Below are 144179 nucleotides of genomic sequence, written 5' to 3'. Positions count from 1 at the left end.
CTTACTTGCAGATTACAGATCACTATTTAGTCCTTAACTCTACTTGGCTTTCAATCTTTGCAGCTTTCATAGCTTGTTCACCCTTCAAGCATTCATCCTCATTAAGCCTTCTTTCTTAGTTCACCATTGCAGACTTCTCATCTTGGGTCACTTGATGAAGCAAACCCTCTTCCTTCTCCTTGTCAAATTTTCACATTCAAAAATCTCTAACCTCCATCTAACTTAGCTTCATGACCAGACATCCATACATATAGGAAATTAGAACTCTATTTCCCACTCATTATCCATCTCAAAAATTAGGGTTTTTGATGGATAAGGTATGATATAATGTATCTACCCCATATCTTGTCTTCTCTAAAAAAATTTCCTAGAATCCATTTGAATTCACCTCCAAAATGGTTTACATAAGATTTTGTGCCTCCAGCTCATCAATCTTATCTTCCTCCTAATTTACAAGTTCTAAGAAAAAAAATTGTCAACTTTTATGTGGTGAATCTTCGATCTTTTTGATAATGCAGCAGATCAACATTATCAATTTATTGACGCTTGGCACATACTATGCTACTCAACATCTATTCTAAAATCACTCGACATCACTGGATTTTACTGGTGCTTGGCACATACTAAAAACCAGTCGGCTTCAACTATCTTGCTTTGCACCTACTAACTTGCTCGACATCCACCAAAAATTTCTTTCACTCGGCTACAACTGACTTTTTGCTTGGCTTGCACTAACTTTTCTTGGCACCTTCTATCAACTTGGTCAAGCTTAGCAAATGAACTTTATTCAACCTTATTCTTCTTAACTTTCTAAGTGTAGCCAATCATTTTTTAACCTCAAGTAAATCATCGATAGATAATGTTATCATTGTCTTAATTGATTCTTACACTTCAATAAATAATCATAACTCAACCTTTCCTCTAGGTACTTTTGTTATATCTTGTTGATCAAATCCTCTTCACCAATCAACTAAGTGATAGTGCTTGAAACATATAAGCAATTTTCTTACCAACATATAGTAGGTTTGACATCAGTGACAAAACAATAATTGAAAACACACAATCTTCTTTCAACATTTTCTTACTCAAGTGATCTTTTCAATCATATATCAACAGTCTTGTCAATTAAAAACTTTAGGAAATCAGGTATTTGATGAGTCTAGGCACTTCCTCCATAGGAAGTACCAAAAAACATATTTTCAATGGGAAAGAAGAGACTACATCAAAGCCAGGAAGGATAACACCTTGCCTATAGAAGTTGCAATATAATAGAATTAATCATTAAGGTCATGTCATTCCACCTAATGGTTTATGTTTTGAATTTATATTTTTCTATTTTTTTTTGTTTACTAATGACATAACTGATGGTGGTGAATGTCGCCAAGACATCCATGACCACCTTCCAAAGGGAATAAAATGTTATCCTAGATAATTTATGGTGTAGGAGCACCTAGGATTTTGGCTACACCCTAATTATTTATGTCTTGTAAGTGGTCTTGACCTAACGTCTCAAGAATAAGGAATATGATAGTGTCCCTAGAGTGTATCTGGATCCTTAGAAAGTCATTCTAGGTGTTGGCAATAAGTTGCCTAAGATTGGGCAAAAGTTTCCTAGTTGAGTCAAAATTGGTGAAACATTATCTTTGACTCCAAAATGGGTGGAAGTGTGTCAAAGGCCTTTATATATTCTGTTGGGACCAATTTGGGTCCATTTGTGACAATGGGGAGTGAAAAAATGTTCAAAATGTAAAAGTTGCAAAACTTGTCAATGACAATTGCAACTTTGCAAACTTGTGAAGAAAAAATTAACAAATTTTCAAGCAACTGACCAAGAAGTGGTTGAAGCTTAGTTTATATAGTTGGAACACAAGCATCTAAGCTATTAATTTTCATTTCTTTCCAAAGTGAAGGGTTGGCATCGGACTTGTATGGATTTTTCTTATGAAGTAATTAGTTTCAAACTGCAAAACTATTATAGAGATCTTACAATCCAAACATCTAAATAACAATGGATTGATTTGGGGATCTTTTTGGAATGATTAGATAAGGTTTTTAATCTAGTTTCTCACTATGGAATTTTTTTTATTAATCCTAAAGTTTTGATAGGTGTTTGTTAAATCTTTCTATGGTGACCAGTTCACTATCCTATATAGGGTAGTTGTGTTAATAATGACTTCCATTTAATTTCCACTGGTTGGAGTACCATAACTAGTTAGAATCAAGTAGGGAATTATACATAATTTTTATATATGCATTTTTAAGTTCATATGGAACAAATTTCTAATTTTTCCATCAAGCCCTAACCGAGTGCAGGCATACTTGACTAGGTGACTTGATTGTTGTAGAATTTAAATGGATGAGAAGATTGATTGGTTTGTGAAAATAAAGAGTTGGAGAATGATAAGTCATGTGTAATGGTCCTTTTATCAAGATTTATATGAAATTTTAGTTCATTTGTTGGTCCTTTGAAACCTTTCTAGGCCAAACAACAAACATAAGTTAGAAATCCTTGATTTTAGGCCCAAAAGTAGGAATAGGTTGTACTGAGGGGATGAAAACCTAAAAAACTAAAAATCCTTTGACTCTCTAAAAAGGGTATCTAGAAATATAGCTTTTTGATAGACTTTTTTGATATATTTTGTTGTTATAGGAAAAAAATGTCAAGTTGGAGACCTAATTAGGGCAAAAAAGCTAAGGTTTTGAGGAGATCGGTAACAAAGAATGGATTCCCATGACCTAGGGGACCACAAGACTTGTCACTTGAGATTTTTTGGAAGCCTTGCAACCTACTTCACCATGAGTTCCTTGAAGGAATAAGTGTAGGTGAATTAAATTGAATTAGTGCCTTTAAGTGAGAGAAATTTGGGAGTAGTAAGTGATAGAGAAGACCTTTTTGAGGGGGGGGAAGTTGGGTTGATAACACCTCCTAATGTAGGTTAATAAAGAGCCCTAAAAGTCCAAAAAGTGAGCCTTGAGAAGTCCTATAGGAAGTCAGGACAATATTCGAAAGGTCTCTCCCTATCAAAATGGTATTAGAGCCCTTAAAGAATTGGAGCACTAGGTGTATGTCAGAGTTTAGAAGTGAGTCTGTAGGTGAAACTACCATGGTGTTTAATGAAGAGTTTTCCAAGGAAGTGACAGAGCAGAAGGAGAAGAATAGACTCCTAGAGGAAGCCCTAGAGGCTATGAGGAACAGATTGGATGAAGTTGTAGAGATAGTTGATCAAGTGAAAGAAAAGTTGAGAGGTGATGAGGATAAAGGGAAGACACTAGATAAGGATGATGTGATTCTTGTACCAAACCCTCCTTTGCAAGAGGAATCTTTTCCTAAAGCCATAAAAACATTGAGTGGAAAGGCTCTTGAAGGGATACCCCTATTTACTGGGAAAATGGATTCGAAGTTAGTGATGGAATGGATAGAGGGAGTACAAAACTATTTTGAATGTGAGGAAGTCACTAGGGCTCAGAAAGTAAAGGTTGCTAAGGCAAGGTTGAGGGTATTATCCCTTACTTGGTGGAAATTCTTACAAGAAGAAAGAAAAAAGGAAGGAAAGAAGCCAATAGCTAACTAGAAGGCTATGGTGGCTAAAGTTAAGGAGAATTATTTTCCAAAAGACTATGAGATCCAATTGCCTAAAAGAAGACAAAGCCTAAGACAAAAAGACATGGATGTTGCCTCCTATATAGAGGAGTTTCAAACATTGTGTTTGAGATCAAAAGTTCAATAAGAGGAAAGCATTAAGGTGGCAAGGTATTTGGGTGGTTTGAGATGGAGCATCCAAGAGGAGATTATTTCGTGGACACCTACCACTATTCATAAGTGTTATTAGTTGGCACTTAAGGTAGAGGAAAATAATATGAAGAAGCAAGATACAACCTCTAGAGGAAGAGGCAGGGGAAGAGACTCAAGAGGTGGACATAGGGGAGATTATGGTGGCATGAGTAATTAAATTAAATCCCAAGAAGACTCCAAGGTGATTATGAAAAGTAATGAATTAAGTGGAAAAGGTAACTACAATAGAGGTAGGGGTTCTAACATTGGTGGAAGAGGTAGGTTTGGTAATTTTGGAAGAGGTTCACACTTTTTTAGTATGAAGTGTTACAACTATGGCCAATTGGGTCACCCTGCTTACAAATGCCTTGATGATGCCTCATCTTCACAAAGTGAGAAGAAGGTAGCATGAAAAAAAGGAAGCCAATAGCATCAAATCACCTGAGGTTGATCTTGAGTCTAAGAGTGGTGAAAACCTTATGTTCAAGAGGGTGTTGATAAGGGAACCTAGTAACGAAGAGCGTAAATAGACAAGGGCCTTGTTTAGAACCAAATGCAAGATTTTGGGTAGAGTGTGCAAATTAATTATTGAATCAAGATCAACAAACAACATAATTTCAAAAGAGACAGTGCATAAGTTAAAGCTCACCAAAATACCCCACACACACCCTTACAAGGTTACTTGGTTGAATAAAGGGTAGAATGTGCTTGTGAATGAATAAGTGTGGGTGGAGTTTTCCATAAGTGAATTTATCAAGATAAGATATTATGTGATGTGTTTCCTATGGATGCTTTCCATTTCTTACTAGGAAAACTATGGTAGTATGATAGAGATGCAATACACCATGGCAAGAAAAACATGTACAATTTCAAGAAGAGTGCAGTCACGTATAAGATCCAAACACTAGTTGAAGAGGAGTCAAACAAAATAGTGGAGTCAAATGTACTTCTAATGAGTGGCAAGGAATTCTTACATGAACTTAAGCATGAGAGGGAAATTGGATTTTCCATCATAGTGAAGCCTAAGGAAGAAGGTGACCCTAACAGAACACCTATGCCTACAGAAGTGAAGCAATTGTTGGAGCAGTTCAAGGATATTATTTGTGATGGAACTACAACTACATTGCCACCTCAAAGAGTTGTGAGTCATCAGAGAGATTTCATACCAGGGGCATCATTTCCTAATAAAGCTACATACAAGATGACAGATGACCAACACAAGGAGATTGCAAGGCAAGTTCAAGAGTTATTGGATCAAGGCTTGATTAGGAAGAGCATTAGTCCCCATATACTTCCAGTTATGTTTGCACCAAAAAAAGGAGGTAAGTGGAGAATGTGTATTGATTCTAGGGCAATAAACAAGATTGCAATTAGGTATAGATTTCCCATACCTATAGGATAGAGGATTATGTATATATATAATATATATATACATATATATGCACACCCACACACACACACACATATTTGTATATATGTGTGTATGTATATATATATATATACATATATATATATATATATATATATATATATATATATATATGTATGTATGTATGTATGTATACATACATATATCTACACACACACACATTCATACATGCATATATATATACATATATACATACACATATATACACATATACATATACATGCATACATACATACATACATATACATGTATACATACATATGTGTGTGTGTATAGGTTAATTCCTAATCTAGGGTTCAGTTGAGGCAACCCTCCCCCCCCCCCCCCCCCCCCCCACCCAAAAAACAAACCAATAAATCTTTATTTTGTAAGTTGTGGATCTCATATTGGAAAACAAGTTGTGGATCTAGAAACCCTTTTTGGCTCTCTTTGGAGTAGTGAAATCAGATTTAGTGGCAACTTTAGTCACCACTGAATTTAGTGTCAACTTTGGTCACCCTTGTTAGATCGCTGAACAATTTTTGGGTTTTCTCCATCTTGCAATTTCCAAAAAAATTCTCAAGATTCAATATTTTTTTATATCTTATTTGATATCCCATTATTAGGTTTGTATTTCACAGGCAATATCATATTCCCCCTTTCTTAGTTCAATACTTTGTATTTCAACATTAGATTATCTATCTTCTTGCTTAAACCCTTTTATAGTGGAGGTGAGAGGGAAATAAACATGAGCTAGATTTACTCCTTGTACTTTAGGTTTCCCATTGAACAGTTCAAGGATATTCTTTGTGATGGAACTACAACTACATTGCCACCTCAAAGAGTTGTGTCATCGGATAGATTTCATACGAGGGGCATCATTGCCTAATAAAGTTGCATACAAGATGACACATGACCCACACAAGGAGATTGCAAGGCAAGTTCAATAGCTATTGGATCAAGGCTTGATTACGAAGAGAAGTAGTCCACGTATAGTTCCAGTTGTGTTTGCACCAAACAAAGGAGGTTGAGAATGTGTACTTATTCTAGGACAATAAATAGGATTACAATTAGGCATAGGTTTCCCATGCCTAGGATAGAGGATTATGTATATGTATATATATACATATACATAGATACACACACACACACATGTGTGTGTGTATAAATATGTGTGTGTATATGTATGTATGTATACATACATACATGTATCTACACACACACACACATAGACATACACACATATATAAACATACATATACATATATACATACATACATACATATATACACACATACATATATATATGTGTGTATTTATATGTATATACATACATATATCTACACACACATATATACATATATATATATATATAACACATATATACACACACATATATATACATACATAGATACACATATATATATGCATACATACATACATACATACATATATATACATATACATACATATATACATACATACATATACATATACATATACATATATATGTGTGTATATATATACATAGGTTAATTCCTAAACTAGGGTTTGGTTGAGGCAACCTCACCCACCAACCCCCCCCCCACCCCCCAACAAACAACAAACCAATAAACCTTTATTTTGTAAGTTGTGGATCTTAGATTGGAAAACAAGTTGTGGATTTGGATACTCTTTTTGGCTCTCTTTGGAGTAGTGAAATCAGATTTAGTGACACACTTATTTTTTACAATGTCAATTTGTATCAATCAAAAATAATTAAAAGGGATGAATCTTGGTCTTCCCTTTCACTTTGTGTAGGGTTGAGTGCTTTCATTTCAAATTGGTGAACTTGACACATTCTCTTCTTAGATTTTGGAGTTGGATCCTTCAATTTTCTTGTTCACCTTTCTCAATCATTGGTGAACCAGACTTTTGTCCTTTTTGGAGTTGATTTTTTTTTGTGTATTTTCATTGTGGTTAGCTTACATCCTACATTATTAGGATCTCTTTGTGTACGACTATATTTTTCAATATTCTCCATCTTGCATCTCTTTATCATACTTATGATGTATTTGAGAGTTTCATGCATTTCATTGTGTTCATGGCTCTTTATAATCTTATTGCTTATGTTATTGTGAGGTTAACAAATACATCGTTTCCTTCTTTCAAGTTCATGGTTAGCTCTTTGTGTGGTTGGATCATTTCTTCTTTGGATTATGTGAGAACCTTAGTTGATACTCCTAATCATCCTCCTAACCCTCATAACCTAACCCTCCTTCTCCTTTTCTATCTCCTAGCACTTCTCAAATGTATGTCCAAGCTCAAATCTTAGCTTAGAATGAGGATGTTATTGCATTCCTTGATAAACCTTCTCCTCCTTTTCCTACTTGTAATAAGGGGAAGTGAAAAGTTCATTTTACCCCTCCTCTTGTTATTATCCCTTACACTACCTTTGCCCATTATTCTAGTGAAAAATATCCTCCTATTGAAGATTTGAAGAATAATTATACTCGAGGATATTGCATGATTGCTAAACAAGGTTACAGTGGCTTAGGATTTGGTAGTAATGAACATGGAATTAAAAATACTAGTCATATATCCCCTAAGATACATAAACATGGCATTGGTTATTATCCTTCTAAAATAGTGCACAAATATCCTAGATGACCTCCTCTTCATCTTCTCTTACCTACTCCTAATCTTGATTGCCTACTCCTATTAGAATATGAGGGTTCACTATCCTCTTCTACAAACAAAAATCATAAAACATGCATAATTAAAATTGTGAAAAAAATACACATGTATTAGAGTAATGAGACATCAAAGAATGTTAAGAATCTAACTGACAACATGGAAAAAGCGTCCACATAAAAACTCAATCACAAGATTTTGCAGAATTGAAATGTTTAAAAAATTGTGATGAAATTAGTTTTTACAATATTATTATGTGATAAACTTCTACAAAAGGAGGCCGAGGGGGTCATTTTGAAATCATTTGAATAAATCCACTTTGTTTAAAGCCCTTTTCATAGAAAAATGCATGTATCAATCTATACACATCGATTCAAGTGTTAGAGGAGGCATAAACAACCTTGAAACTACAAACCAGTACTAAGTATCCAATTCTTGATCTCAAATTTTGTAGATTTGCTAATTTTTGTGTATTTTTTCAATATTTTAGGGCTAGATACATAGTTTATTGTATGATGAAGTTCCCCCATTGTATGATTTGGGGTTCTTCACTATATGATAAAAGTCATAAATTATTTTATTGCACTATAGTTAGGAAGTTTATTGCATCACATGCATCCTTTTATGGTAGGATCTGACACATATCACAAAAAAATCATGTATCACAATACATAGTTGAAGTTCATCATATAATAATATTGTGAAAACTAATTTCATCAAATTTCTTGAAACATTTCAATTCTATGAAATCTTGTGATTGAGTTTGTATGTGGACTCTTTTTCCATATTGTCAATTAGATTCTTAATATTCTTTGATGTCTCATTACTCCATCTTTGTTTAAATCCCTTTTCATAGAAAAATGCATGTATCAATCTATACACATCGATTCAAGTGTTAGAGGAGGCATAAACAACCTTGAAACTACAAACCAGTACTAAGTATCCAATTCTTGATCTCAAATTTTGTAGATTTGCTAATTTTTGTGTATTTTTTCAATATTTTAGGGCTAGATACATAGTTTATTGTATGATGAAGTTCTCCCATTGTATGATTTGGGGTTCTTCACTATATGATAAAAGTCATAAATTATTTTATTGCACTATAGTTAGGAATTTTATTGCATCACATGCATCCTTTTATGGTAGGATCTGACACATATCACAAAAAAATCGTGTATCACAATACATAGTTGAAGTTCATCATATAATAATATTGTGAAAAATAATTTCATCAAATTTCTTTAAACATTTCAATTCTATGAAATCTTGTGATTGAGTTTGTATGTGGACTCTTTTTCCATATTGTCAATTAGATTCTTAATATTCTTTGATGTCTCATTACTCCATCAGATGTGCATTTTTCACAATTTCAATAATGTATTATGTATGTTTTATGATTTTTGTTTGTAGGACATGATTGTGAACCCTTATATTTATTGTGCCTACTCATAGACACTGAGATTAGTTTGGTGCCTATCTTTTGAGAACTAAGTTGGCATCAAGCGATGTTGTTTATTTAGATTTCTTACTATGCATGGTATATATTCAAACCACATATTGCTCACTACTTTGTGTGAGAGGCTTCATAATGAGCTTAACATGTTCTACTTATCAATCAAGGAAATCATAGTGACCCTAAGGATGTGTACAAGATTATTTAATTGTTGTGTGTATGCAATCATGTTTATTTTGATCTGAATCCATCAGATGGTATTATATCTCTTAGACATATTTTTGGTGATAATGTTATCATGGATTTTCATTTTATGTGGGACTACATCATTTTATAGTATAGATAAGAATACCCTCTTCCTTATGTTCTTGCTAGACTCATTGGCTATGTGATAGTGCATGATCAAAGCCAACATAGCTTCTTATGCAGATGAGATCACATTCTTTTGGACACATTGACTACTCTTAGAGGTTTGTAATGGAATTATCCTTGTTGTGCCACCTTTACAAAGACTTACACAATGTGGTTTACAATCCAAGCAAGGGATGGGATGTTGGGTTTCTTGCAGTGCATATATGGGGATGGGAGCATATTCCCATAGTTCAAATAATGATAAATGGAGTGAGAGGCCATGGCCAATGTTACATTTTTAGGTACAATACTTATATCCATCGACCCAACTTCTTAAAGATTGCATGTTGACAACAACTACTTGACGACTTGTCAATTGTTGTATGGAGGTCATATTGTTGGTCTTAGATTGGTTTTGACAACTGAATGTCAATGCACTTAAGTCATTTACTAAGTTCATGTCGAACTAGTAATACATGCCGAGTATAATATGTAAATACAAGACCATGTCGAGTTGCAATGAGTGTCAAGTCACTCATGTGCCAAGTCACTCAAGTGTCAAGCAGATAGACCATCCCGAGTGATTCAAGTGCCGAGTAAACAGTAGATGCCAAGCAGTTTAGGTATCAAGTCAGAATCAAAATTATAGTATGTGTCGAGCATTGGTAACTCCAAATGTTAAGTAACATAGATTGGACATACTTGTTTGTGATTGCACAAACAACTATGTAAACCATTTTTCAGCCAATCAAAGGATAGAATACGATCTTTTGAAGATAGGGATGAATCTGTATGTGGATTCCCTATGCAATTACATGCAGCCAATCATAAAATAGGAAGGATTAAGTGGCAAAAAGGATGAATCTCAGTCGTAGATTCATACCTAAACCTAATTCTTCTAATCTTTTTAAGGAGGACAAAAACCTAAACTTAATATGAGTGTGTAAGGGATTAAAGGAGAAGAATAGAGAAGTTTGCATGCAAAAATAGAGCATTCATGGAGACTTAGAAGATATAGAGAGTGAATTGAAGAATTGTTTGGAGGAGAACAAAGAATAGAAGGATACATCATTGTTAAATTAGATCAAAAAGGATCGAGAAGGACATTGTACGGATTTGATCTTTAATCAGGCAACTAGAGCAATCACAAGATCTATGCTGAAACATCATAATAGGTGATTTTAGTTAAATCTCTTAGACGGAGTAGTCCTAACAGACTATTGTAAATCCTTTAATAGGGTGGCATTCCAAGTGAATGACCAGAAGTTCTCTAACGAGGAACACTTCTAACAGGGTGTTGAAATCCTTTAACAAGGTGGGACTTAATAGTCCTTGTAAGCCTTTAACAGGGTAGGCCTTTCATAGAGCAGATCATGATTCATGGTCAAACCATTGTAACCTTAATTAGCTACACTTTATTGCTGCACAAGTGAAGAATTGTGGGTGTCATCCCCACCCTAGTTTTACATTCTCTTTGGAGGGTTTCTAGGTAATCATATTTGGTGTCAAATGTGTGATTGCTTATATGTTTACATGGTTTAGATGTATGTGCTTTACATGTTATTCAATTTATCTATTGAATGCATGAGATGGATGAGTGGTGAAAATTTTTATGGGTTCTTGATTCACACACACCCCACCTCAAAAGTTTTCCTTTCCTATTTGTAATTCCAACAATTGGTATCATAACCTAGTTCTCAAAAGGAGAAGCTTTGCAAGATAGAGGAAAGATCTTGAAATGGAAGTCTACAAGTTGGGAAAGACCATTGAAAACCAAGAGATTGAAATACATCTTATACTACATCTGTAATACCCCAAAATTGGCTCATTGCCATCTCAACCAATTCTAGTCTATTCTGATCAACCCTAAAGTCCTATTTCATTAGGCAATTCTCATTCTGATTTTCGCTACTTGACTTAATTATCAAATGTAGAAAACTCTAATCTACATTAATCATGTTATTTATTTAATCCCTAAAGTATTGACTCGGATTAGCTACATTAAACCTATTGATTAGAATTCAATTTAATTTGAGGTGTTTATACTTTAATTAAATTATCTCCTAAGGCTAATGCACTAAAGAATTAAATTTATTTAATTTAATAATACTCTCATTTTAATTATTGAATGTAATTGTTCAATTAATGGAAATATGCATTTATGAGGTCATATCTCATTTTTATTAAATTAAATAACCTTCCAATTTCATCTCTCTAGTTTAGGAATGGGAATTCCAAGTGATCTACCTCTTGAATTGGAATTGGCTTAATCCACTTATTCTAACACTTGGGTGAATTCTAGTTAACTTTTCATTACACTCAGGATCTGAGTTAGTTAACCTCACCTACACTGGGAATTTCCCATCCTTACTAGATCTCTACTTCAATCCTAACCATCGATTTGAGTTTATCTCCATTGTTAATTGATTTCAGGAATTCTATTTAAGAGGCTTCTAATTCCTCATTTAGGAGGTTGGAATTTGAATTGCATCAAACTACTATTGAATTTCATATGTAATTACTTAGTCTTGTCATAGCTTTTTGAATTGCTTAGCATTAATGTCATATTAGATTAAAAATGCATCCATCTAGTTTAATTATCTTTTACTTGTTATTAGATTAAAATTGCATATCATCTAACTTAAATGCACTTTCATATTATTGCATGAAATCCTTTGTATTAAAGAGTTTGGTTACCTACTTCTCAATCTGAGAGAAAATAGGCAAAATCCCTCTAGTTAGAAGGCAACAGGTCATTCTATCAGACCTCTCGGATGGACAATTCAATGTTCATTCTGGGATGATCTTGCGGGTGAGGAATATGTTGAAGTGTATGTGAGTATTAGAGGCCCCCAATTTCGCATATACATTTTTGGCACCCACCATTGGGTTCGAGGAAAATAAATTTTTTAGCCTCATTCACTTTATGTTTTGATATTTTAATGATTTTGTTGTCCCTGCACACACAGGTTTCTAGATTTTTACACAAAAAATCTCATTTTTGCATGAAGATTTGAGAGTTTTGCCTATTTCTCTACACTTTATCACGCGAAAAAATGCCCCATTACATGGTTTCTCACATGACACCTCATTTTCTCGTGCGGATCTATGTAAAAATTTGTGTGGAATCTTGTAATAGCATAGATAAAATGTAGATTTTTCAAAATGTTGTTTATCATTTTGTTCCACTAACGTGTTTTCCCTAAAGAATATTTATTTCAACTTTCTAATTTTTCTGTAGCATAATAGTGGTCTACAAGATGATTGACGAAGATTCCTTTTATACAAACTCTCCAAACATGAACTGGTTGTGTGTTTGTAGGACATTGTCAAAGATCAATTTTAAAACCCATATAAAACATTGTGTCTTTTTCTTGCTTTCCAAATATAGTATAATTAGGGCTTGTGAACTTCGTAGGGTGAAAAATAGGGGAATAGGGAAATATGTTCTTTACCACTTGGACCATGACCAAGGGTAAATCATAAACCTAGAAGCCTCTAAAAGATGACATCCGAGGGAGGCAAGCAACTTAGTGGTTCTCTAGTGTGAATCCTCTTCTATGAAGGGATGATGATTTCCTTTTAGGAAATCATAATCTTGAGAAAGGATAAGTCTAGATCAATTAAGCCAAGTCGGTGATTAACGTGTTTTGTGTGTTTGGGTGAGGTAATAAGGTAGAGGAGTATGCTCTTTCCCCTTGAGGGAAATAAAAAACTCAGACCCTTAGATCCAAACCACCAATCCAAGTCAAGCTTTAGAGGGCCTGCCAGAGTGATCCAACCTCTGAGAATGACCCAAGTGAGCACACTCCTTTCACCAGAGATTCCAACTCACTATAATAAAGAAGCTTTATAGAGCGAAAGACTCCAAAGCCATATTAATTTCCTCTTCTTCATTCCTAATATTGCATATCAAGAAGAGTCTCTGTCTATTGCACTAGTCGATGTCGGCCCCAGTCTTGCTAGTCAAGTGTGTGCACATTCAAATGTTGGTGTGGGATGCTAGTCTCAACTTTTCTTGTGGAGCCACTGGGGATTAATACGAATGGAAGCCAAGTAAAAACTTTTAGTTAGTTGCTACCCAGTTCACCTCCGAAAGGGGGCATAATCTTTGTGCAAGGAAGGGGAAGAATCTCTCCTATAGAACTCACCATAGGTGTGCTAATGGGTGTTGGAAGGTGGTATACACACTTGACCCCTACCACAAGAGTGTTCATTTAGCGTATATGTTATTGAGCCCTTTGAATAAGGGGTGACACGGCTGTGTGAGGTGCACGCATGCACATAAGTTGTGGGACAAAGGTTTTGCCTTCTCTACCATATTTCGGTTATAGGGATAAAGCATGTTTGTTATTGAGTCTTAAACATGTCCAAACCTATCTAAACAAACTAGAAGTCAAGACTCCCCCGTCCCTCCGAGTTGCTTTGTCCTTAGTTGGATTGTATTCAAGTACTGCTTGATTCCTGCATCTTTCTAAAAACCCACTGGGTCTTGTTTAAAACGAAATGTTGTTTAACAACTTGAAAAGCAACCTTCCTATCTATTTGAAATTTTCCAAATCAACAAACAATCTATCCAAAAGAGTCTGAAACCTTCAAAGTATCTTCAAAATCTAGTTTCTGTTGTCAGCTTGGTCTTTGTTTTCACGTCCAATTTTTCAAAATTTTGTGTCAGAACCTTTTTATTCCACACTTCCTCACGTGACTCTGCACAAATCTTTGTGTGATCCCACAAGACTTTGCATGAGATCTTGTCAAACTTGTCCTTTTTACATCAAAATCCTCTTTACTTGTCATTTTAGCACTTCCTCGCGTGGCCCTATATAGGTCTTCACATGAGAACCCTGGTCAAAAATTTTTGTTTTAAATATTCACCTGGCTTTTGACACTTTCTTGTGTGAATCTCTAAGAATCTTTGCGCGACATCTTGCACCCAAACTGTCAAAATTGTTTGTTTGAGCTACCTGTGCTCTTAGTCTGGTCTATTTTCTGCAATAGTTTACCCCTTTTCTATCTGAAAATAGTCTAAAACAGTGGCATCCTACTTAGCTGATGACTTATGATCCACATTTTGACTAGTCTTGTCTCTTAGTTACCTTGTTCTTGTCCTTTAGTGTTGGTTGTTCTCCATGTCACAATAGTCATAATCTCTAGTTATTTTAGCCCTTACTCAGACTACTCATACCTCAATATACTACGCTCTTATCTCACCTTATTGAGACTACGTTCTAATGTGGTCCTTGTCTAGATTTTTGCTTCTTGTCCTTGTCTATGACTATGGCAACAAGAAGTGGAAATATGTTTTATCCCCTTAGACTTAGATGAGGTAGAGCTAAGGCTCATAATCATGACAAAGGTCACATTCCAGTTTTTACACAGTCTATGTCCAATTCTTCCAGTGGGGAGTCTTCACGATCTCCATCACCTCGCATCTAAAGAACATTCTCTATAAACTTACAACAAACCAGGAACCCCTTGTATCAAGAGGATCCTAAAACTAGCAAAGGTCCCACATCTCCAAACAACACAACTGAATTCTTATTCAGAGGACCTTTCCAATCAAAACATATTGAAACCATTCACATTCCTACAATGGCTAATCACGAACCTAAACATGGTGAACACAACAGAAACCAAGACCAACCTAAGAATGACAAAGAAAAAGACCATTACACTAATGAGGAGTAGGAAGAGGTGGAAATACTTCCTGAACACATAGCAAAGTGTCATAAAGACAAAAACTTTCAAAAGGTCATGGAAATCCTGCTCAATGAAGAGAAAGAAAAATACTTTCTCAAACTTGCCCAAGAGGGAGCTAAGCCACCTCATCATTTCAATGTGGAAACTATCATCACATCTGAAGAGGAAACTAAAACTTCTAAACTCCAAAAACTACTAAAAATCATGCAAGACCAACTAGCTCAGATTATGCATGATAAAGACAAACCTACAAAGACATACACCTTAGACGCTCTTTGTCCATTCCCATTTGACAAGAATATAGACATGCCTCCTTTTCCACGAGGAGTTGAGTTACCTAAGTATGATAAATACTTTGGAACTACCGATCCCCAAGATCATTTGTGGGAATTTGGTGCCTTGTCTATGGAATTTATGCATAATCAAACATATCTTAGGCATCTATTCCCAAGAAATCTAGGTGGTCAAGCTATGGAGTGGTTTTCACACTTGCCTCCTGGTATCAAAATGATTGATGAAATTGCCAACTTATTTGTCCAACAATATTCTCACAACATTCAACACCCTATTAACATCTTAGATTTGTGTAATCTTAAGTAGAGGGTTAGGGAACCTTTCCTCACATTCCTTCAGAGATGGAGACAACTTTATACTAAATATTCATGCAAGATTCTTGAAAATGCCTCAAAATGCATGAAAAACTAAGAACAAAGCAAGATTATCAACTACTCAGCGGAGGTCCATAGTCTACTAGCCGGCTGTGTCGTCGGGAGCGCTTGAAATGATGAGAAGACACGGGGACCACCATTTTCACCTCAAAGTTCTCCTACTCACTAAAGACAAAAAGTGCAAATGATTTGAAAATGACCCTTTGGGCCCTTATATAGGTTTTGACGTAGTTTTTCAAAGTGCTCTGATTTGTGCAAAAATCACCCCTGGCTAATTTGACTATTCTGAATCCATTTTCGGGATTCAATTCAAAATCTGACACACTTAAGCAACTCGAAATCACATTTTAAATTTTTGGGACCGATGCAATCGAATGCTCGTGCAGTACAATTTTTTCTAATACTTAATGAATCTTGGAATCTTTTCAACTCAAAATTACTTCACATTGCATCACAAATCTGGAAAAAGTCAACTATGATCAAATTTGGTCAACTTTTGGTCAAACTTGGCCTTATAGACCTCAAAACCACTTCGAATTGACTCCAAATTTTCTTTTGATCATTCTAATCCCTTCTATACTCTTCAAAATCTCATATTTATTCTATATCTCTTGATATACTATGCTACATCACATTTATGGTGTGTCATCTTCCAATTTTGTTCCCGAGGGGGTAGGATGATTACATCATTGAATCTTAATTTCAAACTTAATCTGAATTTTATGTCCTTATTACGTGGGGTATTTTATCACTAGGGGCATCTTTTTCCCCTCTATCTAGCATCTTTGTCATCTATCTCATCTTTTCATCAGCTAATCACATCTTATAACAGTCTTTATCAAAGTTTGATGGACAGGTATCGAGCCTCGACTCCTAAGGATCAAGCCTTTTTCTAGGGATGATTCTGTGTCTCATGGTTGGATTTTGTTATCTTTTGTCAATCTAGGTGTCTAGGTGTTCTAACTGGATCCCTTAAGGTTAAGCTTCGTTCTAGAGATAATCTTTAAAAGCTTGTGAACTCTAGGTATCTAGGTGTTCTATCTAGATCCCTTAAGGTTAAGCTCCATTATGGAGATAATCTTTAAAAGCTTGTCAACTCTAGGTATCTAGGTGTTCTATCTAGATCCCTTAAGGTTAAGCTCCATTCTGGAGATAATCTTTAAAAGCTTGTCAACTCTAAGTATCTAGGTGTTCTATCTAGATCCCTTAAGGTTAAGCTTTTTTCTAGAGATAATCTTTAAAAGCTTGTCAACTCTAGGTATCTAGGTGTTCTATCTTAATCCCTTAAGGTTAAACTTCATTCTGGAGATAATCTTTAAAAGCTTGTCAACTCTAGGTATCTAGGTGTTCTACCTGGATCCCTTAAGGTTAAGCTTTGTTTTGGAGATAATCCTTAAAAGCTTATCAATTGGTCTCTATGTCATCAATTTTGGAACCAATCTTATCAATCTAGGTATCTAGGTGCTCTATCTGGATCCCTTACAGTTAAGCTTCATTCTAGAGATAATCTTTAAAAGCTTGCTAATTGGTCTCTGTTAATCAATTTCGAAACCAATCTCATTTTGTATGTCATGCTTTCTGATTTTCTTTGAATTGAACACATTGCTCGCACATTCATTCAAATATGGGCAAATGTAATATGCCAAAATTGGCTCATTGTCATCTCAACCAACTCCGATCTATTTTGATCAACCCTAAAGTCCTATTTCATTAGGCAATTCTCATTCTAATTTTCACTACTTGACTTAATTGTTAAAAGCAGAAAACCCTAATTTGCATTAATCATGCTATTTATTTAATTCCTAAAGTATTGACACAGATTAGCTACATTAAACCTATTGATTAAGATTCAATTTAATTTGAAGTGTTTATGCTTTAATTAAATTAAATTATCTCCTAAGGCTAACAACTAAGGAATTAAATTTATTTAATTTAATAATGCTCTCATTTTAATTATTGAATGCAATTGTTCAATTAATGGAAATATGCATTTATGAGGTCATATCTCATTTTTATTAAATTAAATAACCTTCCAATTTCATCTCTCCAGTTCAGGAATGGGAATTCCAAGTGATCCACCTCTTGAATTGGAATTGGCTTAATCCACTTATTCTAACACTTGGGTGAATTCCGGTTAACTTTTCATTACACTCAAGATCTGAGTTAGTTAACCTCACCTACACTGGGAATTTTCCATCCTTACTGGATCTCCACTTCAATTCTAACCATCAATTTGAGTTGATCTCAACCGTTAATTGATTTCAGGAATTCTATTTAAGAGGCTTCTAATTCCTCATTTAGGAGGTTGGAATTTGAATTGCATCGAAATACTATCGAATTTTATACTTAATTACTCAATCTTGTCATGGCTTTTTGGATTGCTTAGCATTAATGTCATATTAGATTAAAAATGCATCTATCTAGTTTAATTCTCTTTTACTTGTTATTAGATTAAAACTTCATATCATCTAGCTTAAATACACTTTCATATTATTGCATGAAATCCTTCGTATTAAAGGGTCTAGTTGTTTGCTTCTCGGCATGAGAGAAAATAAGCAAAATCCCTCTAGTTAGAAGGCAATAGGTTGTTCTATCAGATCTCTCAGATAGACAATTCAATGTTCATTCTGGGATGATCTTGTGGGTAAGGACTATGTTGAAGTGTATGTGAGTATTAGAGGCCCCCAATTTTGCATATACAACATCAACTGAATGAAGCTAGAGATGCTTTGAAGAGTTCCTTGAAGTGAAGGAAAGAGATTGCTATAGAAGAAAATGACATACAATACAAAGAGATTGACACCACAAAGCTATTTGCAAATGGTAACTCTAGTGAATTCGATGCAGCAATTGCAAATCTAATGGAAAAGAATAGAGCACAAGCTGAAGAAATCAGAAATCTCAAGTTGGAACAAGAATCACAAGCTATATTGCTTTCTGAGTGAGTGAACAAAAGAAGAAAGCTATAGAAGACAAGGCCATGATTGAAGAAGACAAAAGAATTTTGGCAAATAGATTGGAAGAAAAGTTAATAGAGCTATCCAGAATTTCAAACATGCAATTGGATACCTTGAGCCAAATGATGAATGCTCATTAGGAGTTGAATTTCAAGGACATTGAGATAACTACATTAAAGTTACAGAATGAACAACTGCAAAATGACCTAAAAAGAGAAAAGGAATTTGCTGAAAGTTTCAACAAGCCAAATGAAGCCATCAAGTACTTTGAACAATTGTTGAAATCCCCTAGATCCAACAATGATGTATTAGGATTAGGCTACACAAGCACTAAAGAAGGATAATCATCCAAAGTTGTTGAGGAAAGGAACAATAAAGGTAAGAACTCCAAACCTACTTGTTGTAATTGTGGTAAGAAAGGACATACTGCTAATGTGTGCAGGAGAAAAAATACAAATCAGAATGCTAAGCTTAAGAACATGACTCACTATCATAAGTACAAAAAACAAGGTCATTAGGAAAATGAATGTAGAACTAGAACCTTGCATGCACCAAAATTTGAAGGATATTGCTACAACTGTCAGAAGTATGGACATAGAGCATTTGAATGCAGATCCAAGTCCACATGGTCATCAAACAAGCCAACAAAGGCAAGAAGCTATGAAAACTCTTATAATTGGGATTACAATACAAAATATAGCTATCAGTATTGTCAAGAATATGGACATGTACCAAAATTTGTATTAGGACTCACTTCAGTGGTAATTACAAGAGGTGGTTGAGTCAAACTACATGTTTCAACTGTTTGAAAACTAGTCACATCAGTAAACATTGTCCAACTAGGTCAAAGGCACCAAGTTGTGAATTTGATAAAGGTAAAGGCAAGGCAGATGTAGAACACATCAGGAATGAGATGAACAAGACATGGAAGAATAAAGATGGAGGTAGTACATCAAATGGAGAAGGAATCACTTCACCCAAAGGGTTAAGTGGTCACACCTCATCAAACTAAGCAAACAAGAGGTAAGTGAGATTGATATTTAAGTACTATATCATACATCAGTTTGAAAAATAAAATAGCACTGAAAAGATTACATTAGCATGAATAAAGATGCAAGATGTTGTGAAAAGTTTCGGGTTAAATATTTAAGTTTTTATGTTGTTGCTGAGCATGGAAAGATTTCAATGAATGCTGAGTAAAATACTAGTGAGTGCCAAGCTGCTAGTCAAAGATAGTTAGAGTTGAATCTGTAGTAGCTGCCAAGTGAGGGAAATCTCTATAGATGCCGAGTAGAATAGAAATTGTGTTGATGTCGAATTTATAGTTGTACAAGCACCAAGTATTAAATGCAAAGTTTTGAAGGGTATACGATCAATTTTCACCTATTTTTTGTCATTATGAATTCAAGCAAGAGCAAGCAAAGCGAAGAGGCAATTCACAATCTAGTTTGAAGCATTTGTAAAGATCCTAATAATGATCAAGCACTAGTTCATCAAATTTTTGAGGTTTTCTTCATAAGTTGAGTTACACAATTTAAAATTTGTTAAACCCTAGTTTGACAAAATGGCTTCCAGTTCAAAGAATGTGAAGGAGAAAGAAGTTTTTGATGTACAATTAGTCAGTAATGAGGTCAAACAACTAAAATTTAAAGCCATCCTAGACATTGCTTATAAACAAGACACATCAGGCGCATTATCCATGATTCCACCTAAGGTCATAATGGTCCATGATGTAAGAAAATGTTACAACTACAAAGTAGGAGGTATAGGTGATATGGAAATAAGGCAAGCTTATGATAAGTTGTTTGAAAATAGTGTTTTGAAGGAAGAATTTAAGATTGTTGAGAGAAAGGGTTTGACTCGTGCCCTATATTTTCCCACGGTGTTCAAAATGGAATGGATCAAGATATTGTTAAGCAAGATACATGATGTATGTCTATGGTTGGAAGGAGGACCAATCAAGATTTCAAAAAGAATTTTTCATAGGGTGACTAGTTTTCCAACCCTAGATTGGCCAAAGACCCTACGAAGTGACTCAAAAGAGGTAATTGAGAAGAACACAGGTGCAAAATGGAATAAGCGTATAATGACAATAGATACCATTACAGACCCATTACTTAACTTTGTAATTAGGGCTATTTCTCATAAATTTTATCAATCAAGCAGGTTAAATAGTGTACCTTGCATTGCAGTTGATGTTGGCTATAAAATTGTCAAGAAAGATCATACTTATGATCTTGCAGAGCTTCAATTATAATAAATAATGGAAAATCTTGGAGCAGTTAGGAAGACAAAAAGTGTACAATGTAAAGTTGGATCAATACTTGTGTGCAGAATGAATTCCCATCTTTTGATGAAATAGGTTGGAAGACCAATAGATCAGTGGTTGTACAAATCAATGAATATATTGAGCAGATGGGTGAGAACTTTGAAACAATTATGACAAGCTATTTTGAAGAGTTCAAGAAGTCTATGAAACAGAGAATGAGGATACCTATCTCTTTAGTTGAACAATACTACAATGACATATGTTTCCTTGTAGATATTGATTACACATACATATAGGCTGTCGTACCTAGGGTAAGATGGCTAAGAACCTTAGGATATGAGATCAATGTTGATGAAGCCTCAACTGTCATCATTGTACTCCTAGCATAGGAGATTGATAAAAGTGCCAAGATATTTGGTAATTATGATGTTATGAAATCCAAGGTTGAAATGGAGTTAAAGATAGCTTCCACAATGAAGAAGAAAGACAAATTGGTGAGAAAATTAAAGGCCAAATTTGGAGAAGGTGTAGGTGAAAAGGAAGAAGAAGATGATGAAGAGGATAAAGAGGAAGAATAGGAACAAGCCCAAGACCCTCTTTCTTTGACCCAAGGCATGGGTGAGGACATTAAAGAGGAAGGTGTTGAGGAAAAGCAAACCAAAGAAGCACCAATTCAAACAGAACCTAAGAAAAGAAAGGCCAAGGCATAGCCTGTGGAAAATACAAAGGCAAAGAAGACTACTAAGCCCAGCCCAGCAAAGCCAACAACCAAGGTAAGCACAAGGGCCACTACATAAAAGGCCAAAGAGCAAGCCAAAGAAAAGACAAAGGCCACTGAACAAAAGGGCCCAGTACAGAAGAAACAACGAAGAAAATACATTGCATAGCTAGAGACTGATGATGAAAGGATAGAATCTGAAGATACAAGCCAGTTTAGGGTGGTAAGTTACACACCAAAATCTGATCTTGAAAATATTTGTGAGAATGTTAAGAATAATGCAGATTTGACAGGTTTGAAAAATATTGATTTTGGGAAACTTGGTAGAGAAGAACAAAATTTGATTGAGGAATTAATATATGAAATGATGTCTAAATTCAAGAACACTCCACTTGAATTAGATAATACAATTCCTAAGGATTTGTATACTATTGTTGAAAATAAGTGGCATTATTGTTTAGACCTGGAGAAACAAATCAAAGAATCCACACTAGCCCAAGCGATGCTAGAATTGACAAAAGTAAAAATTGTCAAAGCAAATAAGAAATATGATGGATAGTTTGCACCAAAATATAGGACATTTAGCATCCTTCATAACAATATTGAAGATGTTTTCAAGAAATCCACTCAAATGTGGAAATTGATCTATGGGTTGACAAATGTTAAAGAAGGAGAAGAAGATCCGTTTGAAGGCAGAAACAATGGAGATGAAGATGAGGACAAGGAGGAAGAAACTAAAAAAGATAATACTATTGTGGAGGATACATAAAAGGAAAAAGATGACATGGCTACAACTAAAAAGTAGTAGGAAGAACAAAGTGTGCAAGACACACAAATGCCTAGTATGAGCCCTACACGTGACACAAGCATGCATGTAGAAACTATAACTATTAAGGATCTCTTTGATGTCTCTACTCAGAACATCAATCCTTTAACTATAGAAGACCTAAAAAAGATTCTTGACCAGTCCACACTACAAGCTAGATTGTGTGAAAATCCAACATTGGTTTGCATTGATGAACTTTAAAAGGCAGTAGCTAACACTACAAGGGATAAGGTGAATACACAAGAACTACCTTATGCCATCCCTTCAACTAATAGTGCTCAACATTTAATACAAATATCAGTAGACACATCCACAAAGGTTGACACAACTGTTAAAGTTGATTTGGTTGAATAGTAATAGACTGCAATAGAAGAGAAAGAAACAACAAATGATCAACCTGATGCACAAACACAAGGTGTAAGTCAGATCATTGTAATTGATCATAGCATATCTGAAGAAAGTAAGGACATACCAAAGGAGAAGGAACAAGAGGCCATTCAAGTATTGGCAACATTACCAACATTTGGCACTCCTACAAAAGTCCTTCAGAAGCCGAGCACTGAAGTTGTACCACTGCAGATCTCAGCACCAGGCTCAAGTTCCTCCAAGGTTGCTAAGGTAATTCACTATGGAGATGTAACTCTAGATGAAGAAATAGTGATACCTAAGTATGATTATGCAACCATAACATTAGAACAAATAGGAATAATGCAACAAGCTTTGGAAAAGAAGAAAAATCAGGAAATACTCATAAAGGAGTATAGACAGAGGTAAGCATTACAAGAAATCAAAGACATCTTCTTAGATGCATTTAGCTTGCCAACACCTGAAGAATCAAAGCCACTATTGGAACAGTTATCAAAAATTGTGGAACAGGTGAACAATGAAGACCAGGATACTAATGCCAAACTTTTGGAATGGTTGGAAAGGAAATTTCAAGGGAAAGTAAATGAAAAGATATCTGGTGACATAGCATTGATGTAATTTGAATTGGCTACAAAAATTGAGAAAGTGAAGAAGGTACTTGAGAACATATTCTCATTGTACACCAAATTGTGTGATCCCACACTATTCACTCAAGAAACAAGCCATAGAATTTTGAATTTGGAGAGAAATTTAAGAGTTTCAGGTATGCAACTACCTCAAAACCTAGCTCAAAGTGAGAAGCATTTTCACTCATTTCTTCAATCACAAAGTCAAATAGCTGTGTTAACAACAAAAGAGGCTAATATGAGAACCAAATTGACTAATATCCAAGCCTCCCTTACCCCCCATATGGAGATACTCCATAAACAACTAGGATATGCATAAACTTTGTTGAAGAAAGATCCTAATCTTTCTACATTAGATGGACTAGTTCACCTTGTAGCAAAGATAACAATCCAAATAAAGTCATTGGATGTTGCATGTGACAATTGGGATGCTGCTCTTAAAATAATCATTGAAGTCCATAAATCTTTTTTGGACAAATACACCATAAGTGTATAAACCCTTTGACATAAGTGTCAAAAAGGGGGAGATAAATAAGCAAGGGGGAGATAAAATAAGAAAGAAGGGAAAAAAATTGAAAATAAGAAGAAAAGGGGAGAATAAGCAGAATAATGAAAGGGGGAGCAAACAGAATAAACAAATAAAGAATAAAAACATAGCATATCAGATAAAGAGTATCAACACATTTGAAGTCAATGCGTATTAGCAAGAGACAAATCTACTCAGAAAGGAGAATAGATTTTGGATACAAAAAAGGCATATTAACTTAGGGGGAGTTACACAATTTTGAGGTATATAGTGTATTACAAAATTTTGCAAGTTTGAAGTTTTGTATATAAGCCGAGTTGTGAATATATTATACTCAAGAAGATTAGATCATTATATACAGTTAAGTGTTTTTGACACTCATGTCAAAGGGGGAGATTGTTGATCTTAGATTAGTTTTGACAATTGAGTGTCAACACACTTAAGTCATTTACTAAGTTCATGTTGAACTAGTAATACATGCTGAGTATAATATGTAAATACAAGACCATGTTGAGTTGCAATGAGTGTCGAGTTACTCATGTGCTAAGTCACTTAAGTGCTGAGTAGATAGACCATGCCGAGTGATTCAAGTGCTGAGTAAATAGTAGATGCTAAGTAGTTTAGGTGTCGAGTCAGAATTAGAATTATAGTATGTGCCGAGCATCAATAACTTCAAGCGTCGAGTAATAAAAATTGAACATACTTGTTTGTGATTGCACAAAAAACTATGTAAATTATTTTTTAGCCAACTAAAGGATAGAATATGATCTTTTGAAGATAAGGATGAATCTGTATGCAGATTCCCTATGCAATTACATGCAACCAATCATAAAATAGGAAGGATTAAGGGGCAAAAAGGATGGATCTCAGCCGTAGATTCATACCTAACTCTAAGTCTTCTAGTCTTCTTAAGGAGGACAAAAAGCTAAACTTAATATGAGTGTGTAAGGGATTGAAGGAGAAAAATAGAGAAGTTTGCATGTGAAAATAGAGCATTCAAGGAGACTTAAAAGATATAGAGAGTGAATTGCAGAATCATTTGGAGGAGAACAAAGAACAAAAGGATACATCATTGTTAAATCATATAAGAAAGGATCAAGAATGACACTGTACGAATTTGATCTTTAACCAAGTAACCAGAGCCAATCAAAAGATCTATGCTGAAACATCCTAACAAGTGATTTTCATTAAATCTCCTAGGTGGAGTAGTCCTAACAGACTGTTGTAAATCCTTTAACAGGGTGGCATTCCAAGTGAATGACCAGAAGTCCTCTAACCAGGCACACTACTAATAGGGTGTTGAAATCCTCTAACAAGGAGGGACTTAACAGTCCTTGTAAGCCTTTAACATGGAAAGCCTTTCACAGGGAAGATCATGATTCATGTTCAAACCATTGTAACCTTAATTGGCTACACTTTATTGTTGCAATAGTGAATAATTGTGGGTGTCATCCCCACCCTAGTTTTACATTCTCTTTGGAGGGTTTTTTGAGTAATCATATTTGGTGTCAAATGTGTGATTGCTTATATGTTTACATGATTTAGATGTATGTGCTTTACATGTTATTTTAGTTTAACTATTGAATACATGAGATGGATGAGTTGTGAAAATTTTATGAGTTCATGTTTTAATTGTTGATTCACCCCCCCTCAAAAGTTTACCTTTCCTACTTGTAATTCCAACACATGTATCTAGACAAAGTGGTGGTTGAGTGCTTCCAAGGAAATATCTTGCATGTTTATGAGTAGGCCATTGATTGGCCAATATGCCACTATTGTGGAGTAGTTTTGTATTACTTATATATAGAGGTAATTGGATGTCAACAAGATGTTAATACCGATTTTAGTACTTGTGCTTGATATCCTGATGAGGAGGATGCACGTTGGGGTCTAAGACCATCTTATGACTTGGAAATGTAGGATTTATAGACCTTATAGAGGGTTACATGGGACTACCTTCCTAATGCTTTGGATGTTGGAGTCATCCAACATACATGTAATATATTATCACCCATCTATTCGCATGGTTTATTGATTTGTGTGAGAGGGTGCCTCACGTAGATAAGGACAATGATTGTACACTAGGATTAGGGGATAGAGGACAAAGTTGGGGTTCGAGAGATACTTCCCTTGGAGAAGGAGGCTAGTAGTAGTAGGGAACATATTGTTAGTAGAAGTGTCGATGCAAAGAGAAGGGTACCTTGGGTGCTACTGTTGGGGCTTCCAACATGGAGATGGATTTCATATAAGATGCCCTTGAGTAGGGTTAGGGGGAGAGATTAGTGTAGTATACAATAGATCATGGTCATTTGGGATGTTCAGACAAATAGAGTTGTCTTCTTAATAAGGAGGAGATAGATGATGCCTCGGTGAAGGAGGCACCTAAAGATCAAGCACCTCCAAGGGAGATACCAACCTCAAATCTTGTAAAGAGATGTAGAGGTGAGATTGGAGAGATATGGATCTAGGTAGCTGAATGTGATCAACATATAGCTAAGATATATTAATGTACCTAGAAGTGAGACTTAGCACAATATATTGCAATTCACTAGAGTTTGAGGGTAACCTACTATTATGCCCTTTATATTTTAGTGGTTCATATGGATTGGAGAGCTCCTACATAATCCAAATTTATAGCTTAGTTACATGGTGTTATTGGTGCCCATTTGGAAAGAGCTAATATGACACCTCCTTCCCTTCTTATTGGTCATGAGGGAGAGAATGAGTGATGCAATAGGTAAGGGTGATGGACAAGATTTCAGTAAATGAATGATTCAACTTCAAAGTTTCTACACTTCAACTATGCTTCAAAAGAATCAATTCATGAATACACCCTTCCCAAAGGAAAAAAATGGTAAAATATATCTATTAACACTGGACTACAAAGGATTCAAATGGATATTAGGTTTACAACAACACCCAACACTCCAATCTTGAATAATCTTCTTGAAACTCTTATTCTTTACTTAGAACAACCACATACACTTGTCATCCCAATCAACTTATCAAGAAAAAAACCTTTTGAACACCCAATCATATCAACCCACAACCTTTCAAATCCTTTTGATTCATTAATTCAATCTTGGAAAATAAATAAACCAAAATAGACCACCTTGCTGTCCTCTAGATAGACCTGTGGATAGTTGCAATAACTTTTAAACCAGACTAAATTTCTTCAATCTCTTCATTTATTTTGGGCATGATTAGGTTATCTTAATTCTATTCAAAGAACATTAAAATCCAATAGTTCAATCTAAAGATATTGCCCCAACATCAAACTGCATTTTCTACAACTTTTATTTCTGAACTTTTACGCTTTCTCCAAACAGTGATCAATCTTTCTTATTGTTTCTGCACATCACTTGTTAAATATATATAATAAAATGTTAGATATCAACATACCATGAATATTAGGCCTTTATATTCATGGAATGCACATCATTTTATCGAAGCCCTACTGTACAGTAATTTAGAACCGAAAAGTGCAACAACAAACTCAAAATTAACGTGATAGTGATTCAGTATAAAGACAAACTCCTTCAAAAATGATCTGAAACTTGTTGGAACAAGACTTTCAATGCATTATATGGTCCTTTCAATAAAATAAAATAAAAACCTTCAAAAACAAAGTACAAACATAGACAGTTGCAAAGAATAAAGAATTTTTCTTGCTCTTTTCTTTTCTTATTATCCTTCGTACATCTCTAGGGAATTTTATACCATGACTTCCTCATACATTTTATAACTCCCTTATAACTTCCATAACCTATTTTATTGGATAAATGGATTAGTTTAAGGTTTTAGACATTAAAACTCAAATTCCCTCCATTGTTAACTAATCGTTGGATTTTGAAAATTCAAAATTCCAACTTACAATTTATTGAATTCTTTTAAACCAAAGACCACTAAACTCACTAATTATTATTACTAAAATTTCCTACACCTTTACTAGACTCTAAACACTCCAATTTAACCCAAGGACTCTATTGGTCCTCCATACAAAGAAAATTTTGATATATTTAGGACTTTTAACCATTTCTAAGATTTGTATAATCAAAGCCATTATAGGCTTCAGTACTTCCCAATTGATTTGAAAACTCTGTTTATGTATTCCATCCCTCTAATTTGCTTTGAGGGTCTTTGCGGTCTTCATAATCTTCAACTTTGGCTTGAATATTTGAGGTGCTCCTGCACCATACTCCCCACCATAAAAAGAACTTTTGCCCCAAGAGTTGACCTGTGATCTATTGTTCCTTGCTCCCATCTGTTGTTGCACTCTAGACCCCTGCACAAACTCCATTGGACCTTTCTTTGCTGGTACTTCCACTTTTCTTTCAATAGGACACTTGACTGTCCCCACTAATACAAAAGACTGTTCAAACAACCTTGCCTCCCTTGGACTGTCCTATTTCTTCATCAGGCATTTTTCAAACTCCAACTAGTATGATACTGTAAAGTATTCTAACCCTGCACCAAAATATCTTTGCCAAAACACATTAGTAGAGATTCCTTATGACTCCTCACCAATGGGTGCAACTTATACCTCACCTTTCCTTGTTGAACTACATATGTATTTTCATAGCCATCATGTATAACTCTTCTTGAACTTTGCCAATATCTTCCTAAAATGAGATGCCCACAAGTCATGTGCATGACATCACATAGTACCTTGTCCCTATAACTCCCGACAGAAAACTCAACAATCACTTGATCCTTAACCAACAAATTTTGATTCTCATTGACCCAAGTAGCATAATAAGGAGCAACATGTGCAAAAGTTTTCAAATTCAATTTCTTAACAACTTCATAAGATAACATATTATTGCTTGCCCCTTAATCAATTGTAAACTTGCATATCTTGCCTTGAATGAGACAATTTGATTTGAATATACCTGGATCTTATGGTATTTGATTGCTTCTTCCCATCAGTAAGCACTCTCCTTCTTCTAGAAGAAGTTCAATGGGTTCTTTCTGCTCATCCTTTCTTGGCTCTTCATCAACCAAGTTCACTCTTCTATCTCTCCCTTTGTTTATTTATTTTATGAGATTGAATTAATGAATCAAAAGGATATGAAAGGTTGTAGGTTGATATGCTTGGGTGTTCAAAAGGTTTTTTTCTTGATAAGTTGATTGGGATGACAAGTGTTTGTGGTTATTCTAAGTAAAGAATAAAAGTTTCAAGAAGATTGGTCAAGATTGGAGTGTTGGGTGCTGTTGTAAACCCAATATCCATTTGAATCCTTTGTAGCCCAGTGCTAATAGATATATTTTATCATTTTTTCCCTTTGGGAAGGGTGTATTCATGAATTGAGTCTTTTGAAGCATAGTTGAAGTGTAGAAACTTTGAAGTTGAATCATTCATTTACTGAAATCTTGTCCATCACCCTTACCTTCTGCATCAAGTGGTATTAGAGCACAACAAAAGGTCTGGGAAGAAGATCTAGGATTTGGCAGGTTGAAGGTCCCCTGTTGATGTTTGGAGTAGAGCTATCCTCCGTGAGTGTTCCAAGGTGGTGGTTGGATATCTAACGAACCCTAGATTGGTTTGAGAAGATGGCTTTGATGAGGAGTGAAAGAGAAATGATCAAGGCATTGAAGGAGTATCTATATGACGATAAGAAGGAGAGAGAGAAAAAAAAAAAAAAGGAAGAAGGAAGAGGAAGCTAGGAAGCAAGAAGAAGGAAGGTACAATAATCTTAGGGAAGAGTTGAATAAGAATATTGAAAAGTGGGAGAAGATTGCATTGCTTTTGGAGCAAGCAACAGATGAAGATGAAATTACTGATGAAGACAAGGATCATGAAGAGGTACACATTCCATTGGAAGGGCATGGACAACAGATGAATGCTGGTGTAGAGAGTGAGAGTGAACAATAGGAGGTTGTTGTTGAACCTTGCGAGGAAAAGTTTCTTGTAGATGAGGGAGAGTTGGTGACAGGTATAGTTGAAGAAATGATTTGCCTAGATGATGGAGATGTTGACAAAAATGATCAAGATGGAATGGACATAGTCCAAGGATTACAGGCTGAGGAGAAGACTATTAATGATAGGGATGAAGTATTTGTTGATCACTATGATGCTCTAGAGATATATAAACAAGAAGAATATTAGATTGTGGATTGGTATTTTTATGGAGGTGATATGAGGCTGTTAAACGTATTTGTTCCAGGATTCAATGAATATTCCATGAAGGGTATTCATTCTATAGTTTCGAATCAGCATGTTGTGTGGAGCGACATCAATTAAATTTTTCTTATGGTGACAACATTGCCTTCATACAATTGGAGGACTCAAAAGAAGATCACAACAATTCAATGATACTTGATTTTTTCTGTCCTTGGGAGTATGATGTAGGGGCATCTGGCAATAGGAAACATTTCAAAGATTATGGTTATTTTATTGTAATATGGCTTGGTTAGCCATTCTTGTGTCTTGAATGATGTAATAGGGTTAGGGTAGTAGTCTAAGATATAATAAATAAAGAGCTTTATATAATTGTGAAGTTAACAACTTCATTATTAGTTAGTTCAGTTGGCATAAGGGAAGCTAGCAATCAATTTTGAGTTAGTTATTGGGTTGGAGTATTTTAAAAGCTCTTGATCTATGAAATGAAGAGGCCGATAAGAATAGAGTAGCGTAGGATGGAATGGGAATCAAAGGAGGAAAGAATGTAATGGAGAACAAAACAATGAATGAAGGATGTAATTCTTTGTTTATATCTTCCAGTTCTTCCCTGTTTCATTTGTGTTGTCTATATTTCAATTATTATTCAATAGTCAAGTAAATGATGAAATGTTCGAAATTGGTATTACTTTTGATTCGAAGATCTGGAGCCATAAACTTGTGATAGTCATCAAACAGGTGAGATGAAATTGTAGGATATAACCTCCAATCGAGATTGTTTATGAAGTTATTATTGTTGATTATCGAAATATGGAACAAGATGGGAATCTCTGGTCATTACTTAGAAAATGAAGACAAAGTAATATATAGATTTGAATGAATACCAACGATGTTTTTTGGATCAATCACCATGTTTGGTTGGTGAGAATTGATAAGAGATAACAATTTGTTAAGTTAGATTGGGCTAATTCACCCTTTTGTTGTGCGCTCCGCATTAGTGAGACATGATGAACCTACCTCCTTTGATTTTGAGACATATAATGCTATACTCATGATGTATCTAATGTACTTATTTTGACAATCAATGATATTTTTTGCATTCATCTAGATTTTGATATCTCATTATATTGTGACTCTTGATGCATGTGTGTGTGTGTACACACACACACACACACAAACACACATCTATAATACATATAAACACACACACACACACACATATCTATATTTTATATAAATGCACATATATATGTGTGTGTGTGTGTGTGTGTGTGTGTGTATTTATATGTATGTATATATGTATATATGTGTTTGTATATACATACATACATACATACATACATACATATATATTCATACATATACATATATATACATATGTATATATATATGTGTGTGTGTGTGTGTGTGTGTGTATATACATATATATGTGCATATACACACACACATGTATACATTTTTTTAAAATATACATACATATACATATGTATACATATGTGTGTGTGTATATATATATGCACATATATATGTATATATATACATATGCATATATATGTGCATATATATACATATGCATATATATATGTGTGTGTGTATACACACACACACACACACACGTATACATTTATATAAAATATATATGTGTGTATATATATGTATTATAGATGTGTGTGTGTGTAATACATATATATACACACATATATATATATATATTTTATATAAATGTATATGTGTGTGTGTGTATATACATATAGATATATACACACACATATATATGTATATGTATATATATACATATATATGTATATGTATATATATTTTATATAAATGTATATATGTGTGTGTGTATACATACACACACACACAAATATATATGCATATGTATATATATGTATATGTATGTATATATATATTTTATATAAATGTATATGTGTGTGTGTGTGTGTATACATATATATATACACACACATATATATGCATATGTATATGTATGTATATGTATGTATATATATGTATGTATGTATGTATATGTATACACACACATACATACACACACATATATACATATATATACATCTATTTAGATGTATTTGTGTGTGTGTGCGTGGATTCAATGCTTCTTTTTGTCTTTCTTGTATCATGGATGCATTCTTTACTTTCTTGATATTGATGTGTATATCATTGCTTATGTCATTTAATTTTCCCATCTTTCTTTTCATCATGTGATGTTATGGGTGTACTTTAATTTCTTAGCATTATAACATGTATGCTTTATCTTTCTTATTTTGATAGCATCATATATTTGTCATATATCATGGGCTCAATTGACATGTTCCAAATGAGATGAAAACTTAGCACTTGGTTAGATGTTGTGATGATTTTGGTTACTAAAGTCACTTTCTTGTAGGTGGTGGGATCAAATTGATTTGATTAAGCCTTTGTTGGATTTGATTGAGTCATAATTTTTCTTGGATTCATTTCTTGCATTTGACTGCTAAGGTGATGGGTGATGTTTTATCCTCTAAAACCTCAAGATCTTGGAGTTACCTACCTCATGCAAAAATTTCAAAGACTAAATGCAATCCTAGGATGGATACAAACTACAACTCTAGTAACTTTGGTCTTGCACCTTTATTTTTATCATCATTGAGAAGTTTTGGGACATCAAGGTTAGTATAACTTTTGCTAGTTCCACTACAACCACAAGGGTATGAATATAACCTTTATTAGATGAGATGTGAGAAACAAACCTATGCGTTAAGGCATAGTGTTGATATACCCTCAATATAGTTCCTACTTGATATTGCAAGGTTACACTAGCATCGAGGCATTTACAATTGAGATAATCATGAGTACAGTCTTGTGTCAACGAACACATTAATAATGATAAAAAAGATAATTCAAACCTCACCTAAGTCTCTAAATAAAATGAGTTGAGGCATATACAATGTTCTAGTTGAGATGAAGGATCTTACCATGGATACCAAATTTATTGAACATGTTTGGATTATTGAAACCATGCACATAAGAATAAATCAAAGAAAATGTCATGGCCATGCCCTTAGTATTCTAGTTGTGAGACATCCTAGAGTCAATAATCAAAATCCAATAGTTTTTTCCATATATTCATCATGTTTTTGTTTGTTCGTGTATTAAGGAACACTAGCTTGTGTGAGCGGGAAGTGTCAAGAGACACTATTGATTGGTATTAGTTCATGTTTGTTAGGAGTCTATTTATCCAATAAGTGTTAAGAAACACTGATGTACTTAGTTTTTGGTAGTGTTGAGAAACATTGTCTTGATAGGTTGATTGTTTTAAGCACGATGATCATAAGGTTTTGAGAAACACTAATATGTTAGTAGACTAAAATGATTAGGAATTCCCCCCTAGTGAGACCTAAGTGCCTTGAGACGTATATAAAGAATAATTTCAGACCACGATGATGTTACATGTATCAACATAGTTGTAGTTGGAGCTACAAACTGATAGATAGAGTTCTTGATTTACAAGTGGTGCCTATTTACAATATTTTTATCTCTTGGCATTGATGTTATTTTGTGACCAAGGTGCCTATTTACCAGGTTTTCACCAAGGCACTTTTTCTTGATTTTAATTATTATTTTTTGCTCTTTACTCTTTCTTATTTTATTTTTAAAATTAATTTCTTATTATGTATAAGTCTAGTGGTTGTATTGAACATTGATAAGTTGATCTTATATCACAACAACAAACACACTTTCTATAAATACAATATAAACATTATGTAAATTATACAAAACCTTATCCCAACATATGGAACCTACCTCTTAGAGAGCCTTAAACACACAAGAAAGTTTTACAAGCCCCTCAAATCTCTTTCTCATTCTAAAATATGCCATGCATAAGGACACCATGTATTCTTCACACCTTCAACGTGCTATTTAACTTGTCTATGGCTTTGCAACGTAGTGCAAACAAGAACACCAAGTTATATTCTCTATGTCCAATTGAAGGTTGACCTCGTTAATTACCATAAAATGTATCACATTTTATTTTCTTATTCTTCAACATGTTAGTGCCACATAAAAGGTAACAAAAACCTATGTATAGCTTAAAAAGTACTCTCCTTCAAACCAAAGTTCCCTCTTTGTATTAAACAAGACTTTAGACAAATTAAGGTAACTTAAATAAACCTTTGAATAATTAATCTTTACATTCTAATACATCAAGGAATTATGACGAGGAGATTTGGTCTATTTAACATGTAAGTTAAATAAGTCATAATACTTTGTGGCCAGGCTTGAATTGACCATCACTCTTAAGGCACCTACATTAACTATTTGAACCAATAAGAGACAAATATATGAATAATAACATTTATAGTAGCTTATGAAATTAAAATTTAAGTACATAAATACTCTTAATTAATTAATTTAAAATATGAAAGCATATATTTCATCATGTTCAATAATCTTTGACATTTTATTTTGCTAGGACATTTATTATTATTTTAGTTCCAGGAAACTATAGTATTCAATGCATTTCAACTTTTTATTTTTTTAATCTAATTAGAACAATTTATTATTCAAATACTTTTTTAGTTATAAAGTTTGCATATTTATTGTATGAGAAATAATTCAACACAATATATTTATTAACACTTTGATTGGTTGATTTTGGGAGTGCAACTTTTTCATATGTTTGTTTCAATTACTTTTTGGAACTATAAAGTTTTAAAAGAAAATTGTAACTATAGACTTTTTGCTATAAATTTTTACATTTTATTTTTCAACATCTTTTTCTAAATATGTAGTTTTAATTTATGTTATTATTATTATAATCTAGAATAAATTATTTATATATCATATTCATAAATAAATCTATCCTCCATATTTTGTACCTACTATCACAAAATTTGTAATATTTATTTATTTTAATTGTTAAACAAAACTCAATATTACCGAGTAAGTATTTTCGAAATTTCATCGTTTTATAATTATAATTATATGTCGCACCCATGAAATGTCTTCCCCGATGTCTCTGGATGACCGCCTTGAATTTTATGTTCCAAGTTCGAAAATTTTGGATATGGCTCCACATCGTAGCGAACTGGATATTTAAACCATTTACGTGCAGGGAAGTGATGGCGATTTCCGTCAAAGATTTGTTACATCAACTAATGTTTTTTTCCTTTTTGAATTGAAGCTGGCAAAGATTTCCATTTTTTAGCGGCAGCATCGGCATACGCGGCTGCGATGGGAAAGAAGCACAACGGAGAGCAGAACCTCCAACGGAACAAGACAGCTAGGGTTTCTGATGATTATGATAAGAAGGCACAGACTCTTCTACTTCCTTATCTTTAATTTTTTGTTCCATTCTGTCTACTTCTTCTTGTCCCTTACTTTGTTTATATATTGCAATGCACAAAATCAGGCAGAATTCCCCTTCTTCTCAAAGGCCCTCCTCATCATTATCTCTAAATTCAGTTGTACACGATTTGAACCTAGTTTGCGTGGCTTCAGCTCGTTATCCCACTAGTCCAGAATGAATGGAAAGAAATCCTCTTATAGAAATTACTGTGCAAATATACTCTGCATTACATCATCTATGTGGTAATATGTAGCACTATTTTATAGAAAAACGAACGAGAAGAAATCCTCTTAGAATTAGGGACGGCTTTGGCTGTGACTTGAAATACAATCTTTACTAATTTGATACACTCACAGGCACTGGTGCTTTATGCCCACTTGTATTTGAACTTTCTGTTGAACATCAGGTGGATACGTTTTTCTGTTTGGTCCACCCATCAATAGCTTTGAAATTCCGCTTTAGTTTTGAAGGAAAATTTGTTTGGCAATTTCTTGAATTTAATCGAATCACATGCAAAAACTGAGGATTGGAACTTTTCTTCGTCAAACTGCCGAATGCAATACACCCGCACAAACAAAGGCTTTGTTAGGTACCGGATTTTGAACATGGATGTAATACATGTGGCATCCTGTTTCAATCATTAGACCATTGCCACGTAAACGATGTATTTCTTTTTAAATAGTTGGCATCCTTTTGATAATTGCTAGGCATTGCACACTATTTGTCCAAGCAGCTGAAGGATAGAAAGCAGAACTGAATGAGTGCCTCTTCATTGCAGTTGTACTAATAACCGTTGGCTTTTCATTCATACTTTTTGAAGATTATTGCTGTGTTTGCCGTACGTACAAATGGAATATCTAGTGCTAATTTGTAAATAGTACATCCCACTTGGGTGCATAATGGAGTGCAGCTCAAGGATACTAAAGTTTTTATTTGATAAGTAACCTCTTGTCTCTCCAAGGAAAATTGACATTTGCATTTGTTTTCTCTGCTTCTAATTTGCTCATGATTACTTAATATGATTATGATTATTCTGTGCTTTGCAACTTAACCAATAGACCAAAGACTTTTTGTCAGGATAATAAGCTTTTGATTAGACATGTAACTTTGTTGTTCTCTTACAAATGGTTTTTGCAATCGATTTGTTCATCTGGGATGCTTCCACTGTTAATTTATTTAAAATCAATTCTTTTTCCATTTTACTTCTCACAGTTGATATGAATGTCACCAAGTGTCAGAGTCTAAAAAATTGCAATGTCTTCAACTTATACCTTCCATGTTTTTCAATCTTTTCATTGGCTGTTGATTTTTATTGTATCTACAATCACCAGATCTTTAATGAAGTGCTCACATGTAAAGGACAGCCCTTCCTCTTCTCACATCATTTCTAAACAATACCAATACAGGAGCATCTCAGGGGCCCAGCCAGTAGCATCAATAAAAAATGTTTTCAAGTGCAATTTTGGATTTTTGTGGCCTAACCTTGTGCGTCCAGGTGCAAGAGGCAATCTCTGCTCTTCAAATATTTAAGTTCAAATGTTTTTCCTCTCATCTCGACATTCCACTTTTGCGGCAATCTTTTCAGGGTCCAGTTGTCGCTTGTTCACTTGCTCATGATACCACATGGAAATTGAAGGGTCACAATTTCTCATAATATTGTTTGAGATGGTGGGCCACATGCATGTTTTTCATTCATTTTGTATGTTGAATCTTCATTTACAAACCTTTGACCCTGATTGAGGTGCTGATGAGTTGAGTTAGTTTGAGGAAAGAATCTTGCATAGGGTGTGTTGATGTTGTTCACTAGGTAAATGTTAAACTTTCTGATGTATTGAGTTACTTTGAGGAGAGAATCTTTCATGGAGTGTGTTGATTTTGTTGACTGGGTAAAGGTTACACCTGAATTCTTGATTGGTACTTAATCCTTATTGAATGATATTGTACTCGGGGTGACTTACTATTGGGAGGAACTAAAGTTGACCCGTTGACTTGATTCTTTGACACCTTGGAAAAATCGCACTACATATTGAGAGAGAAGCATTTGGTAGTTACCTTGTTGACTGGTTAACCAAAATCTTATAGCAATGGACCATGTTTGGAGAAGTTATAAAAGGAGGTGACGAAGGCTGATTTAACTTCCCAAAGGTTTACTGACCATGTTTGGAGAAGTTATAAAAGGAGGTGACGAAGGCTGATTTAACTTCCCAAAGGTTTACTTATAGGTTGGAGGCATGTTAAGGCCTTGAGGAGTTTATTTGCAGGTTGGGAGCTTATGGCGGAAGTCCCTTGTGTTAATGTTTTTTTCCCAGAAATAAAGATTAACAACAACAAAGAAGAGAAAAGACAAAACACAAGAACTCAAAAAATATATCCTAGAAAACCCTTCCACTCGAAGGGAAAAACCCAGCCACACCAGCAAAATATCGCTTGATACTATAAAATGTTTTGAGTACAAGGCTGTCACTTGATTAATTACAATACACTAAGTAATCACATAGATAGATTGCATTTGACTCTTCATCTTACACACGATGGTCTCTTCAAATCCGAAATGTAAGACCGTTCAGATTTCCAAATATACAACACTCAATATTTTCATATGCACGCCTCTTTGCATGATGTATGACACATGTCGTTTTATATAATTTAACTGAAATATTCTCACAAATGTCCCTTTCAGTTGAAGGTGACCATAATGGTCATATCAAATATTTATTTCCATTTTATAAAAGCAGAGATAAAGATCTCTATCGCAACTACCATCTTCAACACTCCCTCTTAGCAAGAGAGAGATCTTTAGTGAGGCAGACACACGTAGTTGCAACCAAATATGTCAATGATATATTCTCATCACATAACATATGTTATCTCAGCATACCATAATTCACCATAGTTACTTCTTAGGCACATAAAATTAGAGTCATGGAGTCACACACATGACTTTCACCATACCTACTTGCAAAGGGTGGAAAAAGGGCTTTTACTTCAAATTTCTCCCAGAGAAGAATGCACTTCCACCATGCCTACTCGTAGAGGGTGGTCCACCATACCTACTTGCAGAGGGTGGAACGAGGGCTTTCACCTCAAACTTCTCTTATAGAAAATGCATTTCCACGATACCTACTTGCAGAGGGTGGTCCACCATACCTACTCGCAGAGGGTGGAACTTGGGATTTCACCTTAAACTACTCCTAGAGAAGAATGACTTAATAATTGAGATTTTCTATAAAAAAGCCTCCCTCTCAGCAGGAACAACTTTAATCACCACAATAAGATGACTGTCTATTGTATAAACTTGCAAAGGGTTGGACATCTCCCTCTGTCTTGTAACCTCCCTCTGAAGCTGAATAGTCTTTCTTTCTAAATATGATCTTTCTCTTTTAATAAAGTGCCACTAGTTTAGTATCAAGGCTGCAAACAACGTTGCATAATCTCTCACCATCTCATTGCATCCTGCAACCAAGAGAGATTCATAAGATCCATTTATCATATAGATCAATGCAAAAATATACTCTATTTCCAGCTATATACAAACATCATAGAACACTCATCTCTTTGAAGTCTGATCTTGACACACATACACAATATTTGAATAAGTGCAGACTAGCATTCATATGATAATCTTAGACCTTGTGTTATTAACAAAAATGTTACCATAAAGAAAAATGAAAATTGACATTTTCCAGAATAATCTGCCAGTCAAATCACAGACTTCTGCACTAGGACAAGTCAGCTTCTACATGATACAAAATATATGATTCTGAGAATCAAAATCAATGATCACAGGCAATATAACACCCAAAACAAAATATGGTCTCAGAGTTGAATATCCTTGATATGATATAAACTGAATAATGCTTGCTGAGCCTTTGCTATATCCTCAAAAGACAAAATCATTCAATGTTACTATGCAATTCATCCACCAACCAATGAAATCACAAAACGAACATAACCTGAAACAAATGCAATATCTCTGAATGCATAAGGCAGGGATGACTGCTTCATGGCAACAAGTTTTATCAGATGCTAAAATATAAGTAGAATTGAATGCAAGAAAAAATGTGCTTAGAATAAACAATTATAACCCTGAATTAAAAAAAGTGAATTAAAGGCATCTAAATTTTAAACCCTGTAAAATTAAGTGGAAAAAGATTAAAAACTTATCTGTCAATCTTTCTGATATTCATGCTGCCAGAAGTCAGTCAAATCAGTGAGGGGTCTGCATATAATTTGTTTCTCTGTTTGTTTCTTGGTCCATCCTGAATTATGCCTTTTACATGGCATACTCCACACTTAAGAATTACAGTTTGAGAGATATATTCAGAGCTTCTTTACAAACTATTAATAAATAAAGCAATTTCTATTATGCATGATACCTGTCCTATCAAATAATAACCAAAGAAATTTCTATTATGCCTGATACCTGTCCTATCAAATAATAACCAAAACTTAATGAATAAGTATAAACAACACAGAAATTTAATTTCTTGGAAAGACCAGAGCAATATTAAATTTCAAATATAATAAAAACTTATCTGTTAGATCCTCTTCTAGACAGTCATTCTTCTTTATATTGCTAAGGATTTCATCAGGATGAGATAGAAAAGTAGTTTTAAGATTATCCTGCCCGGCAGAAGGGCATGGCCACAACAACAGCGAATTTGACCAGAATGCAGACCTCATCAATGGAGAAGAGAGAGGATGGTCAGAGCTATCCTGGGTAGCAAATGAAGCCAGTGATTTTTTAAAATCCAGACAATGAAATGGATAGCCTACACACCCTGAAGACGGAGGCCACAAATTTAGCCAGTCTTTGGTTAAATTGATTACAAGAGCGTTACTTTCACTGAAACTGATTTGACCTCTCATGTTCTGTAAACTTGCCACCACCCTGTATACTCAACTCCAAGATCTATATTACTCTTCTCAGGTACAACCACCACATTCTTCAATATGTGACCATACAACATTCTCCACCCTAGACCAGTATGATTCACAGGACTGCAGTACATGAAAGGCACTATATTCCCTTAAAACTTCCTCCACCTAGTCGGATTTCCAATCTCAAAATTCACTGCACCTGCTTCCTCAACACCAACAAGCACTGATGAAAGCTTCGAAGGTACAAACTCCTTGTGATCTCCATGGAAGACTACAACACTTTGCCCACCCAGCTCAAATTACAACAACCTTGGCTGAAGGTAACCCACAGCTAGCAGATCTTGAAGCTAGGCAGCAGTGAATGTCACATCTTGTGAAGTTCAGAAGTCCTCCACAGTCATGGAAAATGCAAAATCTTCTCAAATAGGGTTGAATTGGTAGACCTCCACGATAAAATAAAATAAATCAAATGACCTACATTGACACGGAGGTCCTTCCCATCTGTGACAAAAAATGACTGAGTTGGATCAGAACTGTGAGCAGAAGAATGATAAATAACCCTGTTAGCTTAAATAACCATTAATCTTCCACAATATCCTCTGTGCCAGTATAGCAACAGGAAGCATGGGCTCCTAATATACAGAGCCAAGTATTAAAGTATTGAACAAAATTCACAGGGGCCATAATACCCTGAGGCAGGGAAACTGGGTGAAGCATGTGAACCAAACCTGATATCAAATGCCTCAATTCCAGACTTTCTAGATAGTAGAACACTGAATCTACATCGGGAAGCCCATTGGCAATTCCCTGCTGAATAAATTTATTTCCATTGTAAACCTCTCCATAGAATTCTTCAGTATTAACATCACCCAAACATACAGTAGCGGCATCAAAAAACGACTCTGGAAGAGGCGAGAAACTCCTGGAAAAAAGCTTTGACGGGCAGTCGAGATGATCAATCGGATGTCACTCCAGCCAACAACGGCTTTGCTAGATTGGAATGTCGAGTCTTAGGCAAATGTTCCAATCTCATCTCCTGAAGTGACTCTTGAAACACTCAATCTAGAACAATATACTCTCTTCCTGGTATATGAAGCATCCATTTGATATCCCATTCATGCAACATGTAAATAAAGACAAATTACTTGCAGGAGAATTGAATGAGTAGAAGCATTCAATAACGTTGCCACGGTTACACCATGGTTGACGTATACATCTGTTAGCTACTCATGTTTTATGAGATGGACATATAAAATCACACGCTTTATGAAGATGGAAAGAAAACAAGAATCGATGCCCATTGCTAAAAGACAACAGTTACAGAATTGTTTCATTGCCAGGAAGAGACATATGAAACCGACGAACCGATACTGATGGTGATCAATGAACACAAGATGCTGCCAGTTGCCAATGAATGGATAATGACAATGATGCCAAATGAATGCATCATGGATTCTTGCAGACATGAAAAACACAACATGATCAATGATTGTATTTTTTTCTTTTTTATTGGGTAGATCGAAAATACCTCAGGCGTTCCTTGAAAACCAATGCGACTGATTTAACTGTCGTTTCTTGGCCTCCCTGAATTTTCTCTCGCTGCACATATTCAAACTGCCTGTCATCGCTACCTCAAGCCTCTTCAAGAAATTGCCTAATACTGGACAGACTCGCATCAGATATCTTACTCTTTTCTTTTGATCAAAATTTCCTTGCCACCGACTCTTCTTTCACTTATCTTCGGGCTTGACATATTTTTCTCCACATTTCTCATCCCGATCGAACTCACTACTTGCGCTGAGAAAGACAGACATCCTGACTTTTACCTTCTCCGGTGTTTTCCATTTCATGGGAATCAACTTCCTTATGGTTTTTCCCAGTTTGGGTTTTGCTCGTAAATCTTGCTGTTGATTGTGTTGGTGTTTCTTTGGGTTTATGCTTATCTTTATAGTGGTGATTTTCTGTGCTATAACCAACAAATTTTAAGTAGTGGTTATTGATTGTTAAATAATAACTGACAAATCGATTTTTTTTGTAAGTCTGTGGGAATAATTTATTCGCCCTCAGTTTTTCAGCATGATCAACAATTGCTATCAGAGCCTGGTTCCTTAGTGTCAAGCTTAACCACTTGAGACAAATTTAGTATCACACATACTGAATATCCCTATATCTGATGGATCAGACTACAGTTCATGGAAATATTAGATAAAAGGTTATTTTGTATCGATTGTTAGCTACAAGACTTAGAAACATGCAGAGACTATGCTTTTGTTCCCTCAGAATGGCTTACAAGTTGCAGATGAGATTGAAGCATATGAGGAGAATGAGAAGGCAAGGTATGGAATTACTAGTTCTTTATCCAAAACATAACTTGCTAAAGTTAATTCTTTGAAGACTGCTTATGGGGTTTGGGGAAAATTGAAAGAAATCAATGAAGGAAATGATAAGGTGAAGCTTTTTAAGAAATTGATTGCAAAGGGACATCACCTTGATAGCATTTGAGCTGATAAAATTTGGCAATGACAACAACAGATCTGAAATGGCTTTTAGTTGCATCCCAATTTTTGACCTAACTTGAAATATAGCTGTTGAGGTTTGCATGAAGTCAGTTGGCAGTTTAATTTGTTATAATCTGGCGAAATGGTAAGATGGTTAGTCGTTATGATTTCAAGTGAAGATGACATGTTAGTTGATCGTTAACCACGAATTCATGGAATTAAGAAGATTGTTAACCGTTGTGCTTATTTAAAATGATAATATAATTTAACGGTGGAGAATTTCCCTACAGGAAACATGATGAAGGAGGTGGAAGCATTTTCAAAAAGAATTAGGCAGGGCCTCACCATCACTGGGCAGACAGGTAGAGGACCTAGCGATTTGAAACAAGACACATCTGTGGAACCACATGAGCTATAAAGTGAAACATTATAATAAAACAATGTAAAATAAACATAAGTTCTTTCCTTTAAGAATTATCAAATATTAATATCATTTAAATATTATTTTACATTCTCAAATATGATCATATGTAAATAATAATAAAATGACACCATTCTATTAAAAATATTAATCCATCGATGCCACCTTATCATTATGTACATATAAGCATAGTAGAGAAAATAAAACAATAATAAAATAATATTAATTTTAAAAACTTTTCATCTTCTTTCTTTCTCACTTTTCCCTCCTTTCTTTCCTTTCTTTTAAACCAATTTGAAAAGCTTTCGAATATAATCTTGTAACTGAAGGAAGCCGTAAAGTTTGGCTCATTCTATATTATGGATTCCTTGATCAATTAGTGGCATTCTTTCCTCCTTCAACCTTTCATATTATTTGAGCAATCGAACTCCCTGCTAGTTATCATTATTTGTACGTAGAGTTAACCTGATACATACTGTGCAATCAGACTGAAGATTCAATTTGCTGCCGGTCTCATATAGGTTGGCAAATACATTCCAAAACACAAGGCTTCTTGCAGATATTCGGCAGAGTCACGTAAGGCAACTTGTGGATTCCTTTTTATGCTTTTTTTCTTGTTAAGTTTGTTATCAAATCCCATCCTTAGGTTGACGTCTCTGATCAACGATTCCCTTATAATAACATATGATGATATGACATTGACTTAGCATAAAGCTTGTCGTATCCTTCACTTAAGTCTATCGATTTCCATAGAAACACTAAACACCGTTTAAAGCATAAAGATGTTGTAATTCCTTTTTTCAAGTCTGACATTTCCTTGTGGTAATATGTTACTGCTTATACAGTCTGCAGTATTCTTGTGACAGTTTGATATTGTTTTAAGCACAAAAGTCTGCCGGTTTTCTCATCCATTTATAATTGTATATGTGAGATGACTCAATAGAAATTTTCTGAATTCATTTGCATAAATGTTATCATTCCAAATGGAATCAATCTTGATATATATATATATATATATAAAATTGGGAGTAAGATATTAAAATCAGAACACCAAGGATTTCACAAGGCTAAGATGCCAGTATGTGGTGAAGAAGGTGTAAAGCATCTTTGTGATTTTTAATCTAAAAGCACCAAGGAATCACCGACTTGATGGCCTGAGAATGGTGAAGAGGTGGAATTAATCTGCAAGAGCGCGGAGGAGAATTCAGTTATGATTAAATTAATTAATTAAATATTTGATTTTGAAATCCTTAAAGAACATTATTATGTAATCACAGATTGTGAAATGCTGGATGCATGTATAATTGATAGAGCCATCACCTCTGAGAATTTTGAACACCTGGGACTCACCCGACTGTGTAGCCAAGAAGATGGGTGATGAGGTGAGAGAAAGGAATCCTCAAGAATATGAATCAGCACTAGTTATGACAGAACAACAACTATCATTTTTAATATGAATTAATTAATAACTCATGCATAAATTGTGATCTTCTGTTGCCAAGTTGCATGTTAAATTACCAGGAAGCCCAGTGGATGGCAAGATGTCCCCTGTCTGTTCCGGGTAGGGAGGGCCTTTTTCATTAGAGATCGTGAGGGGATAAGATTTGGTCTGAGGTTGGGCGGTTAAGCCCCTGACAATGTTTCATGTCTTTCCAAGATGTCAATTGTGAGTTAGACAGAGATAAGCTATGCAGTCAATTGTTTAACGGAAATAGGTAATATCACTTTTATTTATGAGGAGGTAAGATTAAATTGAGTTATTTCATTGTTACTGTTATTTTACGCCTAGATATAAGAGATAGATTCATGGATTTCTTTTCATTTATATGAATATCGAATATAAGCATATTTCTAACCTTGAGATATTGTCATAGTTAAGTAATCGGAAGGAAAGGAATCTAAAGCCCTAATTGATTAAGAGATGACTGGAACCCTAAATGATATAGTGGTATCAGAAGCCCTATTTGAATTTGTGGTATTGGAAGCCCTATTTGAATTTAGTGGTATTGGAAGCCCTATTTGAATCAGTGGTATTGGAAGCCCTAATTGAATCCATGGTAGCGGAAGTCCTAAATTGAATCAGTAGTTTTGGAAGCCCTAATTGAATCAGTGGTTTCGGAAGCCATAATTGGATCAATGGTATCAGAAGCCCTAATTGAATCCGTGGTATCAGAAGCCCTAAGTGATATAGCGGTAACAAAAGCCCTAAATGAATCGATGGTAAATGATGCTCTAATTGATACAGTGGTATGTGATGCCCTAGTCTAAAATATAGTGGTATTTAATTGTAATTATCATTTGATTTTGAGATAGCGGTTTTTAGATGTTAGTCATCATGTGAAATTGTTATAGTGTATTTGTGGACTTATCGAGTGGTTGCAGAAGCATTCCTAGTTTGATTTTAGTCTTAGTTTTTCGAGGTATGTGGTTTTCAACTTCTGTATTAATTTCAATTGATGATATTTCAAGTTTTTAGTAAAGAAATTTTGTCTAACTGATTTTAACGGTAAATCTTATTCACATGAACTTGAATGATATAACTGTCTTCCTATGAAATGAAGTAGTAACTGTATTCTTTGAGTATGTTGGATGTTAATTTAGACCCGAGAAATCTGGATGTTACATATGGTATTAGAGCGCTGGGTTCAACGCTGAAATCTTGGGTCCAACACTGTTTCTGAGAAACTGAAATTATAAATGTTGAAAAAGATTTATTTTGCATAACGGATATTGCAATCAAAACTGGAAAAACACATTGGAAAATCATTCAGAATAGCTAGGAAGGCTGAAATGATATAAAGTGGACAAATTTATAAACTATTAAAAAGATAAAAAGGATTGGCAATTTGAGTGGTGGAGATCGGGTTTGTCAACCCACATTTTGAAAACCTTGGCCAGGGTGGAATTAGGCATATTTGCCGGAACAATTGATCTTTGTTGATTGTTCAGACGCTTCAGTTATTTTGTCGAATAACTGTTGGGACTTCAATCCACCCGAATACTCAGATGGTAGGACCAAAATGATACATATGCCTTAACCCTGGAGGGAGGGCCATTCTTTGTTGAGAATGAGAAGATTAAAATGGGTCTCGATGCCGAGGCTTGCGCAATCCAAACACAATTTCTATAATCTGATAAAAACTTATCAAAATCCATCATGATAGCTAAATAATTCTTTATGCAATTAATGACAGAAATAAATTGATACCTATTTGAACTTGAACTGAATGAAAACAAAATTGTGAACCATGATCCTTTCTAATGTTGGTTGAACGACAAGATCATTATGTACTCCAATAAGGAGTAAACACACTTGCATAATTGGAACTATCAATGCTTGTTTACAGATGTAAACTTGGAAGAGATGGGCATGGAAGCCTAAATCACAAAAATGGAAAAGATGAATTTCCAAGTATTTACAGATGAATGATGAGAATCTTATGAATTGTTTCAGATGCTAATGATCTTGATTTGATGATCTTGCATAGTATATCATGTTTTTACCCTTTGACACATTGTTATACATGTATAATACACATGTGATGTTGATTTTACACATTGAGCTGTTGTATATTGTTTTGGAGATATCCTATCATGAAATGATTATGCTAATGAAATATTGGGCATGAAGGTCAAGGTTACAATGGAAAAATATGGATTCACTAACCTATTACAGGTAATCTGTAAGTTTGCAAGGATGATCTATCCATTAATGAGGGCCATATGCCAGATGCTATGTATGGGTGATTTAAATTATGATCAAGTTACGATCTAGAACTTGCTGCTTGAAGAATTTCAATTTTGAATACTCATCTTACTTTCAATTGTTAAACCTTGAAAATCCTCTTATATGAAGATATCACTATGGAATCGAACTAATGATATGGTAAGTGTCTACATGAGTATGACAAGAATGGAATAGAATCAACTCAATCGATGCTGAAATGACCACAAGTTCAGTAAAGTGAACTCAAGTGAGTACTTGTTTAATTTTATGTTACCATGCAAGTATCTTTTTGGAAACTTTGAAGTAAAAATGGATTTTGAGTTTAAATTATGATTATGATTTGAAAAAGAAATGATATCACGATGCTATATATATATATATATATCTATCTTGTACTTGGAATATTCTTTTAGTGCCTAATTTGCAGAGATTATTGAGGACGATGAAACACAAGGGGAATGGTACATTACATTCCAATTTTTAAAAAAATTATACTCCTTTATTATGTTCGTTACAATTTCAAGTTCATTGAGGACGATGAACCACAAGGGGAATGGTATGTTACATCCCAATTTTTGACCTAACTTGAAATATAGCCATTGAGGTTCGCATGAAGTCAGTTGGCAGTTTAATTTGTTATAATCTGGCGAAATGGTAAGATGGTTAGTCGTTATGATTTCAAGTGAAGATGACATGTTAGTTGATTGTTAATCACGAATTCATGGAATTAAGAAGATGGTTAACCATTGTGATTATTTAAAATGATAATATAATTTAACGGTGGAGAATGTCCCTGTAGGAAACATGTTGAAGGAGGTGGAAGCATTGTCAGAAAAGAATTAAGTAGGGCATCACCATCACTGGGCAGATAGGTAGAGGACCTAGTGATTTGAAACAGGACACATCTGTGGAACCGCATGAGCTATAAAGTGAAACATTATAATAAAACAATGTAAAATAAACATAAGTTCTTACCTTTAAAAATTATCAAATATTAATATCATTTAAATATTATTTTACATTCTCAAATATGACCATATGTAAATAATAATAAAATGACACTATTACATTAAAATTATTAATCCATTGATGCCACCTTATCATTACGTACATATAAGCATAGTTGAGAAAATAAAACAATAATAAGATAATATTAATTTTAAAAACTTTTCATCGTCTTTCTTTCTCACTTTTTCCTCCTTTCTTTTAAACCGATTTGAAAAGCTTTCGAATATAATCTTGTAACTGAAGGAAGCTGTAAGGTCTGTCTCATTCTATATTATGAATTCCTTGATCGATTAGCGACATTCTTTCCTCCTTCAACCTTTCATATTATTTGAGCAATTGAACTCCCTGCTGGTTGTCATTATTTGTATGCAAAGTTAACCCGATACATACTGTGCAATCAGACTGAACATTCAATTTGTCACCGGTCTCATGTAGGTTGGCGGATACGTTCCAAAACACAAGGCTCCTTGCAGATATTCGGCAGAGTCACGTAAGGCAACTTGTGGATTCCTTTTTATTCTTTTTTTCCTGTTAAGTTTGTTATCAAATCCCATCCTTAGGCTGACGTCTCTGATCATCGATTCCCTTATAATAACATATGATGATATGACATTGACTTAGCATAAAGCTTGTTGTATCCTTCACTTAAGTCTATCGGTTTTCATTGAAACACTAAACATCGTTTAAAGCATAAAGATGTTGTAATTCCCTTTTTCAAGTTTGACATTTCCTTGTGGTAATATGTTATTGCTTATACAATCTGCCGTATTCTTGTGACAGTTTGATATTGTTTTAAGCACAAAGTTTTCCGTTTTTCTCATCCATTTATAATCGTATATGTGAGATGACTCAATAGAAATTCTTTGAATTCATTTGCATAAATGTTATCATTCCAAATGGAATCAATCCTAATGCATATATATATATATATATATATATATATATATATATATATAAAATTGAGAGTAAGATATTAAAATCAGAACACCAAGGATTTCACTAGGCTAAGATGCCAGTATGTGGTGAAGAAGGTGTAAAGTATCTTTGTGATTTTGAATTTGAAAGCACCAAAGAATCACCGGCTTGATGGCCTGAGAATGGTGAAGAGGTGGAATTAATCTGCAAGAACGCGGAGGAGAATTCAGTTATGATTAAATTAATTAAATAAATATTTGATTTTGAAATCCTTAAAGAACATTATTATGTAATCATAGATTGTGAAATGTTGGATGCATGTATAATTGATAGAGCCGTGAGCTCTGAGAATTCTAAACACTTGGGACTCACCTGACTGTGTAGCCAAGAAGATGGGCGATGAGGTGAGAGAAAGAAATCCTCAAGAATATGAATCAGCACTAGTTATGACAGAACAACGACTATCATTTTTAATATGAATTAATTAATAACTCATGCATAAATTGTGATCTCCTGCTGCCAAGTTGCATGTTAAATTACCAGGAAGCCCAATGGATGACAAGATGTCTCCTGTCTGTTTCGGGTAGGGAGGGCCTTTCTCATTAGAGATCGTGAAAGTAAGATTTGGTTCAAGTTTGGGTGGTTAAGCCTCTGACAATGTTTCACCTGTTCCCAAGATGTTAGTTGTGAGTCAGACAGAGATAAGCTATGCAGTCAATTGTTTAATGCAAACAGGTAATATCACTTTTATTTATGAGGAGGTAAGATTAAATTGAGTTATTTCATTGTTACTGTTATTTTACACCTAGATATAAGAGATAGATTCATGGATTGCTTTTCATTTATATGAATATTGAATATAAGCATATTTCTAACCTTGAGATACTGTCACAGTTAAGTAATCGGAAGGAAAGGAATTTGAAGCCCTAATTGATTAAGAGATAACTGGAACCCTAAATGATACAGTGGTATTAAAAGCCCTAATTGAATCCATGGTATTAGAAGCCCTATTTGAATTCAGTGGTATTGGAGGCCCTATTTGGATCAGTGGTATTGGAACCTCTAATTGAATCCGTGGTAGCGGAAGTCCTAAATTGAATCAGTGGTTTTGGAAGTCCTAATTGCTTCAGTGGTTTTGGAAGCCCTAATTGGATCAGTGGTATTAGAAGCCCTAATTGAATCCGTGGTATCAGAAGCCCTAAGTGATATAGCGGTAACAAAAGCCCTAAATGAACCGATGGTAAATGATGCCCTAATTGATACAGTGGTATGTGATGCCCTAGTCTAAAATATAGTGGTATTTAATTGTAATTATCATTTGATTTTGAGATAGTGGTTTTTAGATATTAGTCATCATGTGAAATTGTTATAGTGTATTTGTGGAGTAACCCAGGTGGTTGCAGAAGCATTCCTAGTTTGATTTCAGTCTCAGTTTTCCAAGGTATGTGGTTTTCAACTTCTGTAGTAATTTGAATTGATGGTATTTCAAGTTTTTAGTTAAGAAATTTTGTCTAACTGATTTTAATGGTAAATCTTATTCACATGAACCTGAATGATATAATTGTCTTCCTATGAAACAAAGTAGTAACTGTATTTTTTGAGTATGTTGGATGTTAATTTAGACCTGGGAAAACCGGATGTTACACTTTCAAAGCAACCAAAGTTGAAGAACTTGATGACGATGATAAAGAAGAGACAAAAACTAACATTGCTTGAAGATTGAAGAAAGGTACCGAAGTATCCCCAGTAGATATTTACTCGTTCTTTCTCAAAATAATATTCAGAATTCAAGCATATTAAAATGCGTTACATACCAACAGTATAAAACTAGTAAATTCTCATAAAATTCCTTAAAACATGTTATTGCATTATATAACAACAATACAATAACCAACATTCAAAGTCCAATCTTAAAAATGGTTTTGCATTCATATTAGAACACTAAGAAAAGAACCTGTAAGCACACACGAGACACTTGATGTGATGTCTTCACGAACAATGGGCTTGTGTCCACTATCTGTTGGCACAAGGGGCTACGTCCTGACACTGGTTGAAAGCGGAAGCTTTCTTAATAACTCTCGCAAGAGAGAAACTGAAATCTGAATCATAAAACAAGCATGCCTGACTGAATGGGCCTCTCTCCTTTTAATCCAAAAAGCTGGGACTCTTTGACTCCCCTCCTAGCTTTTCCTCTTATCCCTCCTTGTCACCTTTAGCCCACCTTATAATATTAAATTGCCCCTTTTTATTCACGCTCTCATAGACAATTTTAATATTATATGAATATGTCTTTGAATCTTCTAATGTCCCAAAAGGGGACATTACAAATCTCCCCTCCTTGAGATTGCTCGTCCTCAAACAATTAGTACCAAGATCCCATATGAATCTGCAGGTAGCTCTGTACCCCAATCTGAAAACAAATCTTGGCACACTGCGAAGCAAGGTGTCAAATTGCAACCCATCCATTAACCAAATCCCTGGATCCCATGTTAATCTATGAAATATTGCTGCATTTGTAGGCTGTACAACTCTGATTATCATCGCATCCAGTCTCAAATTGACTAGAACTACAACAAATTCACCAACTAACCATAGATACATTCGGTCAACACCTGGATCCCAAACCTTGTTGTCATGACCAGCTGATATGATGAGGTAGAAATGTATCAAGTAGCTATGTATAACCCAGTAGATGGTGACGACCTGACCTAAAAGGTTGATGTAAGAAACAAGCTGCTCAAAAGCTGAAAATAACACCATGGGCACATCAAATACCATATTGTAGTCATCAATCTGGAGAAACCCCAAGTACATAGGTGCTATGAGTAAGAATGAAGTTGAAAAACCCCTCCCTATGATGGAAACGTAACTCTCATCAATACTCTAGGTTGAAATCGTGAACCATATTTGGACTAATCAAAGGACGAGCGGACGTAGTCAATTCACCACACCAATCTTGTGACCAAGATTCACCACTAGGATCTAAAACTGGATCCAATATTCATAAGTCCAGATCATCCTTTTCATGACAATCAAAAGGAGTGCCCTTGTTTATCTCAAAAAGGGGATTATCAGAAGTCCAATCAGCATCCATTTCAAACATGGGATTGTCTATAAGCTGAATGTGATCTAAAAATTTGGTACTTGGTCTTGTGGGACAGCTGTTCAAATCATAAGTCTGCTGAATGCTATCAAGTGTATCAATTACCTCTTGGAAAAAATCTTGCCTCTTTTTGCTCTCATGCTCCCAAAAAAATGATTTGTGATCTTAACCTCATTTTTTGCTTCCTGAAGAGAAATTTGAATGTCATCCAATGCCTCACGAGTATACTTAAGCTCCCTATTGAGCTTCATAATCTCGTTCCTTCATTTATTCCACTGATCAACATATGTTCCAGCAACCTTAAGAATATAAGCCCTGTCAGAAAACAAATATAAATAATCTGATTTCATAGCTTCAAGAGCTGTTTTGACTACTTGCAAATCAGCAACAAACAAATCTGCTTTCACTCCCTTTTGAGCCTTCCTATGGAGAACTTCCACCATCCTATGAGTGCTGTCATAGCGTACCAAAGATGCCACAACAATGTCTTCACGAACCTTCAGCCGGTTCTTTAATGCGTGCATCTCATTATTATCATGTTGATACAACTCATCGTCTTGTAATGCCATCTTGGACTGTTCCATGAAGTTAATATCATGCGTATATGAAATGTATGATTCATCATACAAAGACTCCAACATGCTGTTACCTTGAGTACAACCAGTTTCGTCAACTTGTTTGTCAAGGCTAAACTCTAAATCACCAATGTAGAAGCTTGTACGTTCCTTAGCCACATCTGAAATCATTTTATCTACATTTTCCCCTGTGCTGGTCTAAATTTCCTTTGCGTCCTCTTCATTATTATGGTTCCCACAAATAGTTTCGGGTGTACTAGTGTCATCACGCGTCGCACAAATCTGTTCCTGCCTCAGGGATTCCTTTAACTTGTAAATCCTTTAAGTCCTTCACTATCAGCTGCAAAACTCTTTTCATCACCATATCGTTGTAGGCTGTTGTAGGAGATGTTATTCGCAATATCTCATTGAGACAAGAAGCAACCACAATGTTAACCCATTTATCTGGATGCTCCATAAACCTAGGCTGGACCAAGGTCACCATTGAAGGTTGTAATGCCCAATTTAAGAGTCTACCATCTGCCTACTCTACATTGGTCAAATACGCTTCTATCTCTTCCAATTTGGATAGAACATCATTTGAAAATTCCATTTGTTCTAATTGCAACCCAAGTACGTATAACTGACCAAAATCTTTCTCTTTTTGCAAGTCTCTTAGTTGAAGACTGTTGAATGTATTGTTAAATTCCTCCGAGAAAACATTGCTTTTCAAATCTTCCATGATTGTAACTGGACTTTTGTAATGGGCTGCTTAAATTACCTATTTGCAGATTTAAATACCTTACATACTTGTTGTTGTTGAAAAATTCCCATTATGCAAATTTCTGCTGTCTAACTCTGTGCAGTTCTTGAATGGCTGGAACTATCAACCTTGTAATTAATGTCAATGCATGGTCGTCCCTATTTTGTATGTCACGAGGTCTGTTAACTCAAAGAGCTCTTAGAATGGCAGCTAGATTCAGTAGATGAAAAACATTCACATGTCATAATGCATAATATTATATGTAGCGTGCTGCTGTACAGATTGAAAAGGATTTCATCTATGATGAATAGGTACTTTGCCAACCACGAGTTAAAGATTGGTATGTGATCCACAACAGAGATAAGACTCACGTCCCAACTAGAAATTTTGTTGACTGAACGTCAAGAAGTACCAATCAGAAGTTCCAGCGATATGTTTGCAACGTTAATAGAGCCCTATCTCAATGCTTAAGCTAAATATAACAGAGCCTTGCTAGACACAACATGCCCTATGTTGTTGCCAAAACCCAAGAATCCGTGGAGGAATATTCACAACAACTGAACACTCTCTTGCACCATACGAAAAGAAGAATGGAAATGCACGAACCAGGCAAAGATTATTTTATGACAAGTATTACTCCAAAAATATTGTTCAAACTTCTAACATAGTGTTTATTTCACTGAGGAAGGAGAGATTGTGGTGCATGTCTCTGCCAAAGCTCATTGCATTCACCAGTAATTACATTTCCAACATTGCTTCAAACTTCCAATTGCTGAAGATTTTCACAAAACAACTCAATCACATTCTGCTCAAAATTTGCAATTGTAGCAAGAACTCGACCTCCAGCAACAACAACAAAATTTAGTGAGATGAAAGTATTCTTAAGGTAAGCATCAACAATAATCTTTCCGTGTCTGCATTTCAAGACTTTAGGATCAGTAGTGCCAATTACTATATCTGGGAAACTCTCTGATGTTATTCTCTCCAAGCTAGATGAATTTAATACTATAGATAATGGATCGACAGGAACCAACTTAATGCATGATATTGCCAAAGGATTCAGATCAGTTGGAAAAATCTCACGAGAATGTTAATTACCCAGCAATAATCTATTACGGCTTCTAGACATTACACTTATGCCCATTGTTGAAATTCGACAATGAACAATTATTCCTCCTTGTACAGTATTGTCGTATATTGCCTATTTGATAAATTCAAACACGTGGCATCCACCTTCAATTTAAATACGGATCACAACTTTTAGAAGCAGAATGAAACAATTTCTTGGTAACGCTTCCACAAAATAGTTACTATGTCTCCTTCATACATATGTGGTAATCTGGCACGATATCCATACCTCTAAAATCACCGCAATAATGAGATTATTCAATTTTCAATCTCAAATTATAGGCAACTGGCAGACATATGTCAATATTCACGACACCATTTAATATTCCTCCAACAGTTACTGAAATGCAACGATACACTTGCATTAGCTTCCCTTCAATAACGCCAATGGTTACTGTAACACATGCTAACTCTTGGAGTTACCACTCTTTCAGCAGTAAAGGATCTTTGAGCTTTTGCAGTCCAAACTGTGCTCTTCGAGGACGATAATATTTAAGAAGTTGCAACTCCCACCCCCATCCAACACTTACGACATACTAAAATGAAGAGGCGCACCTATATCTGGTATTGCTGTGTAATTTCTACCTCCTTATGCAGGCCATATTATTGGGTGGCGTCCTTTGATAGGCAGTTGGGTTCAACTTCTTGAATCTGTATCAATGTTTATTGCTCCCAATTGTACCTGGTTGCTTGGGCCTGCTGCTGCCTTGGAGATTCCCACAAGTTTGATGCTGTTGATGCTGTCTTCCCACTTCACATGCTTCTATCTGGGTAGTTCGTACTTGACTAAGGCCATTGGTTTCTTCCTTCGATGAAGGAAAGTGTAGTCGGGTCTGGCTGCCGTGAGAGGTCTGCGCCTTCATTCACAGTCATAACCTGGTCGAAGTCAATGTCTCTTCGCTACTTCAAAGTTTCAAACTACCGATGACCGATATCAACATCCCATGACACTAGAGGAATCCATAAGCTCGACTTGCAATTTTAAGAGTGGAAAATAACATGTGTTTCAGAATTTAATTTTCCCACGACATCAACTCGTTTCTTCCTACACTTTATGGCAATAGCGGTAGAAGATGGTGATTCTATTGTTTGACATCATTAAGCAATGTTTATCCGGATGAGAATCTCCTTCATGTCAATATTTCCTCCAGAAGAATTATTTCAAGAAATGTTTTCTTCTCCACTTGAAGTTGCAGACTGCCTTTAAAATTCGATGATCAAACTTCCAACAATGGAAATGAGCGTTTAACCTAGATCTAAAGTCCAGTTTTAATATACTTCTGTCCCTCGATATTTTCAGGCCGTCAATAGTTTAAATATTCTGCCTTTGAAGTTCTTTGATATGGCACAAATATCAAAAAGAATGCATATGCTACTGTCCAAAAGACTTCAATCCTGACAGTACTTCTGCTATAGGATTAATAGTTTCTTCAAACCAACCTTCTCCAAACAGGGTTCCAACTATGCTTGCTCACTGTTCCATCATAGGGAAGTATCATGCGTTATACGTGTTGCTAAGGACCATCTACACTCAATGAGAAATCCTATAGTGAACTCCCAAATAAGTTTTTCGTCAGAAATGAAAGCTCAGAGATTTTTGCTTCTAGACTTGTCATAGAGCTATTTCTGCCAACAAATGTCTCTAGAAATATTTTCCATAAAAGTGCCTCAGATAATATATTGACTTTTATTCTGGATACTAAGCCACTGCAAATTAAGCTTTCAGAATTTTGTAGATGATAATAACCAAACAGGATGGCAGAAAACTAGGCTTTGATACCACTAAAATATCCCCAATAGATATTGACTCGTTCTTTCTCAAAATAATATTCAGAATTCAAGCATATGAAAATGCGTTACATACCAACAGTATAAATCCAGTAAATTCTCATAAAATTCCCTAAAACATGTTATTGCATTATATAGCAACAATACAATAACTAGCATTCAAAGTCCAATCTTAAACATAGTTTTATAGTTAGATTGGAATACTAAGAAAAGAACTTGTAAGCACACGCGAGACACCTGAAGTGGCTTCTCCACAGACAATGGGTTTGTGTCTACTGTTTGTCGGCACGAAGGGCTACGTCCTCACACTGGTTGAAAGCTTAAGCTTTTTGAATAACTCTCGCAAGAGAGAAAATGAAATCTGAATCATAAAACAAGCATGCCTGACTAAATGAGCCTCTCTTTTTTTAATCCACAAAGTTGTGACTTTTCGACTCACCTCTTGGCTTTTTGTCATATCCCTCCTTGTCACCTTTAGCCCACCTTATAATATTAAATTGCCCCTTTTTATTCATGCTCCCATAGACAATTTTAATATTATATGAATATCTTTGAATCTTCTAATGTCCTAAAAGGGGACATTACAAGTACTGACAAATGTAAAGGTATGTTACCTTTAAAATGTATTAGATGTGGTAAGTTGGTCATTTGGCTACTAGATGTCTAGAGAGATGTCCTAGGCAAAAGTTTAAAAGCTTAAATAAAAAGACTTTTTATGTGAATGAAGATGCTAGTTTTTTTGATGATGAGTCAAAAGGTGAAGACTTTTTATTTTATGTTGAAGAAGATGAGGAAGAGGTCAAGCAATATGAAATTGATATATCTGACATTTGTGCTAAGATTGATGATATTGAAACTGCTTTATATGTTGGAAGGAAAAATAATGAATGTTTGATAGATAGTGGTTGTTCTCATCATATGACTGGAGAGAAAAGTAATTTTGTTTCACTTGACAAGTATGATGGTGGTCCTATTAGATTTGGCAATGACAAAGCAACACATATGTCTGGAAAGGATCAATTACTTTTGATGGAAACAATTACATTGACAATATTTATTATGTGAAGGTTTCTATCATACTCTGTTGAGTATTGGACAAATGTGTGAGAATGGGTATGATGATATTTTCAACAATGAAGGTTGTGAAATTAGGAAGATATCAAGAGCATTAATTATGGTTGGCAAGAGAATCGACAAAAATATGTATCAATAGGAAGAAGCTACAAAAGGATGTTTCTTGAGTTGATTACAGTTGGCTTTGGCACTAGAGAACGTGTCACATAAATTTTGATAGTTTGGTAAGGATAAGTATGACTGAAGCTGATAGAGACTTAAGTTGAGCAAGTGGTGCAAGAACACCACAAGCTCGAACTGAGTATCCAAGGAAATAGAGATTCAACTAGGGTAGATAGAATTTAATAAGGCCACATAGGTCATATGAACCAATCATGTAAGAAGCAAGAAATAATGTAAGCCAAAATTGGCATAAAATTGTAACTTAGGATCAATTTGGGACAAGTGGCAATGTAAGGTCAAGGGGGGTCAAATATGAGGCAACCCTTAGACCATGCTAGGAGAGTCATTTTTATGATGTATGGGGCAGTTTTGATGTGTTAGAGGTCCTAGGAGGAGTCTAAGGGAAAAATGCTTAAAAGTTGTCAAATTGCACAAATTTTGTCAATGACAACATTTTTGCAAGTGTACAATTAGTTGCCAATGGTCACCTACCTTTGAAATCTGGTTAGGAACCATTGGGGAAACATTGGTATGGCTCTATAATGGCCTAAACAAGGGCGGTGGAGATTGGCGAGTTGTATTGGAGAGAATAAACAAGGATTTCATTGTAATTGTTGTGCAATTGGCCGTACATCTCTAAGTATTTGGATTGGTAGAATAGATCATGTTATAGATTTGGATAGTGCTTTGAAATAGCTTTCTAATGTATTTGGTTTGAAAGTTTGAAGTGATTATACACGGTCTTGGCAATCAAATGTCTATGGATCTCTTGAAAACTCTCTATACCTAGGGTTTTGAGACTAATCATGTGTTTTGGGCCTGCATCCTCCTATAAAAAATTATGAAAGTATGGGCTTGCGAGGTCTATTGATTTACTTTTTAATTCTGAAGTCCTTCACATGTCCAAGCCAATGGCCATTTTTGATAGGAAGCCTTGGGCTTGACATTCCTTATGTGAGAGGCTAGTTTGCTGTTAGCAACACGGTTTTGGGAGGCAAAGCTTCGTGTAGGAGGGGTTTGAACACTTTGGAGATGTTGAGTGGGATGAAGTATCATTTGTTATAAGTGGTAGATAAGTTGGATTGCAAGGAGGAAGTCATCAAATACTAGCTGCAATTAGTATATTGTGCTATCTGGTCTATAAGCCTAATAAAGAGGGCAATGAAGCAACCCTAGTCAAATGGTTTGAACCAAGCCTGAAACCTTGGAATATGATAGAAGTCCTGAAAGGGTATAAGGAACTAGACTTTGTTTTGAGAGATCACCTGTGGGTCAGAAGCAGTAGTCCAAATACCAATTAGGGTGACCTAATTGGGCTACTGGGCCTAATTGAGGATTGTGGAGAAAATCGGGCGTTTGGAACTTAATTGATCCTTGAAACCACTTAAGTTTGTAATCATTTGGCATAAAGAGATAGTGTCTAAGGTCTGATGTATTGAAGTGAAGACTTAGAGGTCAAACCCCTATAATGCTAGTAAGCCCATGGGAACCAAGACATTGTTAGTGTGGGATTTGGATATGTTGTATCCAAGGTCTTTTGTGGGTATCGAGATCCTTGTTGATACGTTGGACATTTGTTGATGAAGGTGTGAGTGTCTCCAAGTGTAGAGAAGATTGGATTACCTTCTTGGTGAGTAAGAACTATTGACTAAAAACTTGGCTTTAAGGCCTTGTAAGGTGAAAGATCATCCAATCTCCCATAGCCTCCACATCAGCAAGCCAGATAGTGTGATATGCAAAGGATGTCAAGAAGTGAAGCAGAGAAGAGAAACATTCAAAGCTATAGATTGCTCATCTATTGGTGTACTAGATCTTGTGCACACCGATATTTGTGGTTTTGCAAGAATAAGAGGTCTACTTAGTGAAAGGTACTTTAAATTTTTTCATTGATTATCATTCTAGATATACAATGTTGTATTTCTAAGAGAAAAATTTGAAGCATTTGAGAAATTCAAAATATTAAAGGGTAGAGTTGAGAATGAATGTGGCAGGAAAATCAAATGTTTAAGATTTGCTAGAGGTGACGAGTTTACTTGTGATGAATTTGAAAGTTATTGTCAGAAACACAAAATAAAGAGACAACTATTTGTAGCCTAAACCCCACAACAAAATGGTGTTGTTGAAAGAATGAACAAAACAATTCAAGAGGCTGCAAGGATGATGATCAAAGAAGCAATTCTACAAGAAATTTATTGGAAGGAAGCAGTAAACACTGTTGTATGTACTTTGAACAAAGTTTTGTACCATAAAAGATATTATAGGACTTCATATGAGTTCTGGTATGGAAGGACACCTATTGTGAAATATTTCAAAATCATTGGATGTAAGTATTATATTCGTAGTGACGAAGACAATTTGGGAAAGTTTGACAAAATTTTTTGCGGTACTCAACTAGAAGCAAAGTGTATCAATGTTTCAATAAAAAGCTAAATAAAGTTGTGTAAAGTGCGAATGTTAGAGTTGATGAAGATTTTCAAAAGAAACCAAAGGAGATTTTTGATTATAAATTTGATACTAAGGAGAATAAAGAAGATGACAAGGAGGAAGAAGTTGTATCAAGACCAACACCTTATTCTACTAGCAAAACTCTAAGGCATGTTCAGAATCATCATTTTGAGAAGCATGTTTTTGGTGATAAGAACAAAGGTGGTGTTCCCTTGAGCAAGGAAATGAAAGAGCAAGCTTTATACTATCCACTTCTAAAAGTTGAACCTAAAGTTGTGAAAAAAGCTTGCAATGATTAGAGTTGGCTCAAGGCAATGGAAGAAGAGCTAAATCAAATTGTGAAGAACCAAATGTAGGAGCTTGTTCCCAAACTAATAGGAAAGAATGTTATTGGAACCAATTGGGTTTTCAAAAACAAGTTGGATGAGAATGGTAAGGTTGTGAGGAACAAGGCTAGATTTGTTTGCAAAGTTTTCTATGATGCTATCATAGTGAAGGAGTTGACTTTGGTGAGGTGTATGCACCTATTGCTCGGATGGAGGCCATTAGAATATTTTTGGCATTTGCAACTTACATGAAATTCAAGGTTTATTAGATGGATGTCAAGTCAATATTTTTGAATGGTGAGTTAAATGAAGAAGTCTACATTGAGCAACTAGAAGGTTTCAAGTCAAAGGTAAATCTAGGTGTAGTTTGGAGGTTGGAGAAGGCCCTTTATGGATTGGAATAGGCACCTAGAGCCTTACGTGGTAAGTTGGATAAGTATTTTCTTATTCAAGGTTTTCATAAAGGTTGCACAAGCAACAATCTATACAATAGATACCGACAAAATTTTGATTGTTGTAGTTTGTGGATGATATCATCTTGGGTGACAAAGATGATCTGTGCGAGAAGTCTGCTAAGGATAGTTAGAAGGAATTTGAGATGTTTGTAACCGGCGAAATGAATTTCTACCTTGGATTGCAAGTGAGCTAGAATAGCAAAGGTATTTTCTATCTCTCAATCCAACTATGTCAATTAATTGTTGAAGAAATTTGGCATAGAAAACTCAAAACTTGTAAGTACTCCTAGTGTTACTGACAACAAGTTGATTAAGGATGATGAGTCATTGAAAGCAAATGCGAGTATTTATAGATCAGTGATTGAAGGCTTGTTGTATTTGATTTCGTCTAGACTAGATATCATGTATGTACTATGTCTGCTAGCCAAATTTCAACAAAAACTAAAAGAATCTCATGTGATGGTAGTAAAGAGGATCTTCAGTGTAACCACTTTTTTCGAGTTTTAATTAACAACTAACATATTCAAAGAAATACAATTTTTACTTCATTTTGATAGGAAGATAGTTAAATGATTTGCATTCATATGAATGAGATTAACGGTTAAAATCAGTTAAACAAAATTTCATAACTAAGAATTGAAAACACCATCAATGAATTTAATATGGAAATTAAAATCTACATACCATGGAATTTGAGACCGAAATCAATCTAGGGATGCTTTTGCAAACACCTAGGTTAGTCAACAAATACCACTATATCAATATCAAATGACGACTACCATCTAATACCATTATATCGAAATCAAATGACGATTATCATTAAATACCACTATATCAATTAGGGCATCAAATATCGTTGGATCATTTAGGGCATCAGATACCACTGTATCAATTAGCGTATCAATTACCATTGGATCATATAGGGCATCAGATACCATTGTATCAATTAGGACATCAAATACCATTGGATCATTTAGGGCATTAGATACCACTGTATCAATTAGGGCATCAAATACCATTGGATCATTTAGGGCAACAGATACCACTGTATCATTTCTTTTCTTCCCATTGCTAACTGTGGCAACAACATAAGGTTAGAAGATACGCTCACAATCATTATTCATATAAATGAAAAGTTGAAATAACAATCCTAGAGATATATTCCATATTCAGTTGAAAGATTATCCGATCTAATTGGTTACCAATTATATTGACGAGAAAGATTGCTTACATCAAATGAGATAATGAAATTAAACGATATAAATTAATTCATCATATCTTCTACTTGTATATATATCATAAAAGTAAAAATACCTGTTACAGATAATTGTTTGAGTTGCTCAACTTACCTTTATCTAATGTGCGTCCGACATCTTGTGGAGAGGGAAACATTGTCAGGGGCTTAACCACCCAACCTCGGACCAAAACTTATCCCCACACAATCTCTAATGAGAAAGACCCTCCTTACTCGGAATAGACATGGAACACCTTGTCAGCCACTGAGCATCCTGGTATCTAATCACACCACTTGACTTGACAGCAAGAGAATACAATAAACATAATCATGCATGAGCTATTAAATGATTCTTTTTAAAAATGATAAACATTGTTATGTCACATTTGATTCTGTATTATGTTATTGTAGATTCCTTTCGCTCACCTCTTCACCCTTTTCCTTGGCTATACAGCCGGGTGAGTTCCAGGTGTTTGAATCTCAGAGCAACCTGCTCTTTCTGCTGATTCTTAACTATTTCTTTATTGATATATACATATATTTCAGCTTATCACAATTTGTGATTTGAGAAAAATATTCTTAAAGATTGCAAAAATTACTGTTTAACTCTAATCTCCATTAGCATAATGATTTAGGGATTCATATTATGGTTACTTGGCTTTCACTTGCCATGATTAAATATACTTTAAAGAGGATCAATTTTGTAATATCAATTGTTCAAATACTTGCGGTATATCGAAAAAACCGCGATATCTTGTGAAATGCCTAGGAAAAGGATAATAACGCCCATTAAATCGGCCTTGATATTATTAAAAAAATGCAGCATTAAAAACGACTAAAAATCGCAAGATACCGCTAAAATCGCTAGTTAAAATCGTGGACCAGGTCAACACAAAACGCCAAAATAAGTTTTAGGTTTCAATGGACGATAAAGTCACATTTTAGGTTTGTCTTTAACGTTTTCGCGTTTTAGGTCTTGTCTTGCGATTTTGTAGTTGAAGCTCCATCTTCTTGTTGCGGATTGGTAGCTGAAGCTCCATCTTCTTACTGTAGACGGTGATGACTGAGACTTAAGTGACGATTGACATACAACTCCCGCCCTTGAGTCATGATGCCATTGCGTCTTCAGATTCAACTAGGTCTTTCACCCTCCCGAGCTTGACATCCATTGATCGCATTCATCACAGGCTGCAAGTCGACACTTCCCAGGTATGTATAAAATTTTCTTTTCTAAATGTTTGAGTACATTTTAATTTAGTAAAAAAATCTTTAAAACTTAATTATATTTTAAATCTAAATACTACAAATTAAAATATATTAAATGATTTATAATTTTATTATTTTGGTTTTGATAAAAAATTTAAGGTTTAAAATACACTTAAATTGCATAGCAAATTAATAGTATTTAACAAATTAACAGTTTTTATAATTTATAAATAAATTATAATATATTTAAATTTTAAAAATACTAAATTATAAATCTTTTAAAAAATAGACTTGTTATTGACTTTTGGTTACATATGAATTATAATAGTTAAATAAAATAGAATTACTGTAATTAAATTTATTGTTTTATTGAAATTTATAATTTTATATATAACAGTATTAAGTTTTAACGTTAAGAATTTAAGTGTATTGTTTAAAAGATTTATAATTTAGTTTTTGAATATTTAATAGATAATGTATGCTTTCTAACTATACATCGTCTATTTTTTATTAGGTTCTCTAAGTCTACAAGATGACTAGTGGTGGCAGAGCTAAGGATCCTTTATGGAAACATGGGATCCCGGTGGCAATCGGTGGATATGTCGAATGTATCCATTGCCATAAGAAAATGACTTCAGGGATAAGCCGATTGAAATACCATCTTGCGAAGATTCCATGCAATGATATTACACCATGTGAAGAATGTTCGGAAGAGGTTACAAGAGAGGCTTTGAGAAGCCTACAAAAATATGCACAAGGTAGGGCAGGAAAAAAGAGGACATTTGAGGCCATGGCAGCCCCAATGGGGACTTTTAGTTCTACAGGATCAGAAACAGGTGGAGAGGGTTCTTCTATTGGGCCTTGGATACGAGGATCGGGAAGTACGAGTGGGTCTCTAGCAAACTTTTGGGTTCCATGTAACACTCTTGGTGCACAACCCGGCTTGCTAGGCATTGCATGGAACAAAGAGATGCATGAGAAGAAAAAGGTGGCAATTACAAGATTTTGGATCCGCAATGATATTCCCTTCAATTCTTTATGTAGTTCGTAGTGGGATCAAGTGGTAACTTCCATTTCTTTGTCTGGTAAGGGGTTCAAGCCCCCAACTCCCTATGAGGTGGGTGGGCCATTGTTACAGGACGAGGTAAGAAATATCAATCACCTTGTGGAAGAGCAAAGAAAAGTTTGGGAACAGAAAGGTTGCACTATTATATCTGACGGGTGGACAGATGGCAGGAATAGGATGCTCATCAACTTTATAGTTGCTTTAGGGGGGCAGTTGGTATTTCTAAAATCAGTTAATGTCTCTGATCAAGTAAAAAATGCAGAAAATTTGTGTAACATGTTGGATCAGGTGGTAGTAGAAGTGGGAGTGGCTAATGTCATCCAGATTGTGATTGATAATGCAGCTACATATGTGGCTGCTGGTAGACTTCTCATGGAGAGACATCCCACATTATTTTGGAGCCCTTGTGCTACCCATTGTCTTGACTTGCTTCTTTAGGATCTAGGGAAACTGAGCTGGGTGGAGAAGGTGGTTGAAGATGGAAGGAATATTGCTAAGTACATCTACAATCACACATGGGCCTTGAGTCTTAGGAGAGAGCACACTAGTGGTAAGGGTCTTGTATGGGCAGGGGTCACACGCTTTGCTACTAATTTTCTAAACTTGCAAAGCATATCGGAGACATTGCTAGACCTCAGGCGCATGTTTCTTAATAAGAAATGGTTAGAGAGTCCTTATGCCAGGAAGCTTGAAGCAAAGAAGATTGTGAGGATTGTGTTTGATGGTAGCTTTGAAAAGTTGATGGAAGAGACCCTCAAAGTAAGTTTTCAAGTATTTATTGATGATTTAATATTCAATTTTGAAATATTTTCCTTGGCTGATTTTTATATGTTTTATTATGTCTAGGTATCAGAACCATTGGTGAAGGTTCTATGAATTGTGGAATGGGATAAAAACCCCGTGGGGTTTCTATATGAGCCATGGATAGTGCAAAAGAGGCCATTCAACACTTCTATAGGCCAAATGAGACCAAATATAGACCCATATGGAACATCATTGATCGTAGGTGGAACCAACAACTCCACCAACACATTAATGCAGCTGCCTACTTCTTGAACCCCAAGTACTATTTTTCCAACACTTCTAACACAGATGCAAAGGTTCAAATTAGCTTGGACACATGTATTCGAAGATTGGTTGCTGATACGGACCTTCGAGACCTCATACTTGATGAGTTGCAGAGCTACAAGAGGGAAGAGGGGCCATTGTTTTCTTCGTCTGATTGCAAACGTAGGAGATACACCTTGCAGCTAGGTAAAAAAGAACGTGTTTGGTTTTATCATACTGTTTATTTTTTTCGTGAAGTTTATTGGAAGTTTTACGATTTACCACATCATAATGGTTTTTTAATCCTTGCAGATCTGTGGTGGGAAGATTATGGTGCCACAATGCCTAATCTTCAAAAGCTTGCCATCCGAATTTTATCGCAGCCTTGTAGTGCTTTTGGCTGTGAGAGAAATTGGAGTACTTTTCGAAACATACACACGAAGAAACGTAATAGGTTGACTCAAAAGCTCCTGAATGACTTGGTTTATGTGAAGTACAACCTTCTCTTGGACGAGAAGAAGGTGAAAGGGCAAGCTTCATATGAAGCACTAGACTTGGATGACACTTATCCATATTCAGCCGATTGGATTGCTCCTCCTAATGGTGAGGATGCGGATGTTGGTGAACCTTTATTGATAGATGAGTAGCTAGCTGAGTTTGAGAGAGAAGCAAATGAGTGGGATGCAGATGTGGCAACATGTGAGGAGGAACATGAGCTTGGTCATCCATCAGAGGCTTCTGTCGAGCGTGAGGGACCTATTAGGCCACCTATTGAGGGTGTTGCCACAGCAACTACTTCAACACCACCCACCCAGCAGCAGCGATCTCTTTTGAGTTTTACTCATGGATGCAATTTATGATTCCTACTTTCAGTTTTCATTGATACCAAAACTAGAACTTAATATGTATTCAAAAGTAGTAGTGTCGTAGAGTTTGACTTCTATGTATCGAACTTATTTATATTTAGATGTTCTACTTGTTTTTTGGTATACGATTCTAGTAGTATGTTAATGATCAATCTACTAAGTTCCTCTTGCTATGAATTACTGTTTAACTTAAAACTTTGAATGATATATGGTGGATATCTCAATTTTCTAATTATTATATATTCTACAAATTTGGTGTATGTATGCGTTTTTAAGAATATTTTAAGAAATTTTATATTTTCAAATGTTCGATAAAAGTGCTGATTTATTGTTGAATTTTTTGCCGATTTCGAGTTTTTCAAAATTTTTGGGTCGGCTGAGATATTGCCGATACTGAGTTTTTAAACTATAGTAATATCAAACAAGATATCATCATGATAAATATTGTAGCTTACTGTTATGTAATTCGGTTTTATTGTAACATTTAATCAAGAAAAATCATATTTGTAATGTTGGATTTGGATATTCCACATAATCTGGATTACTCTGGACAAAAGATGAAGTCTTGCTGGACGCTAAACCAATTCGTCTCACTCTTTGCAGGAGAGATCTTGAAGCAGTTCTCAGTATATTTATTGTTCACAATTTCCAGTGGATCATTAGTATAACAAGAAATTGTGAAAGGGGATTACTTTTATCGTTACTATGTAGCATATTGCAGAGATATCGGTTGCTAGGAAACCATGGTCAGGTGTATGAAAGAAGTCGGATATAAACAAGGAAAAATCGGATGATAAACAAGGAAATATGTGCCTAGTTGTCCGCTATGATTCAGCCTCCCATAAACGTTCTTCAGGTGCCAATATCCAGTGCATAAATGCATCACGTTTTCTGCAATCAAGACTGTAAAATAAAACTTGGAATGCTGCGGCGGCAGTGATTCTCCAAATGGTTTTTTGCAGGTTTTCGACTTATGAAGGACAGTCGGAAATAAAAGGGAGAGAGTCAAAATTGAGAGGAAGGCAGTTGGGTGCATGAAAAGAGATACCTTTGTCTCTCACTCACGATTTCTATTAAAAAGAAGTAATGTGACTCCTTGGCTTCCGTAACATAAAGAATATTTGTCAAATAAAAATGCCAAGTGTTCAATCGGTTTCAAAGAAGGAGAAGAATAAAAGATGGAAAAAGAGTTGGAAGATTATAATTTGAAAATTATTATGATTTGTATTTATATACGTATATGTAAATATATTGGTGAGGTGGCATCATTTTATTATAATAAAATAATATGATGGTGTCATTTCATTTTTATATCTGTGTACGTACATAGATATATATATATATATATATATATTATAATAATAAGATGAAAGATCATTTAAAATCCTTTGAGGTACGCATTATATTTTAATTAAGTTATTTTAATTAAATTATTTTATGTTTTAGATTATTTATTTAATAGCTCATGTGGTTTCATCGATTGTATCCTGATGTTCAAATCGCTAGGTCCTCAACTACGGTGATTCACGATTCATACCCATTTGCCTAGTGATGGTGATGCTCTTGTGTCCAATTCTTTTCTGACAATGCTTTCACCCCTTCGACATGCTTCCTACAAGGAAATTCTCCGTAGTTAAATCATATTATCATAACAAATTATTTAATCATAAATAATCATAATGGCTAACTGCCTATTCAATTCCATGATTCGCGATAAATAATCAACTAGCATGTTATCTTCACATGAAATTATAATGACTAACCATCTTACCATTTCGCAGGATTATGACAAATTTAACTGTCAACTGACTTCATGTGAACCACAATGGCTATATTTTAAATTAGGTCAAAAATTGGGATGTAACATTCAGTTAGTTGAAAGGGACCAAAGAGCATGGTCTGTGGTATCCAAATGGACTAGGTTTCACTTTGATAACATACACAAATGCTGATTAGGTAGGATCCTTAGATGACTAGAAGAGGTACTATTTGGGGAGCCTTCTTTCTTAGCTCTCAGTTAGTTGCTTGGTCGAGCAAGAACAAGATTTTGTAACGCTTTTAACTGCTGAATCAATACATGCAACATACTCCTGTTTTACTCAAGTATTATGGATGAAGAAATCCTTGAAGAATATAGGATCAATTTTTCTGAACTAGTTTCCATACCGTGTGATAATACTAGTACTATTTATATGTCAAAGAATCTGATAATGCATTGTAGAAAAAAACACATTGATATCAAATATCACTTTATCAGAGAGAAAGTTGAGGCTGGAGATGTTGAGTTGGAGTAGATATCGACAAAGGAGCAGATTAGATACATTCACAAAACCTTTGTCTAAGGATAAATTTGAGTATCTCAAAGGGAAGCTGGGCATTTTGTCCCTTTGTAGTGGTCATTAGGGCACTAGTTTATGCATTAGTCTAGTAGTTTTACACATATATATCTTTTTAGATCAGTATTGGTGTGCTTCCTCTCAAGGGGAGCAAAGTGTTTTCGGCAAGGGGGGAGTAGTTATTTTCTCTTCCTAGCCCTTTGTCATTTTTGTCAAAGGGAGAGTTTTTTGGAGGCTTCTTGTGATCTTTCTATGTTTTGTTATTGATGATTGTTGCCATCAACCACAAAGGGGGAGATTCTTAGAATGTGAGGTTGATGGTTGTGTTTGATGTCAAAATCCTTCAACCTCTGGTGTGTCGATAGCTATGAACCAACAACTTGGTGCTTGTGAATCAGTTGGTTTCATATCGGATATCTTCCTTCACAATTTGACTTATTGTGGAAAATATACCTATGTATCAAAGATGTTAGAGATTTTGTGTTCCACCTTGACAACATTGCCATTAGGACGCTTGCTCAATGCCAAGACATTTTGAGGTTTCAAATATCAGTAACCAACCGTTTTGCTTCCATCTCTATTAGTAAATTTCATTTTAAAATGGAAGTTATTATTTGTTTACGCACATGGGATACACGTATTTTTTTCTAGATTGATTTATCTTTTGTGTTTTGTAGAGTGATCAAAATAAATGACATAGTTCTCCTTTTAAAATTATTTCCTTCAATATATATTTCAGGAAAATTCAAAAAAATAGAAAATGATAGTAGTAACATCTTCATCAACTTTTATTCTTTTTGGTTAGTAAGTCTTTTGATCTAATTTTGCTAGTTATATTGGATCTTCATGATTTTTTATTTAATTTTACAAGTAGAAAGCTTATATCAAGTCTTCACAATGATTATAAACTATAGGAAATTTAGCCAAGAGTCACCTAGTAGGAACATTTTTTAAGGCACTATCCTCAAACATTTGAAGATTATTGTGCACCATCTTGTATTTTATTATCTTGTGGGTATGGGAATATATTTATATGTTAGAGGCGAGGCTCCAACATTCACATACATTAGTGGACAATCACAAATCAACAATTTTTTTCATGATGTAAAAGTTGCATTAAGCAGAGCACATAATGCTGTGATATTTGTAAGGTGTCCCAACTAGATACAATGAAACACTTATTATGTGCATGGATGCACAATGCGAGGTGACATAAGCGGAAGCCTTAAAACATCTTGTGTCAAAGTATCATGTAAGGCATGGAACACGAGTTAGGTTTCTTGGGACCTAGGACATAGTGTTGTGAACAAGGTCTTGTACATGGTAAGGTATTGTATCCAACTTGATCCAAAAATGGGACTTATTCAGATGACTCAAGTTTACTTAGACCACAACTGTCATTGTAAAAGTCTTAGTTATAAGATAAGATCTTATCATATCTTACCTTCATGACTTTTATTTAATTTTTGTTACTTGGTTCATTTAATAGTTGACACTCGAGTTGTCTCATAACATAGAGTTAATTTAATTTTCAATGAAAGGAAGCTTGCAGAGAAAGTTTTCATCAAATTCCTAAAGACTGAGGAGGAGTGAGAGGTTTTGGATAAAGGTCACAAGAAAAACTATGAGCCCAAGCAACTCAAGCCTTTTTGGAAGTGGATGCTCAGAGTTATCCTGGAGTTCATAACTGTTGAGGGTAGGTATACTCACCTTTGTATCTACCATTTTATGTTTCTTAATCACTTCAGATACAAGGATCACATTTCTTTCCCTTTTTATTTGTTGTCCTCCTTGAATTCAAGTATTTATGATTTAAAAAAACCCTAGGAAGATTGTCTTTAATTAGGAGTTAATTCTTATTCTGTATGATTTTCTAAGAGTGAAAAATGAAGAGAATCCTAGATTTAGGATTGAGGAAGAGAGCTAAGCAAGAGAATCTATTCATTCTAAATCCGAGGAGGATAGTGACCTAGAGTATGTGGAAGCTGAAAAGGGTTTTAAGAGTACAAAGAAACCCGTGGATAGGAAGAAAACATCTACATAGAAAAAAGTCCTAGAGGGAGACGAAGGGGATCATACTGAAGAAAGTGAGGATGAGCTATCCTAGAAGGAGGAAGGGAAGAAAATCCCTAAGCATACTCCTAATAAGCTTTTTTTCCAAGGGGTTGATGGAAATCATACAGATGACCATGATGATGAAAGCCTTGTTGGTGGGTTCCCAATGGTTGGCTAGACCAAAAAGTCCACCGTAAGACTTGGGAAGGAGATTATTGGGGGGATGCCCAATGAAAAGAAATCTGCCAAGAAAGAGAGGAATGCTCTTGGTGAGGTTTGCATTGTCTCTCTTGTGATAATTACTAATAATGAGGCTAATACTAATAAGGACCTTGATGATTATGCTACTAGTTAGAAGGTTGGCTTGGGGAACAAAAGTAATATCCCGTTGTCAAAGGAGTCACCGATAATAAGGTTCACAATTTTCGTATTTCACCACTTTTGTCTGGGATGATGAGGAGGATATGACAATTGAAGTCTCAACGAATTTATGGTTTACGGAATTTTAGGACAGGAAAGAGCCTCCTTTCGGCGTTTTCCAAAATGCCAAAACACTCTCTCTTAATGGTTTTTGGGTAAATAGATGGGTGTTTTATGAAATTAAGAGCTTGAACCTCAAGTACAAAGCTCTTTTAGCTAAGTTTGAGGAGTTGCAAAAGAAGGTGGAGCTAGGTGATGGCAACTATAATAAGGACTCTATGGACTGCTTAGGAGAAAAAATAATTATTGATTTTGTGGAAGTGGAAGGGACTTCGAGAATAGTGCTGTAGAAGAAGTTGGATGCCCTTGCTTCTAGAGTGGAAAAGATAGAGGCTACTTTGAAAAAGATTCTAGAGCATAGCCTCAAAATTATGAGATCCTCAATGGAGAATATGAATACCTTGATCAACAAGCTGGAGGGAAACAATGAAAAGAGGACGTTCATTATTTGCTAATAGAAACAGGGAGAGTTGTCGGGATCAGGCAAGAGAACCAAATCTAGAAAGAGAAAGCTAGCTAATACATCCCACAAGAAAGTAGTTTGCAGGATGAATGAGCTCAGGGATGAGGTGGCCAGCACCATTAAAGAGCTGGTCTAGTTTTGTTTGATTATGTTGTTTTTTGTTTCTCTTTGCCGTTTCTGGTGTCTCTCTTTAGGTTCTAGTGTCTGCTGGTATTTTTGTAGCATGCTGGCCTTGTGAGTGCTTTATCTTTCTATTTGTTGATGTAAAGGGTTTCGGGTCCACCTAAAACTTGTTTTCCCCTTAATAAAAAACATAGATTTAATTTACTTGTCATAATCTTATCTAAATCTATGTCTCAACCTTGTCTTTTTAATGAAGGCATCTCAAATATTAAATATTCAACCATTATTCAATCTTGCATAATGAAGCAAGTTATTCTTGCCATTTTCTCTCGTGTGTGGAAGTTGTTTTGGCCTTGCAGGGTTTGGGAGGTGTTGAGGAGTCACTGTTAACTTCTACATGGTATTCAAGCCTTAGTTTTGAAGATTCCTTTCCATATCTGAGGGGCATCATCACATTGAAGAATTTATTAGGTGCAGATTAGGATATCAAGTGCCTCATTACTCAATCTAAGGTGTTAAAGAAAGTTAGGTTTGCCTTTTGTTTCGTCCAATTTTGTTATGTTTTTTTGGAATTTGAGGGTATCAATTACTATATTTTCGAGGTAGCTGATTTTTCTGAGCAGTTTCGACCAAAATTGACCTTGTTACTGCATTTAGTTCTAACAACCTAAAGACCAAGTATCAATTTAACATTTTTACATACAGGGCACACTACTGTGAGTTGTATTAGAAAATTTTCAAAGGGAAGATTGAATGCAAAAGTAAGGGACTTCTGTAGCTACACCATCCTAATTCCCTAGCCGCACCACCCAACCATGTGCTACCTATTGGTCCATCCTACTATGTTAGGAGATAGTTGCAAAGGAACAAAACGTGCACTGACAACAACTCAATGTGTATAATGCAGGTTTGATCACTTGAAAAACCAAGAAATCCCACCAATCACACACATGGACTAGGGGAGTGTTGATGTCAGTTTTTGTTCCACTACAACATACAAATAAAATACTTAACATTTTGAGATGAAATACCAGATTTTCCAACTCTCTCTTGAATAAGGATGCTCAGATGTTAAAAATTGCATATGGATTGTGTGATCAAACTAGACAACCTCAAGCTTCCTTCTTAGTCGTGGAATTTTACTCAATTATAATGATGTGATATGTTGGTTATCATAAAGGGACTTGCTCACTATTCATTCAATGGATATCAACTTGATTATAACTTCTTCAAATCGAACAACTTCAAGGAAGGGGTTTAGAGAAAGCTATTATACTTTAAGAATGCAAGACAATGTTGATGATTGGGTGAACCTCTAACCATTTCTTTATGGTGTCAACTAGGCATAGGAGGGTGCTAGCTTCTAAGGACGTAGGAACGATTTTCACATTGTCAAGATTCATCCAAATATGCTATGAAGGCGCAATCAAAATGAACATCTCCAATAGATCTAACCTTGCATTGTTACTTACAATCAGCAAGTACCAAAAGGTATAAACACTAGCTTCACCATTAATCATCGTTCAACAATATCTTCCATTCATCTACTTCTACTTCTACTTAACTTGAAAGGAAAGATAATCTAACTGAGGAATTGAAGAAATTAATCCACCATGAAGACTGACAATTAGTCAATAGTTACTTTGATAGTACAAGTCTCCTCCCACTCGGCCTCTACCACTAACTAATTTCTCTCTAATCTTAATGTCTAACCTCCTTACAAATTAGAAGGCCTTGGCCTTTTGTAGTTGTTCAGTGACATTGAATAGTTGTTCAATGCCAATGAATGACCAAGATCAGTTCCAAATCAAGGGCCAAGATTTATCCCTACAAACTGTAATGAGGATTGCCACACTATTATCCAATTACATGAAGGCACCACCCTGTGGGCTAATAAGAAAATTACAAAGCTTTTTAGAGCCAATATGAAACTTGTACACTAGGCATAATATGGATAAATGTATTTGAACATGTGTAACTGAAATTTTATGATTGGTTGAAGACAAGTAGGATGCCACCTTAGCATCCTTATCTTGTAGACTTGGTCTATCCTTTTGTGATGAGAATGTATTTTGTAATACTTAACATTATCAAACCTTCAATTGTGATGAGAAATTCCCAAATTGCTTCATCTTCTCAACTCTTCCTCATTTTTGTTCTTGGAAATTTTCTCATTGCCGTGACTTTGAACTTCCTTGTACTTGTAAACTTGATGTTTGAACTTCTTGAAATGACGAGGTCTTAATGTAGCTGGATCCTCCAAAATGAGAAATTCAAGTTGGTGAAAATTTCTTACACTTGTAAATTCTGATTTTTCTGTCTTGCTCTTCACTTTCTTAAACTCTATCTTGGTCTTGTCTGGATTTGTACTTTGATTATCTGATTTTGAACTTCCTTCTCATTTGAAGTGCTTGAGCATCCTCTTGCTTGAACTGCCACCATCTCCTTGTTCTCCTAGCTTCTTCATGAACAATTTACGTTGTAAAACAAAGGAAAGATTTCATTAAGCTTACAAAATTGATAGGAAACAAAACAAAGGAAATTTAAAATGAAATTGCATCTAAATTCCTCATTCCTCTACATCAAAACAAGGAAGCAAAAGACATTTGACCAAATTCTCTATCTTCTTGCAATTTTCAGTTTTGATCTCATGGATAAAATGACTTCATTCTTGCAACTTGAAACTGAAATTACTTGAGATCTGGGAAATAACTGAGTTTTTCAATACATAACATTCCCATTTTTTTGTTTTCTCGCCCTCCAACGTCTGGTTTACTTATCTATCTTGAAAGAATTCACTTCTTTACTTTCTTCCTCCTTATCTAAGCTCACTGCTCCTTTGGAAAGAATTTGCTGCCTTTCAAGAATGAGTTTCACTGCCCAGTTGGGAGAAAAAATGTGGCTACTAAGTGGAGGCAATTTTGTTTTGAATGATGCTGAAATGTAACACCCTTGCGTCCTTTATATAGTGACTAATGACTTAAAGGGGCAGGTCCACTCCTTGGGCTGACTTGATGAGGAGGGGGCAGGGGGCTAATTAAATCAATTTTGCTTCCTTTCAAGCACATAATCAGCATTTTTTTCTTCAGCTGATTGTTGATTTTAGTGGATCAGTTTTCCTCCTTTGAATCAATTTTATCGATGCTTGATATTGTTATTTTCTCTTTGAAAATCTGAGATTTAAAATCTTGAATTTTTTTGGGCTCTTGCTGCTAAAATTCTCCGAGGAGATTTTTGATATAGAGGAGAAGTCTTGGGTAGATTTCATAGGATTAGAGGAAGTCTGCCAAGACATTACTTGGCTCTGCATTGTCTTTTTTGGGTCTGAACTTCCATTGATAAAGAAAAATCAGCTTGTTCACCCCTTTCATTATGCAAGTCTAGGTTTCTTGTATCCTTTTGTAGCCCTTGGTGGAGATTTTGGGATGTTAGGAACAAAATTCCTTTCCTTATTCTACCAATCCAAAACCTTATTTTGTTGATAGTTGTCATTAGCCTTTGGCAGATTTCATCATTTTGGAGGGCTAGGAGGGGTTTAATTTTGTTTCCTTCCCTTTTGAACTCATGGAGGAATTCATAGGTTTAGTGTCCCCATCTCGGAGGCTGTCCATTTACCGTGTTTAATGTACATTATGATGCATCTAGATTGAATTTATTTCAGAATCAATGAATAATTCATAACAAATTTAATAATTAACACATTTAAGCCTGATCTCTTAATCAAGCCGACCTTAAGGAGGATGGGAATTTCTAAGTGAATGACATCTATGTTGCGATATGGAGCCTTCTTAGACTTGGAGGTTATTTTCTCTCACTTTATTCCGCACGGTTTCCTCGCAAATTATTATTACGGGAGTTTGGGGGCAGCACCCCCAAGAGGGGGTCAAGGGGCAGCGCCTTGGGTGCACTTCCTGTCTCAGTACAGGGTGGGGTCGAACAGGGGTTTTCGAGGGCAGCGCCCCCAAAGGCTCAAATGACTTTACGATTGTTATTTCTGTCTGTGGTTAATCCTAACAATCTAACACTTAGTTGTTGATTTACAAGATATAATTTATCATGACCCGTTTCAACATTTACATAAAATGTATATCATGATTTAAGTTATTGTAAGATTGCCACCTTCCAATAACTTTTGCAAATGCAAGTGATAATCATTTGGAAGTCGAACTTCCTCATGATGTACACAATGGTAGGCCTATTAAAATCATACAGTCACACATATGGACTTTCAAACTCCCTCTGATTATCAATCATCTAAGCTCCTCATCTAATAATGCTTTTGATGGAGCGTTAAGTCTCCCTTTGAACTTGATATCAATCCTCCTTTTCCTTCTTTTTCATAGCTTTATGGGATCAGGCACCGGTGCCTTAACGAACCTCCACCACTATATAACCTTAGTGCATGAAAAGATGACTTTGTACAATAGTGTCTCCTCAACGCGATGTCCATTTTTCTAAGCACGTGGCAACTTATCGATCTCTACATAGATTTTCCTTTTGTGAGGATAGAAGTAAGGTAAATATGTAAACAATGAGCACACTTGTGTCCCTCGTGCTTGAGAGTTATGTGGATGCCACGTAAACTAGCATGTATCAATTGTGGCCCCTAGACCCTTTTCATTTAAGACTATTGTTCGATTGCTTCCTTCCTTACACGTCCTCCATGTGTTGACTTTCCGTTGAAATTGATGGACATTTCTGAGGATGCGAGGGAGCAGTTGGAGTTTTTGCACTGACAAGTGAAACGGTCCAAAGTCTTTGTCGATCCTCTTGAGGATGAGCTCCGAAAGGATGTTATTTTGGTTTGACACTAATGGTCTAGTTTCCTTGATCAACAACCTTATAAGCCTCATTCGTTATTGTAAATGTGTCTTCTTTGGCATCACAAAGATTGAATCCGAGGCCAAGAACAACAAAACCCTTGGTTCAAATTCAAAGCCCGAAAATGGCGAAGAAGGATTCTACATCCTTGACGATTTCGGTTGCCCTATTTCTCTGGACTTGATGCAAGATCTTGTGATTGTCTCCACTGACTAAACCTACGATTGCTTCTCCATAACCCGTTGGATCGACGGAGGCCATTCCACATGCTCTAAGAGCAATCAAGTTTTGCTACACAACAATCTCATCCCAAACTACACCCTCCAGAACTTAATTGAACACTGGTGTGAAAGCCATGACTCCCCCCTCGAATAACTAGAAAAGAGTTTCCGAAATGCATCGCTAGAAAATGTAGCCACAATTGAAGCGGCGCTTGAAGCTACAAAATTGATGGCCACATTTCTAGTCAAGAAGCTTATATCTATAGAGGTTATATCTGTGAATTGAAATTGAACCTATTTCTTGTGTGATTATAATCAACTTCTTGTTTGCATCAATCTTGATATTATCGTTTACAATCAATGAAATGCTCCTTATTTAATGCAAGCCTAGAGGGAACCTGCTTTGATACCATGTTAGTTTTTTCATGGATCACGACAAATGTATTAACATTGCCTCTTTGGTATATGTTTTCCAAGAGCAGCAATCTCTCTCTTATATTGTGGAAAACACATGGAGAGACATGTCCCTTGAAGGGACATGTCTATAGATTATTATTTAATTAATATAACAATTAATATTTAACTATATATATATCACTTATATAATATACATATATATCTTCAGTTCAGGGTTTATCCAACTGAAGTTACCAAACATTACCACATTGTTAATATGGATTTAATATTAATATTAATTATTCTTAATACTACATTATTTATTAATTTCATAAATTAACCATCAATTGATTAATGATTATTATCTCTAGTAATACTGATTAATTATATTAAATTGACATATTACCTCTATTAATTTAAAAATTCATCTATAATATTGATTAAGTATCATAGATTCATGTGTATTTGAATGAGCCACATATCTGCATTGATGTCATTAATGTTGATTACGGTTCATGACAAACCACCCCTCCCAAAAACATGGTTTCACCCTTCAAATTGTCACATGCTGCCTTTAGACTCATTGAATCATTGAATTGACCAATTTTTACAGGAAAGTTCCATAATGAAGGAGGCAGAGATTTCAGTTTTTGAGGATTTGTGAGGATAAAATTCCTAGGATTGGAGGAATTCTACCAAGATCTATTTTTCCCTTAATATTGCTTTATCCAATTTGTCATTCATCCTCAACACCTCATCTTTAGACTTGCTAAATTGTCATCATTTAGTTTCTCACATCAATGATTCTATCTTCCCTCCTCTTGGGCGTCTAATTTACATCAAAATTTGTCCACATTATACGGGTGGAGACTTTGGTGAGAGAGGAAAGATCAAGATGGAATTCCTTGGATAAGAGGAATTCCAATCTGATTTCATGCCCAATTCTTGCTCAAATAAAATCTGATTATTAGCCCCTTTTTCACATTATTTTCAAGCTCCTCTTGCCACTTTTTAGTCCTCACAACTTGGGTGTTCGATTTCATGAAGGAAACAAAACCTTTCATGGGTGGAGACTTCGAAAGTTGAGAAATTATTATGGGCGGATTCCTTGGAAGAGAGAAGTTCCGTCACTTCCACGGTCTTTTTCTTTCTTCAACAACTTACCTCTTACCTTTGCCATTTCATGGTTTTGATCCTAAATATTTTGTTCCAACAACTTAGGCATTTTGATTTCATCAATGTTTAGTGTCTCTTCTTGTACTGAGGTTTTAGGATTGAAAGATTAGCGCAGAATTCCTAGGATTAGAGGAATTCCACCACCTTTAGCCATGTTCAAAACTCTGTGTTGGCCCTCTAAATCTCATCATTTTTGAACCCTTTGGTCATGAATTTTTTATCCTCACAACTTAGAGTTCTGGCTACAACAAAATTTTAGTGTTCCATTAGGGTGGAGATTTCAAATTAGAGGGATTACATGGGGCGGAATTTCCTGGGATTATAGGAATTCGACCACTTCTTGGTTTCTTCCCGACTTAGTTAACTTTTAGCTTGGAAGGCAAAGTGATTTATATAAAATATAACTTTAGAAAATATAACATTTAAGGTACTTAAAGTTATATTTTATATTAATATTGTTAGAATGTTTGAGATACCTTTCAGCTTCATAGGAGTTATAATAAGAATTCTAGATTTTGAGAGTTTCCAAAAAGTTCTAGACTTTGCCAAATTTTATGATTCAACATGCCTTCAACAATGTTACTTCCCACAACTCTTCATGACTTTCTAAGATCAAATTGAAACTGGAACAAGGATTTTTGAATTGTTCAAATTCATTTCAACACAAATCACTTGGTTTCAGTTGCATATTCTTGACTAGCTTAGCCTAGCTCTAGGTCACATCCTAGATAGACTTGACTTCCCAACAGGCCAAAATTGCTCAAACTTACCACTCTGCTTGGAGACTTGAAAATTGCTACCAACCAAGACCAGCTAAGATCACTTCTCCTACTACTAAAGCAAAAAGGGGGGTCCCCATTTGCAATGAGGCAATGGTGCGAAAACCTTAGAACAAGTAAGGTCTCACATTAGATGCAACAATGCAAGATGAGGATACAAGAGGAAGGGAACGGCTGTCATCACGCTAGCTCCATGGCTTTGTGGGACATAGTGTATGACCCATTATTTGTATTGAATTATCCAATGCCATAACAATGGTGGCATGTCCTTGATGCACATATTGAGCCCTTGGAAGTGCTTTTCTCTAATGCCATATGATGTTTATGATGGGTCTTAACAAATTTTCTAGCCTTTATTGGTTCGTTTTAGTTAACCATGATTTTATTTAATCATCACTTGTCTACAATTACCTTTGCCCATTGCAACTTTATTGTGACCTTTTCACACATTGCAACATTGCAAATTGGATCCCCCTCTTTTTGCTGAATAAGCCAAGAATTATTTTTCAGTCAGTGTAGTCTCCTACTCGTTGAAATACATTGGTGATTTGTGCTAAGTGCCGAATGTAGCGTCATCCACTTTTAAGGTTTTCGTCTTGCAAGCTCAAAATGAGAAAGCTTGGGATCAAAAGGGTTTTAAAGGTGAAATTTGACAATAGTATAAAAGAAAAACCTTTCAAGAGGCCTACCAATGATGTTTTTTAGTGTTTTTGACAACGTACCATTTTTAGTGAGTCTATTTTTAGTAATTTTTATTTATTTGTTTCGCATAATTTTGAGTTTGGACAATTAATTTTAGTAATTTCTATTTTTAGCATGACTATTTTTGGCAACAAGTTAATATTAAGTATGAATAAAGCAAGTATCCAGTTCCAAGTGAGATGAACAAGGAAACAAATGATGAAATCTTGCTTAAGTCTGAAATTCTTCCTTAAAGATCCAAGTGCGCCAAGAAATTCTCTACGGGTGCAATTCTATAGAAGAGGCGGTTACTTTCCAAATTCCAAATTCCTCCTCTAGGGACAAGTGTGCCATGAGAGCCTCTATTAGCACAATTTTCAAGGAGAGGTGGATTCCTCCCAAAAGGTAAAATCCAAATTTGGCCAAGGCAAGGAAAAATCCTCCAACTCTGAAGTGCGTCTAGGCATTCCAATGGCATGGAAAATAAAAAAATTGGTTTAGTATGGATAAATTCTTCTCCCTATAATATATGCTCATAATTCAAAACATGGATCATGATGAAATTTGACTAAGTGAAGTGGAAACTTCTTTTCTAGATTACAAACTCACCTAATGTGGACAAATGATATGAGGTGTGGAATTTAATGTTTAAGGTGATGTTTTTGATGAAAATGACATCTTAACAAGCTAGAGGATGAAAAACATCAGTGCAAGAAAGATCCAAGATGAGGAAATCCAGTCTAAGGAAGTATAAAGACAACATGAGAGACCTAGTTCAAAACGTTCAAAGTCTAAAATTCCTGTTCCAAACAATTTAGTTCAAGGCATTCAATGTTCAAAACCTCAAAGATCAATGTTCAAGTACAAATTTAGAAGGAAGATTGTAACATCTTGAATTTTCTCCAGAAATACAAGACCACAATTAGGCAGTTCTATGTAAGAAATTCTAGATTGATGTTTATAAGGGACTTCTCTCCATTTCAAGAAGGTGAACTCCTGAGCAAGTACATGGAAGGAAGAAAGTGATCAAGGAGAGAGTTTCAAAATAGTTAATCAATATTAGAACCTTGGTAAAAAAATGCTGCTTTTAGAAAGTACTTCCATTGACGAGTTATGAAGTCTACATGACATTGTGCCCAATCATCTTTACAAACTAATCAGAGGTCATCGAGTCGAATGCTCATATTCACCACATTTAGAGAGGGGAATAAAGGACGAGCTATTTTAAACAATAACTTATTAAATGCCTAGTGGGCATGTTGGTTCTTTCATTGCTCTACTTGATCCCACTTTCTTGCTAGTGGGTGTATTGTTTTCTCTTTGAACCAATTCGTCCCACTTTCCTGTGCCACATTAGTTGTTGTTAGTAAAATTCTAATAGGGTTCCATCTTCGAACCGTGTCCCTTGATTTCGAATCAATGTTGGCCATTCATTTGTGGAAAGAGCTTTATAAAAGGTGACGCCTTCAAATTTATAGTCCATAGTTAGTGTTGACGCAAAAGTCTGCACCCTTTCTTGAGGTACGACCCTCAAGTGACCTCGTGTAACATGGAAACAACCTCCAAGTGTCGGACTTGCGCTCTGAGGTTGAATCTCCGGAGAAGGCCGACTTCCTTACAATCAAGATGCACCTAAACTAAAACTTGGAGGGAAAAGGGAGAAGGAATGCATAAAAGAAATAATTGGGGAAAGTGGGTGATGCACCAGATTGAAACATGGTTACACTTTGCATATAGATGCAGAAAACATGGACAATGCACCTAAATACACAGATCTTAACTCCAATCTATCTCCCGTAACTCACATGAAGGTAATAACTCATGAAATGCTGCAAGGAAACTAGTTCACAAGACAACATTCAACAGTAGGCTAAACACAACATACGAATCTGCAAAATAGGAAAAGAAATAATCCGTTCTAGGCATAAAATGCTCAATATATTAGACTAGCAAGATAAGGTAAAATTAAGATTTCTATTCATGCAAGGCCAAAAGGGAGTTAAAAATATAGAGCACAATTGTTGTTGCTATGAACCGGAGAAGAGCCCCAAAATTATTTACAACTTTACTTTTTAAAGATTTCAAGCATAACTCAAATGCAACTTGAAGTTTGATCTCCAACCAGATTGGAGTTAGATTTTATAGAGAACAATAAATAAAAATTAGAAAGAAATCTGATCACGAAATGCAACTTGGTTGTGGAAGTGATAGGAAAAGCCCAAAATAATGTACCTAGGAAATGAAAGGATAAATATGATAGATTTGATCCTTACAAGCAATAAAGAGGCATGGAGATACATTGGCGTTGTGGCAAGGCCCCAAAAGTCGCTTAGCATTAAAGAACTAACCTTGAAGACGTTTGTTGGATGCAAGAGATCAAATCGTGCCGCTGTCAAAAAACGTGGGAAGGGATAACACAAAGTGTTAACCCACCCGTGTACACCTGTAGAGTTGACCCACGTGGAAAAGATTTGATTTGCCCCAAAAATTCGTGGACCGTTGATGTAGATCTTTCCATTTGAAATGAACGACCCAAATGTTGCACAAATCTCCCAATGAATGATTAAAACACAACCGTTGATGAAGAAACTTTAAGATTTGACGGTTGGCACATTTCCCAATAAACGATGGAAGAAATAGAAAAACGCTTCACTATTTCACAGGCTGCCTAAAGTGAGGTCTTGCGAAATAGCGAAATGGATTAACATGCACTCAGTTAAACTTCTGCCAAAACTGAGCCACTCAGTAAAAGAACAAACCGAGTACTCGGTGAAAGAATAAACCAAGCTAGTAACTAAGCTACTCGGTGAAAGAGAAGTACAAACACCATGAAATGTTAATCGCAAATTTGGCGTGTTGACCCCCTACAAAGAAACCAACCCATTGAAGTTTTCTTAGATCGATAATATGTGATGGGCTAAATGGGGGCGAAAATAGCCAACACTTTTGGCAACCCAATGGGGATGCTTGCTTGCTAAGATTAGTGGCCTTAAGCAATCCATTGGGCATAGAGTCACCAACAGAAAATGAAATGTTAGCCCACTTGTAACTTCACAAAAAATTGCAATCTTTGCAACTAGTAAACTTACAAAACTTGCTATCTCCAAGAGGGAATAGTTGTGCACATGTACTTCTTGGAAATTTGAAAACACCTACTATACTATGTGTATTTATAAATAAAGAAATCAAACAAAGCCATCAATTGGCTTGTTGAAGTAGCTGCCTTTTCTAACCAACTTTTTGTTCCTTCGATGCATCTGGGCAGTCAAATAAAACAAGCATGAAAGACACACTGTTGTATAGAACATCCTCCCAATGTTGAGAACAAAGAAGCTCTCTAGCACAAGGACAACTTGAATTTGAGAAAGACACACTTGCTCGTGTTTGTAAAACTCTCCCTCATGCTTTGAAACAAGCATGACCAGGGCTAATTTGTTGATTTGTTGTAGAGCTAGATGCTTTATGGGGAATCTTCTTCATGACATTGGGTCTAAGCAATCAACCTTGACCTCACTTTTGCGCTCTAGAACCTCCAAATCCTTATGGCCAATAGGGGTTGGCTTTGAAGGTGTGGTTGGTAACATATGTGTCTCCACTTGTTGTAGCTACAACTCATGATTTTTATATGTAGGAGATGATGGCCTTATATCTATAGATGAGATAAAAACTTCTAGCTCATCCCGAAATTTGTCATCTTCATCAGTCTCCTGCATGACGTATAACTTGAGAGACCAAACTTGATCTTTACATACCAACAGTAAACTTGAAACCCAAATATCATCTCAAAGTCGCCATGGTGTTTGATTGAATACCTCTAAAAGCTGATTTTACTAAAAGAACAGCCAAATTCTCAAAGAATGGAGATAAAATGGCTACCAATGGTCTTATGTAGCCTCCAAATCCTTATGGCCAATAGGGGTTGGCTTTGAAGGTGTGGTTGGTAACATATGTGTCTCCACTTGTTCTAGCTACAACTCATGATTTTTATATGTAGGAGATGATGGCCTTATATCTATAGATGAGATAAAAACTTCTAGCTCAGCCCAAAATTTGTCATCTTCATCAGTCTCCTCCATGACGTATAACTTGAGAGACCAAACTTGATCTTTACATACCAACAGTAAACTTGAAACCCAAATATCATCTCAAAGTTGCCATTGTGTTTGATTGAATACCTCTAAAAGCTGATTTCACTAAAAGAACAGCCAAATTCTCAAAGAATGGAGATAAAATGGCTACCAATGGTCTTATGTAGCTAAAACTATGTCCGACCAGGCGTGCAAAAAATAGTTGACACAAAAGTCTGTACCCTTGCTTGAGGTATGACCCTTAAGCGACCTCATGTAACATGGAAACAACCTACAAGTGTGGGACTTGCGCTCTTAGTGGAATCTCCAGAGAAGGCCGACTTCCTTATAGTTAGGATGCACTTAAACTAAAACTTTGAGGGAAAAGGGAGAAGGAATGCATAAAAGAAATAAATGCTGAAAGGGAAAGGGGGTGATGCACCAGATTGAAATGTGGTTACTACCTCTTCCTATGAATGCACTAAACATTAATACAACACCCAAAATACACTAATCTTAACTCTATTCTACTTTCAAAGAACTTGCATATAGGTTTGGAATGATCAAATGCTGAAAGGAAGGATATTTTCACTAAGTAGCAATTATCAACAAGTTAAACTCAACATACAAATATGAGAAAATGAAAATAAACATTCAAAATCAGGCAATACATATGAAATTAATGAATGGAAAGAAGAGGTAAGAAATATAGATTTCATTAATGGAAGGCAAAGGAATACAGTTGTAGCGCATAATGCTGCGACAAAATGCAAACAGAGAAGAACCTAGAAAATATTTACAACTTCACTTTTGAAAGATTTCAAGCATAACTCAAATGATACTTGAAGTTCAAATTGCAACCAAACTAGAGTTAGAGTTACAGAGAACAATAAATGAAAATTAGAAAGAAATCTGATCACGAAATGCAACTTGCTTGTGAAAGTAATAGGAAAAGCCCAAAGTAATGCACCCAACAAATAAAAGGATAAATCTAATAGATTTGATCCTTACAAGCAATAAAGAGGCATGGTGATACATTGGTGTCATGGAAAAAGGCCCCAAAAGTTGCTTAGCATTAAAGAATTAGCGTGGAAGACGTTTGTTGGACGCAAGAGATCAAATCACGTTGCTGTCAAAAAATGCGGGAAGGGATAACACACAGTGTTAACCCACTTGTGTACACTTGTAGAGTTGACCTATGTGGAAAATATCTAATTTGCCCCAAAAAGTGGTGGACTGTCGATAAAGATCTTTCATTTTGAAATGGACGGCCCAAATGTTGCAAAATCTCCCAATGAATGATTAAAACACAACTATTGATGAAGAAACTTTTAAAATTTGACGGTTGGCACATTTCCTAATGAACGGTGGAAGAAGCAGCAAAGAGCTTTCACTATTTCGCAGACTGCAAAAAATGACCCTTTCGAAATAGCGCAATGGGTTAACATGCAGGTTAACCTTCTACCGCTACTGAGCTACTCGGTAAAAGAACAATAGGAACACTTCACTGAGAACCCCAAGGCAAAGAATTGAGCCACTTGGTAAAAGAGGGCAGAAATGTTAAACACAACTTTTGATGTGTTAACTCCTTGCAAATAATCTAGTCCATTGAAGATTTCTCAGATCAGTTATCTGTGATGGGTTGAATGGGGGCAAAAATAGCCAATAGTTAGCTCATTAGAAATAAAGAGCACTTGCTCCTTAGAGTAGAATGATAGGAGAGGACATCTATGGAAGACTTGAAGAAAGAAAATTTGATTTCATTGAAAATATGGTGGATTCATGTTTATTTCAACTTGTTACATGCTGTTCTTCCAATTTCTCAATTGTTAGCTGAAGTGCTTTAATTTCAATGGAAACTATAACAATGTTTAATGAATTTCCATGGCTCATACTTTTTGCATCATGTTGATTATGAGTTGCAATTTAAAGTTAGTCTGAGTCCCTTTTTATGATGTTTAACTTTGATCATCGAATGTGCATTGTTAGTTATGATGGTGTTCATTGTGATATGATAATTCTATAATCCTTGGAAGATTGGACCAATTCCCGTGGAGTCATCATTGATCTTGGCAAAACATAACTTGGTTTTTATGGCATTCGTTCATTAGGGCATTATCCATTGATATCATTGCCCTTAGGAGTAGATTTAGATCCTTCTAGTCCATTTCCCTTTAATTTTAGTTTATTTCAGTTAAGTTTGTTCGAAGAGAAGCATCAAAAGATCACTATATCTAATGAGGAAGCTCCAACTACAACATTAAAGAAGTATAGAGCAATATCAAACACAAGTCTCTCTTGGATTATTGGCATACATCAAGCCAAACAAGCTCATATCCAACATAAAGTTGCAAGTTTGTAGTAGGGACTTTGGAGCAGCTCTATGATATTCACAATCTTAGCATACATGGGGTCTTTGCTCGAGAGAGGATAGAGTGTCCATCAACACTTTATTCTTTGTTGGTGTGGTCATAAGATACCCATCAACACAACTATTGGCATAATTTTTGGACTTGGAACAAGAACATCAAGAATCACTCTTTCGAGCCTCTAGATCTCAATCCTGAGTTCCTCACACTTTAGTGGTCTTTTGTGTGTGGCATAGGTAGCCAATTCAAGGAAAGAAAACCACATATTATAATGTTGTTTCAACAATGTTCCATATTGCAACTTCAAATAAACTTGCAGTGTGTGACCAAAAGCTCATCGTTGGCTTTGGTAATGCATTTTATGATCGTCACTTATGCATCATAGATTCAAAAGTTCAACCGTATGTATGAGTTAGCCTAAAAATGTGTTTTCTAATATGCAAATGCATTGAAAAAGATCATTTTTATTGATCACTGAAGTCATTGTGCCAAATGTGTAATGTCCCCATTTTAGCAGGCTCTTGTAGGTAGGCTTAGTCAGTTCATCATTGCGATCCTGATGAAATGACAATGTGATTTGAGGGTCTTTCTTGATTGGCTTGCTATTTATAGTAAGTCGGTTGTGGGCGATTACTATTTTTAGCAGTGCAGTTGAGGTATGATGCTTGGCTTTTTCAGTGATTGATTGAGTAAATTAATGGAGCTCTATATTATAAGTTGTTTATTAAGATTATCTTCATAAATGACTATATCATTTAAGTGTTATAATTTGATGGTGTGTTGAAGAAGCCTTTTAAGTAAAAGGCATCTTCATAAAGCTATGAGCTTGAGAGTTATTTATTTAAAATTATTAGATGGAAGCTTCCAATTAAAAGGTGTATTGATAAAGCATCTTTAATGACAAGTGTATTGGGGAAGCCAAATTGCATTTTGTATTATAGAAGAGGCTTCATGAAGGAAATAGATTCATTCTTGTCTATTGCATTTTTTATTATTTGTGAAGTTTCTTGAGGGTTTGATCATGGTTTTGTGACAGGACTGATTCCTCCATCTTTGACTGTACACTTTGAGCTGTTAGCAACACACAGTGAATTGGGTACACATGCTAAATTCTTCTGGTAATTGAATTGGTATTGCATACTAATTTGGTTAATAGTGATCTGCATTTTGGGTGTTTAGGAAGGAGGGCTTGTGAAGTATTATTTATGTTGTGTATTCAAGAAAGGATCACTTGGCTGCTAGGTGTTGGAACTGTTCTTTCTATGCTGCAATCAAGCCATTATTAGGAATTAATATGGCTGTGAATCATACAGTGGTTGGCCATGGTATCTATTCTTGAAATCTGTTACATCATGTTGTTTGAAGGAAAATAAAATCACTGCATATAGGTGTTAGCAATCTACAATTTGGTGTGGTGTGGCAAGGCACATTGGGAGGTAAAATTACTTTCCATTCAAAGAACCAACTGTCACTGTGAGATGCTCATATATTCTGCAATTTGTATGGGTTTAATTATGCAATTTCAAGTTTAAAGGGTGTCACTGAGAGACACTAATTGAGGGGCTGCTATCATTTTTTGAGGCCTGTTATACACTTCAACTTGGGCGGCCAAAATTGGAGATTGAATGTGACATTGGCTTCCACATTTGGGCATCACAAATTATAACTGTTTGGTGTCATTTGAATCTGCTCACTATTGGAAGATTGATAGGGTTTGGGACATCATTGTTTGGACGTTATCTATAGTCACAATTTCCTGTATGTACCAGTGTTTGGCCAAGGCAAGGCAACGTCAATCTTCTGCTGGCAACTTTGCCATAAGATGGAAACAATTGGAGTTGGTGTGAGCATTCTAGCTGCTGCAATAATTATTTACGAATGCCAGCACTCATCCAAGTTTTATAATTTTACAATTGCCTTGAATATTTTTGCAATAATTACCCCTACTGAAATTGAAGTTGGAGTTCAAGATTTGTCATTTTATCAGTAATTACATTTCATGCTCTTGTTTTAGCATTTTTTTTATTCCAGAAAAACAAAAAAAATGTTACCGAAAACACAAAAAAATTACATATCTTCCAGCATTGCTAGTGTGACTAGCAGGGCTCTTATAGTGGTATTAGAGCAGTTTCCTGCTAGCCTGCAAGGAATTGGGATTTGACATGGCACAAAAATTCATTCCTGACAAACACTACACCCGTAGAGGTCATAATTCTCCACCTGCAGATGAAGAACAACCACCAATTACTAATGAAATAGGAAATCAGCTAGGAAGAATGATGAGGCATCACATTAGGAGTTGAGAAGGAGACAACTTTGCTATTGACAGAAAGGACCTTATGATAGAGGATACACCTATTCATTGAGGCCTAAAGGAAGGGCAAATTGTTCTATGTGGGTGTACTATGATGAGGTTTGAAGCTAAATCCTCATAACAGTCTATTGGTTTAGATGATGATGATCAGGAGTTCACTGAGGTATATTTAGTGAGGAGTGCATGCAATTTCACTTTTGACCCATATGTGTAGGATATTTATTGGGTGCAGAGTTTGTTTGTGTCTAAGTCTAATGTTTGGCTTGATAGCTTGTTTGTTGCAGAGAAAGGGGACAAATCTAGACTTCCTATTGGGTTGTTTACTTGTGATGTTCCGCTTTCTGCATCATCAACACTGGTGTTGAGGATAGTTCTACAAACTATGTTGTTTATGTTGATGCAATTGTGTTTACAGGGATTATTTGGTGATGATGGGGACATCACATGCATTTTTCCTTAGGATTCTGGTTGTGGTTGGGGTTTGATGTGTTACTAGATTATGATTAATTGAGGACAAGCAATCTTGGGGAGAGAGGACCGTAATGTTGCCATTTTAGCAGGCTCTTGTAGTTGGGCTTAGTTAGTTCATTATTGTGACCCTCGTGATCTGACAATGTGATTTGAGGGTCTCTGTTGATTGACTTCCTATTTATAGGAAGTCAATTGTGGGTGGAAAACACTCATTTCATGCAAATTCTCTTGTATATGAACATTCAAAAGGTTTGTGCACCACCACCAACAGTAGCGAAGTTTCTCCATAACAAGCATACCCACACACAACATTGCTGAGACAAACACATGCTGAAGCGCTCTATAATATTAAATCAAAGATCTACATGAAGGGTTTAACCTGTTATAGATACCCAATTTCAATTGATTATAAATGCTAAAATTTCCTTGCACATGGTTTGAATTCACTGTTAGCAAACAGTCCTTATCATCATCACTTGCCTAAGAAGGGTTGAACGATACAGCAACATGAGAGAGAGAGAGAGAGAGAGAGAGAGAGAGAGAGAGAGAGAGAGAGAGAGAGAGATTGATTTTCATGTCAGTCACATGACTGAGGTGATTGCACCATGCTGCCATCTCTGCCTTTCACCAAACCTTTATCACAGCATACAATTTTCTGGGCTTCCTTTCCCTTGGCAATTTAAACTTTTATTTAATTTATTTTCCCTCACATTGCAATGTTGCATTGATCCTTTCTCAAGCAGTGTTAATAATATTGGCTTGTTGGTAAGCACCCTTTCATGACAATTATATGTAAATAAGTTTACTTATGTTTAAGATATCCATTTAATTTTATAAATTCCTTTACACAAATTTCCTAAATTTTGAGTTCTATGCAATAATACTAAGCATGGATTCACTCTATGAAATGAAAATAATAATGGTAGCCATTGTAACATCTGAAATGACATACACATGACCACATTATGGCTTTTCAGATCACAACACCAGACTTTGGAATTGCCACCAATTTTGTTCCAAGTATACATGGGTGTTTTACTACACTTCTCATACTTGACTCAAGTATGATATGGTTTTGTGAGTGTCATCTCCAATGTAGCCACCTTTGGGAAAATAACCTAGAATTGCATAATTAGATGGGGAAATAATCCCATACCTTGCATACTCAAGTCACCGATCAAGTGTACAGCATCATATACAATTATCACATCATAATATTGCTCAGCCAATATACTTCATTCCACATGAAATATGAGTCATTAAACATCCAAGTGCCAACATAACAATTACAATATCCATTAAAGTCCTGTATGCAAATACAAAAGCATCCACTAGATAGGATAAAATATAAAGATGATCAGACCTTCAGATGAGTATCTCATGCATACTATAGAATGCACTTAGGATCTAGATGCTGCTACAAAATTACACCAATGAAACTTCAATGACAATATAATACAAGGATCATCAAAGCTACATCCACGACCTAGAATAACTAAGTGCAAGTGGTAGGGGTGTTACATTATCTTCATTTGTGGTGTGCTTATCTTATTTAAACTCTACGTTATCCTGGATGAAGTGGCCCACTATTATAAAGGGAATCTATAGTCCTCTTACCTTGAATCTTTTGGATGGGTGGTATGCCCTTCCCAGAACATCCCACTACTGGGTATCGATTAAACCATAGCTTGCTGCATTCCATTATTATAAATAGTAGGGTGCCTGTATCAGTGGAAGCAATGCCCTAAAATTCTTTGGGCAGTAGATCCAATTAGATCTTGATAATGCGAATCCCATTGGTGTGGTAAGTGTAACTTAACCTGTGGCCATTCACTTGATCTGGTTCCGACAGCGCCTGCTGCATATGCAGCGGGCTGCCCTACCTCTATATTGGTGATTATTGAAGCCCCTGCAGCAGAATAGCTTTCATTACATTTCATTCAACACCCCCCCACTAGCCCCTACTATATAAATGGGGGTGCCAGGGCCCTACCTTGCCCTATGACCTAGACGCAAAGAAATGGATCAAAGTATTCCTCTTCATATGCTTGGCCATTGAAAACATTACCGAGTTGTATTACTTGACAATCTGATAGGAGCTAAAAGCTTCACAACCTTGACCACAAGATTACTTGCTCAAAGTTTTTTCTTGCCTGTCATACACGATCACTTGCATAATGATGCAAGCAGTTACCTTCTTATGATTTGACAGGCTTCAACAGTATAAGAACTATAACTTTCTTAGTGCATCCCATACAGTCACAGGGAGGCATATTCTGTTGTAGTGTTGTTTTATGTCTTAAGCACTTTTCAGTTCTGTTTTTGGTCCTCTTTGATTGGGATTATTTAGCACATGTCCCAGAGTTTCCCTTGGCACTTATGATTATAATGTTAGCATTTATTTATCTGAGTTTCAAATACCTTTCTTTGATTGTGATTATTGTGTTTTTTCCAATAGCATTATGGGTTCATTCTATGGGGATAGTTACAAGTATATGACACGTCTGATTTTTTTTTTATGTTGTGGTTTTCTGGGAATTTCAGAATCAAATAAGGGCAAATGATGTGGAAATGGCAATACCTATTGTTTATGGAACAATATCCTTCTGGCTGGGGAAAAGGGCAGATGAGTGAGTATTTCCTTCTCTAGTACAAACATATTTCCTAATATTTATTTTATTTGTATAAAATTAATGCCTCTAAGATTCCCTCTGTGAATATGATCAATGCATTTTTTCTGGGATTAAACATGGCAATAATCTTTGTTTTCTTCATTTTGAATGATGTGATGGATTAGGCAACTTACAATATATATATATATATATATATATATATATATATATATATATATATATATATATATAAGCATGAAGGCCGCAATGAGCATTATATGTCTGTCTTTTACATTTTCTGAAATTTCCACGTGTCTCAGGCACCGGACTCATAGATGGACTGTCTATATTCGTGGGGCAACAAATGAGGATCTTAGCATCGCAATTAAAAGAGTTGTCTTTGAGTTACACCCGAGTTTTAACAATCCAATCAGGGTTGTTGACTCTGCTCCATTTGAGCTGTCTGAAACAGGGTGGGGTGAATTTCAGATAAAAATGACTATTTTCTTCCACAGCGATGTAGCAGAAAAACCATTGGAGATGTAGGTTAATTCAATGCAACTATTCTTCCAAATTTACACTATTTTTTCATTCCAACAGCATGCTACTATATATATCTCAACTATACATTTACAGAATTCAAATGTATTTCCTTCTCATAAGCAGATATCATGAGCTAAAGTTACATCCTGAAGATCGTTCTGGACCACCAACAACAAAGAAACCAGTGGTTGTTGAGTCATATGATGAAATTGTCTTCACAGACCCTTCAGAAGCTTTCTATTTGCGTGCTCGTGAACATCCAGCTGTTGTTGTATCTGGAAGTCCTTCTGGCTTGAGCTTAACACCCCCTTCAGGTTGGTCTATCCTATTGTTCAATGTGACTCAAGGATAATTGTGCTCTTATTATTTTCAGATTTTTAGAAACGGATTAACACTATTGCCTGCTATGAGTTTCAAGATTTGTTATTCCTATTGCCAAAGAGATGTGTTTTGTTTCAGGGATTGCAAATGATAATTTTAGTGAGAAGAAAAGAGGAGATACAAAGGAGCATCCCCTAAGTCAGTGGTTCTTGCGACATTCTGAAGCTGATGAATTGGCCCAACTAGTTGCAGCACGGCAAAAGGCAAGTTACTCTAGTCTTGACCCATAAATTTCATTTATATTAAATTGAAATTTCAGTTATATTATTTTTGTCCATGACTAGGAATTCATGATCTTTTAATCTTGAATGGGACTTTATGTAAACTTACTCTAAATGAGAAAGGTTATTTAATCCCATTTACTCTAAACTAGGGTAAATTAATAAAATATCACAAATAGTCAGAATTTACCCCAGGTGATGGAGCTGGCAATTGTTAAATGTGCTGCAACAATTACTTCAGAAAATCAAATAAATAAGGTACTTCGCTGGGAATTCTGATGTAGACATCTTCTGGCAGATGGCTGAAGATAATTTGTTTTGATTAAGTAAAAACAGGTTTTAAAGGACCCGAAACCTTTTACAAAGTAGCTAACAACAAGAGCAAAGAAGCTCAGAAGTATTGTGCATCAGCACCTAAAAAACAGAACTAACTAAGCCCAAGAGTCTTGATACAATCAACAGCAAAAGACAACCAAAAGAAAGCAAAAAGCCAGCAAAAAGACAGCTATAGGGTCTTCAGGACATCCGTAGCCTGATCTGCAAGGATATTCATTTTAATTACCGAGGCCTTCAGATCATCCATTTCTTTGGCTTGCATGACCTTAGTCTTCTTAGAATTAGCCCTGGTACGTTTGCTGGGTCCCTGTTCCTCTTTCAAGTACTTTATTCCTTGGATTCTCCCCTATTCCATTTTTTCTAGCAGAGTCTTAATTTTGTCTGCCACAGTCTTTGTTAGTGTGTATGGAAGTTGGAATTTGTGAACTCATTGCCTATCATAGTAGGTCACTTTTCTAGCTTTAATGTCCCTTTCTTGGATCACCTTGTACTTTGCCCTAAACTGATAAAGCCAAACAAAATTGTTGGCGAGTAGTCAGGTGTTGTCATTGATGGCAACATATCTCATTTTCATGGTTGCTTGGGTTGACAATTAATTTTGTTGTACTAATTATGTGAAAAGTGCCCAACTCCAGGAAGATAATGCAACATATAGGTAGACAGTTTTGGTTGGTGATGACAAAAGAGTCATTGGATGAGGCTACAAACTTGGGAATATGGTATATACAGTGTGTATGAGCTATTGGTATGGTCACTTGTGTTATTATGAGGTATAGCATGAGTTTGGTAATGCGAAGTAGAACAGGTTCATTCTGACAGAGTTTTAGGATAGTTTATGTGATTGGCTATTTTGGCTTAGCAAATTGAATTGCCTTTTCAATTCGATTGCTTAGAAATAGTGGGATGACATCCAAGGACTTAACTCTTGGATAGCATGGTCCAATTCTGTATTCTGGTAATTGAGTGGACACGTTTTGTGAAAGGTCAGTTAAGATAGTTGAATTAATAATCATAATGGTATAAAGCAAACATCTCTTGGCATGCACCATGTATGTATGGAATGTGATGTTGTTTTGATGTAATGTGCGAGCATTGATGCTGAATTACAAATCAGAGTAGATATGTGGTTCAGTGGAACTAATTAGGCATTAAGATGCTATGTAATAGTTTATTTTGTTGTAATACCTTCGTTATATTTGGGTAGTGAGTCTAGAAGGTGGCTATAACTTTCATTCTTGAAGAATGAACTATCTTTTTGTTCTCAACTCTTTACAGGGTTGCAGACCTCTAACAATGTCTTGACTCCTAACAGGGACACATGTACTAAATGCTATGTAGAGACTCCTACTGAGATACTTTCAGATTAGTGCATAATCTTGTGGGTTCAATCCCCACCAGGGTTTTCTCTTGGTGGTTGTTTCCTTGAGACAAATCACAGTGTTATAAGTACTTCTTTGATATATGCTTTACTTTTATCCATTGTAGTTTATGGTTGCACGTGGGTAAGTCATAAATTATTGAATTGGTTTAAAAGTGCTGCAACATTGATTCATCCCCCTCTCTTAGTGTCACTTGATTCTAACAATTGGTATTAGAGCCTGGTGCTTCAGAAGAAGTCTTGCAGCTTGAGGAGGATCCTAATAGATGCTAGTAGCTTACAAAGGAATTTTGATGTAGCACTTAAGGACTTGTATAGAGCCAATGCAGATAAGGAGAGGTTGAAATTAAAGCTTAATGATGCACAAGATTACATCAAAGAACTCAAGGAATAATTGATATCTCAAGGGTTAAGTGGAAGGAATCAGTTGAGCAGAGGAATGAACCTAAGATAGTTGAGATTGAATCTTATTAGATCTGGTTGAGAAACTTCAAAAGGAAAAAGAAGCACTTTAGCATGAATTTGAGACTATGTTACCCTAGGTTTCTAGGACAAGGGGACGGGGAAATGGGTTTCCAGGACATTTTTTTTTTTTTTCTCTCTGAGTAGGGGACGATAGTGGAAACAGCTACATAGAAAATAGGGAAGATTTAAAATATATAGTGAAAGTTTAAATATTCATATAAAAACACAGATAAAGCACGCTTATATGAATTGTAGAAAACTTATATGAATTATAGAACCTTAACATTTAATGTTGTTAAGTAATTTAACTTTAGAGTTCAAATGAAAGTGGAAATCAAACAAATTATCAAAACCGAAACAATAATTTTTATGGGACAGCCAAGGGAAAGGTTTCTGGAAGTTTCCGAGTTCCATGGATGTCTTGGAAATGAGGATGGATCAAATTTTGCCGATGCGCCCCCGGGTAACATTGATTTGAGATTACCCCTCTTCAAATGGCTCAAGAGATTGAAATGGAAAATTACAAAAATAAAAACTTGAAGCAGTTGTAAAGAGGAAAAACAAATGAATGTCATTATTTGAATACTCGATTTGGACAAGTGAAGTTGGAACTTGAAGATTCAAGAACTAATTGTTAGGAGCTAAAAAAGTACACTAACATTGTCAAGGGCGAACTTGTTGAAGCAATATTACATCTTGGGAAACTCTACTCAAGCAATGATAGACTTCATGAATATTTGCAACAGCGGAAACTTAAGGGTGACATAACTAGACTTGGTTATTATGCTGAAAGTTCTAAAGCAACCTAGGAAAGACCAATGCAAGACCCTATTTAGACATCTATTCTGATTGATGGACCAAAAGAGCAAATCAAGACGATTAAAGGAAGATGCTATGCCTACAACAAGTATGGACATGCGAAGAAAGATTACAAAAGAAACGCTGATACTAAGCCTTTTACTAGTAATTGTTTTAATTGTTGGCTTTATGGGCATAAGTAACATGAATGCAAAGCAAAATCAAGTCGTAGGACATATGAGAGATCTAATTCTAGGTCTAATGCTAGAAGACCTATTGGAAGTAACAATGTCATATCTTCTAGAGTTGCATGTTATAAGTGCAACAACTTTGGACATATTGCAAGAGATTGTAGGTTGCAAGTAAATCAAGGTGGACCAAGGTATGGAACTCTGTTGTTACATGTTAGAAATGCAATAATCTAGGGCGTACAACTAGATGCTGCAAACTTAATGATTTTGTCAACAATAGAAGAGCACCTAATAGTAGAACAATTTCAATTGAAGAAGGAACAATTGATCTAATGTCACAGACTATAAGAACATCAATGATACATTGTGAAGGAAATTAAGTTTGACTGTGAGAAAGTGTGGAGGGAGAAGAAATAGAATGATTCATCAAGTAAGGAGGAGCTTTTCAGTTTGATCCTTCTAGTTCAAACATTGAACTTGCCACATCAACTTGAGCTGGCCAAGCAAGCCTTTAGACGGAAGTAAATGTGCAACAAAATTTCTTGCCCCCGAAATCTTAGTTAGATCATGCAAGCATGGATTAAGATGTGTCAAGCTTGGAAGCCATGATATCTTTGATTGCATGCCTTGATGAGTCAATTTGAGACATTGTTGCGGATTTTCATGGCTATTGTCTCTTTAACAAGTTTTTTCAGTATGTGACCTAACACATTAATTGCAAGATGAATTGGACAATTTGATGGATAATTTTGATTCATTTCTCACCATTTGAGATAATGCTAGTAATCAAAGTGTTTGAGCAAGTATTTTCCATAGATTTCAAGCAAACCCTGTTTCAACAACAAAAGGTATTTAAATTTTGTCTTGCGAGCTTTGTTTTGGTCAATTCTAGTTGGTCAAGCATGGATACACCACAAATTTATAAACAGAGGAAAGGAATAGGTACCATTTCAAGAAACACCTCTTCAAAAAATGGAGGATGATTTCTAGGGTGCATTTTCCCAAACCCTCGATGAAGTGTTACATGTTGAAGATATAAGGACCTATATTCACTGCAAGTATGAGACAATTGGAAATGCTAACATTTGTAGCGACCTAAAAGATGTGCTAAATAAGGATAGGACCTTTGAGTCAGAGTGTACAGATTATGGACTTTGAGGAATTAGAATGGATAAATAGTGTTCTTAGCAAGATTCATGATCAGTTTTTCTATTTGGGAGATCAACTTGTTAAAATAACCAAAGAACTCATTCACTTAGTGATTGGATTTGACAATGTGGGTATGATACCCAATGCAATGAAGACTATCAAGAAGGAAGTGGAGAAGAACACTAGATCCAAGTGAGATAAGTGAGCTAGGAGTCTTGTAGATATTAGACAAAAGGATGCAAGACTTGTTCCAAGATAATGGGCTATAAGATGCATTATAGTAACAAGCATAATTCAATTTCAGTTGGGATTATCCATATTGCGTACAAGATGGTTGTTGAGCATGAGCACTTTGATGTTTGTGAGATCATTAGACAACAATTACTTGAGAGCATTAGAAGAATCAAGCATGATAAGTTGTAAGTATTTAGGGTTGGATCACTTATCTTATACATGTTCTTCCATATCATTCAATAGGTTTTTAAATATGCATCCTCGTGCATGGAGAAGTGATGTACCCACTGCGCTTCAGATACCACAACCTTACAAAATGCAAGATAAGAACTAATGCGGTAGTGTTTTATTTAGATTGTTTAAAGAATTTTAGAGGGAGATGAAACAAAGAGTAAGAATGAATACCTAAGGAAATTGTAGAAAAATATTCTAAGACTATGTGCTTCATGGTAGAAATTGATAGTACATGCATGGAAGCAATAGAGTCTAGAGTGCAATGGATCCCACCTATGAGATATGAGGTAGATCCATGCATTGTTGTTCAACATGTAGAAGCCATCCTTGCATTTAAGAAAGATCCCAATGTTGAGCGATGGAAAACTTATGAAGAAAAGTATAGCAAAGTGAGAGAAGCACTCACTAGGGGATTAAGGAAGAGAAACATAGAAAAGCTTGTTGATAATATTTCTGAAAAGGAAGGTATAAAAAAAGAACAAATGATAGGGCTAAGGAAGAGGAGTGATGAAGTTATACATGCTATGGTTGAAGCCTCTATATTTGGGAGGTTAGGAGAGGAGGAAAGTGTTGAGGAGCAACCACTAGAGGTGCAGATGCACCACCAACAATAGTGGTGGAGCCTGAGATAACCCTTGCACCTCAACAAGTTGCAAGGAAGTCTACAAGGAAATTCCACCAATGAAGGTTGAGCAAGTAAAGATAGAGACAACTTATATTGTTGCACCATCAGTAAGGCCTTCTAGGATTGCTAGACTCAAGGTTAAGGCTAAGGGACCTAGTCCTAAAAACTAAAAGGTGATAGGGTCTGCACCTAAGAATAAACCATAGACCAAGTCTCAAATAGAAGCAAAGAAAGATGACTAGAAAAACAAATGGAAACCTCACATGAAGATCATTGAAAGGATAGAGAAAGAAGGATTGATTAGTCAATTAACCAAGTATTATGACATTTATGAATCTAATGATCAAAAAATCGTAGAAGATTCAGTTATTACTTATCGATTGAACTTCAAGAGGAATCTCATTGAGATTAAGGGAAGCATTCTCAATGATCTTTTTGAGAAACTAGACATAAGGAAACAAAGGGCATATAGAAGAAGATTAGAGGATAAGGGAGAAAGCTCTACATGATCTTTGTGCTTTGATCACATATGGGGAGATGCACATAATAATGAACAAGGCCAAGGATAAAATGAGGTCTAGGATGACAATTATAAAGTTAATGATAGACAATATTGAAGAGATTGGTGAGGGATGATCTCTCAAGTATTAATGGACATTAATGGCAAGGGTGTACCAACATCGACAATATAAGTAGAAGGAATTACAATTAAAGAACATATTGTGACAACTATGGAGCAAAGTAAGGATGATACTGATGATATGAATCAATTTATTAGTATAGTCCAACAACCTGATTTCTTTGCAACTAGTGTGCCTATCACCTAAGAACCTTCTAAGGAAGAGCCAGACAAGAGTGCCTTTAATGGGAACTTCATATCTAATGAAGAAATTAGAGAGAGAATCCTTGAGGCACATGACATGGTTGGTGAAGGAGGGGAAAAGCAAGAAGATGAACAAGAGAAGGAGAAAGAAAAGGAAAAAGATAAAGAAGATATTATGACCGAGGTTGAGATAAGGGAGGTGATCAGTGAAGGCAAGCCTTCTATGATCACACTTGATGAGGCAGTAGAGGTGATGTATAGTTAGAGCCCCAATGTCCAAAACATATTGAGCTTAGCAATGACCCTACTGATAAGGGTAATGAATCTGAGAAGTCAACAAAGGTAATTGGTAAAGTGGAAAATCTCTTGGAGACTCCCACTAATTCTAATATAAAATAATTGTTGGCAAGTGATCTGAGCAAAGCACTTGCTAGTGTTGAGAAGGAAGGAGATCTAGAAACATACGACGAAGACAATTGATTAGAATTTCAATGATGGCCTTTGCTAAGGCTAAGGAAAGATCAAAGAAGAAAACTGAGAAGAAGGCAAGAGTGTTAAGTAGAGCACTAGACATTATAAACAAGGTATTGCCTATCCCATTCACCTTTTAGAGCAGCGAAGTTGTGGATAATTTGGGCAAAGTGTTAGATGAGGTTGATACTCATTTTCAATCTGGAGGAAGCAGTTAAAGCAAAAACAAGCATATAATACAAAGCATAAAAGTTTAATAAGGTATGTGCTTCCATTGCTTGTATTTATGAAGGTAAAAAGTTATACATTTATTGCGTGAGGTCAGCTAAGTATGTAGTAGGCGTTGAAAAATTAATTAAGGAGGAAAAGTAAAGCTTGGATAAGTTACCAAGAATGTATGAATCATCTAATGAACCAATCACAAACTTTGATAAGGAAGTTAGCAAGTCAATGGATAAATAAGTACATTGCAACATGAGAGAGAGAGAGTTCTGAAGAGATTTGCTGTGGTAAAGTCTTTTTATTCCAAAGATTGAAATAATACAAAAAGAATTGGAATTGCTAGAGACAACTCAAAAGTCTTATGCAATTTTCAGGCCTATAAATCTCGAGGCAACAAAGATAGTTGTTTATGCATTGTGTGGAGAGATAGAGGTGGCAGAGAATTTGAAGAAGACATGGGACATTGACTTTCAAGCACACCCTTTTTCATTCCCTTGTAGAGAATGCTTAAGTTGCAAGAGCCACTCCAACTCATGGTTATGACAAATGATTGGTATGGGTGGGATGAGACTAGGACAGAGCAGGGGAAGATGGTGGAGGGGACTGTGAAAAGTGATGCACAGTCTCTCTAGTTGCTCTAGTTTTGTAGGTCATCAAATATGGGAATGGGGATGCGCCTGCCCTTGGTGAGGTTTATGAATGCATCTACTTTGTGCTTGACTAGATGAGGGCAGTTGTGTGAGATGACCCCACTTTAGCATTCCATAATGAGCATATTCGGCCAATCATTTAGTGCAGATGGGATATCCCGAACGCTCCTGTGCACATGGCTTCTTATGCATTGAATTCAAAGTGATACATGTCGAGGCCTAGTAGAGTTACACTGATTTAGGATGATGAGGTGAAGGAATGGTTCTTTAAGTGTATTGATATGGTGTATGATGGTGAAATTGTTGGCAAGATTCGCACCGAGTTGACAAGATATGCAATGCTTAGAGGTTTTGTCGATCGCAAAAAAGGCGGATATAAGAACTATGGCACAAGAGGACCTAATATTGTGGTAGAACTATCATAGATGGAAGTCGACAACTACTACACTAGCCATTCATTTGTTATCTCAAGTTTCGAGTTCTTCAACTTTAGAGGGGATATAGCTCCATTCACTCCCTTAAGAGGAACAAATTTACGTCTAAGAGAGTAGAGAAGCTAGTGGTTGTACATAGTGCCTTGTGTATTGCTGATCGTAAGATAGGTTTACAAGGAGAATGTAATAACATGATGAGATGTAGAAGCACAACAACCATCACAGATTGATGAGGACAAGGATGCAATGACATTAGATGTAGGCTAGTTGGTGTTCGTTTGGTAGATCTTAACCATGAGGAGTCTAGTAGTTTCAGTAATGAGGAGTGTAGTAACACTCCAACTTTGTCACAACAAAGTAATAGGCTCTTGGACCTTGGATTGCAAGCGAAATGAAGTAAGTATATTGGATACTAAATACTAGTTAGTGTCTAGAAACATATACTTGCATTAAGTGAACTGCGATGATGTTACTTAATGATCTTTGATGAGATTTTGTTATTAAATGTTGGTTATTGAGGATAATTTACAGATGATTTTATGTGAGAAAGGACAATGTCATAACATTCAAACATATAAATGTGATTTGATGTTGATATATATGTGCTTCAACTATTTTGTTAACATGGATATGTACTAGGCATCAATGTCACCCAGCTCCATAAGTCTAAGTGTGCCTATTTCCCCAATGGTGGTTATTTGGAGATTATAGATTGGCCAATCTTCCTAACCCTAGTCTCCTTGTGTTTAGTGAGTGCGATTTGTGTTTGAAAAGATCCTTATTACATTTGGCTACCACCATATGGTTATGTCGATGACCCTGAGCCTTTGTATATACTTTGTAAAGAGTGTTTGTATATAGATACATTTTGTAGGAATTTCATTGGAATTATGAGTTTATGTTTAAATCAATAATTTTATGATTTAATGGTTAATTTTGATTAAATGGGTTCTAAAAGATTCTCATATGATTTTTGCATGATGAAACAATGTCTCAATATTGTTTGGGGCACTTGGGAATAATTGGGGTTGAAAAGGAAGTGATTGTTTATTAAATCTGTGATTTATCATTAAATTGAACTTTGTAGTGTAAATGCTTAATTAAATATTTGAAAGAGATTAATTGATATTTTAAAAGAGATGAATAATGGAATAATGGCTTTTATATATTGATTTTGAAGGCATAGGCATGGTTTAGTAAAATAAAAATAGGAATTCGGAAGTACTTTCACATAACCTCCCTACACTTGAATTTGGAAATGAAGATTGCGAAGTGGATTCTTGATTTCTTTTTATTTGGGTATGGAGGTATTGGATTAGGAATGTGGACACCCACCACACAACTTCCCCCCCCAACTGCTCCAAAATTGTGTTCTCCCATTTGGTATGCTTAAAGATACTCAAATTTCAAATTTTGGGCATATGAGATGTAAGAAACTTCATGACTTTTATTGTAGCCAATCTTTTTGCTTCTAGTTTGTTGCAAATGAATCAGTGGTTGATTTAGAACATTTTCTCTTTTTAAACCAATTCATTTGATTGCGTATTGATTTTGTTGTGAGAAAAATTGAGAAAACTCCATGTGTAAGCCATTACAATGCCAAAATTGTAGTAGAATGCATATTTTGTGTATGTGTAACAGACTAAAAATTTAGAACATAAGTTTGCTAAGTTTACCAACTATTTATGATAAAATGAACTTGATTACGTATGGAGTTGTAGCAAACAACTTTACATTTCGAAAAAAAATTACATGATAAAATAATCGCTGCATTAATCTATACTTAGCAGGAATATTTAATTGAAAAACAAAGTAACCTTTACCAAATCTACTTCATTTAAAAGGAAAAGGAATTACATGATCAACTAAGCAAGAGAACAAAATACAACTCTTCAATTTAAATTTTTCTTATTGACAATTAGGCAAGCAATTTGCTGTATCTAAATAGAGTAATCGCACAATGTTTGAAGAGGTTGAGTTTGATAGAGAGAATTCAGCATGAACCATGTATCCTAATCTCTGACTGGTGTCTCGATCAGGGGGAAAAGGCATCACTGGGGCGTTTAACCACCTAACCATGGATCGTATTCGATCCCCCCTAGGCTTCTTTGAGATCCAAAGCAAACCTGACCTTCTGCGAGGGATGGTGGATGATCAAGTCTAGTCTCCTGGGAATCCTGTGTAGAGACACTTACATGGTGATCAGTCACACTCCGTAGCCTGCAGCTACTCTAGTACGACTTCTGTCATGATTGTATCTAGCAATTCTATTTTGACATCCAATTATCTTACCTTCGTCAAAGATTTTCTATATCTGGAGTCAACTTCTCACCTTCCCAACGAATAGTTTTATGTTTTCTAATTTTTATACTTATTAGTTTGTTTTCTTTTTCTTTTCTCGTGAATGTTTACAATTTTCTTCATTTTTAATTTATAAGATGATATGTTAATTTCCAAATCAACCTGTTTGTTGTACGAGTAGGTGTGGGTCTTTGGCAGTGTAATGGTGAGCTAACACCCTTCCTTCTGACTTTCACTGGCCTTACTAGGAATGAGCACAAATCAGCTTCTCCACAATACCACACCGGTATAGTTTAACTTCCCATCTTCTTGTGAAGTAACAGTTGAATCAGGGAATGTCTCATGTCAAATAGAACAAGATGTTATTTCAGATTCACTCACGGACTTAAGATCAACTAAGCTATCGATAGTTTTCCCTTTGTGCAGTTGATTAATGACATTTATACAAGTTCATTCAATCACAGAGATTCAACCTTAAACTTGGAGCAGGTTAACCTTGAGATTCTTAATGGTCATTCTTATTTTGTCCTTAAAGGAGATTTGTCGTGTTTATTAAAGATTCCAACTAAAAAATGTCACTTAGACATTGTCCAAAATTACATGGAAGTCAGAGTGTTTCTTTCTTACCATTGAAATGGATATAGGCTTGTCTTTTTTTTCAACTGCTAACTGAGTGAATATGGACAGACTTAGAATGAATAATACCCAAATCAGAATCAACCTTAGTTACCGATTTGGGATACGAATCCGATTCGGGCACATGAATCGGATCCGTGGATTCGTGATTTTTTTTTTTCCCCGATTAGGATTCGTGGAGGATTCGTGAATATATATATTACTGATCTTGCCCAAGCCCCAACTAGTAACAGATATATATATATATATATATATATATATATATATTTCTCTCATTTATTAGTATATATAATGCATAAAAAGGTCATTTTAGCACTAGAAAGCCAAAAAATATATTTAAAAAAGTCATATTAAATAATTTAGACTCACTTGAACCTGTCGATCCTTGAGGATTCACGCTGGATCCTTGAGGATTCGTGTCTGGATTCATGCAGATCCGGGCAGGATCCTTGTTTTACACAGTGGATTCGTCAGGATTCATGGCCCACAAATCCGGACGAATCCACTGTGTAAAACAAGGATCCTGCCGGATCTGCACGAATCCAGGCACGAATTTGGATCCGGATCGGACCCGAATCCGGATCTGGCCTCTAGGGCACGAATCCGGTAACTAAGGAATCAACCTTTGTTGACAAGTACCGGTTGAAAATATAGTGAAGACCTAAAGATTTTGTACACACTTTGCACGTGACTCATACCAATTGTTTATCAACGAAGGTTCTTGCCCATAACCTACAACTCTAAATATTTGACAAGAAAGATGTAGGCATTAATTAGTAACAAACTCTTTTCAGACCTTAACTAGACTAAAAGAAAGTTCTTTCTGTATGCAGTTGCAAGCAGAAGAGTCATACTATAGGTAAAATATTACATGTGTTGTTTCTTTTTGTTAAATTGTATTGGCTATACTGATGTCATCTCACAAAAATCACCTTGTTCCAGTTGCGAGTTCCCAGCAACGATAAATGGCTAGTCTTCTATGTTTTCTTTCTCCACCTCCCGTGTTGTGTGTATGTAACCAAAGAAAAGACCCTTTTGTTTTTTTTCTACCACCCTAATACTCGAGACTTGGGTGTAAAATGGAGAGCTTGTAATCTTGTTTGTCTGATAGTTTGACATGGCCCTTTTGCTTTGCTAGCTTACCCAATGTGCAATGCTCTTGTTTTCAACCGAGTCAAGACTCCCTGCCTCTATTTTCTAAAGTTATTGCAATGAAATATATTTCATCCCTTCATTAGGAATGTAGCACAAATTATATAGTTGGCAGAGAATAATTAAAATGGTGAAGATGGACTTGTTGGGAAAGTTTAAATCCAACATTAGAGGCGGAGTTAAATAATTGTCTTCTTGAAATTACTTACGAAGAGAAGAGAGGGGAGTTTCCATAGAAGAGTGATTGAATGATAACAACGTGATAGAGAATGGTTTCATACAAAATTGAAAGTGGTTTAAATTTTTAAAATATTCTAACATTCAAATTATGCCAAGACTCCATTTTTGTTAAATGACAACATGAGAGGGTGAGAGTATTCTCAAAATTGGCGAAGTTGTGATAAACAAGATGGGACAGGTTACATTCCGGTCGCTATGACCAAGATTGATCAAGAGATTTGTCCAAAATTAATAAATCGTTTGTTGGTTAGGGAATGTAGAGGACAGACCCTAGAGTTTAATCACCTTGGCCACTAGGTACAACTTATCGGGTCTTACCATTTGTAGGTTGTTTAGAACTTGATCATTCAGCATCCCCTTTCCAAGTGATACCTCTTCCCCCTTTGGGTTTGATTCACATTCTTCCTGCAACCAATCAGACTAAATTATGAGTAAACAAGATCTTCATCATGTAATTGCATTACCATGTGCATGAACATATTGCTATTAAAAATAAAGAAAAATAAATATGTTATCATTTTATATTTTGAGTCTAGCATTTAGGTCCTTTCCAAGAAATATGTCATCACTAGAAGCTATATTTTCTGCAGTTGCTGCAGGAGCTTCAAAGTTCTCCACTTGTTTCTTCGTGTCTTGCTCCATAAGAAATATGTGTCTTGCCTCAAGCTCAGAAGGTTTGGCTTCAATATACTGACCAAGGCTACTAAACACTGCCTTGGATTGCCCATGCTCCTATAGAGTCATTCGTAAAACATGTAACAACCTGCCTTGTTCTGTTATTTTAATGTCTATTTCTTCCTGTAATTTTGTCAAACAATTGTCTTGCAACTAAATTTCTTATAGTTTTCAGCTTGATGTTGATCAATGGTTTCTCAAGATTGTTTGTGTTTCATATGAGATGCAAATAGGAGGCAACATAGAACCATATGCAACTAATAACAATGACCATTCATTTATTTCTTGTTTCAAATTATCAGGAAATTACAACTACCATAACAATCATATCTTCTCATTACACTCAACGCATTATATCAACTATAAAGTTCAATGATGATCCATACCCATTGCGGTTGCAGCAGTGTTAATAGTTTTGAAATTGCTACAGTAACTTGCAGCTATAGTGATCCGGACTGCGACAGTAACTTGCTGCTACAGTACCGCACTACAGTGATTCGGGTTGCTATAGTGATTCCGACTGCTACAATAACTCGCTGCTACAGTGATTCCGACTGCTACAGTAACTTGCTGCTACAGTGATTTTGACTGCTACAGTAACTCGCTGCTACAGTACCGCACAACAGGAACTTGCTGTTACCATGTTGAATCTCAAGACCATATCTTTCAATGGCGTCAAGATTTCCAGCTTGAAGGGATTTCGTCTTTCAAACTATTGAGATATAATCTCCAGAATATTACCCAATTTCTTTGATATTTCCAAGCATACTTAAAAGAAGCTCTTCCATGTCCTCACAAGGGCTCCATCCTTCGTTTTCTCAATGTGGGATAAAACATAACTCCATTTATGTAACTTATGTCTTCAATGTGTTATAAAATAAAGGGGACTCTTTTAATTTAAATATTTCCCACAAACTATAGTCTATGCATTAATAAAGTTAAATATTTAAATTTAACTTTATAAAATAGCTTTATCAATGCATAACAAATCTTATCAATGATAAACAAGTCTTCTTGTCGATTTTAAACAATTACCATCGACATACCGTTGCCATTGGATGTCCGACCATGTCCAAGATGACTTACTATAAATAGTAAGTATGCCCAAAGTTGCCTCAAAACCCCTCAGAAGGACTTGCAACTGAAACTATCTAGGCCAAATGGCCTCTAGGCCCCTTTAATGTCCTGGTTAGCCTACGGGACCGTGGGGAAATAGGCTAATGACAACATCATGCTATGAATGCTAAAAAGGGGACATTACAAAACAAAATCATCCCCTTCAGTAAACTCATGTCTCTGATCTTCCTCTTCGGCAACCTCCTCCCCACTATTGCTACAAACCAATGCTTCATTTCCACTTTTATCATATAAATACGCAACAACCGATTGATCATCTGCCATCCTTTGGTGTCTTAGTTGACACGTCTTCCTTTGGCGTTACAACTTGTGCATGATCTCTGGCTATGAAAATGTCCTGAGGACCAATATTCAAAACACATCTCATTGCTATGCAATGTGGCTTATTTTGTAACTGTCTTTGAGCACGGTAGTCACGCCCAGGCTGGAATACATCCAATGGTGTTAAGATTTCTATCTTGCTCGTTTGATGAAGAGTTCTCTGCCTTAACTTCTTTTTGAGTATTTATGGCTTGTTGCCTCACAGCTTGCTTATTCCATCACCAAACCTGTACCGTAAGCCGTGTGTTAATACACCCAAACTCCCTTTGGTACTATAGTCTTGTGAAGTAATGTTTTTTGAGAGCAATTTAAAAACAAATATGGAAAAAGCATATTATGGCCATATAATAGTTATTTCATTAAATTTCTTGGCTCCCAAAAAGATTTCAAGGGCATTTAAAATAATAAAATTATCAAACACTAGCTTCCAATAGACGCAACATTTGCAGCCAGAATATTCACCAATGAAATTTTAATCAACTAAGCATCTTGAAATTTAATATGTGATTTGATAAAAATCTGCCACCTCTCCCTCTTCAAAACTGCTGCTAATATTAGTTCGCGTAAAAAGGTTAAGTTCACAGAAGTGCCAAGGAAACATTAAACAATTCACTTCGTCTATCTCATCCACTCATATTGAAGATAGAGTTTCAAAACATTAAAATATAGACTTTTGATGCACGATTTAGTATGCAGGACTAAACTTGTCTCCCAGAATTTTATGGAGTCCATAGAAAACTCGCAAGGGCCACAAAATGAACTGTCCTTAAATATTACAGCTCAGAATTTTCTCTTTGCGTGCTGCTAATCATATTTCATCTGTAATGAATCATGCCCCATAATTTAGTTCAATCACCAGAATGATTTCCTCAACACATAAATATTTCAGGACTACACTTCAGTTTCTTGATTTCACAGGTTAGCAAGGTAGACAACTCTAATACCACTGAAATATCCCAAATGGATATTGACCCGATTTTGTTCTCAAGATGACATTCAAATCATAAACATATGAAATCGCATTATAAATAAACCAGTAATGTAAACCATAGATAATATCCTCAATAGATATTTATCCATCTTCTTGATATAATATTCAGAACTCAGCCATATGAAATTTCGTTACAAACCAGCAGTATAAAAACCCATTAAATTCTCATACAGCTCCCTAAAACATGTTATTGCATTATACAACAACAATACAATAGCCAACATTCAAAACCCAATCTTAAACACAGTTTTACAGCCAGAGTGGAACACTAAGAGAGGAACCTGTAAGCGCATATGAGACACTTGAGGTGACGTCTCCACGGACAATGGGTTTGCGTCCATTGTTTGTTGGCATGAGGGGCTACATCTTCACATTGGCTGAAAGCTGAAGCTTTCCGGATCACTCTCGCAAGAGAGAAATTGAAATCTGAATCATAAAATCAAGCATGCCAAATAAAAGAGTCTCTTCTCCTTTTATCCTCACAGCTATGACTTTTCGACTCCCCTCTTGACGTTTTTTCTTATCTCTCCTTGTCCTTTTTAGCCCACTTTATAATATTAAATTGACCTTTTATATTTTGAGTCCACGCTCTCCAAGTCAATTTTAATATTATATATAATGTCTTTAACTTCTAATGTCCCAAAAAGGGGACATTACATCCTCCCATCAACCTCAATCGTCATTTGTATAGTGCGTACATTGAGTAAAACTCCTTAGTCATGTGAAGTCATGTCGTCCCTAGGATGACTTCCATCTCACTCAAACTCACAACATAAAAGTCAGCCCTAAACTCATAATCACTCAACCTCAAGTGGATGTTGAGAATCTGCCTAATGCGGGTGAGTACAAATCCACCTGCCACTCTCACTCTGAACCCTTGAAATTCCTTCATTTGGATCTCACGTCTAGGCACGAGTCCCTCATTAATGAAATTATGTGTGGCTTCTATGTAAGGTAGGGTGATCAGTTGCTGCTCTAGTAATACCCATCTCATCCTTAATGATCCCTCTTTCAAAATGCTAGAGATGCATGCTATAGTTGTCTCTTCTTCCTGCTCCCTAACTTACCCCTATGATGCACTTTCTCCCTCACCGCAACTGTGCTTAGCTTGCTAGTCTGAATTTTCAGAACTTACATCATCTCTTGAGAGGTATTCTATCTTGTTTGCCTTACCCTTTGAAGTACATTTGTGTTTAGGGTCTCACAACTCCTTGCATTTGAAGAACAATTTTCTACATCTCAAGTCATTCAGTGGCTCCTCGTTAAATTTCTGAAATGATTTCTTTTGCTGCTCAAAATTTTTATGAAAGGATATCTTATTCTTATATTTTAGGAAATGTCTAGAAGATGACTTATTCTTTGGATCAAGATGCCCCGTGCTCTTAAGCTTCTTCATGTCAAGTTGTAGTGTAGGTGGATCAAATGCTCTAACCCAGCTGCACAATGGATTTGAAAGCTCCTCTATAAATAACAATGCTAAGCTACTCTCAAATACATCTGTCATCATGACCGATAACCTCTGGAACTCAAATATGTGTGTCTCTATTGACCCATACTACTTGAGCTGTGTAAGCCCCCTGAAATACATCTGTCTCCTTGTGATCAAAGCACATTATGAGTCTATTGGTAAACTCATCGTTCTAAAAATTTGGTATAGCTCTAATACCATATAAGAATTTGCCTTAGGGAAAAATCAAGCCAACATCAAGAAGCACAAGACAAACACAATATTGACCAAATAATGTATGAACAAAATAATGATATTAGAATGAATAATGTTCTCAGATGTTGTACACACTAGGAGTGCCTGAATATAAAGGCCTCTAAATTGACTAGGAGTCAACACACTGATATGTCTTGCAACTAGGCACATGTCCACCAGGAGTGGATTATCCTCCATTACGCACAAGAGTTAATGCAATGATGAGAGGATAAGCCTACAAAGGTTTGTCTCGTAAAATTATGTTGTAGACACCATGTGCTTAATTAAGAGTGCAAACAACTGTGTTGTCAAAATGACAACTCAGTTGATTATGCAAACTCTAGTGTTGTAGACACTATGTGCTAAATTAGAGTTGCTTACCCCTGTGTTGTCAACAAGACAATTCATATGAGTATGCAAACTCCTAGGTGTCTAACCTAATAAATAATAAAATAATGCATTTATTCTAAGTAAACTTAAGTAAAGTGTAAATAATAATTATTTACACTAACAACCCCCCTTAAGTGCAATTTAGGGGAATGCACTTAAGCTCACAAAAGCTATGATGAAATGCATAATGGGTCCTGGCTACTAGGCCATATTAGGTACCCAAGTACAAATGCAATGCTGTACATACAATGCAATGAAATCTCTCTGAAAACGGAGAAAGAGAGAAAACCTCATGGGAAAAACCCTCCTCCAAAAAGAGAGATAAATACAATAAAGAAAGATGCATGTATGGATGGAGTAATCAAGACCCCCCCATTGTGACATACATCTTGCATATACAATAGAGAATCCCTCCATGAAATCCCCCCCCTTGGTGAAGGATCTCATAATGATAAGTGCTTGAAGACAAAAGAGAACCCAATGCCGACAAACAACATTTCTCCCTTTAGGAAGAAGATACACCAAATATAGGTGCAAGTATGCTTCCCAATATGGATAGGAAGATGGAAGAGGAATCTATATGTAGTATGGTGTGGATGTTGCCTCTGAAGTCTGCTCATATGTCGACAAGTTCTTGATGAATGTAGATGCCACAAACCATGTAATGTCCCCATCTTTTTGGCATCTCAGTGGAATTCTTAGCCTTGACATTCTCCGAAGGCTAAGTGGAGAAATAAAGAGAAATTGATTAAATTAATTTCTTATAAAGTCATTAAATAAATAAAAATAAAAAGGTGACTTTATATTTAATTAATTAAATTAATTGAGTGCATTAATTATTGGAAGGGGGAAACTTCTAGTAATTTAATTTTTTAGAAGCACAATTAATTATTGTATTGCAAAAGAAAAGCTTCTAATGAGTGCATTAATTATTGGAAGGGGGAAACTTCTAGTAATTCAATTTCCTAAAAGCACTTTAATTATTGGAAAGGGAGAAACTTCTAGAGAATGCAATTATTAAATATTTTATTTCCTTCTAAAAGGGTGAAGGAAAAGTATAAATAGAGGTGAGAGCTTTATTGTTTATCATCCGATTATTGTATCTGATTATTGTGAATTGCATTTGATATTAAGTTGGGAGAAAAATTAAGGTTTCCGATTTCAGTCAGCCATTGGAGAACGTCAACTCTTCAGTGTTGCAACCATTTGAGGTGGTGAAATATCTATTAAATTTGGTATTCAGGAGAGCTTCAATTTAGGAGTTCTATTTGTGCTTAAATTGGAGAATAGATTTTGGCTGCTCCAGTATGCATGCACGATGCCGCACTGTAGTATCTATGTTTGATTCATTTCTATTCTTGGGCATCACTATTATCAGGTTCCTATTGTAACTATTAGTAGTTATCATTGTACTTCATAAGCATATGATTTTGTTGTGATCATTCAAAATCAAAATTTGGCATTATTGTAGTCATTATTGTATGTCAATTGTGTGTCAAAATGTTAGTTGGCTGTAGGTATGCATTTCATATCTAGTTTCCATATATTTGCATTGAAAATATCAAAAGAATTGCACTTGCATATTAGTTCCTTGTAAGAGGATATTACATTAGTATCAGAACTTGCTTGAAAAGTGTTTGACAAAATGTCGAACAATTGAATTAGTGAAGATTTTGATGTTTGAAGAGGTTATAACTTGTTGGAGTTATTACATTGGTATCAGAGCTAAACCTGCCATCCTGAGGGTTTAGCAATCACAAGCCACCTGAGGTTGGCTCTCATAGATTTTTCACTATCAGGCGAGCTTTGTTGACAAGGAACAAGTTTTTATTAGGGAGTCAAACACCATGGGTGACAGGCAAGAGCATAGCCCACCAAGAGACAATGGGAATGAGGGTAGAGAATTTTTTAGAGCAATGGTTACAGGGCAAGAGTGAATGACACAGGCTTTGCAGGCACTCACCACCATGGTTGAGCGCATGAACCCACAAGACAAATGGAATCAGGAACAATGGGATAACAGGAGTGCAGTGGGATCACCTAGAGCTCATAGAACTCTTTCCAAAATAGTACATAGGCCCACGCATCCTACCTCTGTTAGAGAGGAACCAGTACAGGAAGCTATGAAAAAGGCAAGAAGTATGGAATATGCAGTCCCAACAAACAAATTTCAATCCAAAGGAGCATCTTTTAGTAAAGATAACAAACCATTTTATAAAAAACTAGAGGACTAATTTTAAAAGTGATTCTAAAGATAAAACTCCAACACCTTTTGACAGGGAAACATTAAATGATTTGAGGAAAAAAAAAGTTTCTACTGTAAGGGACCCTATGATCAAACCATAACTGTCCTCTTAGACCCAAGGGCAAAGCTAACAGAGTTATGTGGGCATACTATGAGGAATCAGAATCAGATAATTCAGACCAGCAATCTGATATAGAGGAAATAGATGGTGAAAAAAGGAAGCCAAGGCTGAAAACCATAGTTGCCGATTCGTGACACGAATCCGATTCCGGCATGTGAATCGGATCTGTGGATTCGAGATTTTTTTTTTTCCCAATTATGATTCGTGGAGGATTCGTGCATATATATATATATATATATATACACACTAAAAAAAAGAGAAATATACATAATTCTAGTATGCATCTATGAATCTAGTATACTTGATCAATGACATTGATAATTAATCTATTTTCACGATTATAAAGAAAATCAACACATTCACATTGAATTACTGAAAGTGAAAGTTTGTAACATTCAAAATATAGATCATTAAACTTAAAGTTTATAACATGATTTACTCATAAAAGAGTCGAGTCAACACTAAAGTTTTTATTTAATCATCAAATGGATTTTCAAGAAAATCCGCATCAGAGGGGTACTGGTTAGCTGCAAGAGCTGCATCCGTATCAGTAGAGGAACCCAAACCACTAGTAGTAGAGGGGATTGTTAACTCATAATCCTCCTCCTCATCATCCACATCAATCAAAGTGGATCTAGCAAGATCTCGGATGGTCATATCTAAATCAGGAGTCTCGGGTGCTACATCCCAAAGCTTTTCGGGCCCCTTCTTGTACTTAGGATCCTTCCGTGGTGACAAGCGCAAATTGTTGTGAATGAACACTGATTTTTTTGGAGCCAACCGGTTGCGTTTGACTGAGTGGATAAAGGAGTAAGTACTCCAATTCCGCTCAGCTGCAAAAGAGCTGGCAACCTAAAGAGAAATTAAAAATTATCAATACAACAATCAAGATAAATAAATTAAATAATAAATTCAAGGAATTGAGAATGTTAAGCTTAATTTTACAAACTTACTTGGGATAGAACCTTTATGGCAAGAGGTTGGAGGTACGTGAAGGCTTGCCCATGAAGGTAACACCATTTGATGGCACCCATCCTGCTTTGGTCTGCTATGGCAATAGGGTGGAAATCCTCACCTGAGTTGAAAGCAGCAAATTCACTCCTCACAATTGCCCCAATCTCTGGATCTTGGAATATCTTAGCTAGTGCCCTCTTATACCCATCTGCAACCTCTGCATCTCTAAATGGTGGCACTCTACCTGGAATGCGAAGTACATCTGCACTATAGTACCTGGGGATAACAAAAGACAATTGAACACTATCAAATATCAATAGCACAAACATTGGATAAAATAAGCACAAACATTTGATAAGAACTACAATACCTCGGGGATAGAGCATATGCAAGGAGGTGCAAAGGTGTGGTCATCTTGTTCCATCGATGATGAACAATTTTTTCCACCTTCTTGTAAAGGGTGTCTTCAGGATCATTCTCCCTCCTCTGTATGACCTAAGATATGAAATATGAATAATAATTATAATTAGTGAATATGTCAATTTAAACTTTAGAATCTAGATATCTCTCAAATAAAAAATCGTTGTAATAGAGCGTAAAACTTACCATTTTAATTTTTTCCAGCATACTATCTATGGAATCATAAATATCCCCAAGGCATGGCTCATCACTATCTGCGAAGCGAAGCATTGCCATTATTGGATCGGTGATTTCCAACACATAACTTACAAGACCCCACCAATCCTCATCTAGTATCATTCTTCTCACATTTAAAGCCCTTGCTGTATTGGAATTCTTCCAAACGCCCCATTGGGGGCTAATGACCATATGCTTCAATGCTTCTTTTACCTTCACAAGTCGTCTCAAGACGATTGTGTGAGAGGCAAAGCGGGTTTCAGCAACCTAAGAGCATGTTAAAGTCAAGTTAGTAAAACATTTAAAAATTAAAACATGTTAATGTAAACAACAACAAAAATTAATAATTGTGGAATCCAATAATATTCAATTATATATTAAATATAAAAATTTACCTTCAATAACTCCAAGTCTGAGAAACTCCTAAAAATTGCTTGTGACATGTGGTGATTTGTCACAAACATTTGAATCTCTTCAGCTTCCTCATATATCCTTTTCAACCAATCTATTTCGGTGCCAATTGCTTTCATCTCAAATTGAGAGAGTGGGCGGTGCATGGTGTCCAAAAGATATGATCATATCTAGACTCTACAATTATCCCTGCAGCCTTGCAAATTTTTGCATTGTCTGTGACTACTTGGACAACATTATCAGGACCCACGGACTCAATGGCATCAATGAGAATGCGTGAAATAAATTTCGCATCTTTCACTTGCCCTTCACAATCAACTGCCTTCAAGAACATTGCCCCCTTAGGGCATATAGCAATAACATTGATCAATGGACGGTTTCTACAATCTTTCCACCCGTCTGAAATAATAGACACACTCAATTGAACCCAAAAATCTCTTATTGGTTGAAGTTGAGCCTCTACATTTTTCCTCTCATCATGTAATATGGTAGTGCGCAACTTCTCATAACCAGGCGGTTTGTAACCATGGGGTGCATCATTTATTGCTTCCACCATCTCCCTAAAATAAGGTGATCTAGCAAAATTAAATGAAACACCATTTGCAATTAAACAACGTCCAACTTTGTGATCAGCAATGTCTCTCTTTTCAATTTGGAATGCCCTATCTAGTGGGCCTCTCTTGCGGGTGAGTGGAGATGGGTCTTCATCTTCATCATTTGTAGTTGGCATAGGCAAAAAAGGATGTGTTCTTGTGTTTGTTTGATTGGATGATGGTGTTGGTATATTTGTTTTTTTTGAAGCACCATGTTTTGCTTTTGCAACTGCTCTATCAGCATCCTCTTGCTCTTTTGCTAACGCTGCTATTTGTGCAGCTGGTAATCCCTTCTTATCACTACCTGGACACATGTGAATTCCTTCACCCGCAGGACCCAAAAAATGTAGTTTCACTCGGGAATAGGAGCTTCTATGTTGTATGTTGCAAAAATTACATTTCCATATGTATGCCCCACCCCCAGGACATTGTGCAACTCTTGTTGTGTGTCTCCATAAAGGAGACCCCTTATCAATTTTGAAGTTTGGTGATGCAGCCCCACCCCCACCCACTGAGCCTTGACTACTCATTGTTCTATTCTTGCAATCTAGAAAAAAAAAGTGAAAGAAAACCATGCTTCACACTTGCACAAAAACTTGAAAATTTGGAAAACTGAAAATAAATCAATAATCTATGAAAGAACTCAAGAATATGGTTGAAATGCATACCTTAAACACTTCTTGCAAGGTATTTGAAGCTCCACAATCGATCTCCTTCGAATCCAAGCACTTTACTTCAAACTAGCAAGTATGAGAGAGCAAAATAGAGAGCAAATGAACTTGCATTGTGATTTAGAGGGTCGTTTTTAGGGTTTAGGGCCTTTAGGGAAAAAAAAAATTAAAAAAAATTGAAATTGGGCCCACGTTTTTGCTTCCTTACTATGTTATTGCCGCGGATTCACGCGGATCCGCGCGTGGATCCTCGAGGATCCGGGCAGGATTCGTAATCCTGCCTGGATCTGCTCGGATCCATACGTGGATTTAGATCCGAATCGGACCCGAGTCCGGATCCGGCCATTTCCAGGCGAATCCGGTAACTAAGCTGAAAACTTGTCTAAAATGGAGATCAAGGATGGGGAAGGAGATTTGAAACTTAGGGAAGCTCGTCTCACTAGTATTAAGCAAGAAGGATCATTTCGAATGAGAGGAGTACTTGCTGGACAGTGAGTTATAACTTTGGTTGAAACTGGTGCTACTCATAATTTTATTGATGCTAGGTTGGTGGAAGGCGTAGCATACAAATAGAGGAGTTTGGGGGAATTAGAGTGAGGGTAGCTGATGGCTATGTCCTCAATTGTGATTGTAAGATCACTGGACTCCCATTGGAAGTTAATAATTATGCATTTAAGGCAGATTTCTTTGTTGTGCCTATGAAAGATATAGATATGGTCCTTGGGATGAGTTGGTTGAACGATCTTGGTGAGTTCACTCTTAATCTCAAGGAGATGGTGATGAGGTTTAAAGTAAATGGGAAGGCACAGATTCTTAAGGCAATCAGGAACAATGATTTCAGAATGGTCTTTTTCTAGAGGATGGGTAGATTGATTGGACATGATCAGGTAGAGTGGGCAGCAGAGTGCATGTTAATGCCATCACAGCAAGGGCAGCAGAAGACTGAATATCTTCTTGATACTTAGAAGCTTAGAGTTAAACACTCTAAGGTGTTCAGTGACATTCCACTAGGTCGACCACCAAACAGGGGTATTGAGCACATCATTGAGTTAGAGGAGGGGCTAAGCTCATTATGATTACACCTTATAGGCATTTGAAGAGGTTGGAGGATGAAATTAGAAAAAACATAAAGGAGTTACTTGCTATGGGCCACATTAGACTAAGTAGGTCTCCTTTCGCTTCTTCTGTGGTGTTGGTGAAGAAGAAGAATGGGACATTAAGGATATGCATTGATTACAGGGTGCTTAATAGGAAGACAATTAAAAATAGGTACCCCATTCCCAGGATCAATGAGTTGATAGATGAGTTTCATGGAGCTTGCTTCTTCTCAAAAATAGATTTGAGATGAGGTTATCACCTAATCAGAGTTAGAGAGTCGGACATCGAGAAGACAACCTTTAGATGTCATTGTGGCCATTTTGAGTTTGTAGTTATGCCATTTGGGCTAACTAATGCACCTGCTACTTTTCAGGCAACAATGAATAGGGTTTTCCATCCTTAGTTGAGGAAATTTGTACTTGTCTTCTTTGATGATATCTTGGTGTACAGTAGATCCTGGGAGGAGCACTTGATTCACCTTGATATGGTGTTCGATATATTGGACAAAGAGTCCTCGTATCTAAAGGAGAGGAAATGTGATTTGGGTATGACAAAGTTGTATTTGGGACACATCATCAGTGCAGAAGGCGTACACATGGATCCTGAAAAGATTCGTGTCATTGTGGAGTGGCCTCCACCGGTGAACTTTACACAGTTGTGGGGCTTTCTTGGATTATGTGGTTTTTACAGGAGGTTTGTGGATGGATATTCCAGGCATGCATCACCCTTGACAGATTTGATGAGAAAGGGAGCTTTTTTGTGGACTCCTGAGGCACTGGAGTGTTTTGAGAAATTTAAAGAGTTAATGACTTTCTGTCTAGTGTTAGTGTTACCAGATTTCATCAAACCTTTTGAGCTACACTGTGATGCTTCCAGAGAGGGCATTGGAGCGGTGCTTATGCAGGAGAAGCACCCTATTGCTTATGAGAGCAGGAAATTAAGAGGGCCAGAGCGGAGCTTCAACATATATGATAAGAAGATGTTAGCCATTATGCATGCTTTGGCTAAATTCAGGCAATATTTGGTAGGTAGCAAATTTTGTATCAAAACCGACCATAATAGCCTAAAACACTTTTTGGGGCAGCGAGATCTCAATGATAGGCAGCAGAAGTGGGTGAGCAAGTTACAGTCCTATGACTTTGATATTACATATTTTAAAGGGACATAGAATGTAGTTGCTGATGCTTTATCATGTAGGCCTCATTTGAGCTTATTGACAGATATATCGGAGGATTGGAGACACCTGATCCTTGCAGAGTATGCAAAGGATGCGTGGACTGCTAGATTCATAGATGGAACTATCCAGGACAGTAGATACACCCTTGTGAATGAGCTCATCATTTACAAAGGGCAAATATTTTTGGTTCTAGGCTCAACAGTGAGGAGGATGGTTCTGAAATATTTTTATGATTCACCTATGGCAGGACATCGTAGTTTCTACAAGACATACCGGCAGATTAGAGAGCACTTCACATGGAAAGGGCTCAAAGCAGAAGTACTTCAGTATATTAGGGTGTGTCCCACCTGCTAGCAGAATAACCAGGAACACTCCTATCCAAGCAGTTTACTTCAGCGATTTCCGATTCCTGATAGGAAGTGAGAATGTTTATCTATGGACTTCATCAAAGGACTGCCTAGAGCCCAAGGCAAGGATTGCATATATGTGGATGTGGATCGCCTTACAAAGTTTGCACACTTCTTTCTGATTACTACTACACAGGTGGCAGAGTTGTTCTTCAAGGAGATATTCAGACTACATGGCTTACCTTGGAGCATTGTGAGTGATAGAGACAACAGGTTTATGAGTCATTTTTGGTAGGAGCTATTCAGGTTGTGTGCGACAGAGCTCACTCCGAGTACTAGCTACCACCCTCAGACAGATGGTTAGACAGAGATAGTGAATAAATGGGTGGAGGGATATCTCAGAAATTATATAGTAGGGCAACAGAAGGCATGGGTAAAGTGGATTTATCTCTGTGAGTATTGTCATAATACCACTTATCACATGTCTATTTAGATGTCACCCTTTATGGCCCTGTATGGGTACGAGGCACCCAATTTTATGGATCTTCTTTTGAGTGACAGTAGAGTGTCCAATGTAGGTGATTTGTTACAAGAGAGTCAAGACATTGTTAAGACTCTCAAGGATAATATAACCAAGGCACAGAATCAGCAGAAGCAGTATGCAAACCAGAAGAGGAAAGAGCAGACTTTTGAGGTTGGAGATATGGTGTATCTTATGTTGCAGCCTTACCATCAACTCCACTCTCAAGAAGAGTGGTGCCGAGAAACCTAAGCCATGATACTATGGTCCATTCAGGATTATTAAGAAAGTGGGAGAGGTGGCTTATGAGTTAGATTTGCCAACAGAGAGCAAGGTGCACAATGTTTTTCATGTGTCACGCCTCAAGAAGGCGTTAGGACATCATATTGTTCCTTCTACAGTGCCCCCACCCTTGGATGATGAGGGAAAATTGATATTGGTGCCAGAGGCTTCATTGATTTCAGGGAAAGGAACTTGAGGCAGTACACTATAAGGGAGTATTTGGTGAAATGGAAGGACCTACTAGTAGAGGATGCAGCATGGGAGAATTAGGAGATTTCGCAGCATCCGGACTTGAAGTTGATTGAGGACAAGCAATTTTAGGGAGGGCGGACTGTAATGCCTCCATCTTTTAGCATCTCAGTGGAGTTCTTAGCCTTGACATTCTCCAAAGGCTAAGTGGAGAAATATGGAGAAATTGATTAAATTAATTTCTTATAAAGTCATTAAATAAATTAAAATAAAAAGGTGACTTTATATTTAATTAATTTAATTAATTGAGAGTGCATTAATTATCGGAAGGGGGAAAACTTCTAGTAATTTAATTTTCTAGAAGCACAATTAATTATTGTATTGCAAGAGAGAAGCTTTTAGCTAGTGCATTAATTATTGGAAGGGGGAAATTTTTAGTAATTTAATTTCCTAAAAGCACATTAATTATTGGAAAGGGAGAAACTTCTAGAGAATGCAATTATTAAATATTTTATTTCCTTCTAGAAGGGTGAAGGAAAAGTATAAATAGAGGTGAGAGCTTCATTGTTTATCATCCGATTATTGTGAATTGCATTTGATATTAAGTTGGGAGAAGAAACTAAGGTTTCCGATTTCAGTCAGCCATTGGAGAACGTCAACTCTTCAGGGTTGCAACCATTTGAGGTGGTGAAATATCCATTGAATTTGGTATTCAGGAGAGCTTCAATTCAGGAGTTGTATTTGTGCTTAAATTGGAGAATAGATTTTGGCTATTATAGTACGCATGAACAATGCCGCGCTACAGTATCTATGTTTGATTCATTTCCATTCTTGGGCATCACTATTATCAGGTTCCTCTTGTAACTATTAGTAGTTATCATTGTATTTCATAAGCATATGATTTTTTTGTGATAATTCAAAATCAAGTAGTCATTATTGTATGTCAATTGTTTGTCAAAATGTTAGTTGGCTGTAGGTATGCATTTCATATCTAGTTTCCATGTATTTGCATTGAAAATACCAAAAGAATTGCACTTGCATATTAGTTCCTTGTAAGAGGATATTACATTAGTATCAGGGCTTGTTTGAAAAGTGTTTGACAAAATGTTGAACAATTGAACTAGAGAAGATTTTGGTGTTTGAAGAAGTTATAACCTATTGGGATTATTACAAACTAATTTGGTGGATGCCCAAAATAAGGTGGCAAGCAAGGTAACATGTCCATGTATGAAACTGAATCAACCTCCAAAGACAATGAAGCATCCGGATAGGAAGATTTAGGAAGAGAAGCAATGTTGCCTCCCCTTAATAATGTAGGCACACCCATGAAATAAACTCCTTGATGATTGAAGAAGCTGCACCATGAAAGTTGAATGATGGTCCTCCATGTGAGAGGAAATGGTGCCATAGGTGTAGTAGAGAATGCTCCCCAACTAGTAGGAAGAATCCTCAGAAAATATGATGTCTGAGGAAATTGGAATACAATCTCCAAAGACTGGCATGACGCCTCATAAGTGAAAGAGTCCTCCATTTGTTGAAAAGCAATGTCCACAATCATGTTAGAACGATCAAGTGGTTGAGGGTTAGAGTGTGCCCTCACAACGAGTGAAGAAGTCTCCTCAACAAAGAGAAGATTGATGTCATTGATGATGTCTCCCACATCTGCAATGTGAGACTCCACAAACAACCCTACAATGTCAGGAAGGAAGTCATCCCACGAAGCTGAAGTAGGAAGACATGGTAATTCCTGCTGCATTGAATCAGGAGCATCTATGGTTGGAATTGGATCAGTAGAATCAACAGGAGTATGAGGATGTGTGATCTCATCTGGAGTTGAAGTTACTATAACTGGAGTGACTGAAGATAGAATGTCTTTTGGAAATGGAGGAACTGTAGGATCTCCATATGCTTTCCATAGACCTATCCAAATGTCATAAGGATGATTGAACTTGTTAATGATTTCAAAGCAATATCTATTGACATTGAAATAAATGACATCTAAAATTATTTTAACAGGTGGCAGATCAAAGGAAGAGGGCAGTTCTTTGGAATATAGATAAGGAAATATTTCTTTATGCTCTCTTCTTAGACGATCAATAATCAAGGCACTCCATTTCTGATAGTTCCTCTTTGTCAACCTCGGTCTAACACCAAACACCAAACTGACATGTGAGACAAAACTCCATGAGATCAATGAATGTATGCACCCCGCAAAATGCAAAAATAATCAATCAACCCCCCCCTAATGCATGGTTTGGCACTTTATAGGTAGTGCGATTACAATGAGCCACTTTGTCTAAATGGACTTAGTGGTCTTTTGATTTTTTTGTTTACAACCTTTTATAGTTCAAATCTGGAACTTTACAATGTAGCTCAAAAATAAAACAATTTTGAAGTTTTATTAAAGCATTACAATGCAAAAAAGGACCTAATTCTGAAAGCGGTATTTTTGTCTACACAAGCCTATAATATGATTGCAGATTTGAAAAGTAGACAGAAAATAATTCACTTTAAAAAAAAACGGAACCTAATTTGGAGTCCAGATGAGCCCGTACGGAGCAATTGAAGTTGCAAAATGCAAGATTGGATAGGTATAGTCATCAAAAAGTGCAATTTCTAACAAATCTGTGCACCAAAACTAGAAAATAATAGCATCACTAAAAAATTTAGGAAATTCTAGCCAAAAAAAAAAAAAATTTGCACCTCATTTGGAGCTTGGATGACTAAGATATGGCCTCCCAAAGTCGGACTGTCAAATCAAAACTGAATCCGGAGAGGGGTATGATCAGCAAACTGCGAGGTAAAATTTGACGTTCAAATGACTGTTGCAACAATGTAATTTGACCTGCGGATGACGGTCAAATGACCGCCAAATTTAATGTCATGACTAGCTAATGTTAGTGGAAAAAGGTTCCCTTGGATGACATGGCAGGGACAGATGCTGATGTTAGTAGTACAAAATCATACGGAATGGTACAGCCGGGCTGACTTAGCGCTGACGTGGATGCACAGGGGTCACTGTACGGTGCTTACGTGGCAGGTGATTGTGATCCGATGTGTCGTACGGAATGCCTGTCGGATGTCCATGTGGTGGTCTGACTTGGTGGCTTACGTGGCGAGAGGTCAGCTTGGAGCAAGCGCCAAAGAACTTTATCGGTGGCGGATGGAGCGACTTTGACCAACTGTTGCTGGAGGAGTTGTCGGTATTGGAAGTCTGTGTCGGCAGGTGGAAGCTGCAGCGGGGAGCCGGTGGCCGAAAGCTGTTGAAGCGACCGGTTTTAATTGCCGGTGAGGAATTGTTTTAATCCCATACTGCTGTGGAGAATAATGTTTGAATTGTTTAAAATCCAATGCACACGACTATCAACTCGGCTTTGAAGCCGCAAGTAAATTTGATGCGCTCGTTGAGATGTTGTGGTGACTCAACAGCCGGGAGTGTTATTTACCGCTGATTTTCGGTTGCCGTGAGTTGAACCGCTGGATAGTATGAAAGGAATATGCCGATACCTGAGAATATTCCACTTGCGGGAGCTAGGATTTCACCACTTGGTTCTTGTAAATTTTTTTCTCTTTGCAGCCTGATGGCCTAATTTTTTTTTAGAAATACAAATTTGAAAATTGCAGAGAAAATAAATATAGATCCGAAAATAAATCAAGTAGATTTGAAAATGATCATATCGGATTTGCAAATTGGGCCTTCGGGTGTCAGTTTGTAAAAATATTTTGCCTCAAATTTGACTATAATCCAACATAGGCGAATTTATAGTCAATTTTCACCGAATTGACGCTCCGGACGCAATGGTGAGATCCACTTTGGCTCTAGATGCTCCCAATAGCTGTGGATACTTTGGATTTGAATCGAGGTGTCTTCAGAGAGGTGAAGCAAGAATGGTCTCCAATGGCTATGAAATGACACTCTTATGGCTCTGTTACCATGTAAGAATTTGGTATAGCTCTGATACCATGTAAGAATTTGTGTTAGGGCAAAATCAAGCAAAGATCAAGAAGCATAAGACAAGCACAATATTGACCAAATAATGTATGATCAGAATAATGATATGAGAATGAATAATATTCTTAGATCTTGTACACACTAGGAGTGCCTGAATATAAAGGCCTCTAGACTGACTAGGAGTCAACACACTGATATGTTTTACAACTAGGCACATGTCCACTAGGAGTGGATTATCCTCCGTTATGCATAGGAGTTAGTGCGATGATGAGAGGATAAGCCTACAAAGGTGTGTCACGTAAAATTATGTTGTAGACACCATGTGCTTAATTAAGAGTACGCAAACTCCTAGTTGTCTAACCTAATAAATAATAAAATAATGCATTTATCCTAAGTAAACTTAAGTAAAGTGTAAATAATAATTATTTACACTAACAATTGTAGGATGTAATAGAGTGATGCCCCAATGTAATCAACCCATTGTACCACCGCTCATGGGCCACACCATTGAAATGCAAAGTAGTGAACCTGATAGCCTCCTCTTCTGACATAGGTTTCAATGATGTGTAATTATCCAACTTTTGCACCGAAGCATGAGCTGTACATTTATGACCCCCATCAAAATGTGGCAAGGTTAACTTGCCCACAGCCTACTGAAAATCTCTATTACCCTGTGGAGCCCTGTAATCTGCTCTACCAGCTTTGAGCCTCCTGTCCAATAAACTGGTCCAGAGTCAATAACTCTCTGACCTCAGGTGGTAGAGTCTTGTGTGTGGTATAATGATATCTGATCTCTTCTGCCACCATGTCCCTGCCTGTGGAGTGAATATTGGCTTTGAGGGCCTTCGAACTGAACTAGATGCCATAGTGTGCTCCCTCTGTTGCTGCTAGACTCGTCTGACTGGGTTGTATGCTGCAACTGCTCATTCTATCTAACCATCTGCCCCCCAACAGCTGAGACATCATATCCATCATAGTATCATATATTCTTTCTGGAATTAGTATTAAGTGATCTAGATTTATGCTTCTCTTTCTCAGTCTTATTGTGTTAGGACAAGTCAACTAATAAGGACGAGCCAATAAATGCAACTAAGGTGTGATGGAAGTAAATTTTGAGGAGTCAATGAAGAGTTCATTTGCATCAAAACCACCCTGTGAAAAGGGGAATTTTCAATGCAATGACTTCGAAGGGCATTACGTTTTACACTTTATCTAACTAAAAGTGCCATGACACGAGTTTGAAGGGTGAAAAACTCCACTCCCAAGGGCTAATTTTCTCATAAAAAAATAGGAATGGTGAGAGTTATTTGTTGCAACACAACAAGTGAATAACCCAAAAGCATTAGTATGCTTATGTCTGTAGCTCATAAATCATCTTCTAATTCAATAGATTGCCAGAAAAATTATGCTCTCCTTAATATGCTTACAACGGGGCTGCATGATGTTAGTATGCTGCACACCATTGAATTTTTTCAAAGTTAAAATAATGTCTTCACAGATCTAGCTTTGAATTAATGTATCACAAAATTATTTACTAATTGATTGACTTTGCTTGGCACTACTGGTCTCAGTTTTCTATAATGATGTAAACAGTCATTAATTACTCACCTCATCTTGGCTGCTATGAGCTAAATACTTATAATTGCAACATGTAAGCATAGCTGCCTATATGCTTTGTGGCTTGCCTTTAGGGGAATTAGTTGAAAGCTCTCTAGTGACAAGGTTAAAAGCGTAGATAATCATTTAAAGGGACAATGTAGCGGCTAAAGAACTTGATTGTCTCCTCTTAAAGTAAATGTTACGTAAACATTTATGAAACCTTGAATATAAACTAAAAGCATGCAACAATTTTCTTTTGTAGTCAGAAAAAATTGCTAGGCTGAGAAAATTTGCTGATAGGAACCAAAAGTAAATTTGAAAAAAATAAAAAAATATTGAAGATGTCGATTTGATTCTGTGGAAATTATTTTTAAGTAGAGCAATCTTGAATAGTATTTTCCCTATGTGTATGTAATTTACGCAGATTTCATTGCTCTAAATTTTGACTTACTCTATATTTAAACAAGTAGGCAGTGTAAGATGTAAAAATGCTCTGCTTATAGTTGCATATATACCTCCCCTGCTACCTCCCCTGCCTCCTCTGCAACTCATAAGTATGCATGTTCCCATTGCAGTGGTGAAGTATGGAACATTATTGAGGAAAATTCTTATTTGATTTTGGTGTCGTTTCAATTTCCAGATTCAAAGCCATATCATTAGGCTAAGAAGACAGCTCAGCATGATTGAAGCAGAGACTCAGCGGGTGCAGTCAAATTCTTCTCAGTGAGGTTGCAAATGCTCCAACTGGTGGTGGTAACCCTGTACATGTGTAAAATAGTTTCATGAAGGTGCAAGGACCCCTGCTTTATCATTCTCTCTTCCAAAGTATAGTTTTGTATACAGTAAAGGCATAGTTTCCATTCTTTTACATGGACATTTGTGAATAGGATATTATCGATGATCTACCAAGGATTGTGGTGTTCTGATTATGATCCTAATGATTCTTCTTGCTCAAGATTTGGTTCAAATGTGTATTAGATCTGTTTCTCTGCCTTGGAGTATTGATCTTCATCAGAATCATACTTCTCCGATGGTCTTTTTACTCAAATACCTGTATCATATCCCGAGGGTTCAAATACATTGGGTTTACCCCCTTGGGCCTTTAGTCAGTTTGCATATGTACATGTTTATTTTTTCCTGCTCAGTTGCTTTCTTGAATGTGTACTTCTTTCTACCTTTATAGTTTTTCTGCGGCAATTGCCTGTGCTTTCAAGTCCTGCTGATCTATTTTGATCAGTTCTGAACATTAATATAATCACATTTCATTTTAAGAATAATCCTTGTTGAATGATGTAACAATTTATTTTAGATATGCTGTACATATGTTTGTTATTTCTCTAATGAGATAGAACTGTTAATTATTTCTCATCGGTGTTCTCATCAGAGCTTACTATTTTCTGAAGATAGGAGTGGACAAGAGATATACCACAAACAGATTTTTCTATAGTTGCATACATGTTCTGGAGTGCTGTTAAAGCTCATGCAAACTGCCTGCAATTGAGCACTTTGGTTCTATGCAAACTTGGCTTCTTCTGAATAGAATTTTGAAAGATAAATTTCAAAAATGATCACATATTTCTGTTTGCTAAATATTCATTGGGCTGCTAGCAAGAGAGATTATTCTTGAGATGTCAACTAGTTAGAAGTCTAGGTCAAATTTTAGCCATAAAAAGATCATCTTCCAGCTTTCAGAATCTTTCTCGTTTTGCCTATAGGATTTGAAGCTCATTTGTTGAGTTGGGATTGTAAATGTAGTTTGCTATTCAAAATTTCAACCATATAATTAGTTATGATGTGCAGACCTTGCTTAGTTTGATTGCTCTAAGGTGTTGAGATGTGAACTATTTAAAATGTCTGGGTCAAATTCTAGCCATAAAAGAATCACCTTCCAGATTTCGTAATCTTGCTCCTTTTGCCTATAGGATTTGGAGCACTTTTTGTTAAGGTTGTGATCATAATTGTAATTTTCTGTTCAAAACATTAACCATATAATTAGTTCTGATACGCAGGGCCATATAATTAGTTCTGATTTGCAGAGCTTGCTTAGTTTGATCGACATAAGGCAGAGAAAAAGGCATTTGTCTACACTTGAATGCAAATAAGAAGAATAATCCTGAGTACAGATAAGCTTATAGGCTGGAAGCAGACTTCTAGCTAATCAAGTTTATTGTTGCCAAAGCAACATGTGTTTATGAATGTGTTTTTATATTGATGTTGTGCGAACGAAAACTCTGCCCCAAATTGGGCACAATGAACTAATAAGTCTCAATGTATGTCAAGTATCCACTGAAAGTGCCCAAAGTGATGATCCGAATGTTTTTGAATTACCTACAAAGTTTCAAGGTGCTTAAGAAAAGCATACAACGTATGCTCACCCGAGATTTGGGGGTAGGATGGCAAGGGTATGGAATAAGATAGGATTTTCTTTTGAAAATATAGAGAAATTTCAAATATTCAGTTCATTAATTTGATAAAGCATTCCACATGGACATCATAGAAGGTTAATACATAACATTTCCCTTGAGATGAGATTTTACATGAGAATTGACAAATAAATTAACAAAATTTAAATTCTTTTGATGTCACGATTACATAAGAATTATAACAAGATGTGAAAAAGTTGGAAGTTTCAACTATACAATGACTAAAACGTAGAAAATACACAACTTTACCCTAATCAGCAGATCAATGCGCACGTCACTGCGAGTATAAGGGGTTTTATTAGGCAATGAAATGCCAACTAATCTTCTTTCTCTCCTGGTCACAATCCCTATAGCATCTCCAGACTGGTTGGGCGAAGTTGCCGTTGGTTTGCTGCTGGTTCTTTGATGTTACATGTTTAGGCAATATTTTGTCGTAAAGGATTTTGGCCATTGGCAGAGGAAAGGTTATTTTACTACTCTTCCCAAACTCTTCCTGAGTTGTGGGCAAAATTCTTAAGTAGTCTGTAATGCACTTTGCTGTTAGTGGTCTGTTCTTGACCAGTTTTAAGTTACCTATTTGGTTTCTCTTTGTATAAGGTTAGCTCCCTTGTTTTTTTCTCTTACAACGGGAAGTAGCAAAAACCTATAAAATTCATAAATTAAAAAGAATAATTTACTATTAGTAAATCACTGAATCACAATATCTTAAATATTATTGTAAAGAGATTTCAACAATCCATTATAGTAAAATGATGCAGTTTTCTGGATTTTGATTGTGTGCAGTGGTTTTATTCAGCAACATTTCGAATCACACTCCATGATCTGTTTGCATCAACCTTTTAACCACACTCCATGAATCCATCATAAGTCCTGATGATGAATCTCGGAGTGTGATTGGAAACATTGATACAAACAAAACACTGCACACAATCAAAATCGAGACAAACTACATCACTTTATCTTTAATATTGTACTATGTAACTTCTTTTTCTTTTCTTACCAAATCTTAAAAAATGTAATAGACATATTTACTTGAGTTAAAATTCAAAATTAAATATTTTGGTTTTTTATGATTAATAGTATTAACGTTTTCATTTTTTTAAATTAAAAAAAGCTATTTTGTTTTATTTTTTGATACAAAGATCATGCTCCAAATATCAAAACATCATAAAACAAAGCTACTATGTAGCCAAAGCACCAGGAGCAGGAGGTGGAGGATCCCACCCCTAAGCCCATTAGCATCAGGAGCAGGAGGAGGTGGAGTGTCCCACCCCTAAGCTCATTGATAACGTCTAAACACCAAACTAAAACACATATCTTACCAAGGGACACTTGTTTTTTTCAAACTTCCCTTATATTTCCCTTATATATTTTATAAGGTTTAGTTTGCTAGATGGCCACAGCTTAAGCTCTTTGGTTTGCCACTGAAAACCAAACATATATTTTAACCAAAAAAATATTTAATGTAACAATAGCATATATTTTTTGAAAATGTAAAAATATTATAGAAAGTATTAACTTACAGAAATATGTCAGCAGTGACATTGAAGAGTCGGGGAAAGTGACTAATAGTTGCCCAAACTAATATTACAAATATATAGCAGTTGTATGGAATATCTTAGGATGTACTTAAATGTAGAGAAGTGAACAACTTTGTACATTAAGATCAATAACCTCATTGATTGATTATTCTAAGCTGGACATTCTAGTTGCAGGTCAACAAAACCTGAATCAACTTTACAAAGCTTTAAACGCACTTCTTGAACTCTCCTACCATCTGCACCCTGTGTAATACAACTGTCTTTATAAAAGCAGTTTTCTTTTGATGTGGGTAACATAATTTTCCCTTTTTTAAGATCATTAATTCCATTAACAAGCTGATGCAGATCTACTTCAGCTTCTCCCATAAAGTCATCCTTCTTAAGCTTCCAACGATGATCCTTATCGCACACTTTCTGAAAATTCCACACCACCCAATATCATTAGACTACAAAATCATATATTTTACTATGTCAAACAATAATATCATCATTCATTATTTTTTCGTTTAAGTTAAATGGAACAAAAATGATTAGATTTTGGAGTGGTTACTAGTCTGAGACAGAAGTCTGTTATGGGAAGCACAAACTCTTCTTCCCAACTTGGGTTTAGGTTCTTTTCTACAACCTTGGTGTGTTTTTCCTGTCACAAAAAGGTATGTATAGGAAAATAATAAATTTCTCTATGGAATGAAATTGTATGCAGATATGGTATAAGAACAGAAGTATCATAATGAAACGAAAATAGATGAGGAAGATTACGAACATTAGTACCAAGTGTGAGCACCACATATGGGTCACTACTTCGCCTATCTCTAACGACTAAATCTGCTCCCTTTAACACTTTCACTTTAACTCTCTCAGACATTTTTCTCTATTTGACGCTCAACTGTAAGATATTGGTATGAATTCCCTTCTTGTAGATTACCATATATATAGACTGGGTCACGGATTACTGAGCCCAAGAAGAGGAATAATGAGAAGTAAATAGAAAGTTATAAAAAAAGACTCCACTTAACAGAATTTAATGGTTCATTTTAAAACTTCATTTTCCAAGGTCCAGGAGATACAAATCTGTTTGTTGCAAAACCAAAAAGGTACTGTGATATGAGCAGTGATATCATCATATGGAATGTTTATTACGAAACAAAAAAAGACTTATATGAGGGATATTGTCATATGGAAGAGGTTAAATAAGACCAATTTGAGAGTTATTGAAAACTTCACAAAAATGAAAGCAGTGGGAAAAGACTTAGCGTTGTAGGTTCTGGTAGTGTATGCTAGATCAATTTTTTTTTGTCATAAAGTAATTTAATACATCATTTAAGTTTAAATATTTTATATTTTAGAAAATAATAAATATTAATTAGTAATATATGTAAAATTTCTATGAATAAATTATAATTATAATTTTTCAACTTTTACAAAAGTCTCAAATAAAAGAAGCAAGTTTCTAAGTTCATTGTATTATTAAAAAGATATAAAAATACATATCTAATATTGTAAATTATTAAAAATAAGTTTTTAAAATTCATTATATTCTATTTTAACAAGTTTCTAAATTAATGTAAATATGTGATCATCAAAATATCTAAAAGAAAGAAAAGAAAAAAGAAAATATAAATATAAAATAATATATATTTATCATACATATATATTATACATATTATGAAATCATATTTATGTGTATTAAATAAAATACCAAGTTTGGTTTAGTAATAAATTTACTTGTAATAAATTTAATTGTCATATTTAGGCTATTATTAATTCATATGATCTTACAATATTATTTTAGCCTGTCATATACAGTTTAAAAATTCCAATCACATATTAAAGTATTCTATCATGAGAAAAAAACTAGTTAAAAATATGTCATAATACAAAAAAAAAATTACAATAAATATGACATACAAATGAAATAATCGAATGATGTAGCAAAGCTAAAAATGTCCCACGGCCTTGGAATAAGATTTGGATAAAACCAGAGAATAAAAGCTCAATGGTTTCAGACTTGCAGTACAAGATTAAAAAAGCAGTCTGCAGTACAAGATTAAAAAAGCATGAGAAAGTTTTCAAAGATTCTTTCTGTTTTAATAATATTTTTTAAAATTTAAATGTTTTAAAATGATTAGAATAAATTATAATGTTAGATGATTTTTTAAAAAGGGAATGTAATTTCAGATGAATCATTTTTATAAATCGAAATTCAATTTCTGTGGTTCAATAAAATGCAAGTCTTAATATACCATCATACCTATGTATAATAATAATAATAATATCTGCATTTGCATTGTACAGATGATTTTTTTTTGACATCATAGATAAAAAATCAATATTTTTCATTTTGTTGACAGGCATATAAGTCTCAGTGAGTTTACGAAACAGGGAATAATTAGGTAGATCAGATGACAAGGATTCTAAAAATCTTAGAAAAAGAGAATCAAATCTATTTCTTTTGTTGACTCGCACATAGAAAACTTCACAGTGCTGTGCAAGTTCCAATTTCCATCGACCTCGGGATAAAACAGAGAATATGAAGGAATGGTTTCAGACCACACATACTATCGTACAGCATATGTAACTTTTTTGCTTGATAGCCTGGATTTGTTTTGAGAGGGCTCTGAATTTAATGACCGTTTTAGAAAATCTTGTGCCATAAAATTTGAGCCCACGCATGTTTCAGCTTTATTCATTTTTGATGGGGAATGTGTCAAAGTCAAGATAAATTATTATTTGTTGAGATTATTTATTATTATAGTCTAAGACCTCTGAAATAAGAGTCTCATAACTTATTGTAGTTAGTTTTTTTGAATGATATATTTCTTTTGATGGGTAAGAGGTCAGAGTTGAGATTAATTATTGTTTGTTAAGTTTAAGTGGTCTTGAATCCAAGAACTTTTAAATGGGAGACTCACAACTTAGGAGTGACTGTGCATTAGATAATTTGATCATTTAATAATAATTATTAAATAAATAAAAATAGAATCTATTAAAATTATCGATTGCATAATCCACTTCCCACAAATTACACTTATGTTGTAGGTCTTTGCCTAGTTTTAGGTCATAATTGAATGAATGATAAAAAATTCTAACAATTTTTTTTCTTCAGTGAGTAAGGTGGATGGTCTCTACTAATAAGTGAATCCTTTAGGTAGGAAAAAACGTCTCTCTTGATATTGTCCTTCAAATACATAACCTAATGCTCAAGGCTAGAAAATTTATGGGTTCTCAACATGATATTATTCATATTGTTGTTTACATGCGCTTGAATTAGATATTTAAATTTTATTATTATTTATTTGATGTTACAAAAGGGAGGTTGTTTAATTGCAAGGTTAAAGATCCCCTGTGTATATGTATTTGAGAGGAAAGGATAAAATGATATTGAAATGTTTAAAGATTGGTAAATTAAATGAAATGTTGAATTTTATTTTATACAAAGAATTCAAAAAGAATCTTTTAAAAATCATTTTAGAAAATGCAAATTGACTTAGAAAGTTAGATCAAGAGATATCATACTTATAAAAATTGGTAACTCAATTTTAGATCAATGAAAATAATATTTGGATCGAATTATGAAGGATGTTTAGATATCTATATTACCAATTTATGCTAGATCTATCGAACATTATAATATACCAATTTTCTCATTTCAAATTAGTAAAATGATTTTCTATTGCCTTTTTTATTTGATTGATTTTAGATTTGTACAAGACCACACACATGTACAAAAACACTAGTTTATTGCATTTAGAGAACAATTTGTCTTATTATATTCTACAAGAGGTTTCATACAATGCATATCCTTGCAAAATGAAGACTTCCTAAATTTAAATAGAAATATATACATCCACCTTCAACTAGTACACAAAAATTAGCCAAACTCCATCATTGAGACACAAATTGAGAATTAAAATCTCAAAAATATCTTCCACTTAAAATCACGGACAAAAAATCAAATGAGAGCTAACCAAACTCAAATCAAGTTTCTTTTTCTTTTCTCTTAAAGTATGACCCATTAAGTGATCTCAAGGGAGGAGTTAAATGTTACTTCAAGTATAAGATGTCTTTCATGTGTGTTATGACACCTTTTGGTTTAAGCTTTAGAGCTATTTTCTAGCCAATGGCTAGGACGTTTCAAAGGTTGGTGGTTGGGTTTACTATTCAACATGTACAAATAAATTATCAAAGGACAAGTATCGATGACATGTCTTGATGTGTTCCCAATAGTTAATAATTATTGAGGATGAAGGGTGTGGCTTGACATGTGCTCATGGAATAATGATAGTTAGGGATTGGAGATGTGACCTGATGCATGCCCAATCAATGAAGACAAAAGGAAAGTTTGTAAGGTCTATGAGGTCAACATGTAATGTAGCATCAATTTGGGACTTGGTGGACTGTTTTTACCTTTCTCTTGGGTGCATATAAATCTAGGAAATATTTCTATTTTAAGAACAAGAAGATTTCCACAATCCATATGAAATTATCAGATATTATGCTTTTGGATTTGATTGTGTGATTATTTTTGCATCGATGCATTCAATGCATTGAGTGTTCGATCTACATTGATAAGAATTGCGAGTACTAGTAGAGATTATGCTAGCAACAACAAAGGAAGATCAGAGTAAGACAAAAAGATTGAAGAAGGAATTTCCCTACTTTTGAAAAGACAACTTGAAGGTAAGAAAATATTTAAATGTTGGACTTGTAATGAATATGGTCATTTGCTTCTAAATGTCCTAAGAGAGTAAAGAAGTATAAGGGGAATTTCAAGCCTACGAGACCTAGAGAATGTCTTTATGCAAATGATAAAGATTTGGAAGCCAGTGTGGAAAGATTCTTGAGTGGAAGTGACAATGAGAGTGATGAACTAGGATTGTTGCAATTAAAGATGAAAGTCCCAAAAAAGAAGAAATTAGAGAAGAAAAGGTATTAGTGTCACAAGTTGAAAAGAAGAAATATGATTGGATCATAGACAATGATTGTTCACATCATATGATTGGTGATATGAATAAATTTGTTGAGTTCAATAGTTGTGATGGAGGAATTGTCAGAGTTGGAAACAATGCAGCTTGTCATATAAAAGGAATAGGATCTATTACTCTCGATGGTAAAACTAACACTGATGATGTTTATTTTGTTGATAGTATGAAACATAATCTTCTGAGTGTTGGACAATTGGTTGACAAGAGATATTAGTTGTAGTTCACAAAGAGAACATGTACTATCAAGGATAAAGATGGTAAGGTGATTGGTACTGGCACAAGATCAAGAGGTAATGTTTTTTAGTTGAATCCTACAGATGACATGCTTGGTTGCTAAAATTGATAATAGTTGGTTATGACACAAGGTTTTGTCATAGAAATTTTGATAACATTGTGTAAGTGAGAGCTTCACTTGCTCTCAAAGATTTCCCTAAAATAGTGAAGCTTATTGACATGGTATGGAAAGAATATGTTATGACAAAGAAGAACAAAAATTCTTTTCCTAGCAAGAAGTTTACTACATCAACAAAATTGGAGATAATATACATAGACTTGAGTGGTCTTAAAAAGATGAGCATTCTATGGTGAAAGGTACTTCATGATTCTTGTTGATGATTTTACTAGGCATTTCTTAGAGAGAAATCTAAAGCATTAGAGAAGTTTAAGGTGTATAAAAACAAAGTTGAAAATGAATTTGGATTAAAGATTAAGTGTTTAAGAATTGATAGAGGTGGAGAGTTTACTTCAAATGAGTTGAACAACCTTTTAAAAGTAAATGACATTAAAGTATAACTTTCAACCCCTAAGACATCGAAGCATAATGATATAGCAGAAAGGAGAAACGTATTAGTAACATAGGAAACAAGAGCTATGATGTTTGAGACAATGTCTCAGAGACATTTTGGAGAGAAGCAATTAATACACCATTATATACAATGAAAAGAGTACATATTAGACAAGGTACTGGTAAGACTCCTTATGAGCTTTGGTTTGGACATTCACATTTAGTTAAGTATTTCAGAACATTAAGATAGAAGATGACAATGGTAAATTTTGATACAAGAAGTGATGAAGGTATGTTTCTTGTTTATTCATTGAAGAGTAAAACATACATATGTTTTAATCAAAGAACGAAGACTATTGTTGAGAGTGCAAATGTTAGAGTTGATGAGAAGTTTAGAATTCAAGAAATAATATTTGATGATGATTTTGATGAAGAAATTAATCCAAAGGCTAAGTAAGAGAATGTTGAGTTGTTTTATAAGATTGGCATAGATTTGCAAAATGACAAAGAGAATGGAATAGAGAGAAAAACCAAGGAGTGAACCTAGAGTTGAAGTACGAGTTGAGAAATGACACCTAATAAGAACATGATAAAGAAACATCTTGCTGATCATATTAGTGGTAGCAAGGATAAAGGTAATGACAAGGAGCATGGTACAAAGAGAAGAACTATGTTTGATTTATCAAGTAGAGCCTACAAGTGCAGATGAAGCTAGTAAAGATGACTTTTGTATTCAAGCTATGAGAGAAGAATTAGATCAGATTGAGAATAATGATACATGGGAATCAATTCCTTGACCTAAGGACAAGAATGCTATAGTAACTAAATGGGTTTTTGAAAATAAGATGAATGAACAAGGTGAGGTTGTAAGAAATAAAGAAAGAATGGTATGTAAATGTTATTCTCAACAAGAAGGTATTGATAATGAGAAAACATTTGCACATGCTGCTAGAATAGAAGCAATTAGAATATTTTTGGCATATGTAGCTAACAAGAAATCCAAAGTGTATCATATGGGTGTGAAGTCAACATTTTAGAATGGAGAACTTGAAGAAGTTTACATTGAGCATCTTGAATGTTTTCCTTTGACAAAAGGAGATATGGTCTATAGTCAACAAGTTGAAGAAAGCACTGCATGGACTAGCGTGGTATGTGAGATTGGATAAATATTTAGCAAATTTGAGATTTGCTAAGGGTACTGCAAATAGTAACCTGTACTTGAAGGAAATTGAGAATGGTCTACTGATTGTTGAAGTGTTTGTGGACGACATAATCTTTGGAGGTGATGATGAAGCAAGTGAAAAATTTGTTGGTGAAATGGAAAAGGAGTTTGAGATGAGAATTATTGGTGAGATGAAGTATTTATTGGGTTTGCAAATCATGCATAACAATGATGGTATTTTTCTTATCGCACACTAAGTATTTGAAAGACTTGTTGAAAAGACAGTTTGGAAAGTTGTGAACCTATTGGTGCACCTATGGTAATTGGTCATAAGTTATCTAGGAAAGATGAGACACCTATTGTTAAGTAGAAGAAGTACATATATATGATTGGAGGTTACAATATTCGACTCATACAAGACTGGATATATCTAATGCAATTGGAATTGTTGCGAGATTTCAAGTTGATCCTAAAGAATCACATTATGCAACAGTAAAGAGGATTCTGAGATATTTGAAGGGTACACCTGATTTTGGATTATGGTATGATTGATCAAATGACTTTACTTTATGTGCATATTTTGATGTAGATTGGGAAGGTAGTATGGATGAAAGAAAGAGTACAAGTGGTGGAGATTTTTTCTTAGGAGGAAGATTGGTTTCTTGGCCAAGTAAGAAACATGATTGCATTTAACAAAGTACAACAAAAGTAGAGTATGTAGCAACAATGAATAATTGCAATAAGATCATGTGGATGGAGTAGATGTTGAAGGACATTGGAGTTGATTTTATAGAGCCTATTATCATACATTGTGATAATACAAGTACAATGAGTATGTTTAAGAATCCTGTGTTAGATTCTAAGACAAAACATATATTTATTAAGTATTATTTCTTGAGAGAGAAATTGTAGAGAAAGTGATCAGATTAGAGTATATCAACACAAAGGAGTAGGTAGCAGACATATCTACAAAGCCTTTGCTAAATGATACATTTGAATATTTGAGATATATGCTTGGGGTTATGCCCCTGCCTAATTATGAGTAGATGATGTAGAAATTTCATTAGTCTAGTGGTACAAAGAACTATTATTCATCTGGACTAGATGCTGGATGCTTCCTCTATGGGGGAGTATCTGTGTTTGAGATGAGTCATGAAGGACTCTTAGTAGATGATATTTAACAATGTCTTTGGACACTTGAGCTTCATGAAGATATTTTTGCAGCAGAATTGACATAATTGTTAGAATGACTTAGAATAACTGAGAGGGCGATGAGTCAGTTATCCTTAGGTCCAGATGTACCAATTCAACTTTCAACAACTTCAAACAATCTCATTAAATAGTTTAGTCCATATAGCAATATATCAACAACTTAACATTCTTTTACTTTCTGTTCTGTCCATATGTGGTGACCAATAGTAAAATAAAAAACTTGTAAAAATAAGATGCATAAAGTAACATCCACACATATAAATAACACTTTGACACCAAGATTTAACATGGAAACCCAATTTGGGGAAAACACCAAGTAACATGCTACCAATTTTTTACTCCTCTGAAGTGAGCTCGATTAAGAGCCAACCTTGTTAAAGGTATACAAAACATTGTTAAATTGTGATCCTATTAAAGGATTTAATCACCCTATTATGAGTGGACTTGTTAGAGGACTTTGGATCACTCCACTATAATGTCACCTTGATTAAAGAATTTACAAAATGACTATTAGGTCAACCTTGATTAAAGAATTTTCATTATCACAATGGTTAGAATGTAACAGTAAGTTTGATTTATAAAACACAACTCACTTTGCAAATTCATATCTCCATTCACTCATCTGTTGGTTCATTGACTAGCCTCCATTGACATATCCATCACTGATCTTCTTGTCATCCCTTCAAGCAAACATAATTCACTAATCTCTTCACACTTCTCCTTTTCTACTCTGTACTTTACATGTTCTCCTTAAGATCGCCAATCAACAACAAACCAAACTTAGAGAACATCTCTCATGCCTACTTAAATAGGTAATTTTGATCTTTTGCCACTTACGCATCACCATAGATCCTAGGGTTAGGTTAGATTCATCGAATCCTTCCATCATTTTTTTCTCCTCTTTTCTTGACACTTCTAGAAACTTCTGATGAAATCCTTTCCTTTGATCATATAACAAACTCTTTGTGTGCATTAAATACTCCAGCTCATCAATCCTTATCATCCACATGCTTTGACTAATCCAAAAAACTAAAACTTGATTATTTTACAAACTATAACTTTTGTTGTCACTCGACAATCACTATGTTCTTTTGCTTAGTCATCACTACATATCTCGCTATGCACTATTATGTTTTTCTCGACATTCACTAGCTCGCTTGACCATTACTGCGCTTTGTCATTACTAACCTTCCTTCATCAACTTTATCATCAACTACTATCACTCGTCTTAAACTGTTTGTTCAACTTCTACTCAAGTTTCTTAATCTTTTGTTTCAACTTCTTCATTGAACAACCAACATTGATACTCGGTCATGCTTAGAGTTTAACTCAACTCTTTTCTTTTCACTCATACATCAATTTCATTTGTCTTCTTTACTTCATTTAATGATTTAAACAACACATTATCTTGTCAATAACTAACTTATCAAGTGCTCATTGTATTTCCATGATACTTAACTTCTCTCGTCTCAACAACATCACTAGTTCACCTTGTTATCTTTTATTTTCAAATCCTCTTCATTAATCAACATATATGATACTCTATACTGTTAGTAAATGTATCTCCAATAGGTTAGACAATGTCTTACTAGTAGGTTTGACATCAATGACAACATAATAATTGTTCTAATTGTAGATTCCAACAATTCCCTCGTTGGCATTGATAACACACTTCTAGTAACCATGCAATCCAAAATCTTCATTTTGTCAACTTATGAACTTGTACTATCAGCTCCCTCCGTGTTTGTCCTCTCTTTCTTAGTTTCATTCTGATTCTTTGTCTTTGTCATCTCCCTCTTTTTCTAATAACTTCAAAACCTCTAGCAACATATGTGTCTCCGTCATTATATGAATGGTAATTGAATATATCTCCCTATTTGACAAAAATTCCATAGACATCAACCATTCACATGCATCTCATCTCTTTTCTCTATTATACATAACATCTTCATGTCACTGTTATGACTGATATAAAAATGTCATTCCATCATCTTGCTTCATAACTCCTTGCAACTTCATCTTCTTATAGTTAAATATCTTGCTTTTCACGCCCTTAGACAACTCCTAAAGTGTGAATTATAACATTTGATGCAATGAAACATCTCTTCTTCATTTTCTTCAAGTAGGGTAATGACGCCTAACTTATTGCTTAGATACTCAAAAGAATCCTTAGGTATGGCCTTTGTAAATATGTTAGCTATCTATTCTTTTTTATTCACATATTCCAATCTCACTTGTTTGTCTTGTACCAACTCTCTTAAGTAATGATACTTGATCTCAATATGTTTAGTCTTTGTGTGTTTAGTCTTTGTGTGCATCATAGGGTTCTTTGATCACTTGTGTTATTACAATATATCATGGCAAGCTCAGTGATCTCTTCCTTCATACCTTTCAACAGTTGCTTGATCCACACAATGTTTGAAGAATTCACTGCTACAACTACATACCCAACCTCTACTGTGGATTGTGAAATACAATTCTGCTTCTTCCTTGTCCATGAAATCAATCTCTTTCCTAGAAAGAAAGAACCTCCACTTGTACTCTTTCTATCATCAACATTTTCAACCCAATCTGCATCAGTGAAAACCTTCAACTCAAACTTATCATTTTTCTTGTACCATAATCCATAGTCTTCCATTACTTTCAGATATCTTAGTATCCTTTTCACTACCATGATATGAGTTTCTCTAGGATTAGCATAGAATTTGGCAACAATTCAAACTACTATTGCAATGCCAAGGTTTTTGTGTACAACACATTGTAGTTTTCCAATCATTGACCTATATAAAGTTTGATTCACCTCAATAGAATCATCATTCTTTGACAACTCGTTCCTAGTCACCATAGGTGTTCCAACTGGTCTTGTGTTTTCCATTCCAAAAGTCTATAATATCTCCTTGACATACTTAGATGGTGTAATGTATATGCCATCTTTCATTTGATAGACTTGCAAACAAACAAAATTTTGATTTCTCCAAACATTAACATCTCAAATTACTTCTTCATTTGATCAACAAACGACTCACACATTAAATCTTTTCCTCCAAATATGATATCATCAACAAAAATTTTAGCTAGCAATATCTTACTTTTAGATTCACTTTTGAAATACAGATTGCTATTATTATTAGTTCTTGCAAAACTAATTTTCACCAAATAATTATGCAACCTTTCATACCATGCTATAGGGGCTTGCTTTAAACCATATAAAATTTTGTGTAACTTACATACCGTATTCCTCTTGTTTGGATCAACAAATCCTTTATGTTGTTCAATGTACACTTCTTCCTCCAAGATTCCATTTAGAATGCAGATTTGATATCCATTTGATATACTTTGAATCCTTTGTAAGCAACATATGCAAACAAAGTTATCACTCCTTCCAACCTTACAACTGCGGAAAAAGTTTCACCATAGTCAACTTCTTCTTGTGCATATCCCTTACAAACTAGTCTTGCCTTGTTCCTTGTGACTTCGCCTTTCTCATTTAGCTTGTTTATGAAAACCCACTTAGTTCCAATTAGATTCTTATCCTTTGGTTTGGGTACTAATGTCCATGTCTTTTTTTTCCTCTATATTCTCAATCTCTTCATTAATTTCTCCTTTCCAGTCTTCATTTTCTAGAGCATCTTTGATAGATTTAAGTTCAAACTCACATAATAAGCTTGTATCACTCTTCAACTTTCTTCTTGTCATGACTTCTGAATCTTTGTCTCCAATGATTTGATCTACTGCATGATGTCTTCTTAAACACTTTGCCAAAATAGGTTTAGCTTTTGTTTCTTCTTGCTATGGTCCACTGGGTTCAACCTTCTCTTCTTCTTCTTCGGGTATCTCTTGTAGCAACTTGACTTCCTCTTTTTGATGGTTGGCAATGTTTATCTCTAAGTCAACTCCTATAGACTAATGCTCAATAGTCCACTGATGCTCGATAACCACCTTTTTTGGTTCAGGTAAGGTACTAGGTTCACCTTCATATATATATACAAAATTTATGTAGTCTTCAGATTCTTTCTTGCATTCTACTTCATTCTTTTATACAAATTTATCAACTCTAACATTTGCACTTTTCACACTTTTGTTAGTGTTACAATTCAAACACTTATAAGCCTTGCTTTTAGAGGAATAACCTAGAGATATGCCTTTATCACTCTTTGCATCAAAATTTCCTTTTCTTTCATCTTTCAATATATAACACTTGCTTCCAAAAAAATTGTAATTATTTACATTAGGTGCACAACCATACCAAAGTTCAAAAGGTGTTTTGTTTGTACCTTTCTTCACTTGTACTCAGTTCAGAGTATAGAGTGCAGTACTTACAGCCTCTCTCCAATATTTCTGTGAAACATTATTCTCCATCATCAATGTTCTTGCACATTCCATAATTGATCTATTCCTTCTTTCAACTATACCATTTTGTGGCGGAGTCCTTGGTGCACTCATTTGTCTCTTAATTCCTCTGTCATTGCAAAATATGTTGAGATCATCTGATATGAATTCACCTTGTCTATCTGATCTCAAGCACTTCAAACTCTTTTCTGTTTCATTTTCAACTCTAGCCAAATACCACTTAAACATTTGAAATGCATCAAATTTTTCTTTAAGAAACATCATAGTCATAACTCTAGAACAACCATCAACAAATAGAATAAAATATTTGTCAGCATAATTTCTTTGCACTCTAATAGGACAACATAAATCATGTACAAACCAACTCCAAAGTAACATCAGAATAATAGGTCTTGCTCTTGAAACTAGACTTTGTCATTTTACCCATTTAACATTATTTGCCCATCACCTTATCAGGTTTGCTTAATCTTGGTAACCCTCTAACTCTTTTCATATTACTAATGCTTACTAGATTATCAAAGTTCACATGATATAGCCTCTTATGCCATAATCAAACATTTTTAACTTGTGAAAATAAACAAGTATCTTCAAATAGGTCTAGATAGAAAAATTTACCTCCTATTTTCTCTCCTCTACCAATTAATTCACAAGTAACTTTATAGATCTTTGCCTTCTTACTTTGGAATTCAACTCTGTAGCCTGAACTGATCAACTGTGCGATACTTAACAAGTCATGTTTCAAACCATCAACCCAATATGCATTGTCAAAATTGATCTTATGATTCAGTATAATTGATCCTTGGTGCAAGGGCACTTAGGAATGACAAGCAAGCACATGGGGACAACAAGCAAACTATGAAGACTATGAAGGAATGGAAGACACTTAATGACAATCAGAGGTCCAAGGAGATCAAAGGAATCCTAAATGATGAAAATCATATCAACTATGATGTATTGGCTCCTATAATGGTTTAAATACCATGAAATGATTTTGAATGAATTAATATCCTTGAAAGGATTAAATAAATGTAATTTGGACCATTAGTGTCCCAATGTGTCTAGGAGGTTTTAGGAGGTAGGTTGTTTTTAAATAAGTTTAAATAAGTCTCCTAAGTGTTGGAAACACCTTAGTGAGAACATTTAATGAGTTTTAATTCATTTTCATAGTTAAAATGTTTAAATTCTCAATGCATAATGATTAGTAGTCATTTAGGAGGGAAATGGAGTTTTTATAGTTTAAACACTTAACTACTCCCTAAAACTGATTGGAAGAGGTTGAGGAAGTTAATAGTGATTGTTTTTGTATTTGAAACTCCATTGTAGGGCAAGAAAAGCCTGGAGTGTACGAACAACCCAAAGAGTTAATGAAATTCATGTTTTGGATCAGTAATTCTATTGTTTTGCATTGTTACTTCTTGTTTTGATTGGAGATCTTACATAGAATAGTATTGGAAGGTTTCAATAGGTTATTTTTAGGCTTTTTTACACATTTTAGAGGGTTTGAGAGTCATTTTACATGACTGTACTTTCATGTTCAACAGATTAGTTTGGCTTTTCTAAGTTTCTTTCTTTGTTTTGAAGCTTATTTGGTGATCAAATAACCATCCCATGGACTCAAAGCCATAGAATCCATGGAATGATGTATAGTAACCTTGTATCATATGAATCTAACTTGATACATGCATCAAATTGATTGAGAGTGTGATCATAAGGCTTTAGCTGGGTATTTTCCCATTGAAAATGATGGCACAAGTGTAGCAGTAGGAGTTTGGTCTGAATAACATGGTATTTTTATGATTGGAATAGTTTTATATGATGGATTTAATGGTGAAAAAATCACCAATTTATCTTGGAAAGGTTTGGCAAAGTGAGATAAGAGAAACAAATAAGGGTTTGAAGTAACTAAATTGGAGCTTTTGATGTTCTACGTGTTTTAGGTCTAATTCCTTTTATATTTAGAGGTTTTGGAGCATTTATTGAAACTATCCAAGGTTTAAGAACTTGGAGATATTTATGGGTGGTAGTTGCTTTGTTAAATCACCATATTTTGGTGCATTTTGGAGTCACGTAGTGAGGAAAGTCATACATGGTCCAAATGAGTCCATAATAATCTTGTAGTATTTTTTATTAGGGCCAAAAGGGTATCCAAATATACCATTTATTTGTTCCATACTTTGGATAAGTTTTGTATTAGGGGGCAAAAAGGACAAAATGCTAATTTTTAGGCCTCATTAGGCTAGTTTGGAGTCTTTTTGCCATTTTGAGAAAGAGATAGGTCAAGAAACCTTGAAACCACTTTAATACATCTTTATACATCCCAAATACATAAAAAATATCATGGGTTTTCACTTTGAGTAACATTGTATGAATTAAGCCTATTAAAACCATTTGAGTATTTTAGAAAAATGTGGG

At 35.4% G+C, this 144179-nt stretch overlaps 2 protein-coding genes across 4 annotated transcripts; one reads left to right on the top strand and one right to left on the bottom strand.

Annotated features, from left to right (window-relative positions):
* The first annotated feature begins 35408 nt into the window (after positions 1-35408).
* On the top strand, positions 35409-126454 carry LOC149568360 (transcription initiation factor TFIID subunit 14b-like). Its single transcript, XM_089821302.1, has 6 exons — positions 35409-35747; positions 91748-91833; positions 92136-92357; positions 92482-92672; positions 92818-92942; positions 125951-126454. The coding sequence occupies exons 1-6, from the start codon at positions 35670-35672 to the stop codon at positions 126035-126037; spliced, it is 789 nt and encodes a 262-aa protein (XP_089677428.1). The 5' UTR covers positions 35409-35669; the 3' UTR covers positions 126038-126454.
* Positions 126455-129212: 2758 nt separating this feature from the next.
* LOC149568359 (putative ADP-ribosylation factor GTPase-activating protein AGD11) lies at positions 129213-130510 on the bottom strand. Of its 3 annotated transcripts, none has more exons than XM_089817547.1 (3): positions 130038-130509; positions 129825-129914; positions 129213-129688 (listed from the first exon to the last, which is right to left on the bottom strand). In XM_089817547.1, exons 1-3 carry the CDS (start codon positions 130137-130139, stop codon positions 129425-129427), a joined length of 456 nt encoding a protein of 151 aa, XP_089673673.1. In that variant the 5' UTR covers positions 130140-130509; the 3' UTR covers positions 129213-129424. The 3 variants fall into 3 exon arrangements, with proteins under 3 accessions (XP_089673673.1, XP_089673674.1, XP_089673675.1); XM_089817548.1 differs by having other exon boundaries at positions 130046-130120; XM_089817549.1 differs by lacking the exon at positions 129825-129914 and having other exon boundaries at positions 130038-130510.
* Between the last annotated feature and the right edge of the window lie 13669 nt (positions 130511-144179).

The sequence above is a fragment of the Cupressus sempervirens genome, chromosome 3, assembly GCF_028749045.1.
Source record: "Cupressus sempervirens isolate cs-2001-9-10 chromosome 3, ASM2874904v1, whole genome shotgun sequence".
In the NCBI taxonomy this organism is placed as follows: domain Eukaryota; kingdom Viridiplantae; phylum Streptophyta; class Pinopsida; order Cupressales; family Cupressaceae; genus Cupressus; species Cupressus sempervirens.
The sequence above is the reverse complement of the archived record's forward strand: the minus strand, read 5'-3'. Positions and strand labels throughout refer to the sequence as shown.

What these genes read in the sequence shown, in the direction of transcription:
- LOC149568360 (XM_089821302.1), top strand. Translation starts at nt 35,670, where the DNA reads ATGGGAAAGAAGCACAACGGAGAGCAGAACCTCCAACGGAACAAGACA. An exon ending in CTGATGATTATGATAAGAAG is followed by an intron (nt 35,748 to 91,747) that starts GCACAGACTCTT and finishes TGGGAATTTCAG; the next exon opens with AATCAAATAAGGGCAAATGA. An exon ending in CTGGGGAAAAGGGCAGATGA is followed by an intron (nt 91,834 to 92,135) that starts GTGAGTATTTCC and finishes CACGTGTCTCAG; the next exon opens with GCACCGGACTCATAGATGGA.
- LOC149568359 (XM_089817547.1), bottom strand. Translation starts at nt 130,139, where the DNA reads ATGTCTGAGAGAGTTAAAGTGAAAGTGTTAAAGGGAGCAGATTTAGTC. An exon ending in TGCTCACACTTGGTACTAAT is followed by an intron (nt 129,915 to 130,037) that starts GTTCGTAATCTT and finishes TTTTTGTGACAG; the next exon opens with GAAAAACACACCAAGGTTGT. An exon ending in CAGACTTCTGTCTCAGACTA is followed by an intron (nt 129,689 to 129,824) that starts GTAACCACTCCA and finishes TGGAATTTTCAG; the next exon opens with AAAGTGTGCGATAAGGATCA.